The sequence below is a fragment of the Adiantum capillus-veneris genome, chromosome 8 (assembly GCF_014529385.1).
Source record: "Adiantum capillus-veneris isolate H3 chromosome 8, ASM1452938v2, whole genome shotgun sequence".
NCBI lineage: Eukaryota > Viridiplantae > Streptophyta > Polypodiopsida > Polypodiales > Pteridaceae > Adiantum > Adiantum capillus-veneris.
Genome location: NC_140938.1, coordinates 111,877,152 through 112,021,330, shown reverse-complemented (window position 1 = coordinate 112,021,330; position 144,179 = coordinate 111,877,152). Strand labels below are relative to the sequence as shown.

Sequence of the window (144,179 nt, the reverse complement as noted above, 5' to 3'; positions counted from 1 at the left end):
CAAGTCGCATATGGGATGCTATTGGGACTCCCATGGCTGCGAACGGCACAGGCTATTCACAACTATGCCATTCAGACTCTGACAATCCAGGGCACCAGTAGAAGAATTCAGATCCAGCAAACAACACCACAAGCTACAGGAAGGCACTGTGACCAGAAGAGCTTTGCCAAAAGTATGAGGTAAAGAAGACTGAGAGGATGCTGGCATCAATGAATATTTTTCCATTGGCCGAGATAGACCTGAATGCAGTATTATTTGACAAGGATCAAGTTGAAAAGCAAAGGAAGAAAATTCTAGATCAGTTCATTGAATTGAATCCTGGAGAATGACCAGTTCAGCTAGCTGGATGGACAGAGAAAGCAGTTGACTCCAAAGAAGAATTCTCAGATTCTAGTACACCAGCGACCATTGAAAAGGTGCACACTGAAGAAGTTACTGAAGTTCAAAATGACAATTGAGAACTAAAAGGTCCATCCTGGAATTATACTAAGGAGTCAACCACAAGGAAAAGGGAGGTGGGCGGAACTGGTGGCTTCAAGATGATCAAGAAATCGAAGAATGGAATCTCGGTTTTGAGGAAAGTCCTCGATTGATCAAAGTAAACAATTATCTGAACCCATTCCAAAAATACAAAGACGTATTTGCATGGGAACATACCGATTTAAAAGGTGTAGATGCAGAGGTTTGTTAACGTAGAATACCTCTGAAGCCAGATGCTAGACCAGTGCGTCTGCAACGGTATAGAATGAATCCAAACTATGCTAAGAAGGTCAAAGAATAAATCGACAACCTTCAGAATACTGGATTCATCACAGAAGTCGCCAGTAGTGATTGGCTATTCCCTATGATGGCAGTGTCAAAGAAGAATGGAAAGGTCAGAGTTTGTGTGGATTATCGAAAGCTGAATGCTCAAACCATCAAAGATCCTTTTCCATTACCTTTTACGGATACGCTTCTCAATGAGATTGTAGGCCATGAGATGTATAGCTTTATGGATGGCTATAGTGGTTATAATCAGCTAAACATTGCTCCTAAAGATCGGACTAGAATCACTTTTATTACTGAATGGGGTGCATTCATGTATTTGGTCATGACATTTGGTATTTGCAATGCTCCAACAACATTTCAATGGTGTATGATGGAGATATTCAGTGAATTCCTCCACCGATTTCTCACCATATTTATGGATGACTTCACTGTATTCTCAACTGAGGAGAAGCATTTGCTCTTTTTGGAAATGGATTTCCAGTGTTGTAAGGAAAAGAGGATTTGTTTGAATCCATTCAAATCTATTTTCCTGGTCTGGAAGGGACAACTACTGTGACATATAGTGTCCACGAATGGCATAGAGATGGCCAATGATAAAATCCAGTGTGTCCAGCAGGCCAAGGCACCCCGCATAGCATCAAAGTTAAGTTCATTCTTAGGATACATCAATTTTTATAGAAGATTTTTTCATATGTTTGCTTCCAAGGAATTACCTCTATATGAGCTCACCAAGAAAACCAGCAAGTTCATATGGACGGCTGAATGTGAGGAGAGCTTTCAATGTCTTAAAAATGCCATTATCAGTAAGCCAACACTCCGACAACCGGATTGGGATGTTATCTTCCATGTGCACGTCGATGCTTCAGGACTGGAAATGGGAGCAATACTGGCTCAACCAGAAGGGAGGGCTGATTATCCAGTGTATTTTGACAGTTGGAGATTCAATCAGGATGAACAAGGATATACTCCTACAGAGAGAGAAGCCTTAGGAATGGTTTTCAGTGCCATCAAGTTTTGACATTATTTACTAGGCAAGCTATTTGATTTCTATGTGGATCATCAGGCATTATTATTTTTTATGGTACTGAAGCTGTAATGCCTGATAATATATCAGTACATTATTATAATCCATCAGGTGTATGGTACTGAAGCTGTAATGCCTATTGAATTCGTGATTCCCAGTCTCAGAATGGTAGTGGAATATGGATTGAATTTTAATCACAATCTTAAACAAATACTGGAGGAATTGGTTAGTTGGATGAGTTGCGACAACGTGCCATGCTGGAATAGGAAATTGTTCAACAAAGAAGAAAGCACTGGCATGATAGAAGAATCAAAGTTAGGGAGTTCCAGAAGGGAGACTTGGTTTTGCTTTATCAATCCAAACTGGGTCCTAAGAAACCAAATTTAAAGATAGCTTGGACTGGTCCATATAAAGTTGATTGGGTATTTTCACTACAACCACAAACCTCCTCATCAAAAGAATCTGTTGATCATTGTCTATCCCTACCAAACACACCTTGCTGTGGCCTTGAATATACAAGTAAGTCTTCTTCCTCTATAGACTTTCTGTCCTCACATTGTATGGGTAGAAGGAAAATTTCGAAGAAGATGCAAGTTACCATAGATGAAAATGTAGTTATTATCAACTCTCTTCAAGCTTCTCTACCACTTATCCCACATAACAAGATACAAAGGTATGTGTTTACTCAGCAAGCCAAAGCGTTGCTGTAGCTATGGGATTTGCATGTGGTTGTCCAAGCTACAAGGATAGATTTTGACACGGCCATAATCAAATAGGTTCTTGATTCTTTTAATGCCGAGGATAGCAGTGCCATTGTCAATGGAGTAAGAATCACAGCAACTCTTGACGCCATTGCCTATGCTTTCAAAATGCCCAATGAGCCAAAGCCGATCACAGCGTCTGCAGAACAGATAAGTTTGGCTTTGAAAGAGAATGAAGCAGCCAAGAAGAAACAAAAGGCTAGTGCACAAGGGGTTCCAATAGCAGGACTAAACATCCCCTCATCCTACAAGTTTGTTGCTGAGGCTGTTAGCCTGAAGAACAATCCCACATATGTGTCAAAAAAGTTGTCTGCTATGCTGCTTGCAAAAATATTAAATGCTACAGCTGAAATCAACTTATGTCATATTTTATCTCACAATGTGCTCCAGCAGACTAGCAAGCTGAAATCTCAGAATGTATTTCAAAGCTTGGTATGTCTGGCAATTTCTATATTGGACAACTGCTCCAGAAGCTGATTACCAGGTAAGGATGGCTTGAAGTCTGAAGCCCATTCTAGAGACTAACAATGTAGAGCTATCTTCAGATGAAGAGGCTCCAAGAAATCAATTGGCTCTAACTGGACAGAAGAGGAAGGCCACACAGGTGGTGGCCGGTGGTTCAAAGAAACCAAATATTACGTTGGGCAAAAGCAATGCTTTAACTAAAGCAACTGGAGAGTCAGGTCAAATCCTTGCCTATTGAAAAGTCCTCAGCATGCCAGTCTTTAGCCATACCTATAAAACAGACTCCAGCAGACACTAGTGCTGGAACAGGCCAGCAAGAAACATCAAGCGTGAACAAGGGGTTGTCGATAATGACAAGGGAAAGGGTTCAGAACCTGCTAGTCTAGCCAACAAAATTCCTTTCAGTGAATTGGATTTATCCATAGCCAAGAAGGATAGACTACAACAGTTACAGTATAGCCCTCTCAAAGGCCGACTGATTTTTTAAAAACCGGATTTGGTAGCATTACCGTACATGGCTCCCGTTATGGTTTATGAGCCAGTCCAATCTGACCCAGCAAATAACAGTTGATGGTTGCTCAGTGCTTATCCAGTCGTCATGGAACACCATTGTCAACACCTTAGGACAGATGATGTATGTGTCTGCTTCCAATGCCGAAGTGTCTAAGCTGAAAGAAGAACTGAAAAGCAGCCAACAGCTAATACAAAAACTCGAGTAGGATATCGGGGCACAATCTCTTAGGCATGGTATTGCTGAAAAGCAGTCAGCAAGAACAATTAACGAGCTACAAGAAAAGTTGTGCAAGCTCGAAACAGAGAACCGATAGTTAAATGAAGACAAGGCAGAAGCTTTAAGAAATGCTGACAGATTTTAGACTATGCTGAAAATGAAGCGGGTAGATTTCAACACATTGTTGACAACCCACACTGCATTGAAGGCTTCCCTTACAGAGAGATATATCTATAATAACCTTGCTTATATTCTGACTCCATAAGGCAATATAACCATGGATATGAACAATTTGAAGGCACTTATGGAGACCATGCAGAGTGATCTGCAAGACGAACTCTCTGAATACAACACGGCCTTAGCAAATCAAGCCATCATGGATTATATCGATAAGCAAAATGATCTTGATGAGGATTCTTAGAGGGAAGAAGAGAAGGATGAGGAAGGGGGGACAACCAAGCAAATAAACCTGGTGATGATGATAATATTCCTCCTTCCCCACCCTCAGGATCTGAAGCTGGTGGATCAATTTCCACAAGGGACAGTGTGTTGGGTAAAGGCGGTGAGCCTCATCGTGCTTTGCCCGTGTCCATCGGCCAGTGTCCGGTTTCCCACATTTATCTCCTTTTTCTTTATACATACAAAGAATAAGGAGCTCTCACTCAGATTCTCACACTATGCTCGTACAGTGAGATTTGGGCGCTCCACCCACATCCTATGTTCTCTCTCTCTCCCCCATCCTTACTCTCCGTGCACGCACCACATTCGCGCACTCACAATTGGTATCATAGCTTTGACTTCGTGACAATGGAGTGGTACAGAGAAGTGAGCTTTCGGCTATGGTGAGCTCGCTTTCGGTGGAAGCTTGAGATCGGTGAGCAACTACCAAATATGTGCTCATGGAAGCTTGAGGGACATTCCCAAGCTTAAGAGGAGGGTGTATTAAAAGTGTGTATGATTTTTTTGCAGCCATACTTGCAGGAAGAATGCAGATTTTCATTTCCGCTTATCATTTTTCGGGCTCCAAAACATTGTTTTTTGCATAACTTTTGCATACGGAATGCGATTTATGCAAGGTTAGGGTGTAACCTGGGATTTTGACACACTCTAAACGCAATGGTGATGTCCATTTGGACTGATTTTGACCTCTGAAATTTTTGTAGCAGTAGCTATTTATTGTGTGTCGAGGATTCCACACATGGTTTGCTCTCGGATGTGAGAGTGGTATTGGCTGCAAGTTTGCTCATAGGTGGGAGGATACGATGTATGATCTGTGTGGTCTGATGCTCAAGAAGACTCATGTGATTGCAGTTTGAATTCGGCAATGTATGCTTCGAACATGTTTTTTGGCAGTCACAGGTAGAGCAGGTATTTGTGTACTAGATTTGCAAGTGTTTGCAATGATGTATGCAAAGTGTGGAGATTGGTGCATGTATTTGGAGTGTGGTTTGATGCGCTTTGGTTGCTCATGGTTTTGAGCTTGCAATCACTTTGGTTACTGGTTTTGTAGCCGTTTTGCTGACAAAATTCTGGTGAAATTTTCCCAGCATTTTTATGCGCATCGTTGGTGCAATCGAGATTGCAATTGCTTGTAGCAATCAGGATTTGCGTGTAGTGTTTTTCCTTTTGGATGGTGCATCGTGAGCGTGTTTCGCTCTGCATTTTTTATCTTGAGCTGTGAGTGCTCGGCCATTTGGAGCTTCCAGTTTTGACTCTCAGGTTGAGTCTAGTACTCCCATGGGTGTTGCCATTTGCAATTGAGGACATCTTCTGCAGTGTTTTGGCTTGCATACCGGTTTTGGCATGGCAAGTGTCTTGAGCTTTTGATTTGTGTATGCTTTTGTGCGATAGTGGCTCGAGTTTACTCGCCATAGTTTGTGATCGAGGTTAGCTCTCACTTTTGAGAGATTTTGTCAGTTTGACACAGTTTGGTGTTCTTGTACCCACTCTCGCAAGAGTGAGGAGTTGTGTATGCTATGGTTTTCTGGCACATTGTTCATTCATAGACATATTTTGGCAGCAGTTTTTCACTCACATATGTATGTCATTTGTGGCACCATTGAGTGATACTCCGGCTAGAGTGGTTTGGCTCTGTGTATGACTTTGTGAGGTGATTCCGGACGAGTACATTCCCGAATTGGCCATTTGGGCATTTGTTGTTGTCTCCATTGCGATTTACTGTTGAGTTTTTGCTCCAGTTACAGAGGAGACTCTACCAAAATTTTTCCAGATATGTATGCCTATTGCAGAGGCTAGTGATTTTGACCGTTCGCTCACCTTCTTTGCTTGAGACAATGGTTTTCTCTTGGGTGGGAGAGTCGTGTGATCTCGAGCATTATTTGCCATATTTTTGGCATGAATATGGAGACGCTTCAGGTTAGAGGCGGTTCTCGTTCACGATCGCGAGACGTGTGATCTCGAGCATTATTTGCCATATTTTTGACATGAATATGGAGACGCTTCAGGTTAGAGGCGGTTCTCGTTCACGATCGCGAGACTGACATGTTGGCACTGCAGCCATGATGGACATATTAGGCACCGTTGCTTCAGACATATGAGGCAGCAGAAGAGGCGGATGCATGGTGCTACTATGAGTACAAATGCTAGAGAGTATGCATGTGACGGGCATGTCACTTTTGAGTCTATCTTACCTTCAGACTACTTTGTGTCTTGGGATAGCACATTGTCTACTCGTTTTCTACTAGAGGAGCATGAAGCTTTCACGTGACGCCACGTCGTGATTTGTTTTTCTCTTTCTCTAGTGGGAGACTTGGTTGTGTGCAGTTTGCTGATGGTTCAACATATGACATAGAGGGTGTTGAAAATGTATACATACCTTTATCTAGCGGTGCATTGCTTACGCTACGAGATGTATGTTATGTACCAGGACTCAGTCAGATTCTCATTTCAATGCGTCAATTGTTGCAGTTTAGTGGACATTGTGTACTACTTGGAGAGCGGTCATTTCATATGCATAGGGGATCACTGGTGATAGCCAGAGGTGCTAGGAGTGATCTGGTATACCCTTTGCATATTTTTGACACACAAGGCAGTGTAGTCTCTGTGTATTTGCAACCATGTTTGGAGAGAGAGACAAGATGTGTCTCTTTTGTGGATGTGTTGCATGGAGAGCAAGTTGTGCATTTGTTTTGTGGTGACGTTCATGCAGAAAGCGATATCTGTGGGGATGCACAACTTGGTCAGTCATTAGTTGAGGTGACATTAGTTGAGCCAGAGATCGATGCATTGTTCTATGATGTGTCTGATACTTTTGAGGGTGACAGTGTCCTTCAGACAACTATGTGTAATTACAGTGGTGCTGACTTTTCGATTTTGCAGTCATTCTCAACAGATATGCCTTTGCCAGACAATGCTGACATGGTGATGCCTACTCAAGTGATTCTTGATGAGGATGCATATGGCATTGAGGTTGCTGACGGGGATAGGTTGGCACACATAGTGCATGTTTCATCGGCTTTTGGTCTCTCATGTCTGACCTTTTGGTCTCACGACCTGATCTTGCTTATGCGGTTGGTGCATTTGCAGTGGGAGCTGTCAGTCGTGCGATGACTAATACTGGCATTGTGCATTATGGAGCCATGTAGGTCATCACTTGATACCTGCATGAGGAGTGTCATCATGGCTCTAGCCCTAGTAGTATGCATGTTGCATCTACACTAGAGCATGTTTGGAGTGAGCCAGTGGGCATAGGTTGAGAGTCGTCTTCTCTCACCTTTTGTGTATACTAGTTGTAGGCTAGTCTTCTCACCACTTATTGGCACACGGCCTTTAGTGGGAAAATGTTAGGTAAATGCGGTGTGCCTCACCGTGCTTGGCCCGTGTCCACCGGCCAATTCCTAAAACCATTTCCAACACAAAAACGTGAACATACCCATTCCATGTAAAGTGACTGGAAAAATTCGATTTATCTTTAAAGACTGTGCATGCAATGTAAATGAACAAAGAGACGGAGTGTCAAACCGTTCATCAAACACACACAAACAATGGAATCGAAACTTGTTGTTCTGATCTAAATCTATCAACTATGGAAATGTTGATGCTTGATGCTCAATCCTTCTTGTGCTCTTGCTCATACTGTGTCATGCCAAGGAAGAGACATAGAATGTGAATTCCTTGAATGCAAACATTTCATCTTTTCATGAGTAATCCGCATACATCCGTGCTCATTTATGAGTGAATCGTGTTCATCGTACAATATGGCATGCCTATGGAAAGGGATCACAGAAAGACGGTGACTAAAATACAGGAAACCATCACGAATGAAACACTCGAACAATGAGTGATGACTAATCATGCGCACACATAATACTTCCTGTGAGGGTTCTTGGGACCTCGACTCAAGAGTCAATCAGCTCTTCGTGATTGATCGAATCTACAATGAGGTTAGCTTCACTAGACAAAGTATCAACCAAACCATCATCCTTGTGAACAATCACATCTTTATCATGCAAATCATCATGCTTGTGAATAATCACATCTTGATCATGCAAATCATCATGCTCGTGAGTAATCACATCTTGATCATGCAAATCATGTGTGTCACGCTTTGGAAAAGACAAGACTTAAAGAGTCTCCTTCTCCCGATTCTTTTCAATCTACGTCTGCACATTAGAAAACAGGAGGACCAACTGTTGCATGCGTTGGGCGTTCTGCGCTTCACGCTCTTCGTGCTCGTGATCCAATTCGGCTCTTCTTTCTTTGTGCTCGCAATCCATTTCTGCTTTTCTTTCTCTTGCCGCCATGCATGCTTGCTCGTGCTCACGCTCTATGGCTGCCATTCTTTCTTTGAATTCATGATCCAATTCGGCCATTCTTTCTTCGCCTGTCAAGCACACTTACGCTCAAAGTCGGCCTTTCTTTCTGTTTTTCTAGCTTCGCGCTCGCACTCCAAGTCAGCGCGTTGCGCTTCTTGTTATAACTTCATATCCATCATCGTCTTGACCAAAGCCTCCATAGAATTTAGTGCAATCCTTGGCATAGATGGGGAGGGGGGAGGGTTGGAAAAACCTCCTGGTGGAGAAAATTCTTCTTCGCCACTTCCATGCTCATCACCTCCATGCAAAGTATCCATTCCACAAGGACCACCCAGACCAGCAGTCTGAGGACCAGCGGTCTGATGATCAGTAGCAAGGCAGTGGATAGAAGGGCAACACTGGAGATTCTCTAGTACACCAGTCACGGCACATTCCAGACAACAAAGAAAAGGCAAAGCTATAGCTGAATCCTTTAGGCTGATGAGCAACACTCCTTACGACTCATCAAACTGAACAAGAGATTAAGACATCAGCAAGCTGCTATTACTAGGATGTATTTGGAAGATGACACTCTTATCTCTGACCTGGAACGCTTTCAAAGGTTGTATGTAGGTGCCAAGGAAATGATCCAACACTAGAAATCAGTTGTCTTTCATGATCCAGAGTTGTGTCAATCACCTGAGCATCCCAACAGAATCCAGCTACTGAAAAGGGTATCTGAGTGGACGTTGACTTGTGATGATATGACAGTCAATCCACATTGGCAGCGAAAGTTCACTGTAGACTGACATTCTCTAGCTCTTGAACTAGATCTACTACTTGGAAAGAGGTCTACATACAAGTTTAAGAAGGAAGTTAGAACTCAACTGAAAGAAGTTTTACTTCAGACACGAATTGCCAGAGGAGTTTTCGATCAGAGGGTGCAGGCCATCATTGAAGATCAGTCTTCCAGTAGTAAAGGACCTCGGACTCAAATGTCAGTAGGAGAACAGGCAACTGCTCTCCAAAAACTCTTTCAGCTCATCTGAGTTACTAGGAAGATGATGCAGCAGGAGAACCAAGTTATTGTCAATTTTTCAGAGTTTGTGCCTGATTCTCCAGTTCTCCTATGTGCATTATTGGCTAAAGAGGTTGAATTGCCTAGATTTTTCCCAGTTTTGTATCATCAACATCCAAAACTAGTGGATCAGCTCACTTACTTCAGCATCACCAATGAACTCCAAGATTGGTATGAGCGAGCCACTATGGGATGGAAAGCTTGGCAATCACTAATCAATGACGCCCTCAAACTGGATACTATCATGGATCTGCAAGGAGAAATGAAGAAGTTTAAACTCTGTATGGGATAGTGGAAGATCCAGCTTCGTGGATTAACGCAGATCACAAATCAGCTACTTCAACTGACTGTGGTGTCTTTCAAAATTCATAAACAGGATATCACTGCAAAACCAGGATTGGGACCACAATACAGAGAGATGGTTGAGATTCTCTTTCAAGCTAGAATTAAGATGAATCAGCCTCTTCAATAGGGATGGATCTACACAGCCTCGCATTGTCATAAATTGGCCAGAACTCATCTGTCAAAAGGCAAACGCAGTCTGTATGATCTCGACACCAAAACCTACAATTCCCTCATGCCTTATGAGTTTGAGATGTCCACTGAAAGGCGGGATCAGCTTGAGTAGGAGGTCATTTATAGACTTATCCAGAAGGACAATGCTGGCACTGGGACTTCTGAGGCACCAACACAGAAGAAGGGCAAGAGGAAGCGGGTTCAATGGAAGGATACTGGGTAGTTCCATCTTAGAATAAGACGGTGGATTTTCCCAGTTAGGCACTAGAATTTCCTTGGCTGGGCACCCTTGGAATTACAACTATAGGGGTGTCAAGCACTCAACAAGCATGAAGTATGGTATACAGCTAGCAATACCAAAAGAGTACTATCATGAGGAACATCGGCCAACTCATGAGGAACATTGGCCAACTCATGAGGAACATCGGCCAACTCAGCAACCAGAAGGGTTTAGGGTTTAGGGTTTAGGCCAAACCAAAACACTAGATGGTTTTCTCAACACCAAATCAAAATCAGGCAGTGGATTTTTTTCAAAAATTTTGGAGTTATACCAAAATTCAAGAAAGGAGGAAAGGATGTAGAAGGCGAGGACAATCTTAGCAGGCAGGAACTACCCCTTAGAAGGCCGACTAGCGGTAATTATCGCAGGCAATTACTGCAATAACTCCTGAGAGCTATAAATAGGACCCGCTACATTGTGATCGGGCTTCTTAGCTGTTTGACTTTTTATATTTTGGCTTTAGCTTTCTAAACACTTTTTGGTTTACGAGCTCTTCGCCTCTAGCTTCACCCTATGATCATTGCCTCTATAATCATCTGAGCTTAAACCCATTATACATTGAATTGGTTATCCTTGAGCTATTAATTTGAATCTGCAAATACTCTTTCCAGTCTTTCACTTATTTCTCTCGTTTCAGTATAATATTCCAGTTCAATTCTCTATTTCAGTTCAGTACTTTGCTCTAGTCTCACTAACTAAACTGACGACATAACCAGTAGCTCTTAATTCTAACACTGAAATCAATTGCCTGAAGAGACCAGCTCCAATTCCATTACTCAGGAGGAGACAATCAACCTCCTTGGGATCAACACCAAATGCAAGATATAGAACTAGGACCACCACCCACCTTAACTAACTTAGTAGAAGCTACATAGGGCAAGTTGAGGGCATAATGGCAATAATATAAAAAATTTATCTTAGGCGCACCAAAGATAAAATGTCATGTTTGAAGCATTTTTTGCACATATTTTCATACAATTATGATCCACTTAGCCTCTACATACCTTGCACAACCCTGGCATACTCATATCATTCATGAGCATCCCTATGTTTCACTTTATCGCCAAGAGAATGCTAAAGGGTGCACAGAAAAGACTTCTAGCCTACCACTTGAGTTCAAACTTAACCAAGAACGTAGTTGGTACCCCATATAAGCACCCAAGAGGTAAAAAGCCCAAAAAGACCTAATTCTACACAAATGTATCTTTGGCGCAACAAAGATAGATCTGTGGCCAATGGACTCTGTCTCATCAAATTTTCTCACAAATATGTTTTATAGCTCAAATGAAGCACCATGTCAAGTTTCATCAAAATTGATAAAGCACAACGCCTTCAAGAACAACAAGCTCTAATAGCGGTGAAAGTGGACACAAAATTTCCCATAACTCTCACTTTAGGGATCAGAAAGCCATCATACTTCATGCGTATCACCTGCAACACATGCACCCCTTGTACATCCACTAGGTCACCAAGTTGCATTCACAAACACACACATTTATCTTACGCGCACCAAAGATAAATTTTGCCAAAATTTGTGTTTTTTTCACCTTATAACTTGCTGTATTAGCCTTCTACTTGTTAATAAGTGGTGAAACAAGTTTGACAAGCATATTTTGGTGATTTTCTATCAGGACCTCTCTCATCTATCTTGGGAGCTCTGAAAAATAAAACCATGAAGGCTAAGCCAGCAGAGATTCCCCCGTACGAGCTAGAAGAAGATTCTCTCAAGGAAGCAAATGTTACTTGGTTTGCCAAAGAATAGCTAGAGAACTAGCATGTCACATTCTATCATGGAATATTCAAAAGTGTGCAAGGATCAAGAGTTGAAGTGTAGATGTTGCCAAAAGAATCTCAAGACCTAGCGAGTTGTGCAATGCATGGGTGACAAAATTGTGTCTATGCATTGCCGAGATTGGCCCTATTATGCTACTGATGTCAATGCATTTGAAAACACTAAGCGATGCAAGAGGTGGGTCTTGAGTAGTGTACTCAAGGGTTGCCGATGGCATATCATCCTATTGATTAACTCTCTTGAAGAGAAAATCCTATAATAGTTGTGCTCGTTCTTTGAGAGTTCTATACACATTGTTGCAACCATTGTGTTGGAAGTGGTTGGCATTGCTAGTACTAGTAGTGAAGTATTTGGATAGATCGCTAAGAAGGTTGTTGAGCAGTGTGTTGTGGTACACCACATGTTGCACTTGAAGCTCCTTTGTTAATGGATTGAAAATTTTCAACTCCATTTCAAAAAATCCTATCATGAATGCCTCTTCAAAATTGGAGCATGATGTGTGCATACATACCCATGATGACATTCTTAGATGGTTCCTTTTCTAGTTCCTAGTTGATGCTATCGATGCCTTCAAAAAAGAATTTCCATGGATGCTCCGCTCTATCAATGTTGTTGAAAGCTTCTATACAAGTGATTATCATCTTCTCTATTTTTCATATCATCTGGCATGTTAGATGTAGTACATCCTGCAACATTGTTATTATAGCCTTGAGAGTGTGTAGCATATATGGATCTATGGGCTTGGTGTTCTGTTTTGTATTGGTGAGGACAGGGTAATTTAGCACCATATTTCTCCTGGTTTTCCACACTGCCTAAGGACCCCCTTTTAGGGATATGGACAATAACTTGGGTCAATCCTCAGATGCTGGGGTACAATTATGTAGAAGTTTCATCTTGAGGCCGCTTCTCAAACCATCTCTTCCATCATAAAGGATGGCTCTCAAGGATAAGTAGTACTACATATTCTCTTGTAACTACAAGTCCTTCATAATATCCATGTACATTGAGCTCTAAATTTGGAAGCAACTTCTTCTTCCATAGGATAGCATCTTGCTTCATTAAGGGTAGTGCTGCCAAGGGGTGGGATCGGGATACCTTTGTCTACACCATATCCAAGTCGAGTGAGGGATGGGATCCAGCAAGCCTGTTGATGTCAAAAAACGATATCATTAAAAATTTAACCATGTCAACAATTCTAAGTAGTCTCAATATATGATAGCTACCTGACCAAGGGTAACTTGAGAGAATTTGTGAGTGTTTAGATTTTGTGCAGCTTTAAGCTTGTCACAAATACTCTATAGCTTACGAGGGCCCCGAGTAACACTCATCCGTGAGGAGTTTGTCTGAATTCCTGCTCACATCTCAGAGGTAGAGTGGTTGATTATTCAACTACAAGAGAGCTTATAATTTGAGGCTAGAGCTAGTGATTATGTATCTTATGTTGTTGTGGTGAGCTATAGTCTCTCATGCTAGAAGTTTTCTGATTGTCAATCTTAGGTATCCATTCTAGAGTTATTTTATTATACTAGGATTTTTGGCACTATTTCAGCTATACTTTAATAGTGCTTTAATGCATAGCTACATCCCATATTGGAATTTTTAAGACTTTGGTGGGCTTCTATTTAGTACTATGTTGTTACTTATGTCTACCTGGTGTAGGTGAATATGTAGTTTCTGCAATGTTAATGACCCTCAATACTACTGTTTCTGAGAATTTTTAGTTTTCTTGTGCACTTTGTCCTTTTACCCTAAGTTTTTCTATTTATAATAGTGTTTTATGTTTGGAAAAAAATGACAACATTTCGTCTGTATTTCAATAATTTTCCAAAAAAAACATTATATATACTCCAATCGGAGACCTCACGTGAGGATTTGAATCCATATTCTTACTTCCATTACGCCTAAAAAGATGATTTTTTAATCCTATACCCATTGGTTTCATACCAAACCAACCTAATTTCTTAATGACCAAATGATTAAATTCCCACACAGTGAATGTTTCCGTTCATCACTTTAGTGTGATCATACTCTGGTATTCTTTTTGCATAAAAACCATTTCTTTCAAGTCCAAGATTGTGTGTGAGATGCAGTTAATGATATGTGTTATTGTATGAGTGTATGTATGCTTGTGTGTGTGTGTGTGTGTGTGTGTGTGTGTGTGTGTGTGTGTGTGTGTGTGTGTGTGTGTGTGTGTGTGTGTGTGTGTGTGTGTGAGTGAGAGTGAAAAATCAGTTTTGTTGCTCATAGAATTAGAAGACCGGTTTTTCATAACAACCCATATTTGCTAAAACATAACCTTTTCTAGATGTCGATTGTGTCCACATCCCGCATGCTTTGTGTGTGTGTGTGTGTGTGTGTGTGTGTGTGTGTGTGTGTGTGTGTGTGTGTGTGTGTGTGTGTGTGTGTGTGTGTGTGTGTGTGTGTGTGTGTGTGTGTGTGTGTGTGTGTGTGTGTGTGTGTGTGCGCGCGCACACACACACACGGGTGCAATTATGTGTGAGCGATGAAAACCCCATCCTTCGATGGTTGTGTGTATGCATCTCTAAAATGTTATTCACGGTTTATTGTGTGGCCTAGAAGAGAAAGAACATACTGATCAATTATTGCAAATTTTTCATTAAAAATTTTACTTACGTACATGTGTAGGTGTGTATTTTATGCTTGATAAATTATAAGTGGCACAGAATTGTGTGTGTGTGTGTGTGTGTGTGTGTGTACTAATCATAACTTGCATTAGTAAATTTTGGTAGTTCTATTATCAATGTGTAGATATATATTAGTATTTTATGGATTTTTATGTATCCATAAGTTCTTGTATCATAGGGTTTGTAGGCAGTTCTCTAGCCTAATTCATTAAATGTGTATGGGTGTGTTTACATATGTGTATGGAAATCACATGGAACCTTTGCTTGCTATGCTAAAATATTTATGGGGCCATTGTTTGTTGCCTTACCCATCCTAAACAAATTGATGCTACTTTAATGTGTGTGTATGTGTGTGTGAAGGACAACATATTTGCTAGGACAACTTTAGACCAAGCAAAAAACAACAACATCAAACTAGCAAAATACATTTATTGGCAAAGGTTAAACAAAGGGCACCTTAGTAGACAAGGCAATAGTACTCCACCAGAGACCACTACACATGAAGACACCCCTACTGACAAGGGAAAAGATAGTATACCTTCTAGTACTTCTTAAACTCAGATGGATCTAGTAGTACACAAACATGTTCGATAGTTTGGAACATATTATTTGCAACGGCTACAGAAGAAACCTATGTAGGGAAATCTGGTTCTAAAGACATCTAAAAAGCTTTTGGTTCCATATCAGACTCCCTTGCTAGTTTATGAGACAGATAGGAATATTAGAGACATCATTACTAATGGATGTGTTTCTACCATCCAAGTTGGCCGGAACACAATTGCAAATGTTGTGTGCTGGATGATGCAAGCACAAGGTTCAATTCCAAGTTCTGAAGTGACTAGTCCACAAGAGAAATCACAAAAGGTGAGAGCTCAAGCAAAACAATACAAACTAGAGATATTCCAATTGAAGGATCTAGTTTTGAAGTATGAAATTGATCAAGAAAAGGATGCACGTCTCATGATCACTCAACAAAGGAGGATAGATCAATTGATAGCTAACAATGCAATATTGGAAGGGTTTCTCTAAGTATGCTTCATGAGGTTCACAATACTCTGAAGAAGCCTACTATGGATAAGTACATTCATTAGTCATTGGTTGATATTTCTAATCCAGATGGCAATCTCACTTTAAACGTAGGAAATTTGCAAAATCAAGTGGGGTCCATCAAGTTTAATCTGGATGCGAAAGCCAAAGAATATACTAATACTTTAGTCAACCAAGCATTAATGGATTACTTAAAGAACCAAGAGGACTATGAAGCAAAGAAAATACTAACTAGGAGGATGGAGTTGGTACAATCCATCACAATGATGATGATGATGATGATGATGCCAACAATCAATTTCCTCCTTAGCACCAAGTTTAGCAACTGGTGGTCAAAAAAACAACGCTACACGAGGGAAAAATGGATCCAATGGGCAAACTAAAGGCCCATAGGATCAGATTGATCAAACCTAGTAATAGATCCAACAAGGAACCCAATAACAGTTTGCTAGAAAAACAACACTTTAGAAGTTCAGAGGATGGAACAAGGAAAAGATATTGTGATTGATTTGGGATAGATTCGATTTATTCCACTCAATTGTTGACTCTAAACAAGCAAATAACAAAGCAAAAGGCAACAGAAATCCACGAGTACTTGTACGATGAGAGACTTCTTATTCAAATCTACAACATTTCTAGATGCTATATGTCAGATCCAAGCAAATGGTTGAGCAATGGTAGATAATCACTTATCATGAGCAAGCTATTTGTCATTCCTCCTCATCCTAGTTCTATTCAAGTTTTGGAGAGGGTGCCAATTGGATGCTTGCCATTTATCATGTCATTGTTTTGAAGAGGGTGCCAAATGTGTGCTCGCTATTGATCATGTCATTTGTTGGAGAGGAGCAAGCTTGATCTATTGAGTCTATTCATTCTATTCTCTATTTTTACTCTTGGAGCTATTTGTACTCTTATACTCTTTTGGAATTAGCTCAAAGCATTCCTTGACTCTGACCATTGTATTTGATCAGTTATACTTTCCCCATCTGAATATACATTCCAACTTTAGTCTCACTCTATTGTTTCTATTTCAATCTAGTCATTGTCTAATCATGTGTTTGAGTTGAAATGGGATTTGTGCTTGTAGGTGAGGTTTCATGGCTGAAACTTTAGTGTTTTAAATTTCTCTTTTTAAATGAAACTGGTTGTGAATTTTTAATCCTTTCATCAAGAACTCGTACAATAGGAAAGAGGGTTTGTGACTTTTCTTTGTCATGAATGCTCTTAGACTTTAATCCATATTTAGGAAGAGGGTTAATGATTTCAATAAAAACTTTTTCACAAGTTGTTTGTGACTCTCATGACAAACTCTCACAGCCAACAGTTTTGCACCTTCCTAGCTAGACCACACACTTTTTGCTAGGGAATACTGTTGAAACTAGATTCAAGAACAATGCGACTACATAGGTACATGATGAAACAAAAGTATGCAAAGAATATCAAGGAAGAACAATGCGACCAGATAGGTACATGATGAAATCAAAGTATGCAAAGAAGATCAAGGAAGAAACTGACAACCATTGAAACTAGATGCAAGACCAATATGACTAGATAGATACATGATGAATGCAAATTATACAAAGAAGGTCAAGGAAGAAATTGACAACCTATTAAAGGCGGGTTTCATCACTAAAGTAGTAAGTAGTGACTGGTTCTTTTTCATTGTGGTAGTTTTAAAGAAGAACGGAAGATTCGGGTATTTATTGACGACAAGAAATTGAATACTCATACAATAAAAGACCCATTTCCACTACCATTTATAGACATGATATTAGATAAGACATTCGGACATGAAATGTATAGTGTTTTGGATGGATGTAGTGGGCATAATTAGTCACAGATAGCACCAAAAGATCAATTAAAAACAACATTCTTTATTGAATGGGGATTTTTTATGTGTTTGGTGATGCCATTCGGTCTATGTAGTGTCTAGTAATTTTTCAGCAATGTATGATGGAGATTTTCAATGAGTTCTCACATAAGTTCCTAGAATTTTTTGTGGATGACTTCACAATCTTCTCATCTAAAGGCATGCACCTCCTATATTGGAAGAGGTATCTGAAAGATACCAAAAGAATAGGATCTGTGTGAATCCCTTTAAGTATGTATTCATGGTTTGGAAGGGACAGGTACCAGGACATGTCATGTCTAAAAATGGTATTGAGATGTCTAAAGACAAGATTCAAAGTGTCTAGCAAGTCAGATCACCAACGAATGTATTTGAACTTAGTTCATTTTTGGGATACATCAATTTTAATCGAAGGTTCATTCATACATTTACAACAAAGGCCATTTCACTAAATGAATTAACTCAAAAAGAAAAAATTTATCTGGATTCTTGAATATGAAACTAGTTTCTAGTCTTTGAAGGAAGCCATCAATATGAAACCAATTCTTTGTCACCCAAACTGAGATGTCACCTTTTATGTTCATGTAGATTCTTTTGGCAATGAGATACCGGGTGGAAATTTTGATTATCCACTATACTTTGCTAGCAAGGTAGAGTAGGGGTATTCAATCATAGAACAAGAGGCATCGGGAATGGTATTCAATGCCACAAATTTTAGGCATTATTTTTTGGGAAAGTTATTTCATTTCTATGTTGATCATTAGGCTTTATTTGATTTATAAGGTTTTCATCCAAGGATGATTAATGAGATGGATGTTGTCTCTTCTAAAAAATGATTTCAAGATCTTTCATAAGCATGGCAATACATACTTCTGTGTAGGCTTCCTATCCCAAGTACATATGGTATCTCATTGGCGTCCTTGAAAGACGACCCAATAGATGCTGAATTATTTTAGGCAATGAAAACTAAGGAACCGGATCTAGAGTGGCAAGATGTGTATGATTTCCTGCAGTAACTAGAAGGATGGTCTTTGTCTCGTAAGAAGGCCCTCATTATCAAAAGCCTGAAATTTACATTCAGCTAGATCTTTATACAGACTAGGCATTGATGGTGTGTTGAGAAGATGTGTACCTATGCAAGCAAGGATGCAAGTAATCACTGAGGCACACACTTAAACTTTTAGAGGACATTTGTTCACTAATATCACGTATGAGAAATTTTGTTGGCAGAGTATGATAATAGATGTTAGAGCTTTTTTCGAAACATGCAATAGTTTCTAGAGAATGGGCAGGTCCAATGCAACAAACATGCCGGGGGGGGGGGGGGGGGGGGGGGGGGGGGGGGGAGGGGGGGGGTTCACTTTGTATAAATTGTTTATATCATGTGCATGTAGGAACTATTTTTGAAACTCCTTATTGGTGATTTTTTTACAAATAAAATACACCCTTTTCCTATTTAATCTATTAATATTTTCCCCAATTTCATTTTATGGTACCCTTCTGTATGTGAAAATTTGAGAAAAAAGAAAAATAAACGATGTTGCACTCAGGTGATAGTCACATAATTATTAAGAGACTCCCCCAAGAAAACATGACACATATGACCACAATTGAGCCCTTGGGAATATTCATGAAGTGGGGTTTGAATTTCATGGGACCTTTGAAGAAAGTCACACCCAGTATATAGTTATGGCTACATGCTATGCCAGTAAATGGGTGGAGGCTAAGGGACTTCCCAATAACACAACTAAGTCCATAGCCTAGTTCTTGTATGAACATATCATGTGCTAATATGGTTGTCCCCACTGGAGATAGTTTTAGATCAAGGGACATAAATTATAACATTTAGATCCTGACTAATATTTTTTCAATCAAGCATCGGAAGTCCACACCTTATTATCCCAGATGTAATGGACAACAGGCTAAGAGTAGCAACAAGACCATCAAGACTATTTTGACTAAGATTATGTAGAAGGAACTTCACGTTCAGGGAAAAAAATTCATACAACACTTTGGGCACATAGAATAGTCCATAAGATTACACCTAGAATGACACCTTTCAAAATGGTGTTTGGCATAGAAGTTGTTGTACCAATTAAATTTGTTGTTTCCAGTCTCAAAATAGCAATAGAGCATGAATTATAACTCTAACTCTAAACAAGAGACTCGATGAGCTACTTAAGCTAGATGAAATCAAACAGAGAGCAATGCTTGAAAAAGAGGCAATCCAACAAAGAAGGAAATACTGGCATGAAGGTGTAGGGGTTTCAAAAAGGAGATCTAGTTTTATTGTATTAGTCCAAGTTAGGACCTAAGAAACCTAATCTAAAAATAGCTTGTTCAGGACCTTGTGAGGTTGATGGGTCTTCTCAAATTTAATAGTCAAATTAAGGATCTATCTGAACTAATGTTACCGAAGTTATATAATGAAGCCAAGATAAAACTTTACTATCGAGCACCAGAAGAATCTCCAACACAACTAAGTGTGTTATCAGATACATCAAACTTAAAAGTTGATGTCATGAACTTATTCCTAATAGGATCTAAGATAAAGAAAGACAACATGTATTTAGAAATCATCAAACATGGGATTCAAAAAAAAAACATCCAAAGAGGGTACAGTGTCTGAAAGGACCAAAGGAATAGAATCTGAAAAAGTTGATGATAATTGCCAAATCATTATAAACAAAATCACTTTGGGAACCAAGCCGATAAGATTACAAGGACTCATGAGTCATGAATGCATGTGGGACACGTCAATGAAAATCGTTCCTTCCCCAAGGCACCAGAAGAAACATCCAATGGAGACACATACAGTCACAATCAATGAGAGAAAAATTCAATTGATTGTTGCATCCACACATCTTCAAAGTACCAAATGGCCAGAAGGCCAAAACTTGCACAATTGATGAGATCAACAGTTTTTTGAATAAGACACCAAAATCAAGAAAGAAGAGGAATTCTAGGGGTCTATGGATTCCAATGTCAATGCCAGAACCAAAAGCGGCATGCAAATGTATGATTGAAGCAATCAGTTGGAAACTAACTCGACCCATCTGTCAAAAAATATTTTTAGTATGCTACTGGCTAGGGCAATGAACAACCAATGCTCCATCAATCTCATCCCCATCTTGTATCAAAGTGTAATGACCTAGACAGCTAAATTAGAAACCCAACAATTGTTCACATATATCTTGCAATACTTTAATTGGATTACTTGTGTACCAGATCATGCGCATGTGAAGATAGTCACTTTGAGACTAGCACAGCCAGAGGTTCAAAAAGGCCAAACATTGGCTTTAATAGCACCCAAGCAAGAATTTGAATTTGCAAACAACTAACAACAAAGCGTGGTTTGGACAAGAGTACAATTGAAACTTTTGAATAGCTTCCCAAGAAACAAAAGCTAAAGAAGAGATATTGGGACCAGTTGAGTGCCAAGACTAAGGCATCACTAGCAAAGAAATCTCATGCATATGAGCGCAAGCTGTTACCAAGTATAACTCCAAACACTGCCAACGATTTTTTTTATAGACAAGGCTAGTAAGCACTAGCCAAATCATTGAACAGTCAGAAGAGGCAACGGCCATTTTGCCACAGGTCACTATAATTTCTACAACTATAGTCCAACGCAACGAGACAGGCTTCAAGCCTTGCAAAAGAGAAAACTCATAGAGGATTTAGTCATTGATATTTCTTGATGAATGGTGGTATCATATAATGTTTTGATGGCTAGGTACAAAAGTGAAAGAAATGAGGTTGAAACCATCACTGACGGCTGCATAGCCACAATTCAGTTAACGTGGAAAAACATAGTCAATGTGGTGGGGCATATGATGGAGATTCAAGTTGTTTGGGATTATGGACTTTGGCCTAGACCTCTCAACTTCTATGGGAATGACCTCTTGTACAGGCAATAGCCTAGTCACCCTGTGAGCATGTGAGGGCACATGGCCTAGCACACATGGCACCTGAGTTTCACAAGAGCCCAAAAGCCATCCCAATTAGCGTAGACTTCCCACATTCTATGGAGGCACTCTTGCCCTTTGGGAGTTGGCCATTTACCTTTGGTAAAGGTGCTTCAATGACCCTTGAGAGGTGCACCTAGCCATGTATTGCTCATTTGTACACACTATGTTGTTAGTTAGTTTTTCTAATCAAGTTATCATTTTGATCTACTCTCTCTCTCTCTCTCTCTCTCTCTCTCTCTCTAATCATTAGTGTACTTATCAATCATGCTACCATGAATGCTTGTCTTGTTGATCCACATTAACTCTACAATCGGCGTTAGAGCTTTGGCATGATTAGCATTTCCTAATCTACTTCTTAATCAACCTATGATTGTGGAATATGTTTATGATACTAGCCCATTGAGCCACTACCCTCATCAAATGTTTGATTAAGCAAGAGATTACGTGCATTTACTCTCTAATAAGCTCTTTGATTGAGCATCATTGATTAGGATTACTAGCATTTTCATTTTAATGTTGATTTTCTTTTTTGTCTTTTGATTCTTCAATTACTTCCTCCCTATATATATATATTTCTTGTATCACTTGTGTGCAAAGAGAGTGCTCTTTAGAGTCTTTATGACAATCTCCTAACCACTGCATCCCGAGATTGGGAGACCATTCAAAATCATTGCCCAGCTTGTGCTTAAATAAGGGGTGTGTGTGTGTGTGTGTGTGTGTGTGTGTGTGTGTGTGTGTGTGTGTGTGTGTGTGTGTGTGTGTGTGTGTGTGTGTGTGTGTGTGTGTGTGTGTTTGGGGGGGGGGGGGGGGGGAGGAGCTCACTGCCAAGTCGAGCTCAAATACTATTTTTTCGGAGATGCCTTCACAAGGAACCTAATTGGGAGCTTGGCATAGATCAACACGCTGTTAATAGTGTGTGTGGTGGCATGGGCTCAAAGGCCATTTCATTTTGTGGGCAAGTGGTCGGACATGAGCAAGGAAATTAATTGTGGTTCAATTTTCATTTTGGCTCCATGGATTGGTGTTCATGCATGCACTAAACCCCTTTCACCCAAAGGCCATGGCCAATCTCCAAAAGGCCATATTGCCTTTTTTTCTCTTCTATCAGGCCATCATGTGCCCCTTTTTTTAAAAAAAACAGAGATAAAACCTGCAATTTATTCCTTAGTAAGCAACACCCCCGGCAAAAAAAACCCCATGGCAGCAGAAAATAAATTTTTGTTTTAAATGCTTTCAAATCAACACCGTTCGCTGATATGTATATTATCAACATCCTTATCACATTCCAACCCATTCGGCTGCCCCCTATTGAATCTTTTAGCATCATAATCATCTGGTAGAAAAATGCCCCTGCCATAATTTCAAAGATTCATCTAGAACCCAGTCCAAAACACTTCCTCAAGCACCAGATCCAAGAGCAGTTACATTTTACCAACATTCACAAATATACCAATCATAAATTTGAAGCATGACTTCCCGTTACGCAAATAGGCAGAATCCATTTCCATATTATATCCTCTTTGTTTAATCAAACTACGAATATCATCAGAATATAAACTGTAAGATTGACGTAAGCAGAGGTCTCCATGATCATTTAACACTTTTTTTCGGCATGATGTGCAGTAACACAGCAACGCAGAATTGCAAGTAAACAGATATCTCGAATCACAGTGCTAAGTGAGCATAGGTGCTCACCTGATGATCATTTATAGCGAGCTTTCTTTCTGTCACTCTACAGACGGGTACGAATACTGCACGCTTCCCTATCACGGCCGGCTTCCAAGACCTTTTACTCTGGGATCTTACTCAGCATAAGATCTGTGAATGTGAAAGCCTGAGGAGAAGCCAGACGCGAGCTCACGAAACTCTCAGCTCAGCCAAGCATTGGAAAACCTTACAGACTGCAGAACGCCAGAGCGTGATACACATAATAGGGTACTGCAGATATTGAAAAGCTCTCATACGGTGAGATTTATACAAGGATTGTTTTTTTAAAAGGCGGTCCCACACTCACACTACAACAAGTTATTAAATCAATAAAGTGGCACTAGATAGCAAGTGAATGTAAGCCCAGAAAAAACCGATATACGGTCTTTATACAAGCTAGTGCCCTCAATCCATGTTGGATACAACCGCAAGTATTCTGTACCACCATATCTCATCATAGTCTAAGGTAAAATCTCCGTACACTAGGACAGTTTTTAGAGACAGAAGCTGAAGCTAAACTAGATGAGGCCTACAAAGTATAGTGCTTTTAACCACAACCATTGGGTTCGCAGTCATCAATCAGTCTAATAAAGACGAGCATCTCTTTTTTTTTTAAAAAACCAAGTGTATAGCAACTGTTGAGAGTAGCTGATTCCAAGTTTATAAGTAAATATCCAACATTGTTATCAGGTGTCTTCTTCTGTTATGGCTCATACTGGGGAACAGGTTTTAGCAATATCTATTGCACATCTTCAGCAGTCAAGTGAGTCTACTAAGCGAGCCACAACTCCTCCGTTACGAACGACATTTATTTCCGCAGTTAGGCACATCTGTGACTCAGACGAAGTGGTGGACACATCAAACCGAGTGACCAGGGTGACACTTTGGGTAGAGAGCATTTTAGGAATAACATTCGTTTGGCGATGGTAACTGAAGCAATGGTATAGGGCCACGATACTATTAGTAGAATACTCAATGAAACGAGGTTTCTCAGAGCGATTATACCTGCTAGCGCAGTTTCTTTCTTTCTTCTTCTTTTCGAAAGATTTTTTTTGTTATCGCAGTTATGGCCAGCCCCCTGCAGAGGTTATTTCAATATCACACCACGAACCTTGGAGTATGTTGTACTCTTATCCACTCGAATCCTACCTTTGTCAGAACGTCCAAACACCCGTTTCTACTGTGACATGCTGTTGTGTGATCATGTCATGGATGGTCTACTAGACCTGTAAATGTGAAGAGCAAAGAGGGGGTTTTTTTTTTTTACGTGTGTGTGTGTGTGTGTGTGTGTGTGTGTGTGTGTGGTGTGTGTGTGTGTGTGTGTGTGTGTGTGTGTGTGTGTGTGTGTGTGTACCTGCCCTTTCCCAGGCACCATATTCTATGAGGTAGTAGACCCATAGAATATGGGCTACTACCTCATTAGATATATCTTATTCTAGTTTAATAAGATTAATCAAATTCTGTAGGTCATATTTAAGACCTGTCCAGCTATGTTTTGTCAATGAGTTACTGATACAAGCGACAAGGTCTTTTTTTGAAAACCCGTTACTAATATATTTGTTAATAAGGGTAGTGATTCCTTCAAATGCTATAAAGCTGTCAGACGAGGCATACACAATAAGAAAGAGCATACCTAGACAGGTATGTAGTGAGTTTTTGAAAGGTCTATTGCTTTTTCTTTTTGTAAATTCAGAGGATACGAGTTTGAGATTCTCCCTTTTCTAGTAGAACTTCGTATTAAAATTACCCGCAAATGGGGAGGTAAGCGTAAACTCCATATTCAGGAAGTGAGTCTTGGAAACGATCCATTTTTCTTGCCATAAAACTCTATCAGAGTACGTTGGTTCAATGTTAAGACAAGACGGATAAATATCTTTAAGTGTATCTTTGAACATAGGATTATTAAGGCTACATAGGTCATCCATAAACCTGAAGGAGTGTTGAAAGTGTGTAAGTGTCAACGTATTATCACGATTACTAATCATTTTTAAGATCCATTGGTATTCGTAGTGACATAGATAAAGATTACACATAATCGGAGAACATGAAAATCCCATTGGGATACCTAAAATTTGTTTAAAACAGGTAGCACCTACTTGGATGCAGCAGTTATTGAGGAGCCAAGAGATATATTTATACAAATCATCCTCTTTCAATACGAAAGGAGTGGATTTATTCGATTTTTTTACCCAACCTTTATGTATTTTTGTTGAGATACATGTAAATCCGAGCTTTTTTCTGTGCGAAAAAGCCAACTTTATAAGAATAGATAGAGTGTTAAACAGACCTTCAGGTCCATTTAGAGGAATATTCTCATAACATTGCGTTATGTCTGTCGTGAAGATAGAGAAAATGTTATCTGGGAGGTTAATAGAAACCTCAGCAGCGTTTTTTATGATCCAAAAAGGGCAGCAATCTATATTTCTGAATTTTTTGAGATCCTTGCCTTTGATAGCGCAAATAGCTTCAATTTCTTCCAAAATAAAATTTAAGCAATAAGTGATATCATTTATAATTTGGGAAAAAAGGCAATTGGAAGCGTCAGAGATCCATCTAAATTTCTGCTTATGATTTTTATAAGTTGGGAAGAGAACAGGGATTTTCAGAGAGTTGGGATAATAACCTAGTCCAGCAAGTTCCATATTTAAAAGTGTCACAGTATCCAACGTCGATGTGGCCATTTTTAAAAATTCAAGACCGTTGAGCCTAGAGTATGCGGATTCAAATGCTAACCTTTTACAAATAAAGGAAGCAGTATTAGAGGCTTTATCAAGTCCAATAATGAACCATCTCTCCTTAACTTCTGAAATGGAAGCTTTTAAATTAGGGGTAAGCCAGGTAGTATCAGAGCAAAGCCATTCTTGCGGCATAAGCCTAACTTTATTCCAAAAAAATATTTTTAGCGTAGAGGTAAGTAGGATGTTAGCTTCTTCCTCCAGTTGGAGTTTTAAGGCCAAGTCGGCCAGGCATTCAAGTAGAGCCACTAAGGCCAGCTGAGGATTTAGTGGAAAAGGAGGAATATGGTTCAAGCCTTTTTTCAAGAGGTTCCTTATAGGAATATCAGATATAATTCCCACCTCAGTAGTACACACATGTGAGCCAAAGTTAGTAAACGCCTTACAAAATTTCGGAAAAAGATGACAAGAACGGATAGGAACTTTTTCATTACGCAGGAATTCATTCGAATAAAATAGATTCTTGATAGGTGGCAAGTATTTCCAACCAAACATCACTTCTTTTAGTAATAGAGGTGATCCAAAAACATGTCCAAAACATTCTGAAAAGATAGCTTGAGGAGTAAAGAAATCCAAAATCTTGCTAGTAAACCAGCAATGTGCAAATACTCTATTACAGGCTTCATCCTTCGGCGGTAGGTAGAGTCTTCCACAGGCGTTCTTTTTTACCTGTAAATTACATATCCAAAAGATTTCTGATTGGTAGGTTCCTTCCCCGGCCTCTCACATAACTTCTACCCCTCCCTCTTTCAAAAACAGCATCACTTGAGGAGGGAGTCAGAAAGGAGGTGTAAGAAGCAGCAGGAGAGATGAGAGTGTTAGGATGTTTGGAGACTTGAGTTTCATCATCATCAATACTAGGCTTGATTTGCCCCACAATACTCTTTATTCCTTTGTAACTGCCATATGTGGTTAGAAGAGTGCCACACTCATCTGAACCAAGCTCCTGGAGGGTGTCACACATAATAGATCTGTATTGAATAAAAGCTATCTGAGCTAGGACTAGCTCCCTAGCTTGACCACCAAGCCATGAGCAAAAAAGGGAGAGATGAAATTCTTCAGCTTTGTCAGGAAAGATAATCGGTAGATTGTTGAGGGCAAACCAAATTGCATGGTCAAACCAGATGATGCTTGATTCGCAAGACGCTTTAGGGTCTAAAAACCTGCATGCACACTTAAGGTATGGCCTGAATACATTCCATACTGTTTCAGTATAGTAATCTGCATTGCTTTTACTAAAGGTCATTACACCTTTGGTTCTTGCATATAACCCAGTATTTGAACTGCACTTTTTTTTATCCAAGAAATTCATATTGAACGGAGCTTTAATCAGATCACCTTTATCCAAAAGCTTAATTCCTTTGAGGACTTTAAGTCTGCACTCCTCAATAGTGGAAGGCGCCAAGTTGGCAAGGAAGACCCAAGTTTCCATCGAAATAGGTGCAATAAACCCTTTATTTGGGAACAGCCATAGTTTGTGCTCTACGCCCAAGGATTCTACCTCAATCTGACGCGAAGGTAAAAAAGGAAAGGCCCTAGATACTTTCGGCACCATATCCAATAGGGACGCTTCACTAAGTGAGCAAAGGTCCTTCTGAAATTCTTTTACTGCTTCCAAAGCAGCAGCATCCCTACAAAATAGGCTGTTCGGGGGAGGAACTATAGGAGTAGAAGGAGCCGTAATAAAGATGGGACTAAGCCCGCAAAATTTTCTGAGGAGATTGGAGAGTTCAGATCCTTTAGACGAGAAGGAAGCTAAGTCTTCCATATGGGTTTTCGAAATACCAGCTAGATTCGAAGCAAACTCCAGCAATAGGTTGATACCATCAGATTTATTCTTGACAAGGAGAGCAAGCACCTTCATCCATTGGTCAAATGAGATAAGTTGGACAAGAGACAGACTAGAATCCTTAGAGGCATCACAAATTAAGGTTGAAGCCTCATTATCTTGTATACACTTCAATACAAGTAACGAAGCGACGGAAAGGGTTCCATAGGAAGAGAGAGCCCTTGGGATAAGGAAACAATCTGCATAGATTTTCAAGAACATTTGTTAGATTACATCGTAAGGAGGAGTTGAGTGGTCTAGAAACCCTTATCCAGCTTTTTACTTCTTATTGAATTTTACAGTCCTGTGTAAATAGGGCCGAATTCTATAAGAGATATAAGGAAAGAAGCTTTCAATTTCTTTAGCAAGCCGTAGTTTTTCTGAAATCAGAGCTCTTTTTTCCGGGTCAGAGCAGACCGTTATTCTAGCAGTGAGCTTTCCAGTAACCTGGTAGACAGACTTAATACACTAGTGAAATGAAAAGTAAAAGACAGGGGATTTTTTTGAAAAATGAGAGTATAGAGTGGAATGGTAGTGCTAGCAACCTTTCACCAGTCGGGTCAATGAGAACCACAGTGACTGTGTGATAGCACCCCAGCCTATTATCATATAAAAAAAGATTTATATAATAGTAGGCGATTTTTTCTAACTAGAGCTAGGGTCTGAGAGAGACAACCTACACGTCAGTCTCTCTTATGCGTTTATTGTGTGTGTAGTAGTTCTAAATATATAAACCTATATATACGCAAACGAACACCACAGTTCACAGACCACTAATTCTAGGACAATACAGTGGAATTGTACAATAATCTATTTGCAGTTGAAAACAAATATTGTACAAGGCAGTATAGATATCAATGTAAATCATGGGGTGAAGCCATCCCCAACTTCGGAGTAATGTAGCTTCAGGTTAAGCGAACATCCATAGTCATCACCAACTTAGAACTGAATGCTTTAAAAGAAGGTAGCCCTCACCTGCACCCATAGCCATAAGAAAACAATTCGTTAGCACGTGACTGTACGCAGGTGATGTTGGGCATCCCAGTTGTTATCCATGTCACTTTTAAAATTTCACACAGTTCTTATCTAGTATCTTTGTTTAAAATAAAACAAATCCATGGATTATTGCCAATCCAATACGGAAAGTGGAGTTCATCTTAGTGTAGGTGTTCTAATATTAGGATTTAAAACTTAAGGAAATTTCCCAAACCTTAGTAGGTTTTTTATAGGTAGTTTTATCCAAGTCAGACACGACCTGCCTTCTTAATCGGACACGAAAGCACTACAAAATAAATGCCATGAAAGGCCAGTTTTCAGTTATGGATAGCACCTAATTCGAAATGAAAAAAAAATTTTACTTTCGGACCAGATCATAATCCAAAATACTTTTCAAGTATATATATTTTATAAACCAGAAAAATTTAACTACTCTTCATATCTAAGCCCTTTCAAGCTATAAATCAAAAAAAAATTAAAAAAACCCCTGCTGTCATTATGCAATGACTGACAGCCTTTTGCCAAAGTTTGTAATAAAACCAGTCATCATACGCTAGTTTTTTAGATAGCTCAGTCATTAGAGTACGTCCCGCCACTTTTCGAAAAAAATTTATATACTTGAAGTAAACGTATCAAGTCAAGAGCATATTGCATATCAGTAGGCCAAGTGAAGTTCACATAAATATGAGATATCATCTACGAAGCGAGTCATACGGTGTAAAGTTTATTTGTTTTTTCTCAAGAAAAAAACACCGTCCCAGCCAGAAGCAGTCATTTGATATGCTGAATCAGAGATTCGCCAAGCAGACCTTACACTACATGAACCATCTTGTGAAATATTATGGTAAAAAACAAACGAGGGAGAAGAAACATAACCAAATTTCCAACAATTTAGGGTATGCGAAGCTTATTTTCAGCTTTCCGAGCCTCATCCAATTAGGAAATCAACTTGGAACAGCTTTATCCGTTCAGCCAGAGTCTCATTAGACTTTTCACGACATTGGGTATAAGCATCAAGGACACAGTAAGTCGGCAGTCAGTAAATGTACCTATCGTAAACCGAACCTCAAGTTTTTCACCTTTATCAGAAAATCCGACAGTCTCTGTACACAGTTTTGAGCTATACATATTTTATATATATTTTTATAAAACCATCAGCCTGATTCAAAAACCCTGCAGTAATCCGAATCATACTTACCTTCTTCAAGAAATCGGCATCTTCAGCCAGTCCACTTAATACAAATAATGAGTTACAACCATTCTTTAAAAAGTTTCATTTTTAGCTTCCAGATTACAAGTAGTACGCAACAACCTCGGCACAAAGTAATGTCAGCAGACATTTTCAAGTTTTTTAATTGCTTCAAATCAACACCCATTTAATGCATAACATCAATATCTTCATCTCATTACATCCCACTAGGATGCCATACAGTACACTGCTCGAGTCACAGTCATTTGGTAACACTATACTCCAGCCATAGTTTCACAATTTCATCCAATATCCAGTCCGAGCACTTCCTCTAGCACCCGGTCAAGTTAAAAGAACAGTCACAATCTCTCATTGTTAGCTGGTATCTCAATCATAGTTTTTAAGGCCACAATTCCCGTCAGGTACACAGGCAGCATCTGATTAATAATATCACCCCCCCTTTTTTTTTTTAAACAGAGATAAAACTTTTAGTAAGCAACACCCCCGGCAAAAAAAACCCCATGGCAGCAGAAAATAAATTTTTGTTTTAAATGCTTTCAAATCAACACCGTTCGCTGATATGTATATTATCAACATCCTTATCACATTCCAACCCATTCGGCTGCCCCCTATTGAATCTTTTAGCATCATAATCATCTGGTAGAAAAATGCCCCTGCCATAATTTCAAAGATTCATCTAGAACCCAGTCCAAAACACTTCCTCAAGCACCAGATCCAAGAGCAGTTACATTTTACCAACATTCACAAATATACCAATCATAAATTTGAAGCATGACTTCCCGTTACGCAAATAGGCAGAATCCATTTCATATTATCTCCTCTTTGTTTAAAAAACTAGAAAATCAACAGAAATATAACCTGTAAGCTTGACGCAGAGGTCTCCATGATCACTTTATCACTTTTTTTCGGCATGATGCAGTAACACAGCAACGCAGAATTGCAAGTAAAACAGATATCTCGAATCACAGTGCTAAGTGAGCATAGGTGCTCACCTGATGATCATTTATAGGCGAGCTTTCTGTCACTCTACAGACGGGTACGAATACTGCACGCTTCCCTATCACGGCCGGCTTCCAAGACCTTTTACTCCGGGATCTTACTCAGCATAAGATCTGTGAATGTGAAGCCTGAGGAGAAGCCAGACGCGAGCTCACGAAACGTCTCAGCTCAGCCAAGCATGGGAAAACCTTACAGACTGCAGAACGCCAGAGCGTGATACACATAATAGGGTACTGCAGATATTGAAAAGCTCTCATACGGTGAGATTTATACAAGGATTGTTTTTTTAAAAGGCGGTCCCACACTCACACTACAACAAGTTATTAAATCAATAAAGCGGCACTAGATAGCAAGTGAATGTAAGCCCAGAAAAACCGATATACGGTCTTTATACAAGCTAGTGCCCTCAATCCATGTTGGATACAAACCGCAAGTATTCTGTACCACCATATCTCTTCATAGTCTAAGGTAAAATCTCCGTACACTAGGACAGTTTTTAGAGACAGAAGCTGAAGCAAAACTAGATGAGGCCTACAAAGTATAGTGCTTTTAACCACAACCATTGGGTTCAGTCATCAATCAGTCTATATAAGACGAGCATCTCTTTTTTTAAAAAAAAACCAAGTGTATAGCAACTGTTGAGAGTAGCTGATTCCAAGTTTATAAGTAAATATCCAACATTGTTATCAGGTGTCTTCTTCTGTTATGGCTCATACTGGGGAACAGGTTTTAGCAATATCTATTGCACATCTTCAGCAGTCAAGTGAGTCTACTAAGCGAGCCACACTCCTCCATTACGAACGACTTTTATTTCCGCAGTTAGGCACATCTGTGACTCAGACGAAGTGGTGGACACATCAGAACCGAGTGACCAGGGTGACACTTTGGGGTAGAGAGCATTTTAGGAATAACATTCGTCTGGCGATGGTAACTGAAGCAATGGGTATAGGGCCACGATACTATTATGTAGAATACTCAATGAAGCGAGGTTTCTCAGAGCGATTATACCTGCTAGCGCAGTTTCTTCCTTTTCGAAAGATTTTTTTGTATCGCAGTTATGGCCAGCCCCTCAGAGGTTATTTCAATATCACACCACGAACCTTGGAGTATGGTGTACTCTTATCCACTCGAATCCTACCTTTGTCAGAACGTCCAAACACCTATTTCTACTGTGACAGCTGTTTGTGTGATCATGTCATGGATGGTCTACTAGACCTGTAAATGTGAAGAGCAAAGAGGGGGTTTTTTTTTAAAAAAAGTTTTTTTTCAAACCAAATAAAGTGGTGACACTTGAGAAACAACTCGTGTGTTAGCGTGTGTGTGTGTGTGTGTGTGTGTGTGTGTGTGTGTGTGTGTGTGTGTGTGTGTGTGTGTGTGTGTGTGTGTGTGTGTGTGTGTGGGGGGGGGGGGGGGGGGGGGGGGGGGGGGGGGGGGTGGGGGGGGGGGGGGGGGGGGGGGGGAGGAGCTCACTGCCAAGTCGAGCTCAAATACTATTTTTTGGGAGATGCCTTCACAAGGAACCTAATTGGGATCTTGGCATAGATCAACACGCTGTTAATAGTGTGTGTGGTGGCATGGGCTCAAAGGCCATTTCATTTTGTGGGCAAGTGGTCGGACATGAGCAAGGAAATTAATTGTGGTTCAATTTTCATTTTGGCTCCATGGATTGGTGTTCATGCATGCACTAAACCCCTTTCACCCAAAGGCCATGGCCAATCTCCAAAAGGCCATATTGCCTTTTTTGCTCTTCTATCAGGCCATCATGTGCCCCTCTTGCACCTCAGCTCTCATCTACTTAAGCCCCTCCAAGATCAACCCATATAGGGGAGAACCATTAATCACACAAAAGGCTCCGATATATTTTTTGTGAAGGCTTGTCACACACATCAGTAGCAAAGTTTACCCTCGGTTAAGAGGTGATCCCGCAAGCTGAAAATAAAGAGCATCTTTCAATAGCCTCGGGATTTTTTTTCCATCAAAGATATCAAAGCTTCACAAAGGAAAAGTCAACCTTGCAAAGGACGAAGATGAAGACTCTAATCAAGAGGAGGACAATTGTCTGCATGTCTTTGTCGCCCTTAATCACTTTCGTGAATATATTGATGCACTATAGATATGGTATTCTGCCTTATTTTTTTAAGGGGAGGATTCTTTAGTGTTGGTGACACCATAAGACCTATCCTTATTGTCCTTGAATACCATCTGTGTGACTGCCTTAGTCTATATGACTACCCATTCTATGTGACTACTAGCATGTGTGGCATTGAGTTTTGATCTACATTTCATCAGTATAGTCCAAAGTCCAACGTGAGGATGGTTGGGATTATGGACTTTGGCCTAGACCTCTCAACTTCTATGAGCATGACAGCATGTGAGGGCACATGGCCTAGAACACATGGTAGGTGAGGTGCACAAGAGTCCAAAAGCCATCCCAGTTTGCATACCCTTTCCACATAAGTAGCTCATTTGTACACACTATGTTGTTAGTTCATTTCTAATCAAGTTATCATTTTGAGTCTACACACACACTCTCTCTAATCATTGGTGTACTTATCAACTATGCCACCATGAATGCTAGTCTTTTTTATTCACCTTAACTATACATAGGCTAATATTCAAAGCTTCGATGTGGCTCGCCTCGAGCAATAGCTAGAAGAACGGAAAATCACCGCCAACTGGCAACCACTACAGAACAAATGTTCTTAAGCTCAAATATGTTGGAATAATAAGTCTAAAGAGAGCAATATACAAAAACCATTAAGGAGTAACAACAAAAAACAAATCATCTGAAAATGTATGTGTTGATAAATGGAGGCTCACCAAAGAGCTCACAAAACATCGCTCTATGTTAGAAAAAAAACAAGAAGCCAATGGCACTCTGAAGGTCCCCCCCCACTGAAGTGAAGCAATCCATTATGTACAAATATATCTACCAATCCTTGGTAGACATTACTTATCTTGAAGGGAGTTAAACCTTTAGTATTAAGAAAAAAATCAAGGAAAAACCTTTGAATTCAAATAGGTGAAATAACTAGTTTATTTGAATTCAAATATCCCTTCCATAATGAAATTTAAAATCTAGCAAGTAAAACCATATCATATAGCATTACTCTGGAAAGATCTCAACACCTAGAAGATCACAAATCTATAATCTCCGCTCAAATTTGAGATCGTATGTAACAGTTATAGAAGACCAAAAATCAATAAATTGTCCACCTCCTTTTTTAAGAGAAAAGTGTATCCTTTGACCACTCTTACACCTCTCTTACAAACTCACCATTCTTGCACACATCATGTGCACCTAGTTGTCAACAAGTTAATCACCTCCATAATCTCATGGCAAATAAATACGCTCTCCTAAACCCCATCTTCTTTCTAATGTAGCCTATTGATGCATGCAGAACATCAAGAATGAGGTCAAAGGGGTCTTACTATGCTAGAACAGTCCTAGACCACCGAGTACTGCAATCTTAGAAAAACAATGCATACAGGAGCAGAGGGCAGCTTACCTAAATGATGTCAAAGAACAAGAACAAGCTGTGAATAATTTGCTCCATTTAGTTACAGTTTTGAGAAAAATGATGCAACAGGAAAATTAGATAATCCTCAATTATATTGAAGCACTGCCAGGACTCCCCTTTCTCATGTATGCACTTCCAATGTGAGAGAATAAACTATCCAACTTTATACCTGCTCTACAAAAAACCTGTATACTAGATGAGATATATCTAGATTATTGTGGACCAAACAAGGGAGTGGTAGGAGCAAAGCAAGGCCCTATGGGTGGCTTGGAAATCTGTCCTTACTAATATTGAGCAAAAAAATATGGCTGGAGAGCTCAAGAATTACCTGATCCATTTCAGAGGAATGATGGGTCAATGGAAATTCCATATCATCCTTCTAATTCAATACAAAAATGAGCTACTAAATTTTTTTGGTTAAATCTTCAAAGACTCTTGAAAAGGAACTTGCCAACAAAGCTAGCTCCAAACCATAATTTAAAGAAATGGTTGAGATTATGTTCAAAGCAAGAATTAAAGCTAATTAGCCAAACCCATCAAGATGGATAAAAATGTCATCCATCTATCCGAAGCTGGATAGGGCAAGGTTAATCAAAGGCAAGAAGACTCTATATAACTTTGACATAAAGACCTGGCATGCACTAACACCTAACGAGGTGGAGATTCTCCTGAAAGGACGGAGCAAATGGAGAAAGAGGCCATTTGCAGGATTATCCAGAAGGAGAACTCTACCTCTAGCACTCCTCAGCAACAAGTGGTGACTAGAGATGTGCAACCACCAGCTTAACAAGTGTAGAGGCCTGAAAAGAAGAAAGCTCTAAACAAGAGGAAAGCGAAGCAAAAATATGAAGCTTGATCAGATATCTGAAAGTTTGTACATGATAAATTTCAACAAAGGGGAGGAGGATGTAGAAGGTGGGAACCAACTCTAGGGATACCTTGCACAAGGGGCTACCTACACGAGTTACTTGCCAGAGTTACTGGTAGTTACCAGACCCTGTATGACTGTGCATCGAGTCAGACCCCACTCCAAGTACCTATAAATAGGACTCATCAATCCCATTTTGAGGATTAAAACTCTTATATCTCTTGTAACTCTAGACGATAGGCAATTAATAGACCTTAGGAGCACCAAGTGATGTATCAATTGTACTTCTAAACTTTGTACTTCTGAACCACTTTATGAATCTGAATCTACGTTTCTAATTGTCTCAGTTCATGTCATATGAAGTCTTTTTTTTTAGTTCAGTATCCGTCGAAATTCTCAATTTGGTCTTTTGAAGTTTGATTCTGTTCATCTCATCTGACATGATATATGGCATCTAACTCTGAATTTCTAACTATGGAATAGCTGTCAATTAACCAGCTCATTCCACATCCTTACTCCTATCGGCTCCTTGGCCCACCTTTAAGAGACCCTTTGACTACACATGCTTAGCTGGCCTTGCCAAGGTCGTGCCCCCCTATCCTACCTTTGTCATGACAGGTAGCATAAACTTCTTGCACTTAAGCGTATGTGCACGTGTAGGAGCCAAGAATTACTACTTTTTAAGCTTATATTAAGAGACTTACTTTGATGTGGCCTCTCCACCCTCAGGTTGAGAGTGCACTAGGGATCTTTTACTGATTATTTGCACCTCTGTCAAGGTTCTTTTTATAATAATGATCTATATTGAATCACATGGTATAGGCATGATTGGAAACATTTGTAACCTTAATTTCATGATTGTTGAGAAGAATGTTTTCTTTACTAGAAACTGTGCATGGCAAAGATTTCAAGATGAGCATATATTCTTGATGTTTACAAGGGATTGAAACCCCCAAAGTGAGTAAAGCTCTTAAAAGTTTTAAGTATCATATAATATTTTTTTGAAAAGAGGGCTAGAAGCCTAAAATTCATCTCTTTCTGAGCATTTTCAAAATTATGAGATTTTATTTTTAATTATAAATTGGCAAGGGAACAAAGACTTGAGGCTTGATTTTTTGTTTTCTATGGTTGATATCTATTACATAAGATCTATAGACATGGAAAGCTCAATTTTTCATCAAACTTTTGACATAGAGGAAATTGGTAGTTGTTTTCATCTCTTAACTTAACTAGACTATGAGAGAAAAGCATCCAAAACAAGTGTCTAACTTCATAAAATAAATGCCACAACTTGGTGGGAATAAAGAACACTTGTCCAATTACAAAAATATCACAACCTAGCATATAAAAACCAAAAGAGACACGGTAGCCTCTCGAACTAGGATTAGCATGTCTACATAGTGCCACAACGCTAGGGTGCAGGTGACACTCGACCCCTTTTAATATAAATTCTTTTTTAACTTTTATATATGACATATAGTATACATACACTATCCGTAAAACATGGATACATGCTCCTTTTCTTTAGGCAATAGATCAAGATTCTTCCTTCTAGCTCACATCAAGTAAAAGTTTATATAGAGAAGAGGCATAAGCCACAATGAATCCCAAACACCCCTTTCCTTTGGCTTTGAATGACGGCTATGATGAAAACACTAGTTTCACACAAAATACAATTCTTCTCCCAAACAAGGTTGTCGAAATTGAGGACTAGCTCAAAGTTATCCCAATATTTACTCTTAAAGAGACAGAGGGTAGCAAACATCTTCTTGAAGGCTTTCAATATATATCTTTCTAATATAGATGGTATCATTAGTGCTACGGATTCTTTCCTCTTCTTCTCTTGCTACATTTTCTTTTCCATTGCCTTTGTCATGGGTGCTAGTCCTATGATTTTTGAAGCACCACTTCAAAGGAGTATGTTCTTCTCTTCCACAATCAGTGCAAGGCTTGTTTGTGAAGAATATTTTGCTAGATGAGTAGTGTTTACCTCCTTTACAAATTTGAAAACAAAGATGTCATCTCCATAGAAAAGTTTAATGGCACATTTGACAATGCATGGTCTATAGATCTTGATCATGACTTGATCAATAGAATAAGAAGCGAAGCTTTGTGGCGTCTCAAGGGTCTTAATCTCAATTAAAAATCATTCTTCACTGCTACAATAAAAACACTCGAAAAAAAGGTAGATTCAAATGAACATCAACTTGTTCACGTGTCTAAAGCACAAATTTTCCTCTTTTGTTTCGTGCTTCAAGATACTCTATGAACTTGATAATCCTAGTACAAGTTCCATTGATCTTTAGCGTATATGTGAGAGCAACACTATAAATAGCTACAAATTAAACTTATGTACAAAGACATCTCTCTCTAAATTTTTGATCGACAAAAAATCACTTCATTGACCAAGGACATATGGGATAGTTGATCAACCCATAGCTCTAGGATGTGGTGAGTTGCACTCTTTATTGATAATTGAGGGTTGAGCAAGGACATATGGAATAGTTGACCGACCCATAGCTATAGGATGTGGTGAGTTGCACTCTTTATTGATAATTGACGATTGAGCAAGGACATATGGAATAGTTGATTGACCCATAGCTCTAGGATGTGGTGGGTTGCACTCTTTCTTGATAAGTGGACGTTGAGCCGTAAATAACCCACCCTAACAGGTAAACGGATCATAGCTCTAAGGCTTATGCTTACGTTACAATGATAGAAAGATTATCTTGATAGTAGAGAATCTTCGAGAAAACATTCCATAGGGACTTGAGGCCAACTCATATTTAGCAATACAATACACCCTAGCCAAGTGGCTAATAGGTCTTAGTTAACAGATTTTATACTAGGGCATATAGAGATTCATACCTCTAAATTGATAAATATAATCAAAGGAAATAGAGTGCTTGTTAAGAGAGCTTTTCACACACAAAAACAATGTAAAATGATGAGCACTCGAGAATTTGATGGAGAATACATGATGTGAGGCAAAGTCCTACATCATTTGGGGGATGAAAATGGAGAGAGTTTTTTTAGGGATCTTTTTTCATATTTTTATTCAACTGATCGATTCAAAAATAGAAAGCTCACTTCGCTCCAAAATCAATTTTTAGAGCGAGCTTTTCGGAGGGAGCTCTCTCTGTCTCTCTCCCTCTCTCTCTATGTGTGTGTGTGTGTGTGTGTGTGTGTGTGTGTGTGTGTGTGTGTGTGTGTAGCACTCGAGAATTTGATGGAGAATACATGATGTGAGGCAAAGTCCTACATCATTTGGGGGATGGAAATGGAGAGAGTTTTTTTAGGGATCTTTTTTCATATTTTTATTCAACTGATCGATTCAAAAATAGAAAGCTCACTTCGCTTCAAAATCAATTTTTAGAGCGAGCTTTTCGGAGGGAGCTCTCTCTGTCTCTCTCCCTCTGTGTGTGTGTGTGTGTGTGTGTGTGTGTGTGTGTGTGTGTGTGTGTAGCACTCGAGAATTTGATGGAGAATACATGATGTGAGGCAAAGTCCTACATCATTTGGGGGATGGAAATGGAGAGTTTTTTTAGGGATCTTTTTTCATATTTTTATTCAATTGATCGATTCAAAAATAGAAAGCTCACTTCGCTCCAAAATCAATTTTTAGAGCGAGCTTTTCGGAGGGAGCTCTCTCTGTCTCTCTCCCTCTCTCTATGTGTGTGTGTGTGTGTGTGTGTGTATATAGCACTCGAGAATTTTATGGAGAATACATGATGTGAGGCAAAGTCCTACATCATTTGGGGGATGGAAATGGAGAGAGTTTTTTTAGGGATCTTTTTTCATATTTTTATTCAACTGATCGATTCAAAAATAGAAAGCTCACTTCGCTCCAAAATCAATTTTTAGAGCGAGCTTTTCGGAGGGAGCTCTCTCTGTCTCTCTCCCTCTCTCTCTCTATGTGTGTGTGTGTGTGTATATATATATATGTGTGTGTGTGTGTGTGTGTGTGTGTGTCCCCCCCTCTCTCCATTGCAAAGTCAGGTCACTACTTTTTACAGTGGGACTAATCAGGATGGCCCCTCGAAGGAGAGAGCATGCCATGTTGTCTAGAGGACCTACACATAAAGGATCCATACATAGTTAGATAAATAATTTCTATAGTGGGGTACTTGGGATGGACCACGGCACATTACCTAGTCACACCCTCATTGGGGTATCCTTCTTGATCAAGCCATGTAGATACTTTCTCCATTGTGCACCTCTTTAGCCCACATATGATTGTACCCCACCCCTTCCCATACGCCTTAAGTTTATGTATTATGTGAAGGAGGTGGTTTTAAATTAAATACCTATGCACTCTAGGTAGCCTCATTTCCTCTTATTTTTATGTTACCAAGACACTATACTCGAGTCACACATGGATGAAACCTTTTGGTCTCACAGGTTATTTTGGCCATTTGAAGACGTTAACTCTCTCTCTCTCTCTCTCTCTCTCTCTCTCTGTGTGTGTGAGCGCCCATGAGAATGAGTGGTTAAAGGCCTACGCGACAAGGTTAACATTCCATATCTCTCTCTCTCTCTCCCCCCGCTAGCGCCCAGACAAGCGAAGAAGACAAAGAGTGAGCGGACTTGCGCAGGTCTCGGTGTTGCGCGAGAGCGCGCACGGGATCAGGTCGCCCCTTTGCGGGCCGGGTTCACCATCCCCCTGCTCGGGGTTGCTAGAGGCCGCGTGCTGACCCATACAAGGGGCCGCGAGCTTCACATCTGCAGACAGATTTGGGAAGCAAGTATAAACAACAGTGAGCAGGTCCCTTTGCTCCATATGAGCTGTTTTGCAACGCCCGAAGTGGGCCGTGTTACAAGTCTTTAGCATTGGGGATTGAGCAGTTCATTCAGCAGGAAAGATTAGGTGTGTAAGGACATTACTGTTTTCAAACAGCGAGTTTTTGTGCATCTGGGTAGCGAGCCCTTGTCCTTTTGTGCAGCGAGTGGTTGCGCTCATAACGACATGTGGATAATCATTGGATGTGGGGCTGTTTTGGTCTTTTCGGACGAGAGACGTTGCATTACAGGATTCGCTTTTTGTAGGGCTTCAAGAGCCAAGTTGAGGGAGCCGAGGTGTGCCCTCACCATCTTTGCATTGATCTTGACTACCCGTAGTGGGTTGTGGATTTCCTATGCAGTTAAAGGTCTTGGCTATTTAATTTGGTATTCATTACGCCGCCCAACAGGGCCAATATTGCAGGTCGGAGCAAGCGACCTCCACAGGCTATGTATTGGAGGCCATCTGGTCTCAATGGAGCCAAAGTGTGCTGTGTTTTGAGGATATTGCAAGTCCTTTGTGCGGATCGCGAAACCCATATTTTGCATGCTAGTTGATGTACGAGAGTCCGTGTTAGCTCCTCGAGCCGAGGTGTATATACCCTCGCTCGCAACTGCTCGTGGTATATTGGTTTTGCTGGTGTGCCTGCCACTATAGACCCCGTCATAGTGTGGCTCCCGGGCTCAAGTGGAGCCTTGTGTTCATTGCTTTGAGGTCCTTGCATTGTGGAAGCAAGACCTTAAGATTAACGCCCACTTGCACATGAGAGAGAGAGAGAGAGAGAGAGAGAGAGAGAGAAAGAAGGGAGAGAGGAATATATATATTTGTGTGTGTGTGTGTGTGTGTGTGTGTTTATGTATAGAGAGAGAGAGAGAGAGAGAGAGAGAGAGAGAGAAAACTCCCATCGAAAAGCTCGCTCCAAAAAATTGATTTTGGAGCAAAGCGAACTTTTTTTTAATTGCTTAGTTGAGCAACAATTTGAATCAAAGCTCCCTCCAAAAGCTCCCTCGAAGCCTCAACTCATCATTTGGAGAGGACTAATTTTTCTTGGAAAATACGGTAATTCTTGTCATTTACGCAATTAAATTTGTTCAATCTTCACCTATTCGACCAATTCACTCAACAATCAAGCTATGAAACTTCACTCAATGTTGAGAGTAGAAGTTAACTATGTTTGGTGCTCAGAGGGAAAAACTTAATAAGGATTTGCAAACAGCGATGCAAGCACACGATCCTACATACACTTTCTCTTCTCTATGTCAATTGCAAAAGTATGGATGTGGCTAAATGAATTAACCATGAACTTACCCACAGGTGATACATTGCATATAGAGTAGAGGAATTCATATTTGCACCTAATTAACTTAGGATCTAATGATTGAGACTTATGGGATTAAAAGATACTAATCCGGAATTAACTCTAGTAGTGCTCGATTGGATCATGGCAGATAAAAGGAAGAGACATTCATATTAAAATAATACCATAGCTTGGATTGTTTATACAGTGTACAAAATGAGTTACTTACAAGGAGATGGAGAGGGACTTAAGCTGAGACCCACTTGATGAGGAAACTACACAAGTGAAAGAAGTTATCCCCCATAATATACAAATACTCACTCTTTTGCACAACATATGAGATGCACACTCCATACATACCTCATGAACACATATCCCGTACATGTACATGTAGAAAGGGTATAGGCCATAGCCCATCCCCAACGCAGATTGGGATCGGTCATTCTTTTCTATTACTACAGTTTGCTCCAAATGCAAATGATATACCGACTGCCACTTACCACACCAGGTTACAAAGATCGATCTCTCTCTCTCTCTCTCTCTCTCTCTCTCTCTCTCTCTCTCTCTCTCTGCATATCTTGGAATTGATTCTTGGAGACAGCTCTCTAGAAGGAATGTGCAGCTCTAGAGCACAATAGTTTTCCATTTGACAATTACACCTGTTGAATACCACAGGTGGTTTCCCCTCACTGTTGAATTTATTGACCATGACATATCAGTTTTTTAACCTCCAGGAATTAGTACTGTCTTGGTTGTATTATTTTCCTTTGGGCCTTGGTATTCCAATGGCTCTCGAGCCCACAGAGAAAGAGAGAGAGAGAGGTAGGTACTGTGTACAAACATGCATGCTCACGCATGCGCACGCGCACATGTCATGACCTTCATATGAATGCAAGAGCGACTGAGCTATTAGAAAAGCCAAAGCAAGCAATCAGAATCCCCTGAACCCAATAAGAGTATCAAATATTGTTAGAAGGTTTCTCGCCAAAAGCGCACTGAACGATCAGTTCCACAAGTGACAAAGGCAGATTCACTTGGAGAATGTTCTAGCCATCTTGGAGCACCACTATGATTGGATTGCCACCTTGATGCAATGTCCCCTGTTAAAGCATCCCACGCTACTATCTGCATCATTTAATTTTAGCTCAACTTAAGAGTTTGCTTCAAGCCAAGACAAAGAGAGTGACTCATCTCACCACTAGCCTCATCAAATAGAGAGCAAACTCAAATAGCAAAATTCAAAGGGAGTGACTCACCTCGCTACTAGCCTCATCAACACAGAGGACAAAATCTTCTGTGTGAGTGAACACAGCCTATGCAAGCCCAGGGCAAGAACATTAAGCACAAAGATAAAAGACGAAAAATGGAAACAGAATTATGCCTTTAGTACCTGGCACCGCATTTGTTCATGTTGAGCACCCACATACTGCTTCACCTGCTTACCACTCCCCACATCCCACAATCGCACTGCTGAATCTTTGCCACATGAAAGTACATACCTGGGTATCCCCCAACCGCAATGTACATACACATCAGACAGGACAAAGTCATGAAAGAATCTACCAGCACTGCTGTTCTTCTCCTTCCTCAACAAAACAATGAAGCTCATCTTACCTTTGGTCCTTCGTAAAGCTAGCACTTGTCGCTTCTGAAGAGCCATGCGCCTGCTCAATTACACGGATACATGAAGCAGATACGCCATCCCAAATACGGATATTTCCATCCTTGCTAGCTGTCACATAAATTCCACCATTGCTGGCATAGCGAACCTGCCATACCCAGAAATAATCAGCCATGCTTTCACATACAATCTGCTCCACGTGTACTTGAACATACCAAAATCCCGACGTACTCTCGTGATAAGCTTCTTTCACTGAACTATATTGATGGAAAAACGATTCTTCAAGGCTAACGTGTGCTACAGTGGTAGTCGCATGGATTTTCTAACAGTTGAAGACAGTAATTCCTTCAAGACTACCTCAATCAGAGTAGTTATGCTCCCAAGTTGGAAGCAAGGAGCAATGTTGTATCATGACTTGCCAAATACCGTTGTTGTTTTCTGGAGGGTTTCATAGAGAGAGCAGCAAAGACTGCCTTCACAGTTACCTAGAAATTAAATTAGGTATGAGAACAACTACTGACCATTCTTAGATTACAGAAGAGTCGCCCCTTTCTTGTCCCAACAGAGATATAGTGATATGAATACGCATATGGGTATGAAAGTATGAAAAAAGTATCATTCAGACACGTAGAAAATGCCATACGTCGGATTTCGTACATCGTAAAGGAAATAGAGGGGGGAATATGACAAGATGCATGAATTTTTATCTTCACAGCATACAAACACCACATGTTAGAAGCTAGAAGTTACACCTTAGAGGCTAGCGTACATGTGCACATTGCGAAATTAGTCTCCAATTCTGAGATAAAATTGCCTTTGCATAAGGTGGGGGAAAGGCAGTGAGTACCCCACTACCATCATTTTGCACTCTCTCACTAAAGGAACGGAAGGCTCTCCCTTCCGTAAGTAAAAGGAACCCTTGAGCACAGTTCGGAGCACTCATCTTGAGCAAAGTTCAACATTCACTTCCGCTGCAGCTTACACCTAGGGCCCTTCTTCACCATGGTTCAAGGTGCGCCTCGATGGCACTACCGGCCACTAGTGTGGCCTTTTCCTCCTCCCATCTCGTCATTTAGCCCTCATTGTACATACTTTTTCTCTCTCACTGGGAGAAAAAGTCTCCCCATGTTTTCTGTTGTATCGTCTCTTGTAGAGGTGGTTTGTAGCATTCGGGCAGTTACTATTAACTAATGGAAGGATCTCTTTTCTTGCAAAAAAAAAGTGGTGCGCTTGGTGGGTAAGCCTGACTTTGTCTGAACACTTTGTTCACTCCACAAGAACTTCTTCTAGGCCAAAAGGATGATTCTATGCATGATGTTAGGCATGCAGATCTCATGGATCATGTAGAGGAAAAGATGAGACAATGTGGCACTCAGTCTCTATTGTAAAATCCTATAAAAGGCACCTCGGATAATAGTAAGACGTGTTCCTTTTCTCCCTTTTTACTGCTCATGTATCTACTGTCTCTATTTGCGAGATCTATCAAGCTCGATTCCCATCATCAAGGGAGCTTTCACACTTTGTATATAATCCACCTTAGCCCATGCACCCATGCAACCTGTCACTCTTTTTCTTGACATTGAAACAAAAGTTTAAAAATGTGGAAACCCCAAAGGTTGAAACATCGAAACCACTCATGTCACACTGCTCCAAACACCTCGCACGTGTGTGAAGGGTTTAGTAACTTGGTATAGTCTATAATGAACTTCCCCAAAATCCTTTAAAGCATATGGCTAGCAAGATCAAGTAATGCACAGCCATACAAGACTTTCGCCTCTCATTCCAAGAGTGCATAGACCAAATGGTGAAGACATGTGGGTGAAGTATGCAGACGTCCAACCTCCAGCCTTGTGTTCAGCCTACACCTTCTATGAGATCTAGTCCCGGATTGGCACACTTCAAATTCGAAAAACCTTGATCAAAAAAAGGATTTCTTTCTTTTTTTCTTAATGCCTTAACCAAACAAAGAAAGAAATCAGGTTTCTTTGACAGTCTTTGACACATTGTCGGCACAGAAGAACTCACACTGCAGATAGACAAGCTAGATCTCTCCCTTTACTATCTGAAATAATAGGAACTCCGTTCCTACAGTGAGCTATAATTTCAATAACTGGACATAGAAGAAATCCAAATGTGAGCATCTTTCTACTATGGGCAAAAACCGATACCTGGTTAATAGCTCCATCAATTTGTCCATCTTGCACGGAAGAAGATAAGAAGCATTGAAATGTATTGACATCATAAAGATGAGGGACTGCATGGTCAGTTCCTGAAACAATTCAAAAGGGTAAAATCATACCTGACGATAGCAACTATCAATGCATAATGATCCAATCAAAATTTCAAAAAAAGAATCGAACACCTGACGATAGCAACTATTAACGCATAATGATCCAACCAAAAGTTCAAAAAAGAATCGAAGACCTTCAGTAGTGTTAACTTACTTAACAAACTTTTTTTTCCCAGAAAAGAAGATATTTCCATTAAAAAAACACCTCAAGGGCACAGATTTAATGGTAAAATTACATCAAACTTACTTAACAAAGTTATAAGAACCAAAGCATAAAGCCTTGAAATAAAAAACCTGCTATCACCTGGCCCTTTCTATTTTGCAGATGACACAAGGTTTTGGTCTTTGCCTTATTCCAGCAGGTCATCAAAGCTCTTGCAGAGCCCCAATACCAGTTTCTTACGGAATTAAAATGCTCTTTGAAGCAGATTCATCTGCCTCCAAAGTACTCTAGGAAACAGTCAAGCAGTGACAGAGTTCTGCAGAGGTTCTCCATGTGGGTAAAATCCTTATATTTTCTTTTTTATTGATGACAAGAGTTAGGTGATTTTAGGTTGGTTAGCATTATGTTTCTTGTTCTTGACAATTATATCACTTCACAGATAGTGTAACTTTTGGTCTCATGGGTCATTTTGGCCTGCGCAAGAAGTGAATAGATTATGTCCTTTTTCGATCACGTCAAATACAGCCAGAGCTTCTGAAGTGGTATATGAGCTGAGAAGGCTGAGTACAAGGCGAGCTATAAATATACAGGAAACCACGATACATACATGGCAATGAACATGCTAAACAAAGCTGGAGACAGAAACAGGCATAAAGGCTAATCAATGAGGGTCTGAATCATCCTAGAAAACTCCTCGCAGGTCTGTGTCACAGATCCTCAATCTCCTGGCATGTGAGGAGAGTCCGAGAGACCAGATTCCGTCTTGATCAATCTTGGTTAAGCGTGGCACACACGTGAATCGCTGGGTCTGGGACATCTCTATCCGCCACGCCGAATCGCACGATCTAATAACCCATACAAGTCATGCAGATTATCATTTTTTCTTTTTCTTTTTTTTGGGTATTTCTTTGGGGGGGTGGGGGGGCTCCTATGTAACAGAAGACTGTCATAGCTCTTTTGAGTACCCATGTCAACTGAAGAAGCAGCACAACACAGAACCAAGAATCAACCTCAAACCTGATGGATGGATTGTGTGTGGCTAAAGAAAATTTGTCAGCAAGCATGGAAGAGTTGAAAGTTGTGAGAAGTACATAAGAGTGGGAGCAGTGTTCAAGAAAAGTCAATTGCATAAACATACAAAATTCCCTTTAGGGTACATTCAAATTTCAAAGAGGAAATTTTACAAAATAAACGGCATTTTTCCAATTTAACTCTATTTTCTTAACTTTTCCAAGCGGATTTTCTCCTTCTTCCCCTCTCTTCAGTTGGCTAATTTGGTTTTTCAACCGGCTCAAGGCTAAGCTGAGGCACACTTTTCCCGAACATTGAGTGGAAGGACTTCCCCGATAGATGGTGGACGGGATGAAAAGGACGAGGGTCACATTATCACGATGGGCATAACGAAAGAAAGATCATCCAGAGTTGTCTCCTTTTTCGACCTGGAGGACCCAGTGGAGAAAGAGGTTAAGGTAAGCAAGCAATGTTACAGTATTATTACGATCTCAAAGAGAAGATAGCTGTCATGCGCCAAACAAGCTCTCTCAAGAGAACTTTGGTGTGGCTAAAGGATGAGCTTACCCCCCACTACAACACTACAACAGATCATCAGAATAAGCAAAGGTAAGAGAAGAAAGGAAGGAAGGATGGGAAATGGACGGGGGTAGGATATAAACGAAAGGCTATAATACGAGATTCCATCACCAAGCCATCATCGAAATAGTACAAAGGTGAAATACAATAGTGTACGTCTCTTCTATCAGAAGAATGGGATCTTTTTGTAAAAATGACCGCTCACTACATTGTTGAGCTTTTGAGCTATTTTGATTTTCTTTTCCTGCTGTTCACAGCACCCCAAAGTGAAAGGGAGCAATTCAAATCATCAAAAGTACTATGCTAAGTTAGCACGACGTTACTACGGTCCATTACTTAAACCATTCAAGTGCCCTTCTTCCTCGGAGCCTCTTGATGAAGAACCCTCAGGATTGATGAGTTTGAGGAATAAGTACTGAACAGTCATCATTTTGAAGAAACTATATGGATAATGCAATGACAGCTTAAACATAACACTTGTAACTGAATATAAAGATCTTCACAAATTGGATACGAAACAATATATGATGAATAAAATTGACTATTGAAAAAATGTTTTCATTAGTCAATTTTATTCATCACTCTTTTTCTCCCTTGTTTTCATTATGATTTGAGATCAAAATATGGAAAAATGTGTTCTCTTTTTCTTCCTTTCTTTCATTCTCAAAACCTGCATATTATGACATCATGATGAACAAAGCTGTGGCAGACTTTTTCTCTCAAGCAGCAAGTAGGTTAGCCATCTAATGTGGACAGGTGTTCTTAGTAAAAGTGCATCCAAAGCAAGATGTCTCTCCATAGACACAACGATAGTCAAAAGCGACTCTGATTTGAGGGCAGGCTAACATCATCAAAATTTTATTTTCATAAGCTAAAAGAATTTCTTTATCAACAAAACATGATTTTGATCACACATGCTCAGAATGCATGTTTGAAGGATTAGATATTATGCTGCTATCTAGGCGAGAGAGAGAGAAATGAAATGAAATGAAATGTTATATTAACGTCTTCAAAAGGCCAGAATGACCTATGAGACCAAACTGATACAAAAGTGGTGAATCTGTTACAATGTCTGGGTACCTTAGTACTAAAGTACTAAGTGTGAAAAGTGTGAAAGTAAATGTGAAAAAACTAAATACAAAGTATTAAATAAACTTCTTAGGAGCATTCTCGGTGTCTGGCTAGAATGCTTCTAATCCTTTGTTGTAGTCTCCTCCGGTGAAGTGTGCTTCTGCATCTTGGTCGTGGTCAGCTCGATTTCCTAAGCTCAATCGCTCTGTCAATTAGGGTGCCTTTGGTATGAACGTGGGTACTCCTTTGTGTTGGCTGCTGGCCTCTTGCTTCCCCTTCCACTCCTGCTTCTCTCGATCCGAAGAAGTCTGTGATCTGCCTCTGAGGCTGTAGTGCTCTTTGTCTTCTCATTAGATTATCCCTGTGCCAATGTAGTTCCAGTAGGTACAAGCCTAAGCATCTTTGATCTTGGTATTGCATGATTCTATCTAGAGGTCCAAATCCTTCTTTAAAGAGGCAATGAAAACGCCCACGTATCTCATAGTATACTGTGCAGTGGCATATATAGTGTAATTCTGTCTCCGGCTCAATTCCGCATAACTTGCAAATTCTGCTCTCAGGTGGGATTCCCCTAAATCTGCCAAATTCAATTTCCAACTGGTGTGAGGATGTACGAATCTGACCAATAGCACATCTCAAACCATGAGACAGGTGGGTATCCATGTAACTCGGGCGAATCACAAATCCATCTTCAGATAGTTGTAGGAAGTTTTCTTTGTAGTCGGCCATCTTCGTGCCCAATTCTTGTGTAGGGTATACCCATGTCCTCTTAGTATCCAACTGTATAAGATCCTGTCGGATGATTTTATTAATCTCCGTTCGTGTAAATTGCCAGTGATGGAGCCTCAAGAGAGTATTGGAAGGGGGGTAATCTTTCCATATTGAACCCGTGTCTCTGAAACCACGAGGATAGTTGCACATACCAGCATGATGTATCCCCTTTCATTGCCAATTGTCGAGAGGATTCGAGGGCCAGTCTAGTATATTTGTATCCCACAAACCATGTATAAAGAACACTGATCTGGTAAGAGCTTCAATTTCTATTAGAGGGGCCGTTAGTTCCGCTCGGGTAATCGCGTGTGGTACGGAGGCCTTCGCTCTAATCATTTGAGAAATCATAGATACCAAAGGTCTCTCCATTGACTTCCAATTATCCTGATCCACAGATGGACCCCATAAAGCATAGCCGAAGCCACCACAGTATCAAAGAGCCAAGGTTTTGTTCGTGGTTCCTGAAACTGCACTTGTGAACACATCCTCTCCAACCCTCCCAGGGCTGCAGAGGCTCTGAATAATCTAGCATCCACTGCTTTCTTAAGAGTAAACTTCCGTCCTGCAAATACCACCCCAAGGTATGTGTATGCATCTGTGTACTCTACTGTAACCTGGCCATATGCAAATGTAGGTGCCGATCTCCTAACCCACTGCGGTGTGGTGTTAAACCCCATAACTTTGGTTTTACCCAAGTTTACCGACAGTCCACTGTCCTCCGCGAATTTAGGTAATGCATCTAGCTGCCTCTGTATTCCATCTGGTGATTCTGCTATCAATACAATATCATATGCATACAAAAACAAGGGGATCCATGACCCTGCAAGTTGAGCACCTCTGTCACCTTCTCTATCAACGTAATCTGATACCTCATCTATGTACATACCAAATAAAGTAGGGGACAGTGGGCATCCATGCTTTACTCCAACGGTGGAGTGAACAATGTCGGAATCCCCTTCTGGAGTACGTACATAACCAGTTACTGACCCGTATAAGGCCATGATCCCCCAAATAATCTCTTTGGGGACCCCTAACTCTTGCATCCTGCGCATCAATCTTGCCCTTGGTACTGTATCAAAAGCTTTCCGAAAATCCACAAAGCAACAAAACATCCTTCTCCCGTTCGCTCTTCCTTCCTCAATAATGGCTCTGAGCGTAAGAATATGATCTAAAGTGGAATAACCCCTTCTGATTCCAGCTTATCCTGTTGCCCTTATGCCCTCATTCTCTGCCCATCTACTCAATTTTTTTTCAAGAATGGATGCGTACAGTCGGGTCAATGTGTGACCTACCATAATGGTACGGTAGTTCCCGGGTATCATAGGATCCCCTGACTTGAAAATAGGTACGATAGTAAATAATTTCCAAGATTCAGGTAATCCTTCACACATGACCCGATTAAACAGACGAGCAAGGACTTCTGAAAGTAGATCCCTGGCATGGATCAGATGTTCTGCTACTAAACCATCATGATCATATGCTCTTCTTGTCTTCATCTTATCAATGGCTTTTTCCACCATTTCCGAGTAAAGAAAGTACTAGTAGCAGGGCATGGCTCTAGCGGATCTGGTAATGGAGGCTGTCCAGATACCATATATAATGATGTTACATATTGACCCCAGATCTCAGGAGAAGTAATCGTCGGAGGCGGTGACTGCTCGGAAATAAGCGCCATGCCTCATGTGAGTCCTGACTCAAGAAGAGCTGATATAAATCCTTCTCCAGTTTGGCTAAAAATGCTCTTTCCTTGCGACGTACTATACGCCGAAGAGCAATCCGAGACTGCTTATATGTGATGATCCCAAGTGTAAGCTCTTTCTGGACCTGGGTTCTCGTCTCTCTGCATTCCTCGTCATACCAACTGTTTTGAGGCATGTTCCCAGATCCTCTCTTCTGATCAGGTTGAGTATGTGGGTATGCCTCTTGTGCTGCTCCATGTAGTATCTCTGTTAATTGAGAAGTAATCTCCTCTACAGTATATTCTGGCTCGGCTGTCCACATCCTATTATAGATCTCTTCCACATAGACTGAATCAGTTTCTGGCGTGAAAGTATATCTTGTGTGTGTCTTCTTCCTTTGTACTTGAGAGGCATTGTATTGGAAGGAGATTGATAGGGTCAATAGAGCATGATCCACTGCAATCCCAACCGGTCTGGGTCCCACCTTAAATTCCTTGATACTAGAAATAAAGCTTGGTGAAGTCATGACATAATCCACTGTACTAGCCCCATCCCTATGCGGGAAGCATGTGAATCCCCCAGATAACGGTAAATTCTCTAGACCATTAAGTATGGCCAAACCATGTATAGTTGCCATCTCCATGAGATGTCTCCCATATTCAGTGTGTTCTTTATCCTGTGAGTTTCTAGTAAGCCCCCTCTGTGATAAATCCACTTCTCTGAGCATTTCCTCAGAAGTATCATAGAATACTGCTTGAGAGTTGGCCGTTCTAGCATTAAAGTCTCCTAAGAGAACGATGTCTCCATCTCTAGAGAACTCCCATATGTCATTATTCAATATGGAGAAAGGGGATTGTCCTTTAGGTGAGATATATAGAAATCCACCTGTCTCGGCTCTCATTCTCACCCACATATACCTTGCTTGCTCATCTTTCCTGATAATCTGTAGTAGTGGTTTCAGCTCCTCCTTAAATAAGACTGCTACTCCTCCTGAACCCCGGCTACCCTGTAGAGATCTCTTGTCTGGTCGACCAGCTGTTTCCCATAAATAACCCTTCACATGTGGCATACGCTGTTCCGGTATCTGGTGTGTCTCTGAGTAGAAAACTATGTCTCTGTCCCTAAAGTTGTCTTCAAAGGCACCTACATCTAGCCTATATGATCCATTACAATTCCACGCCGCTATCCGGAGCGTCGCCCCATAGGTCTCGTACCGTCATGCTGAGCGCTTTTCCAGAACCACTACTTTCCCTCCTCTATAAAAGGTGATTTTCCCCTTTTCTCTTGCTGCCCTGATCTCTGGCAGAATGACCTATGAGACCAAACTGATACAAAAGTGGTGAATCTGTTACAATGTCTGGCTACCTTAGTACTAAAGTACTAAGTGTGAAAAGTGTGAAAGTGTGAAAATAAATGTGAAAAACTAAATACAAAGTTTTAAATAAACTTCTTAGGAGCATTCTGGGTGTCTGGCTAAAATGCTTCTAATCCTTTGTTGTAGTCTCCTCCGGTGAAGTGTGCTTCTGCATCTCGGTCGTGGTCGTCTCGATTTCCTAAGCTCAATTGCCTTGTCAATGAGGGTGCCTTTGGTATGAATGTGGGTACTCCTTTGTGCTGGCTGTTGGCCTCTTGCTTCTCCTTCCACTCCTGCTTCTCTCGATCCGAAGAAATCTGTGATCTGCCTCTGAGGCTGTAGAGCTCTTTGTCTTCTCATTAGATTATCCCTGTGCCGATGTAGTTTCAGTAGGTACAAGCCTAAGCATCTTTGATCTTGGTATTGCATGACTCTTTCTAGAGGTCCAAAGCCTTCTTTAAATAGGCAATGGAAACGCCCACGTATCTCATAGTATACGGTGCAATGGCACATGTAGTGTAATTCTGTCTCCGGCTCCATTCCACATAACTTGCAAATTCTGCTCTCAGGTGGGATTCCCCTAAATCTGCCAAATTCAATTTCCAGCTCGTGTGAGGATGTACGAATCTGACCAATAGCACATCTCACACCATGAGACGGGTGGGTATCCATGTAGCTCGGGCAAATCACAAATCCATCTTCAGATAGCTGTAGGAAGTTTTCTTTGTAGTCGGCCATCTTCATGCCCAATTCTTGTGTAGGGTCTACCCATGTCCTCTTAGTATCCAACTGTATAAGATCCTGACGGATGATTTTATTAATCTCCGTTCGTGTAATTGCCAATCATGGAGCCTCAAGAGAGTATTGGAAGGGGGGTAATCTTTCCATACTGAACCCGTGTCTCTGAAACCACAAGGACAATTGCGCATACCAGCATGATGTATCCCCTTTCATTGCTAGTTGTCGAGAGGATTCGAGGGCCAGTCTAGTATATCGGCAATTATTTGTATCCCACAAACCATGTATAAAGGACACTGATCTGGTAAGAGCTTCAATTTCTATCGGAGGGGCAGCTAGTTCCGCTCGGGTAATCGCGTGTGGTACGGAGGCCTTGGCTCTAATCATTCGGGAAATCATAGATACCAAAGGTCTCTCCATTGACTTCCAATTATCCTGATCCACAGATGGTCCCAAAATCTGGACCCCATAAAGCATAGCCGAAGCCACCACAGTATCAAAGAGCCAAAGTTTTGTTCGTGGTTCCTGAAACTGCACTTGTGAACACATCCTCTCCAACCCTCCCAAGGCCGCAAAGGCTCTGGACAATCTAGCATCCGCTGCTTTCTTGAGAGTAAACTTCGGTCCTGCAAATACCACACCAAGGTATGTGTATGCATCTGTGTACTCTATTGTATCCTGGCCATATGCAAATGTAGGTGCCAATCTCCTAACCCACTGCGGTGTGGTGTTAAACACCATAACTTTGGTTTTACCCAAGTTTACCGACAGTCCATTGTCCTCCGCGAATTTATGTAATGCATCTAGTTGCCTCTGCATTCCATCTGGTGATTCTGCTATCAATACAATATCATCTGCATACAACAACAAAGGGATCCATGACCCTGCAAGTTGAGCCCCTCTGTCACCTTCTCTATCAATGTAATCTGATACCTCATCTATGTACATACCAAATAAAGTAGGGGACAGTGGGCATCCCTGCTTTACTCCAATGGTGGAATGAACAATGTCGGAATCCCCTTCTGGGGTACGTACATAACCAGTTTACTGACCCGTATAAGGCCATGATCCCCCAAATAATCTCTTTGGGGACCCCTAACTCTTGCATCCTGCGCATCAATCTTGCCCTTGGTATCGTATCAAAAGCTTTCCGAAAATCCACAAAGCAACAATACATCCTTCTCCCGCTTGCTCTTCCTTCCTCAATAATGGCTCTGAGCGTAAGAATATGATCTAAAGTGGAATAACCCCTCCTGAATCCAGCTTGTCCCGTTGCCCTTATGCCGTCATTCTCTGCCCATCTACTCAATTTTTGTTCAAGAATGGATGCGTACAGTCGGGTCAATGTGTGACCTACCATAATGGTACGGTAGTTCCCGGGTATCATAGGATCCCCTGATTTGAAAATAGGTACGATAGTAGATAATTTCCAAGATTCAGGTAATCCTTCACACATGACCCGATTAAAGAGACGAGCAAGGACTTCTGAAAGTAGATCCCTGGCATGGATCAGATGTTCTGCTGCTAAACCATCATGATCATATGCTCTTCTTGTCTTCATCTTATCAATGGCTTTTTCCACCATTTCCGTAGTAAAGAAAGTACTAGTAGCAGGACATGGCTCTAGCAGATCTGGTAATGGAGGCTGTCCAGATACCATATATGATGATGTTACATATTGACCCCATATCTCAGGAGAAGTAATCGTCGGAGGCGGTGAGTGCTCGTGGAATAAACGCCAAGCCTCACGTGAGTCCTGACTCAAGAAGAGCTGATATAAATCCTTCTCCAGTTTGGCTAAGAATGCCCTTTTCTTGCGACGTACTATACGCCGAAGAGCAATCTGAGACTGCTTATATGTGATGATCCCAAGTGTAAGCTCTTTCTGGACCTGGGTTCTCGTCTCTCTGCATTCCTCGTCATACCAACTGTTTTGAGGCATGTTCCCAGATCCTCTCTTCTGATCAGGTTGAGTATGTGGGTATGCCTCTTGTGTTGCTCCATGTAGTATCTCTGTTAACTGAGAAGTAATCTCCTCTACAGTATATACTGGCTTGGCTGCCCACATCCTATTATAGATCTTTTCCACATAGACTGAATCAGTCTCTGGCGTAAAAGTATATCTTGTGTGTGTCTTCTTCCTTTGTGCTTGAGAGGCATTGTATTGGAAGGAGATTGATAGGGTCAAGAGAGCATGATCCACTGCAATCCCAACCGGTCTGGGTCCCACCTTAAAGTCCTCGATACTAGAAATAAAGCTTGGCGATGTCCTGACATACCCCACTGTACTGGCCCCATGCCTGTGCGGGAAGCATGTGAATCCCCCAGATAAAGGGAAATTCTCTAGACCATTAAGTATGGCCAAACCATGTATAGTTTCCATCTCCATGAGGTGTCTCCCATATTCAGTGTGTTCTTTATCCTTTGAGTTTCTAGTGAGCCCCCTCTGTGATAAATCCACTTCTCTGAGCATTTCCTCAGAAGTATCATAGAATACTGCTTGAGAGTTGGCCGTTCTAGCATTAAAGTCTCCTAAGAGAACGATGTCTCCATCTCTAGAGAACTCCCATATGTCATTATTCAATATGGAGAAAGGGGACTGTCCTTTAGGTGAGGAGTAGACTGATGTACTCGGAGGGAAGTAGCATATAGCGATATATAGAAATCTACCTGTCTCGGCTCTCATTCTCACCCACATACACCTTGCTTGCTCATCTTTCCTGATAATCTGTAGTAGTGGTTTCAGCTCCTCTGCAAATAAGACTGCTACTCCTCCTGAACCCCGGCTACCCGTAGAGATCTCTTGTCTGGTCGACCAGCTGTTTCCCATAAATAACCCTTCACATGTGGCATAAGCTGTCCCGGTATCTGGTGTGTCTCTGAGTAGAAAACTATGTCTCTGTCCCTAAAGCTGTCTTTTAAGGCACCTACATCTAGCCTATATGATCCATTACAATTCCAGGCCGCTATCCGAAGCGTCGCCCCGTAGGTCTCGCACCGTCATGATGAGTGCTTTTCCAGAACCACTACTTTCCCTCTTCTATAAAAGGCAATTTTCCCCTTTTCTCTTGCTGCCCTGATCTCTGGCGTCAACTCTTGCATGTGTGCCACTTGTGCCAATGTAAGGTCATCTCCCAGGAAAATACCGGTTTTCTTAAGAGTTGGCCTCTTCTTTAGAAATTCTTTCCTTATTTCTATATTCGGGAAGCGGAGAATAAGTGCCCTATCCTTTACGTTTCCCTTCTCATCGATTCCTTTCTTGCCCACTCTCCATGCACTTGTGTGAGTAGGCTCTGTGATGCCCATGCGTTGTAGCAGTTCCTTCACTTCTTCATCTACATTCTCTTTGTCTTTGACTCCTGTGACCCACACATGCAGAGCCCAATTCTTCCTTTTCTGCTCTTCCTCAATGGTCATATTAATAATGGTGGAGGTAGGTGTGGTCTCGGGCATCTGGGCCTTCCCTTTCTTCGCATCCTCAATCCATTTCTCTGCTTCATCAAGCTTTTCTTGTGTCTTAAAAAGACGTTCCGCCCATGAAGATGCCGTTTTCGATTTCTGTTCATCTCCTTCCCGTAGAGCTTTCATCTGATCCTTCATGTCCTCCAGCTCCTTTAGCACCGAAGGTTGGTCTTCTCCCTTCTCCTTAGTTGCAGATTTGCAAGCCGCAAGTTCTCCTTTTAGCTCCTCGATTATTGCATCTTTTTCCCCCATGTGCTTTTCCATATTTGTTCTCCATGCTTCAAAACTTGCTATTGCCTCATCGAGTTTCTTTTGCATAACGCATTCTGTTACATTTACTTCGGCCTTGATTAGGTTTCGTAATTCCGTTTTCAAGATCTGATTTTCCTCATTTTGTATCCCCAGGATCTCTCTCCTTAGTTCTCTCATCATGTCTCCATACATGGAGTTCCTGTAGCTCTCAGCACTCGCGTGCATTTCCTTCCTGATGTCATCCCTCATATAGTTTAGCTCTGATTTGAGCATCACCTGGACCTTCTCCATCATTAGCTCATCATGTATCCTGGAGGTTTTCCCAACTCGGAAGGATCCTGGTGATAGTACAGTGTGTCTGTTTCTTCGTTTAAATGTAGCTGTTGTCTTTTTTGGGGTGGTGTAGCTGTCTACACCCGGCCCTTCCCCTTCGGAAGGCAGATCCATCGAACCCGAGACACAAATGTGGGGTAGGGTACTAGGTACTAGGGTGAGGGACTGAGAGTAGGGCAAAACTTAAAAGTTTAACTTAAAACTTAAAAGTCTTTAAACTTTAACATAGGAGGTACTACACGTAGATAAATGCAGGGGCGCGCATAGGACAGGACCTTCTACGCGTAGAAAGTATTTCTACGCGTAGAGGAGCTTGCAACCAACCCTAGCCTACACACAGGCTCGCATCCCTCTGCTGCCTTTGCTTCGTCCCCTAGTGCACGCCCACGTCCACGTCCTCCCTTGCTGCCGCCAACAGCTGTTTGTCGCGTCTGAGTTGCCCGGCTCTAGCGCGTGCCATTACAATAGCCGGCCACCCTTTCTGCCCCTCTGCTGGCCTCGCTTCTTCTCTTAGTGCGGCAGCAGCTGCAGGAGAATGCGCAGGGGCTGGGCGCGCTGTCACAGCAGGCGGGGGGAGAGGGTGTGCAGCTCGCGTAGGAGACCAGCGTGTAGGAGATCACCAGCTCGCGTAGGATGTCCAGCACGTAGGATCACCAGCACATAGGATGTCTCGCGTAGGATCACCAGCGCGTAGGATGTCTCACCAGAGAGAGAGAGAGAGAGAGAGAGAGAGAGAGAGAGAGAGAGAGAGAATCATTAGAATGTAGCACCTTCAAACAAGACCTTATCAAGCATTTCTCAAAAAAGACATAAGCAAAACAATGAACATGCCACTCAAATCTTTCCGAAAAGCTACTAGCTAAATTGGTCATTGATCAACACTTGCCAACATGAAAAATCAAGTAACATTTATTCGGATTATGCTTGCTAGTGCATGGTGTCTCACATGAACAGTCATATTACTTACCAGCAAGCAAAAAATCTCCACAAGGATGAAAGGATACTGAGCGCACATTATGTGTATCCTACATAAGTAAAACAAATTATAACCAGACTTAACGAGGCAATACCAAATATCAATACAAACTGTGGTTGCAAGAAAGTTTTTGAAAACACCTGTATGACACGGAAAGCCCTCTTGGCAGCTGTCTTGGCAAAATCAAAGAACCTGTTTGACAGAACTGAAAAATGATGCCTTGCCAGTTTCAACCATGAGTCCACTGATGTAATGCAATATAGATATACACATAGACAAAGATATACACACACAAAGGGTACTAGTCGAGCCAATCTCATTGTATATAAAACAGACTGCAACTGTGCAAGAGACCGTACTGGGTTCCGCTCCACCTGAGCTAGCGGTCTCCTCTTCCAAGCCCAAAAAGGTTACTCACAGATTATTAAAACCACGTCTTACCCTTGCTACCTAGTACCGTAGTCCATCTGCACAAATGAAAATTTCAATCTCCTCATTCCGGTGCCGTGGCTAAATCACATTACCCTATCACCAAGTTCAAAGTAAACAGTGCTTCTCCCAGCCAGTTCTCAAGGCCCCTAATAGAGCATATTAACTGAATATACCAGAAAGACTCCATTACAAGCTCTCATCTGATTTGGCAGGTCCAGAATCTAGGACATGGCAATCCCTCATAAAGGAGTTCAGTAGCAGAGGCTGTCCATCAATATCATCTTGTCACGTACTCCTCTGAATCAAACAATCACTAATAAAAATCCACACACGCACATCGAACACCTCAAACTTGTGCACAGGAGATGTGAGTTGTCTGCCATAAAAATCCATTGGTCTTGACTGGCCACCGACGCTGAGAGTACAATGAGACAAGCCCTTCCAAAACAAAACCTTTTGAGTATTGAACCTAAAACAACCCTCGTCCTATCCTCTTGCCCAAAGGGCTCCCTTTTCATGTATCAATGCATAGTTACTAAACCACTGTTACGTCTCCGCCTAATGATTGAGTCCCCATATACTATGCTCCATTACTAAATCAATAAAGTCTTGCCCAGTGAAAGATTTGAAGCACTCTACATAAACTTTTGCATAGACTCAAAAAGCACCACATTAGGAAGAGGATGGAGTCTAGGAGAGCCTCTTTATTTTCCATGAGATTATGGAGGTGATTAGCATTTTGACAAATAGGTTCATGCCATGTGTGTAAGAATGGTGGGTGTGTAAGAGAGGTGTAAGAGTGGTCAAAGAATGGACAATTTTATGATTTTTCGCCTTTCATAACGCCTAACCGATTTGAGTGGAGGTTATAGATCTGTGATCTTCACGCCTAGCTCTTTCAGTAGATATGCTATATGATGTGGTTTTACCTGCTATATTTTAAATTTCATTTTGGGAGGAAAATTTGAATTTAACTGTTTTGCCCGTTTGGATTCTAAATATGTTCTTTGATTGCTTTCTTAACACTAAAGGTTTGACTCCCTTAAACTGCCAAATAAAGAGGCCCTCCTAGACACCATTCTCTTCCTAATGTATGAGGCAACGAGACAAGCAGTACAAATACAACACCCCTAACGAATCCCTTTCTTAAAACTATACAGTCAAGTATGTTGCAAGTCGAGACAATGTCAGAACAGAGTTCAGTAAGAGGCTTACTTGATAGTTCTATCTTTGGCCCCAGATATCAGTACAGCAGACTGTGGATGGAAATCTAGATCATTGATTGCCTGCATAAAATAAGGCCAAAGAGTTCTCAGCCTAAAACACTTTCCATGCACGACTGCAAGTTTGACCACCATACCAGCGAGACTGCTTGATGTAATCAGATCAGCTTTCTCTTACCTGAATATGATCATAAAATGTCCGGATGACAGGGCGATGTGGCCCATCTCTTGCTACGCTGTCTGTCATCATCATCTGCCGAACTTTATCGACCTAAACCTTCCAAGCAAAAACGGGAAAAAAAAATTACCTAAACATCAAACCTTCTCCATTGCACAACATGTGTGAGTAGCACAGCCAAATTAAATGCATGCAAAACATTGGAGGTACACAAAAGAGACAACAGGATGGTATGCTTAAAGTGTTGCAAGGATTTTGTGACATAAACAGAGGAAACGGAATGGATGACATTAAGGACATGGAACATATCTACTATGTGGGGGGCTACCTTTGGCTCACATAAATTGCTTTAGACTCAAGGTTTTGTGAATGGAAAATGGGAGTTTCAAATTGATACCATAGTATCCCATATTTTATTGTCCTCTCGTTATACATGTGACATGGAGACCCTATATTGAAGCAAGCCTGGTTGTTGGGGAGGATTTAGCTTTTTGACAAGAGTGCAGTTTATGAAATTGTGTGGCTGAAATTTGAATAATCTATCATGATCCCAGCAGATCCCAAGATACAAACTAACACTTTGACAGTTAACTTCCAACTTACGCACATGGATCATGCTGACCTAGTTTTGAGAAGAGAACGGTTTATGGGATTCGGGCCTTCCCTTAGGAAAAAGCTATCCCATAACTCACTAGATTTTGAAAGGGAAGGTAAATCATATGTGATACCATGTCCATATAATGTACCTAGCTCTTCTATGATCCGATTTGTTGAGCTTCAACATTTTCTTTAGAGACGATCATGTAATTCGTATACAGCGTGGAGTCAATATGATGTAGACTCTTTTAGTGCTTGTGAAATACAAGAAGACCTTTGCTATTTTTTTGGGTCTGATGAGAGGAATTGCTGGACAAATCCAACGATGTTTTTCCAACTGATCTACTAGTCGGTTGCCCCAAAGAAAGAGAGATTGATATGCTATTGACTTAATAGAAGATGCAAAACCTGTTTGTAAACCAGGCCATGGACCAGGAGAAACCTGACTTACAAAGGTAGAGAGATAACTAAAGGAATAATTAGATAAAGGATTCATTAAGCCATCCTAGCTTTGCCATTACTTTTCGTGAAGGAAAAAGACTATTCTATGCGCTATCTGCCAATTACGGGACCTCACAACTAAAAATTTGGCATCTTAAAGTTAAGAAGAGTTGGCTCATGCATAGTGCCATAAGCATAGTCTCATAGACTATATTCATTAGCCTTGCCATGGACATCTCATTCATCATATGCAACAAGCATTGATAGGAGTGACAAATTTGTGAGTTTCAATTGCCTCGTGCTAAGTTTATTGCATGTCTTCATGTAAATGAAAAAATACCCGACTATTTCTCTCAAATGCACCCGAGGAGCAATCGTAGACCACATTGAAAGAAAAGCATGAGTTACATAACTTTTGAGTATTAGAACTAGAGAAATTTCTATGAAGTAAATTAATTTCGATGCCACTCTTGAAGTTGAGCAATTTGTAGACAAAAGGTTCCCACTATTAAAGAGGCTTTACCAAGAATGCCCTCTTGCAACACATGACGATTGCAAATGTGTTGCCCCTTTGATTTACGATCTATTGAATAAAAGAAGCATGAAAGCCCTCCGTGTAAAATCTTGGGTGGATAGACATCAATCCTTCTAAAGTGTGGACTCCATAAAGAGGGATGGATCTCAGTAAGCCGGATGCAAGAGAGTGGCAAACCCATGGATGGCCTTTTCATCCATTTCCACCTATTCTCTCTGAGATAGATCCTTGTTGGGAGTAGTCTACAATATCACTCTATATTTAAAAGAGAGTTTGTCATAGCTCCAAGAATAAATTGAATTAACCGATTCATCCTTTTTCTTTCATAGTAACTTCTTGGTTATATGATTCAAGAGGTTTGCAATGCAAACTAAAAACTTGATGTTGCTAGATTGGCTATTTTTCTTATTTTTCTAAGTAATTTCAATCAAATGAATTTATAACTATTTACATTTGTGCACATTAGAACTCTTAAGTTAGAAACTGTGGATCTACGAGATTGAGTAAGCCATCCGGAACAAACATCTCTAATGCGTCATCTCTGCCGGCAGTGGAAAAATCACAGCCAGCGGGCAACGCACAGGTGGAACGTAGGCGGGCGCGGGCAACGCAAGGATGCAGAAGCACTAAAGGCGCAAAGGCACGTGAGGTTCTTGCACGTCAGCACCAGTCCTGTAGGTTGCAGCGGCAGGTTCGCGTAGGAAATGTTGCACACTGCAAACTCCGCACGCCAGGCATTAATCCACGTGCTTGAGCTGCTTGAATGCGCGCCAAGCTTCTCCTAAATCCTTCATAGCATAGTTACAGGGGATGGGGGGGACGGGCCCTAGGGCCGGGGAACGGCCGTAACCGGGCCGGGAACGGCTGGGAACGGCTGGGAACGCCGAGGGACGGACGAAAAACGGGCCGGACGGGCGGGTCGCAGGGGGGACGGACCGGGGACGGCCGGGGCCGGACCGGGGTCGGACGGACCAGACGGGGACAGCAGGGGTCGGCCGGGGTCGGATTCAAAAAAGTGACCGTTTTTGACCGTTTGCAACGGCTCTGTGCAGCCCCAACTGCCATATTTTTTAAGCCTTGGCCCTTGGGAGGCTATAAAAGGCTCCCTTGGGCCTCTTAATACTCATAGTCTCAATGCTCAATGCTCATTCCATTTCCCTCAAGCTCAAGGCTCAAGCTCATTCCATTTCCCTCAAGCTCAAGGCTCAAGTTTGAACTTTGAAGCTCTCCTCTCCCTCTTCTACCCACTTTGAAGCTCTCCTTTACTCTCTCTCCACACAAGCTCTCCTCTAACCCTTCTAACTTCTAAGCTCTACTCTCTCAAGTCTCTCCACCATCATGTCATCTCAAGCCAACTCCACTTCTCAAGCCGCTTCTTCTCGAAGGAGGCCCGCCGTGCAAACGTGGTCGTGGTGGGATGAAGTCGACTTTAGCTCGCGTGGCAAAGGTGGCGGTGCAAGACCATGGACGTGCAAGCTATGTCCATACAAGAGATCGGGTGGTTCAAACAAAGTGCGAGCCCATCTTCTTCATGAACCCGGTCACGAGGTGAAGTTTTGCCCTCATGTAGCTCCCGAGAAGAGGCTGGATCTTCTTGAGAAACTCACGGTGTATGAGGTTGCGGAAGCGGCCAAGAGGGGCCGTTTTGTTGCCGTTGATCCCTCCGCCACGGCGACACCGCGAGAGCGAAGGGAATCCAACCTTGACGACATCTCTCGAACCTTCAAGAGCCATGGATCTACACTGTCCTCTTCCCTTCCACATCGCCAAACCACTCTCAACGAAAATTGGAATCCTAAATTGAAGGAAGAGGTAGATAGGTCGGTTGCCCGATTCTTCTTCCACGACCACATTGCCTTCCATGCTTCGCAGTGAGTTTCCCTTGGCATATGCACATTGCAATCTTCCATTTTGTATTCATAATGGGTTATAATTTCTCGACTCTCCATACTAACGCAACATGCTCTATTTTGTGTGGATAGGTCTCCATACTTTCGAACCATGGTTACGAAAATAGGGGAATATGGCTCCTCTTATGTGCCACCTTCATCGGAGAGGCTTCGCACCACCCTCCTTGACAAAGAGAAGCTTGCCGTGGAGCAAGCGGCCCAAGCAACAAAGGATTTGTGGGAGACCAATGGCGTCTCTCTTCTTGTAGATGGATGGAGCGACACCCGCAAGCGGTCCATCCACGGGGTGGTGGCCTACTCTCGGGGGGAGATGTACTTTGTGGAGTCACATGATGCATCCGATAGTGGCAAGGCCGCCGAGATGCTTGCTGCGGAGTGGACAAGCACCATAGAGATCACCGGCCCGGAGAATGTCCTTTGTATGGTTGCAGATGGAGAGGCGTCAAATAGGACAGCCGGAGCTATCATTGAGGGCATGTATCCCAGCATCCATGTCACATTTTGCATGGCGCATTGCCTCAATAACCTCCTCAAGGACATAGGGAACTTGTCATGGATTTCACCCACCATTGGTGACGCCTCTCGAATTGTCTCCTTTGTGCTCAACCATCAAAAAGTGCGCCATGAATTCTCAAAGAGGAGCCACTTGTCTTTGCTCAAATATTCAGAGACAAGATTTGCATTCAATTGGCTTATGCTAGGCCGCTTGTCTACATGTGGCGGAGCCTTAAGGGGCCTCTTTCTCAGTGATGAGTTCCAGGCCATGCCGGAGTCTACATCAGCAGTAGGATTGAAATGCCGAGAATGGGCCGACGACGCCGCTTGGTGGGAGGAGGTGAAGACTCTTGACGCCATGGTCAAGCCTATTCTACACCTACTTCGAGTGGTGGATGGCTTGCAACCATGCATTGGCAAAGTCTACGAAGCCATGGATCGGATGATAGAGGCACTTGAGAAGCTTGTGCCTGACCCTGTTCAGTATGCGGAGATTCATGGCTTGTGTGAGTCGAGGTGGAATGGATACTACTCTCCACTTCATGCGGCAGCTTATGTGCTTGACCCTGAGTTTCAAGGAAGGCGTCAAGAGACCGACAAGGAGGTGAGCAAAGGATGGCGGCTTGCATTGGAGCGCCTTGAGCCTAGCAGTGACATTAGGCGCAAGATTAGAGACGAGTTACTCAACTACAGGCAAAAGAAGGGCTCCTATGGATATGTAGATGCACAGCTTGATCGCAACAAGATTGGCTCGGTTTTGTGGTGGGAGGACTATGGAGGAGATGGCCCACATTTGCAACGCTTGTCTGTTCGTGTCCTTAGCCAAGCATGTACCACTAGTTGCTTGGAGCAACTATGGAGTGTGTACAGCCACATTGCCTCTAAGAAGAGGAATCGCCTTGGCGTTCAGAGGGCCAATGATTTGGTGTTTGTGAGCGCTAACTTGCGCATGCTTGCCAAGAGCGTCACACACAAGGCAGATCCTTTCACTGAGTGGGAGATGGCACAAGAGAATCCATCTATGGCCGATACTCTTTTGGAGGAGCTAGAGGAGGATTTCGAGCCTCAATGCGAGCCTCCCGAGCCGGAGCCCTCATACGTTGCTGACGACCTCGACTACGACAACGATGTGGAGATTCAGCAGGCGAGCACTTCTTGAGTTTGATGATCATTGATCACTCGACTCTCGAGTCTAGACTCTTGAGTCTACGACTCTACCTACTACATAGCCCTTTGTACTTTTTGTTATCCTTGAGGCCTCAGGCTTGTCCTAAGTCCTTTAGGCTTTTTGACTCTTGAGCCCTTGTGGCATGCACTTCTCATTTTGTATCCATCGATCATCGATGTTTTATTAGCACATTTCAGCCTATATGACTCGTGTTCTTTGGTCTATTTAGTGTAAATTTATGGTCAAAGTGATGCTCTATGTGTGTGGCATGTGTGTAGGTCAAAAAATGCCAAAAAAACTCTCTTTTTTTTTTTGCCGTTCCGACCCCGTCCCCGTTTCCTGACTTTTGCCGTCCCGACCCCTTTCCCGACCCCGACCCGCCGTCCCATGTAACTATGCTTCATAGCAAGGTTTTGACTCAATATTTGCTTCAAATTGGCATTCTCATGAGCAGCTTTCCCAACAATAAGCATGTCATCAACGTACAAAATGAGAATAAGCAATGAACCATTACTAAATTTTCTCGTGTATAAGCAATGATCCACTTGACTTCTCTTATAACCATGATACTGCATGAATGTATCAAAATTTTGATACCATTTCCTGGATCCTTGCCGCCTCAAGGCATAAAAAGCCTTTTTCAGTTTACAAATTGGGTTTACATGATAAGTACTAACTAGCACATAAAAAATACAAAAGTTGAGAGGAGCTTCTCATGTTCGCTACAATATGTCTTCATAAGGGGACATGAAGACTACAAAAACCTATTTTACCTATTTTTACCCATGTTTGCCCCCCTCAGTAAATTGCCCTACCCAAGCCTTTGACAAATAAGTAAATAGCTAAAGCCAAAGTAAATATCACATTGGGTCATTCACTTGAGATGCTATAACTTTAACACCCTCTATGCAACTCATAGTGGACATATCTAGGAAGACCAAGTCAATGAAGAAGCTACCATGGACACCCCAATAGAGGATCCATCCACTGGATACACCTCGGTCATCCAACCACCAATTTTACCTTAGAAGAATGCCATCTCGAGCAATAGTTGCCTCAGAAAATTGAAATTGTAGACCACACAACGTTCAAGAATCCCCATTCATCAACTATGAACACATCACGTCCAAACTTTCCTAGATAATAACTTTGAAACACATTTTGTCAATAATCTGGCCAACAACAATGGTTTTGCGCGCACATCCACAGTCTTTTTATACGTCGCATTGGTTCCTTGCCAAATGCATGTGCACCGCTAACTTGAACTCCAGCACATGGGTCCAAATCATTTGTAGGGAGAATTGTTTGCCCCTCTCTACCGCTCACAAGCCTCTCCCTGGCTAAAGCTAGTTGCGGTAATGGCCACATACACTAGAAATCTGGTGTCATGGCTGCTGTGGCCGCCACCACATGTGGCATGCGGATCTCCTCTGCCAAATTTTTATCCTTGCTATCTCTGTCAAGCTTGCCTTTGCCTTTTTATCTTCTTGTGAGTTCTTGACTTTGCCTTTGGCTTTGCATCCGGAGCCAAACAAAGCATCTTCTCGCATTTATAACAACAGCTCTCACACTTCATGGATACTGAGGTAGCTATCTCAGCACTCCGTAAAAACGGCACCACACATCAGAGAGCTCATCATTTATCAAGGATCACCTCAAGGGAACCTCCCAAAGGAGTTGCTGATGATTTGCTAGACACATATTTGTTCTTTGTGGTGGAGATGATACCAAGATGGTCAGAGGACCTAGTCACTTTGATGACCATAGCACAAGTAGATTCACAAATTCCACTGCCTATAACACCAAAGCTAATTGAGTGGTCGGCTATGTATCAATTATTAGCAAGCATATCCTCGGGCTCTGTGGCAATAGACCCATCGAGCCTCCTCAACTATCCAACACTGGTGTGCGCATGGCAAGGACCCACAATCTCAAAAAACTCAATAGTAACTCTATGCCCCACCTGAGTCAACTGAGAAGCCTGACAATGAAAGGCAAACTCGTGACACCACTCCTCGATGGTGATCACCTCTTTCCAAGCCTGCTGCATATGCTCCTCCATCCAAGGACAACCTAGGTGACGCTCCTGCATCTGATGTAAGGAGGCATGTAGCATGCTTCATCTTGTTGCATTTGGGTTGTTTCCAAGATTCCAACAACATCATTGATTGAGACAACATTATGACTGCGAAGAGCACAAGTCGTGAGAGCGCCTTCCACGAGTCCTCATCTTGTATTGTTTAATATGAGCTTGGGCACCCTATTTTTAAGCTAGGTAACTGTCACAAATTGATGACGTGGCAGCCTGCAAGAACCCTAGAATTGTGCAGACAAAAAGCTGACTGTACGGACAGTCCTAGAAAACGCGCCTGAATTTGCGTTGACACATGGCAGTTGTACAAACGCCACAAATTGGGCTGACATTGCTGGCATTCCGTACGGATCTACGTAAATTGCGCTAACTTTGCTAACAGCTTTTGGGACAGTTGCTTTTGAGATTTTTGGGGCTCTGCTTTTGGGCATCCCTTGTACTTTTAAATAAGTGGGCTAGGTCTCACTTCTCAGAGCATCTGGACGCAGAGTCCGAGAGTGAGCACCTGCCTACTCTCTTGTACTTTGAACACAGATTAATATATAAAGAAAGACCGGAAGGGGCGCTAGTCTTTGGGGCCAATACCTCTTGGCACGGAACTACGCGGGGCCGTGTCGTCTTTGTGAACTGTTTTGAAGTGAATCTCTGTTGTGTCGCGGTAGAATCTTGACTTGGGGTGTCCAAGTTTGTTGCAGTGGTATTAGAGCGCGACCGATTTCTCTTCCACCGGGAAATTCGATTCTTTTTCTCGCGACACTTACGGATTTCGACAAGAATCAGACATTCTTCTGTATCTGCTACTGCGAGAGATCACGAAGAAAATTTTGATGAACAAACAGAGGAAGAGTACAAGCCACCTCCGCCTACTTAGTTCGAGATTGAAGAGATGGAGCGTCGACAACTGGTTGACAAGGCAACAAAGCAAATGATTACAATTGTGAAGGATCTGAAATTTGCAAAATTTTTGTCTCAGCAATCCATCGTAGAAGTGCACAACCAATGGCAAAAAGCCACACAACCACCCATCAAACCGGCAATCAAGAAACCTCCTTCTCCGAGGATGTTTACAGAACAAGAATTACAAGAGGTGGTTCGGGCACAGGTTAGTCAACTTTTGGACGCAAACAACAAATCCAAAAAGCAAGAGAAAAAGCATAAGAAAGGGGCTAACTTCCCGGGTTATTTAGGTCGCCAATCTTCTTTTGCATCGGCAACAAAGCAGAAGAAGCATGTACAATTTGGAGGACTACCCAGTTCTTCTTCTTCCTCTTCTAATAGTTCTTCTAGCTCTTCTGGCTCGAGCGAGGAAGACCGAAAAGGTAAAAAGCGAAGCAAAAAGCGAAGCAAAAAGCAAAGCTTCGGAAAGGGCAAGAAAAAGGCAAAGAAGCCCAAGTTTTGCCCAGTTTCTGATAGTTCTACAGAGAAATGCGGTGAATCATGATAGCTCAACGAATCGCACAGCCTTGGCACCGGCGATGCTTCATTCAAATTTCTACCCTATTACATGTTTTAAGCAAAGAAGAAGCATTTTTACACACACTTAATTATTGCAGTCTCGTAGTCGCTCGGACACGGATTACTCCCGTCCAAGCCACTTGTGAAGATTGTACATTTTGATGTTGCAGAAACCCTGATCTGTTCAGGTTCCCCAATTAATTTGTCTCATGGAATGTGCAGAGCCTTGAGAAAACTCAATTTATGCGCTATCATGGTTGGTTAAGACACTAGGTACATCTCAGCCAATTTGCTATTTTTGGTACTAGGGGTGTCCAAGGGGGAGCATAAATACCTATTGTGGATTTCCTAGTGGCCATAGTGGACAATGTGAGTGCGCATGTGCGGAAGCGTGAGAGAGAGAGAGAGAGAGAGAGAGAGAGAGAGAGAGAGAGAGAGAGAGAGAGAGAGAGACAGCTAGGTATGATGAAGAGGAGGCGATCAGCCCCCACTGACTACCAGAGCAAAAGACCCCTATAATGATCAGATGATAATGAAATTTGTACCCTTCTAACCCCATATATACGAGTGCCCAAGGTGGGCGCCCAACTCAAGTGGGCAACCGGCCCAAACTCGAGCGGCAGGACAAGGTACAACCTATGCTATGGGTGGCTAGCCCGGAGACACTAAGTGCCCTAGACCAATGTGAAGCAGTAGAGTGGTGTAAATCTAACACCCCCTCTCAGCACCTGATGTTGAACAAACCGCGTGAAGCCAAAGATGTGAGGCAAATGATAAAGATGTCTGCTGCGATGTTTGCAGCAGACATCGCAGCAATCTAGGGTGTCCCGCCCACCGAGAGATCTCCATGGTAAAGTGCCGTCACGAGCAGTGTAGCAACTGCTCTACTCCACCGATACAGGGTGAAGATATTGCGTGAAGGTCCCGACCTGAGTGTGAAAACAACTCCTTGTCGTGAAAGAAGTGACAATAGACCTGCAAGTGTCCTGACCAATAGGATATGTGGTGTATGTAGTCAAAACGTCTGGAGAAAATGGACAAGCCCAGGAACCGTCATGAGAATGACCGAAAGCCTGTCAATGCATGAATCTATAATCGAGTGTGGCCAGATGGTTAAGCTGTGTAAAACTCCAAGAAGGCCAGATGTAGCAATCTGCGCCATGACCGTCCTCCGAAACAAGGAAAGCGGGACTAAGCAATCTGCACTATAGAAGCTACCGTAAGCTACAGCAGTCACCGAGAGACTGCACAGACCACCATCGGATGGTGTCCTGTTAGTAGGTAGGGTAATCCAAGATGAGGGGAAAGCCAGACTCAACAGTCTGCGCTGTGCAGGGCCTCTGAGAAGAGGTATGGTCAGACCAAGCTGTCTGCACCGTAATCATCCTATATGAAAAAGGGAAGCCAGATTGAGCAGTCTGTGTTGTGAAGATCCTCTCAGAAGAGCAAAGGCCAGACCAATCTGTCTACGCCGTCTTGCTTGTATCTCCTGCCTCCAATCCTCCGGTGTCAACCAAAACAAAATCCGCGCCAACAACGCCACGAAACCACATCTCGGTGTGGCTCTCAATTTGAATGAGTTGGGAGTGGCCTACTGCCCAGGTCTGGGGATAAGTCTGATGGAAGGTTACCGCGGGCGAGTGTAAGCAACTCTGAAGGTAGCAATCCAAATGATCAGGAGGGTAGAAGAGCAACTGCACTACCATCCAATCCAAGCTCCAGGTGACTCCAAATGTAGTCGCATAATGATGCCTTATCTCCCGCATCTTTTGTGACATAGGGGGATCTGTTTTGCAGCCTTGCGGGGACTAATTTTTCCGATCATGCGCCAGTGATTCTCACAGTGACATATAGACAGAGGAGGGGGGTGCGATGCTACGCATCCCCAAGCAAGTGGAGGGACTTTGGACTCAAACTGCCTTGCTAGTAGAGTCTGGACTGGCAGAGCTTAGTCGCTTCTTCCTTCAGGAGTCTGCAACTCGTATGGCTGCAGCCAAGGAGGATGTTGAGGAGACCTGACGGATCAGTTGCTTCAGAGCTTGAGAATATACATGCAGTTGCTACTGACTTCTATCGCGATCTGTTGTCAGCTGAGACTCAGTCAGAGTGCAAGGGTGCATGCAGGGAGCAGGTTTGGGCACAGAAGCCTTGAGAGTCTCCCCTTGTCTTTGATGTAGCCCTCTCTAGTAGAGGTGGTTGTAGCCCTATGGGCAGTTTTAGTAACTAATGGAAGGATCTTTTTCTTGGAAAAGAAAACGCAAGGGCGGTCCCAAAAGCTGCGAGTCCTAAAAGCTCTGCTTTTCAATTGCGTAGCCAAAATCTGGCACTAGGGTTTCTGTCAATTCCGTATCGTCTGTCACATGTCATCCCGTGAAACACGGCAAGCTTTGCGCTGACAGCTTACCACTTCATCATTGCAAAGTTTCTTTCTTTTTGGCCGGCTTGTACTGCATGGGTCCACATACTGACCCAATTGGCATGCCACATCATCACATTTGTGACAGCGCTGAGCAGCGAAGCAGGCACGGATAACAACGTTGAGCAAGGTCTTTCATGAGATTGAACTTGTGTGGTTGCTGGAGATTCAATAGTGAGAGGGGTGGCTGAGGCGAAGCTTTGCCTCTCTTCTGCGCATGGGCGCCAGCCTCGAGACCACATATATCCAGGCCACCTTATGACAAGGAGCGTGTAGCATTCTTGACACCATCTTAACATTTTGGGAGGTTGCAACCATGGCCCGTATGTGCAATAAGGAGCTTATGATTTTGTTGATTGACTTTGAAAAGGCTCACATTCGGGTGAATTGGAGCTTTCTTGAGGGGACTATGCTGAGCATGGGTTTTTCAAAGGGTTGGATCAAGGGAGTTGCAGCATTGTCCATAGCTAGGCGTTTATTCCTAGGGAGAAGATAGCCGAGACTTGAATGGGCCAAATCCGTCAGAGAGGGCTTCCCTCTTGTGCCTTCTTGTTCATGTTCTTCGCAAACGCCTTGAGTAGCTATCTTGTAGCATAAGAGATTCGGTTTAGGGGACTGCACACCCCTATGCATGCGGAGGACCTTTTGGATGCGAAGTTTTGTCGATGGCCAGAAGGCCAATCTTCGAAGGGGCCCACAAGCACTTGAGACCCTTTTTTGTGGTTTCAGGTGCGTTGCTAAATTGGCACGACAGTTACATGTTCAATCAAGCAGTCATCCATGGACCATTTCTGATTGGTCTCCTGAAGATAGTTTTCAATGGACTCCCCAAGGGGACACCCATGCGATACTTGGGTTGCCAGGTTGGCCATTTCTGATTGGTCTCCTGAAGAGGGCTTTAAATGGCTCCCTAGGGGGCCACCGGTGTGATACTTGGGCTGCCAGGTCGGCCTTGACTTGACACCAGTGCAGTAGATTTCCCCTCTCCTCTGAGAATTCGGAGGAAGCTTCTACACTGAAGTTTCTAGCTCAGCTACAGTGGGACCCTGGAGAGGGGCTCTGGCATAATCATTTTGCCTCTCCCGACCACCTTCGGCTTTTTTCAAGACACCGCACGGCTTGGACAGAACATCTTGATGGCTCGATGCGAGGCCATCCAGCAGCAACTCAGCAGCACCTGCACTATATCATCAATGAGTCCCCGTGTGATTTTTTGGGCATAAATCTCGTCTAGCCACAGGTCTTGCAAGATTACTTGGTTGGTCACACAGAGAGGGACAATGTTTAGGGTTCGGCTGGCAGGAGTGGTAGCATAGAGTAGGCACACCTTGATTTTCCCTGGGTGTGGACGCCCTGAGGAGACCCAGACATTGTCTTTGGCACTCCCCACAGGCATAGCAGATATAGTTCAAGATTCTTCGTATGATGGTTTTCACGCAGGGCCACAGGATGGTCAGCTAGCTCAGGGTCAGCCAAGGTTATGAGAGAAAGCAGGGCAGCCAAGGGATCAGGCTTGAGGCAGCGGACGTCCTCAACAGTGCCCGATGTGTAATCTCTCAACAGCAGTTTGGACCAGAGAAGAGGAACTACAGATAGGAGCTGATCAATAGCCACGGTTTATAGTTTGCATGGTGGGCCCAGTGCTTCAAAGTCTTTGAGTGTAGACCCAAGTCTAAGCCTACCACAGTGCCAGTGCACCCTTTCTGGCTGGAGCTGATTACCACTCTCAGAGGACAATATGATAGCATACTGCTGAAAGACTGCCCCAGGAATTCATTCAGCTGTAGCAGCCAGGACCTTTCTCTACAGTGGGCACGGTATCCACTCGCACTAGCACTTCCCCCCTCCCATTTTTTCATTTAGCCAGTTGTAAATCTGTTGATGGGAGGATCTCCCTTTATCTTTGTACAGTGTACCGGATAGGGAGATGTAGCCGACCGGGCAGGTTAAAAAGTATTAAGGATCTGTTTTGCACAGAAAGAAAAAACTGACAAACTGTTGCTTCTAAATGTTCTCTTTGAAACGTGAATACATAAAAGGGTTTGGTAAGCCCTAAAATCAATTCGTACCCCTAATTTTTACTTGTCTTTGCAAGAACTGTAACCAAAAAATTCAAAAGCTGTTGAACATAGATGTGCAGGAAACGGATTCATAAAAACATAACTGATGGATTTTATTTTATGTTGTATGCATTGAAAACGTGAAGAAAGTGCCATCCACGGTCAGATAGCCGGCAATAGGTCTAAGACAAATACATGACAAGCAGTGATAACAACAAAATAGGTTTTAAATGCATCAAGTGGCTTTATATTCAAACACTATAGATATGTAAGAACACACCTCAAAGAGCTTGATGGATGTATCAGCACTTCCAGTTGCAATAAGCCTCCCATCTGGACTGAAACGCACACATCGTGCAGCATTCTGCTTGGATACATAAGTTTACCATCAGTGATCACATACAATAAATGATTCACAGCATGTATATGATAAGTCACACGGGAGCAGAACAACAACAGGCAAGCTGTTGAAAACATCATTAAAAAATCGCCTGCTTGGGAAGCTCCTGAAACCCCTTCATCCACAGACCAAGGAGATTCTAAATGCTTGCCATAGAGCTTCAAGAGGGCCTTCAACATATTCAATGGGAATCTAGCAGATTACTTGTTCAGACATGTTTTACAACAAAACCATTCCAGCTAAAAAACATCACAGGAGAAGAAAAGAAACACCTTATGCTCCGAAATATGGCGAGTATCATGTTTTGGGAAAGTTTTAGGATGCCCTTTTGTTTGCATTGAGCTGAGTCAAATGTAGAGAGGTCATGGACGCTATGTCATAATCATGGACAGAATAAACCAAAGAGCTAGCATAAATACCAGAGAAATATCAGGACACAACAGCGAAGTCACAACGTACTCACCTAAAGTCCAATGGTTTATGTGGAAGAGATGGCAATGGACCATATCCTGCATAGGTTGTGCCTGCAGACATTGAAGTGTCTGTCCAGCTTGTTGACAATGAATTTTCATCTCGATCTACCGACAATCCCTGAAGGTCAACAACAACGCAGAAAGCCAGCCTTCAGTGTGCAATAAGATAGCCTCAGTGCAAAAAAAATACTGTTGCTTTTAGAACACAAGCAACCAATTTTGACAAATCCAAGAATAAGCTAAATTTACATTAAAGGAAAGTGCAAGTTATGAACACATTTTAATCATGGTCATACAGAAGATACTATAACCACCAATTCCATCATGCATAGTACTAATTAAATACTACAATATCCACACTACTGCCAGTGCCCAATAGTGGTTGTAGAACTGGGTTCCCCTAATTGCACCAGTGCCCAATAGAGGGTCTAGAGCTACATATTGATAAATCGCACACATGCACACACATACAAGAGAGTGTAAATTAATACAAAGGACTCTGAACTGAGTTTCTATCATGGCTCCATATATGCAGGATTACAGCTCCACCAAAAAGTTTGTGTATGATTTCTGCATGTCCACTAACAAATATACATGATGGATCCAAGAAAAAAATTTAGTCGCATATTTGTTTGCCAAAAATTAATAAAAGCATCAGCTCCATCGTGTGTAGTATACACTACATGCTACAACATTGCCTATTTACATCATCGTGCCTACAAGTACAAATTAATTGTACAGCCCTGAGCCCACCAACTGTAGTTCTCAGCATCAAAGTTATGAGAGGCTTATATTGTAAAAGATACCTTCACAACTGCATTTGCCACCAGGTGGCATGAGCATTTGTTCTACAGGCCTTTTGAACTGCTTTCAAAGTCATTGTTGACAACCACTCCATCGAGATGTTAATTCTCATATTTTGGACATGACATGCAAACATGTAACTAACACATCAGTTTCTTATCAAAGTCTCTCCTTCAAAAAGGGAAGCTTTTCAGCCAATCATACCCACAAAGCACAGGAATGTCACAAAAAGAGAGTATACACATCACCTATGAATGATAGAAAGGGAAGAGAGGAGCCACATCCAAGGCCGTGCTTACTCCCATCTGAGAGTACCGTTCCAAAACTCTCTACACAATGAATGTGCAACCAAGTCATAATGATAGTTGTCAGAGAAAGTGTGAATAGTTTCACACTCCCCTCAATGTGTTATGGTGATCTTTCATATTTCTACTAACATGCTCTATTGAGTTGTCCGAGAGAGTGAGAATAGTTCCACACTCCCCTCAATGTGTTATGATGATCTTCCATATTTCTTATCACAAATGGGAGCGCATAACAATATCGAATATACTCGGATAAATGGAATTTATCACTTAATACTAAAGCCAATTAGAGAGAAATAGAGAGAGAAAGAAGATGAGTTGGTCCCCCCCCCCCCTCCCCCCCCCCACGAGTATCGTTATTACTAAGGAGAAGTCTATACAAGCACTTGAACCGAATGTATTACCACGTTCGTCTAGAACCAGACTTGATGGTACTCCAGAGCCTCGGCCTCATGTTCTCAAGGCAAAAACCGTATTCCAAAAAACCACCATCCCTTACTAAGAATCCTCCAGGGCCAAGGTTCTCGCCTCTGGATCTCACCTTCTAGACTCAAGGCATGGCATACCTAAAACTCTTTTCCGACTTTGTTCCCAGAGTACTCTTCCTATAGAGATCTTAGCATCAACTCTGCTTTCCTGGACGCGAAGTCTTTCCTTGGGAATCTCAACTCCCTGATCCAGCTTGAGAGTTTACCACTCTCAGATCCGTGGATCTACTCCCAAACTCAAGGTACAAAACCTTTGGCTGATCCGGCTCTAGTTCCTCATAAAGATTTTCTCCAGCAGAGGCTCATGCCTTCCTCTGCTCCTACTTCCTCATGTAGAGGAAGTACACCTGCAAACAATACTCAGAGATCAAAACATGGAAAACGTTACCTATGAGGTCTTGAAACTCGGAATGCAACTCGGTTCTAGAGAAGCAACTTTCCAGAGAGATCTCTTTGCACAGAACCTTCTCTTCCAATCCTACAGACAAAAGAGGTGTGCTCTCGGGTTCCTTCTCGTAAATCAGCCCCGTCCACGGTGTTTGTAGGCTGAAAACAGAGGAAAACAGAAAATTGTCGCAAAGAAACAATCTACGTAGGCACTTCTTCGCGATGGAACTCGCCTACTCGGTTTGAGCGACATCCGGTACACTTGGGGCAGCAATGGGAATCACTGGCATCTTCGCGGCTGAAATTTGCAGCATTATGGGCTCACTTCTAGTGCTGGCTTTCCTAGTGCCTGAGAAATGAAATGAAATGAAATGTTATATTAACGTCTTTAAAAGGCCAAAATGACCTATGAGACCAAACTGTTACAAAATTTGTGAATTTGATACCATGTCTGGGTACAAAAAGACTAGAACAAAATACTACTACTACTAGAATTCATCCTCATCTGCACTCTGGATGTTGAGAGAGTATGGCTCGAATCCTCTACTGTAGTCTCCGTCGATGCTGTGTAGCCCCTCTCCTCAATTGTGGCCGTCTGGATTTCCGTAGCCCCAATGCTCGGTTGATGAGAGTGCCAGTAGTAGTCGAATGAGTGTGGGCCGAGCTCTGCACTGATGGCTGCTCCTCTGGCTGTCCCATATCTAGTGAAAAGAAATCTGTAATCCGTCTCTGGGACTCTCTCTCTCTCTAGCTCTCCCCAGTAAAGTGTCTCTATATCTCTGTAACTCAAGTAGATATAGCCCAAGACATCTCTGATCCTCATAACTCATGACCCTAGCGAAAGGACCGAAATTATCTCTGAATAAGCAATGGAAAGTTGAAACGGCCCCGAATCTCATAGTACACTGTGCAATGACATATGTAATGTAGCTCTGTCTCTGGCTCTAGCTGGCATAAGCGGCATATCCTGCTGTCTGCTGGTATCCCTCTGAATCTACCAGTCTCCATCTCCAGTTGATGTGAGGATGTGCGTATCTGACCAATGGCACACAACAAACTATGAGACATATGTGTATCCATGTAGCTGGGTCGAATCACAAACCCATCTCCTGTGAGGTGGAGAAGATGCTCTCTATAGAAAGCCATCTTCGTGCCCCACTCTTATGGCGGCTCTATCCATGTCCTCCTAGTATCCAGCTGGATCAGGTCCTGACAAATGAGTCTAGTAATCTTCACCCGTGTAAGAGACATCGAGGGTGTCTGAAGAGAGTACTGGAAAGGGGGCAGCCTGTCCATGGTGAAGCCATGCATCTGAAATCATGATGTCATCTGTGAATACCAGCATAAAGTGTCCTCTTGAAGAGCTAACTGTCTGGAAGACTCAAGGGCCAGTCTAGCATATCTATCTCTAGTAGTATCCCACAAGTTGTGCACAAAGGAGACTGGTCTGGTAAGCGCCTCAATCTCCATAGGAGGGGCAACTAGCTCTGCTCGAATGATAGCGTGGGGTACAGAGGCCTTGGCTCTGATCAGTCAAGAGATCATAGATACCAAGGGCCTCTCCATACATCTCCAACCATCTTGGCCTACAGAAGGTCCCCATATCTGCACCGCATACAACATAGCTGAGGCTACTAAAGTATCAAAGAGCCATAACTTTGTCCGAGGTTCCTGGAACTGAACCTGCGAATACATTCTCTCCAAGCCTCCCAAGGCTGCATAAGCTCTATTCAGTCTAGTCTCTACTGCTCTCCCCAAAGAAAACCTCGGCCCACTGAAGACAACCCCAAGGTAAGTGTATGCATTTGTATACTCTACAATCTCTTGACCATATGTGAAAGTCAGTGCTAATCTCCTGATCCACTGTGGTGTGGTGTTAAACACCATAACCTTGGTTTTACCAAGGTTTACAGACAATCCACTATCCTCTGCAAAACTGTGTAATGCATCCAACTGTCGCTGCATACCCTCTGGTGAATCAGAGATCAACACAATATCATCAGCATATAACAACAATGGGATCCACGTCCCTGCCAGCTGGGCACCTCTATCACCCTCTCTGTCAATGTAATCAAACACCTCATCAACATACATACCAAATAGAGTAGGAGACAATGGGCAACCCTGTTTCACCCCAATGGTGGAGTGAACTAAATCAGATATCCCTTCCGGGGTGCGTACATGTCCCATCACTGATCTGTATAGAGCCATAATCCCCCAAATCAACACTATGGGCACCTCCATCTCCTGCAATTTGCGCATCAATCGAGCCCTCGTTACCATGTCAAATGCTTTGCGGAAATCCACAAAGCTACAATAAATCTGTCTCCTATGTGACCTACCCTCCTCAATGATGGCTCTGAGTGTCAGAATATGAACAAGAGTGGAGAAACCCCTCCTAAAACCGGCTTGGCCCTTTGCTGGTACACCCTCACCCTCTGCCCAATTACTCAACTACTGCTCAAGAATGGATGCATACAACCGTGCCAATGTGTGCCCAACCATAATAGTACGGTAATTCCCAGGCTCTGTAGGATCACCTGCCTTGAAGATAGGCACAATAGTAGACAACCTCCAATTCTCAAGTAACCCCTCACACATGGCACGACTGAACAACACTGCAAGAACCTCTACCAGCATATCTCTAGCATGTATAAAGTGCTCTGCTACTAGACCATCATGATCATATGCCCTGATGGTTCTCATCCTGTCAACGGCTCTCTTTACCATCTCAGTAAAGAAACTCGGTGTCTCCCATTTCAAGGTTTTTGGGAGTGATGCCTACATCCATGTGCCAAAGGTGTTCGAGAGAAGCAGAGGTAAAAGTTGGTTCCAACTTCCAAAATTAACAGAATGATTTTTTCAGCTACAACGCACTTTCCTATCTTCTCTTTTTGATCCTGAGCGGAAGGGGATCATGGTTAACCGTGATGTGAGCATGCTCCTTCAGAGGGGGTTGCGGGCTCATAGGTATTCGACATTATTGGTGGATACATGTCAAGCATATACGCTAGACTATGGAGACTCGACCTAGGCTTACTTTGTTGTTTCTTTGACTAGGATTTGGCAGACAAAAGGGTTTTCTTTTCTTGGACTATAAGCTTGTCTCTACTCCTATGGATCCCAAGCACAGGTTCTTGTATAAGCCCTTAGAGCTAGTAGATGATACCAAGTACTAGAAACTCGTTGGATCTCTCATTTGGTTGTTGAACATTCGATTTGACCTCAGTTTTCGAGCGGGACTCCTCAGTTCCTGTATGTAGAAGCGTGCCAAGTCACACTTGGAGAAAAATCTTTGGATCTTGCGGTATTTGAAGCAGCTGCAGTCGTTCAGCATTTGGTATGCTAGTGGATGTACAGACTCCAACATTACTCTATGAGGATGGAGTGATTAAGATTGGGTGGAATTGAGATCTAGATTCACTATCGTCAACTACAGGTTACATCTTTTCTTTTGGTCAGGAGGGTTTTCTCCCTTGAGACACCAAATGAATTATTTGAATTATAAGTGAGAGGGTTTCTCTCGCTGGAGACATCCAAGTACAAATATTTCTAGTGCGTCATTCAGAGTAATGACAAGAGCACTGTGAGGGGGGACATTTAAATGTAGGGCCACCAAGAACGGGTACTTCTGATGGGTGACAGGGAGCATCGGGAAGAAGTAGTCAACCATCCAGCAATTATTGTAAATAATTTTAAATAAATTATTGGAATTATAAGTGAGGGTTTCTCTCCTTGGAGACATCCGAGTACAAATATTTTTAGTGCGTGATTTAGAGTATGGACAAGAGCACTACGAGGGGGGTTATCTGTAGGGCCACCAAGAACAAGTACTTGTGATGGGTGACAGGGAGCATTGGAAAGAAGTATTCAACCATCTAGGAATGGACATCTCTGATGCATCATAGGATGGGTGACATAGAGCATTGTGAAGGAGATTGTACCGTAAGTTTGGTGAGATAGGACTAGGTGATGGGTATTCTTGATGTGTCACATGGTGGGTGACGGGAGCAAAGTTACCCGGATCGGGAACGGGGAATGGGAACAGGAGGATCCAGAATGGGACGGGAACAGGGAGGAAGGGGGGGGGGGGGGAACGGGAATGGGACCAGAACTATGAACTAAAGTAGGGCTTGAATTATCTCCATTCAACTTAGTCCCAAATCAACTCCTTAACAACCCCAAAAGTGTCCCCAACCCTGCCCTTAAATGTCCCCCAAACAAATCCCAAATCCGCCCCCAAAAGCCTACTTTTTTGCCCACAAATACCTACTTTTTCCCATTCCCCCCCGTGTTCCAGGGTTCTGCTCCATTCCCCCCCGTTCCGGAACACAGTTCTAGTTACATCCCATTCCGGAATGGCGTCCGTTCCCAATTCCGTTTCGAGAATGGGACTCTTCCGGAACGCCGTTTCGGAACGTTTGGGCTGCATTCCGCCCATTCCCTGTTACACTGGACGGGAGCATCGAAAAGGGACTATTGCATAGTCAGGAGGAAATTCCGAAGTGGGTTAGAATTGTGCACAAGAAATGAGCGAGCACTTGAATGAAGATGGGTTCAGAGGAAACTTTGAGGAAATACAACTGCTTTCTGAGAAAGCGGGTTGCTTTTTGGGAAAGCACATGCTTTCCTGTAAAGAGGTATGTTAGCATTGCATGTGTGCATGAGATTGCATCTAGGGACACATGAGTTGTGATTGTGTAAGCATTGTTTTCAGCTTACAAGGTTCATACCATTTTTAAAAAGTGACCGGTCGCCCACTAAATAAGTCAGCAGACAGGATTTAAAGAAAGCAACAAAACACCACCCCCCCTCTCTCTTTTTGGCAGAGCAAAAGTGATCTCTCTCCTTCACCTAGGCCAGACTTATACGTAGACCACAGGAATGGGTGTGCCCACAGAGTTGATTTGGGGGATCTTGGCTTTATATAGGACAATGGTGGGCCGAGTACGCACTACTGAGGGCATGTCTGACATGGTCCACTCCACTATTGGAGTGAAGCAAGGACGTCCCCCTATCTCCACTCTTTTTGGGATGTATGTGGATGAGTTTTCAGACTATGTAGAGCGAGAGGGGAACAGAGGTGCTCAGCTAGCGGGGACATGGATTCCGCTGTTGTTATATGCTGATGATATTGTGCTGATTTCAGATTCTCCAAAAGGGATGCAACGTCATTTGGATGCATCACATGTGTTTGCCTAGGATAGTGGAATGTCAGTGAACCTTGGTAAGACTACGGTAATGGTGTTTAACACCACGGCACAATGGGTTAAGAGGTCAGCTCCCACCTTAACGTATGGTCGAGACTCGAGAGACTGTGGAGTATACAGATGCATATACCTATCTTGAGGTGGTCTTCACTGGCGCAGTATTCTCCTTGAGGAGAGCAACAGAGATTAGATTGATAAGAGCTTACACAACATTAAGGAGATTGGAGAGGATGTGTTCGCAGGTTCAGTTTCAAGAACCTCGAACAAAGCTTTGCCTTTTTGATACTCTAGTGGCTTCAATTATGCTTTATGGAGTTCAGATATGGGGATCCTCATATGGGGATCCTCAATGGATCACCATGGCCGATCTAGTAGCACTGATAGATGGAGATGTATGGAGAGGCCGTATGGAGAGGCCTCTGGTCTCTATGATTTCTCGGATTATTTGGGCTAAAGTTTTTAGTGCCACATGACATTATTCGAGCCGAGCTAGCTGCTCCTTCCCTCGTGGTCGAGGCACTTACCAGATCATACACAGTTTATGGGACCTCTCAAAGACACATATGCTCGGCTGGCCCTTGAGTCCTCCAGACAGCTAGCGATGCAAGGTGATACAACATGTTGGTGTGGGCATATGACATCATGGTTTCAGTTACATGGGTTCAGCATGGACAGATTGCCCCTGTTCCAGTACTTCTTGGATGCACCCTCCCTATGTATCACACGGACAAAGATCACTAGACTCATACGTCAGGATTTGATTCAGCTAGATACCAGGAGCACATGGATACGGCCGATACAAGAGTTGGGCATAGAGATGGCTTTCTATAAAGAGCATTTTCTCCAACTCACGAAGGATGGATTTCTGACGAGGCCTGGATACATGGATGCACACTTATCTCATGGGATACGGTGTGCTATTGGCCAGATACGCACATCTTCGCATCAGCTTCAGATCGAGACTGGTAGATTTCGAGGAGTACCAGAGCAGAGGCCAGGATATGTCATTTATGTCATATTGAGCTAGAGACAGAGCTGCACTACATATGTCACTGCCCTATGTACTTTGAGATCCGTGGCCGCTTTCATTGCTTGTTCAGAGAGGGTTTCAAACCACTTTCAGAGTCATGAGATACCTAGACCAGAGATTCCTAGGCTTGTTTTCACTCAAGCTGCGGAGACACAGGGAGAGCTTGTTGAGGACAACAGGGGAGAGCCGGTCTCAGAGGCAGATCACAGATTGCTTTACACAAAATGAGCAACGAGAGGAGTACTGGCTCACCACAATAGAGCTCAGCTTCAGATCGCACCCGTACCAGAGGTACGTTAATCGATCGGGCAATTGAGCTAGGGAGATCCAGACGACCACGATCACGGAGGGCTTCATAGTATCAGAGGAGGCTACAGCTAGCTCGACATGAGAGACGCCCAGTCAAAGTACTGACTGGGCGCCTTGTATAGTCAGAGTACTTACTATGGAAGATATTCACGAGATTTCCTTTGAGTCCCCCCTCGATCTGCCTACCATTTTATAACACCCATTGTACCATTGTTTCAGCTCTCATTTCCCTTCCCCCCCCTCCCCAACTTTTTTCGTTGTATTCAAGATATTGTACTAGATGCACCACTTGTAACTTTTTTGGTCTCATAGCTCATGTTTTTTTTGAAGGGTTACTCAACTCCGAGGAAAAAAAGAAATCCCCTTGTAAAAGAGAATAGACAGTGCCTTTGAACAAATTCAAGAGATAAGACCTTCTGTGGCAATGAGAAAACTCATCTACGATTAGCACAATCACACACGAAACTAAAACACCAGTAAACCGTGACGAAGAAGAAGTAACTTCCAAAGCTACACGCATACGTGGTCCTAGAATTTACATGACAGCTAGAAAGAAATTCTACCCATACTGCAAAACTTGGTATGTTGAACCACAACAACCCAAACGAATTTCTGTTCAAGAAGCATTTGCCAATTAAGTAAATCATTCTCTTTGTACGGAGTTTTAGACACTGGTAGAGTAGTACTAAGACCACTCGTAATATGGAAGCCAGTGATAATTTCAACGGCACAAACTTCATTACATGGCAAACTCGAATAAAATTCAGACTTATGAAAAAGGGATTATGGGATTTTGTAGAAACAGAATCTGCAGAGATCTCAACTAGAGAAACTTCCTCAACATTTGAGCAAAGAAATCTAAAAGCCCTAGGAATTATAGGGGAAGGCTTACAAGATCTTTTTATACATCATATTGGTTCTTGCAGTACTGCACGGGAAGCTTGGGTTTTACTTAAGAAAGTATTTGGTACTACTTCCAAGACATCTAAAATCATGGAGTTTTTTTCACTTACAAAAGTTACCGGCACTAATATGTCAGCACACTTAAGCAAATTCAAAAGTTTATAGTCACAATTAGCATAAATCAACAAAGATGTGGAAGAAGATATCAAGATAGTTGTTCTCATCAAAAGTATTTCAACTCTTGATGAGTATTATAACCTTGTTACCATCCTAACAAATCTCCCTACACCTATCTTAGCTGAGGTGGAGGTATCTCTCTTAGAAGAAGAAAGAAGAATCCATAAGAAACATGAACATTTTGAAATACAAGGAGCATACCTTACTCAAAGTAAGGAGGGCAACAAAAGTCAACGACCATTCTACAAAGGAAGCAGCTCAAGAGAACCTCAAAGGACTTGATCATTCAAAGACTCCAAGAAAGACACTGTATGCACATTTTGTGGCAAAGGCAATCACACAGAGGAATCATGTTTCCTTAAACAACGGATAAAAGCAATGTATATCAGAGAGTCGGATTCAAAAGATGCAGATGAAAAAAAGACTGTCTCAGATGAGGCAAACCTTGTGCACGTAGACGAAGAAGGCCCACAACCTGCATGTAGAAGGCCCATTCTTCGTCTACATGCGCAAAGTTTGCCTCATCTGAGGCAGTTTTTGTTTCATCTGTATCTTTTGAATCTGACTCTCCGATGTACATTGCTTTTATCCGTTGTTTAAGGAAACATGATTCCTCTGTGTGATTGCCTTTGCCACAAAATGTGCATACAGTGTCTTTCTTGGAGTCTTTGAATGATCAAGTCCTTTGAGGTTCCATTGAGCTGCTTCCTTTGTAGAATGGTCGTTGACTTTTGTTGCCCTCCTTACTTTGAGTAAGGTATGCTCCTTGTATTTCAAAATGTTCATGTTTCTTATGGATTCTTCTTTCTTCTTCTAAGAGAGATACCTCCATCTCAGCTAAGATAGATGTAAGGAGATTTGTTAGGGTGGTAACAAGGCTAGAATACTCATCAAGAGTTGAAATACTTTTGATGAGAACAGCTATTTTGATATCTTCTTCCACATCTTTGTTGATTCCTGCTAATTGTGACTATAAACTTTTGAATTTGCTTAAGTGTGCTGACATATTAGTGCCGGTAACTTTTGTAAGTGAAAAAAACTCCATGATTTTAGATGTCTTGGAAGTAGTACCAAATACTTTCTCAAGTAAAACCCAAGCTTCCCGTGCAGTACTGCAAGAACCAATATGATGTATAAAAAGATCTTGTAAGCCTTCCCCTATAATTCCTAGGGCTTTTAGATTTCTTTGCTCAAATGTTGAGGAAGTTTCTCTAGTTGAGGTCCTTGCAGGTTCTGTTTCTACAAAATCCCATAATCCCTTTTTAATAAGTCTGAATTTTATTCGAGTTTTCCATGTAAAGAAGTTTGTGCCGTTGAAATTATCACTAGCTTCCATATTAGGATTGATCTTAGTAGAGTACTACTCTACCAATGTCTAAAACTCCATACAAAGAGAATGATTTACTTAATTGGCAAATGCTTCTTGAACAGAAATTCGTTTGGGTTGTTGTGGTTCAACATACCAAGTTTTGCAGTATGGGCAGAATTTTTTTCTAGCTGTCCTGTAAATTCTAGGACCACGTATGCGTGTAGCTTTGGAAGTTACTTCTTCTTCGTCACAGTATATTAGTCTTTTAGTTTCGTATGTGATTGTGCTAATCATAGATGAGTTTTCTCATTGCCAAAGAAGGTCTTACCTCTTGAATTTGTTGAAAGGCACTATCTATTCTCTTTTACAAGGGGATTTCTTTTTTTCCTCGGAGTTGAGTAACCCTTCAAAAAAAACATGAGCTATGAGACCAAAAAAGTTACAAGTGGTGCATCTAGTACAATATCTTGAGTACAACGAAAAAAGGTGGGGGGAGGGGGAGATGAGAGCTGATACAATGGTACATTGGGTGTTATAAAATGTTAGGCAGATCAGGGGGGGGTCGAAGGAGATCACTCATCGGTCGGTGACGAATCTCGTCAATATCCTGCATAGTCAGTACTCTGACTATACGAGGCGCCCAGTCAGTACTCTGACTGGGCGCCTCGCATGTCGAGCTAGCTGTAGCCTCCTCCGATACTATGAAGGCCCCCGTGATCGTGGTCGTCTGGATCTCCCTAGCTCAATTGCCTGATCGATCAACGTACCTCTGGTACGGGTGCGATCTGAAGCTGAGCTCTATTGTGGTGAGCGAGTACTCCTCTCGTTGCTCATTTGGTGTAAAGCAATCTGTGATCTGCCTCTGAGACCGGCTCTCCCCTGTTGTCCTCAACAAGCTCTCCCTGTGTCTCCACACCTTGAGTAAAAACAAGCCTAGGAATCTCTAGTTTGGGTATCTCATGACTCTGAAAGTGGTCTGAAACCCTCTCTGAACAAGCAGTGAAAGCGGCCACGGATCTCAAAGTACATAGGGCAGTGACATATGTAGTGCAGCTCTGTCTCTAGCTCAATATGACATAAATGACATATCCTGGCCTCTGCTATGGTACTCCTCGAAATCTACCAGTCTTGATCTGAAGTTGATTAGAGGATATGCGTATCTAGCCAATAGCACACCGTATCCCATGAGATAAGTGTGTATCCATGTATCCAAGCCTCGTCACAAATCCATCCTTCATGAGTTGGAGAAAATGCTCTTTATAGAAAGCCATCTCTGTGCCCAACTTTTGTATCGGCCGTATCCATGTGCTCCTGGTATCTAGCTGAATCAGATCCTGACGTATGAGTCTAGTGATCTTTGTCCGTGTGATACATAGGGAGAGTGCATCCAAGAAGTACTGGAACAGGGGCAATCTGTCCATGTTGAACCCATGTAACTGAAACCATGATTTCATCTGCCCATACCAACATGTTGTATCACCTTGCATCGCTAGCTGTCTGGAGGACTCAAGGGCCAGCCGAGCATATCTGTCTATGAGAGGTCCCATAAACTGTGTATGGTCTGGTAAGTGCCTCGACCACGAGGGAAGGAGCAGCTAGCTCGGCTCGAATAATGTCATGTGGCACTAAAAACTTAGCCCAAATAATCTGAGAAATCATAGAGACTAGAGGCCTCTCCATACGGCCTCTCCATACATCTCCATCTATCAGTGCTACCGGATCTGCCATGGTGATCCATTGAGGATCCCCATATCTGAACTCCATAAAGCATAATTGAAGCCACTAGAGTATCAAAAAGGCAAATCTTTGTTCAAGGTTCTTGAAACTGAACCTACGAACACATCCTCTCCAATCTCCTTAATGTTGTGTAAGCTCTGATCAGTCTCATCTTTGCTGCTCTCCTCAAGGAGAATACTGCGCCAGTGAAGACCACCCAAGATAGGTATATACATCTGTATACTCCACAGTCTCGACCATACGTTAAGGTGGGAGTGACCTCTTAACCCATTGTGTCGTGGTGTTAAACACCATTACCTTAGTCTTACCAAGGTTCACTGACATTCCACTATCCTAGGCAAACACATGTGATGTATCCAAATGACGTTGCATCCCTTCTGGAGAATCTAAAATCAGCACAATATCATCAGCATATAACAAGAGCGGAATCCATGTCCCCGCTAGTTGAGCACCTCTGTCCCCCTCTCGCTCTACATAGTCTGAAAACTCATTCACATACATCCCAAAAAGAGTCGGAGATAGAGGGCATCCTTGCTTCACTCCAATAGTGGAATGGACCATGTCAGAAATGCCCTCAATAGTGCGTACTCGGCCCACCACTGTCCTATATAAAGCCAAGATCCCCCAAATCAACTTTGTGGGCACACCCATGTCCTGTGGTCTACGTATAAGTCTGGCCTAGGTGAAGGAGAGAGATCACTTTTGCTCTGCCAAAAAGAGAGAGGGGGGGGGGGGGGGGGGGGGGGTGTTTTGTTGCTTTCTTTAAATCCTGACTGCAGATGCGTTGAGTCGCAAAGGACAGATTTTGGCTCTTGAGTCAAGAACCACATTTTCTATACAGGGTGAGTCTTTTGACAGCATGAAGAGTCAGTATGCAGATTCGGAGTTTGGTAAGTATTGGTTGCAAGCTCTTACTTCCCAAGGGCCCAGCAACTATCTCATTCGTGATGGATTGTTATTTTTTCGTCAACGTCAATGTGTGTTGTCCTCTCTCAGGCCAACCATATTGCATGATGCACATGATTCTCTCACGGGTGGGCACAGGCCCCAGGGGTATGAACACCACATAGGAAAAGATTGAACGATTTTTCTATTGGCCTAAAATGCGAAAAGATGTGTTTAGTTATGTCACACATTGCACTATATGTCAAAAAGTCAAAGCTCCTCGGGGTAAACAGCAAGGCCTCTTGCTTCCGCTGCCTATTCCCGAGGGACCTTTTCAAGATATCTCTATGGATTTTGTGACTAACTTACCACCAAGTCAGCATTCAAGGAACACTCAATGTTTAACTATTGTTGATCGTTTCAGCAAATTCTCCATGTTGATTCCTTGTATGGCCACAGTTACTGCACAAGATGTTGCACGATTGTTCATAAAGCATTGGTACCCCCTCTGTGGTTTGCCAAAGTCCATTGTTTCAGATAGGGATGTTAAGTTTACGTCCAACTTTTGGCGTGCACTCTTTGAAAATTTTGGCACAAAGTTGAATTTTTCATCCGCTTTTCATCCACAGTCAGATGGTCAAACGGAAATTTATAATCAGTTGGCTTTTGATGTGTTGAAGTCTTATGTTCATGATCAGCAATCTCAATGGGAGCTCTATCTCCCATTGGTTCAGGCTATTCTCAATGATTCCTTCTCTTCTGCTATTGGTCGAACTCCGTATGAGGCAGCTTTTGGCCGCCGATTCCAGTCACTGTTGACTGGATCGGTCAGTCAAATGCCTGATGCCAATGCTGAGAGTCAGTCATTGGATGAGATTTTTGAGAGTGTGAAGCTTCGGCTAAGCAAGGCTCAGGAATCTTATTCTAGACAGGCTAACAAGCATCGTCGGGAGATCTCGATCAAGGAAGGAGATTGGGTGTATCTACGAATCATGAAACAGCGTCTTAAGCAAGTTGGAAAGAAATGTCCTAAGTTATCTTTTCGTATGTATGGTCCATTTCTAGTCATCAAAAAGATTAATGAGGTTTCAATGAAATTGAAGTTGCCTAACTCATGGTCAATGCACAACGTTTTCTATGTTTCTTGGTTGAAAGTGTTTCAGGGAACACCTCCAAAGGACGTTTCGGAAGAAGAAGAACCAGAGATCATCGATGAAGCAGAAGTCGTGGAGCCGGAGCAAGTCTTGTTGCATCGGTTTCGCCATGGTTCGAAGAAACAAGTACGACAGTATTTTTTGAAGTTCAAAGATCGAGGAACCCACGAAGCGGTGTGGGTAGACGAAGAGTTCTTCAAGGATTATCCAGAGTTATTGGCAGACTACAAGGAAGCCATGCAGCTCGGTACCAGTACCTCACTTTAAAAAGGAGGGGATGTCACGTGACACATCCAACCCTATGTGTCCGTGGACAAGCTACACCATAGCAGGGTTCCCGTCAGTCAAGTCAGTTTAGATTAGCAGTGATCTGGCACTTTTGTGAGTCTATTTGTAGACCGTGCATGCCCAGTCACTTAGAGTAGATGCATATCCTCTGGTTGCATAAGCATAAGCATAAGCATTTCCATTAGAGACAGTTTGGGGATTTTTCAAGTGACTTTAGCCTATTTTTCCCTATATTTAACATTTTTCACTTATTTAGTAAGTGACTTTTGTTGGGTACTCAGTAGGGCAAATTGGGTAAGTTAATATATAAGCAAACCCAAGTTAGCACAAATTGGCAGATGAGCCAAGGAGCACAGCAGGCTACCAAGCAACAGGTGTTCCTTCCCTCTCTCAGCAAGACCCTCTCCAAGCAACTTGGTGAGGCCCATTCACCCGCAGCCATCAGCTATAAGGATCGCCATCTAGCAAGACCTTTCTCTGGCGCTTCTTCTCCAGCAACTATCGCCAGCAAATCAACTGAACCTAGCCTTTTTGATGTGGTCACATTCAGCGTTTTTTCAGCCAGTTACTTGAAGGGGATCGGGGAGCGGGAGCATCACAGACGGAGAGTGAGAGAGAGAGAAGGAGACACACACACGATGTGGGTGGGGAGACTGTGAAGTGGCAGCTCCCCCTATACAGTATACTCACTATAAGTATAGGGTAACAGTGGGCGGACGCCCATGACCTGGGCGACCGGTCAAGGCACATAGGCCTTAACCCCAACAACCTCCCACTTAAAGGCCAATGTGTCTTTAAGCAAGATCTACTAGTGTACAACCAATAGAAGGTGAGAGATTCTCTCAACCTATGTCCACTGACTCTCGATGAGCTAGGCATCCGGCTCTACTGATAGACAAACATCCCGCTGCGGAAGCCACACAGAGCTAGCTCCAAGCTCTGCAAAGAGTCTACAAGAGCTCATGCACTCCTGCAAGTATCGGTCCAATACCTGCAAACCTCCCCTATCCTCTATGCCGAGGTCAGTCATCGAACAACTAATCAACCCTGCTGCAAATGCTCCCATTGCAGCTGCTATGTCGGGCCTCGAGATCAGCATCTCGTACATGAGGACACCGAACGTTGATGCAACCCTGGCAACCTCTGCCACCTCCAACTCAGAACTCAACTCATGGCAATCCTGTCCCCTATCATAGAGACCATGGCACTCTGACTCCGAGCTCTGGAGTGACTCCTCGTGCCCACCACATATCACATGTGTACCAAGAGTATCCATCTGTCCAAAATCTGCATCAAGCTTTGGCATAAGCATATCAAGAAATGACTCCACAATAGCCGACATCTCAGCATCCATGTGAGTCATCTCTGTCATCGCCTTTGATGACTCATCTTGTTGTGACTCACTAGAGTTGTCCCGCTCTACCTGTGCATCCGTAGACGCAACCTGCACAACAAGGTCACTGCTCTGCACTCCATGCAAAGCATCCTGCAACCCACAAGCAAAAGAGACTCGCCTGCTCTCTCGCTCTCTACTTGGCTGCATGATCACAGAGACAACACCGTCTCTCACGTGATCCACATGCAATGGGTAACCTGTACCACTCCTCGCACCTCTCGCAATCACTAGCGAACCCAAATGCATCACAAAATCTCGCTCTCGTAGCGAAATCTGACATCCACAATCTCTAAGCTGACCAATCGAGATCAAACTCACTGTCAAATCTAGTACATAGCGCACATGTCGTAACAAGTAAGATGTACCACTCGGTAATGACAGTCTCACATCTCCTGCACCTGCTATCGCATGCACCGATCCATCGGTCAAACGTACACTGCCAAGCATCCCGCTAGAATAGCTACAAAACCATTCACGATGTGGCGTGACATGAAACATAGCATCTGCGTCTAGCAACCACTGCGAAGGGAGTGCACTATCCACATGTATAGCATCTCGTGCATAGCTCGAGGTAAAAGTGACATCCCCGTCACTAGTATACTCCGACACTACATCTGCCTCAACTGTCAAAGCAACTAAGTCCATGGCATCACTACATACATCTCTGAGACTGCCATGTCTCCTACGATGTCGCATACGACGAAAACAGCGTTGTCTAACGTATCCAAAATGACCACAATACCAACATATCACCTGTCGGCGTACTCGTGAATGTACATGTCTCACACGAGTCCTTGATGACTCATATCTATCATACATATCATGTAATCTGCGCCAAAGTACTCTCGAAGTAGCCTCATACATAACAAGAGCATATACAGATTCCACAAGGTGCAAAGAGAGTGTAGATAGTGCCATCTCCTCTAGCTCCTGCCACTGATCATCAGACATGTTTGAAGGTCTACATGCATCACCACTCAATGGTCGATGCAACCCTCGCTGTGTCAGTGCATCAAGCATACAATCTCTCCATGCCGCAAAGTCTGACCCATCAAACACGCACATCTGTGAGAGGTCACGATCTGATCGATCACCTCTCTCTGCCATGAGCACAAGTAGCAAGCTAGATAGCAAAACCACCTCACCAACAACACCTGGAAATTGTCTACAAATATGGCTAGAAACACAATGTAAAGCCTGTGAGACACACTCCAAAGTAGAGCGCCCGCAATGTCAATACAAGCCTCGCCTGCTCTAGTATCACACTGCAATCTGTGAGCTAATCACCAAGCCCACACTGTGCAGTATCGATGCATACACATGCACAAATCTCCCACCTACAGAGAATACCGCACGCAAACTCTGAGTGTAACCAACACTCTCAAAGCCAAAAAACTGAGTGCCAAAATCAAGCCAAGCTAAGCAAGAAACATGGACATTATGTCACAAAATACTGGGAAAATTTTTCCAGAATTTCGACGTAAAATGGCTATCTAACCCAAAATAACCATAAGTCGATCAACCGCTCAACAAGAGCCAATGCGCAATCAATCAGCACTCAACATGCATGATCAAATCCCTACAAATCTGTGCATTAAATTGCCTGCACAAAACCTGTGCTACAAACCTCTGTCATAAAACCAGCCAGCAATGCAATTAGAGTGACCACCTGTGAGCGCATAAGCGGAAAACCTATCCGCAAGCAACAAGTCAATGCATGACTAATACCTTACGAACACTGTCACAACATGCATAAAACTCTTGGCACAAATCGGACAGAGTCTTATTTGTATGGGGACTAAGTCACACCCAAAACAACAAAGGAAATAAGATGCCAAATCCTATGGCAAACAATCTGGGAGTAGCTCAGCCAGATCACTGAGCATACAAAGAGCTCCCGCAGTGTACATACATGAGCACAAACCGGCTAACAAGACACTGCCATGCATGAAATCGAGTTACTGTAGTACATCTGCCATCTGAAGAGAAGTCACCTGTACACCTGTGGCAAAGCAAGGTACCAAAGCCAGTAAACAGGACACTGCAACACCTCTGGAACTGAAATCCAGGAGACTAGAGCGTAACAGCTCTCCACAATGTCATACATAGCTTGGCAAAGCACAAAACACGCTCTATGCCAACCCGGCACCTAGAGCAATCTGTAGTGCAAACCCTGTACCTGTACTTCGTCTCTTGGCTTGAATCTGGAGGAGCGTCGTCAATCTCCTGCACACTCCCCTCCCTTCAGAGGGATGACTGGCTCTCTTGCAGCGAGGACAGCTTCCTCCATAGATCCACTTGCCGATTTTGGTTAGATAGAGTATCAGATCGTTAAAAAAATTTGACACCACCCCAAATCTTCCCCTGTTGCTGTTGTAGACACCTGTTCCTGTCTACAGACCTGCTGTCCTGATAGCTACAGCCTGGAAAAAAGCTGCCAAAGTTTCCCCGCAGAGTGATCAAAAATCACACACAAAACTTAGCCATAACTGACAATCCACATCCTGCATACATCACTTGCCAAACATATGGTACCTGAGCTCACTCCTAACTCAGTGGCTTGCTGGACAAACTGTCCACCTGTACGCACGTGAATCTGTCACCTACGAGCTTGACAAGCTCAACATGTATCTAGAATTGCCATACTTAGCAATCGATCCGCACAAGACATGTGCATCATCCCTCTGATCAATGTACTTGTATGCATATAACACTCTAGGCCAAAGCACGGCACTATGAGCAACCACTCTCACTTCTGAGAGCAAACATGTGCAGAATCCTCAATGCACATACATGGCTCCCTCTCCAGCAAACTAGCTCAAACACCTATGAGCTCATGGCATCCATGTGATTGCAAAACAGCAATGCGCAAGGCATACACCATCAAGCTAAGCACCTCCTGACACAAGGGCTTACTACCCACCTGCAAGAGCTCACCGCCTGGCTCTCAATGTATCAGACCTCAATGCCCATACATGGTCTTGAGCACATGCCAACCCACACAAGCAAATTGAATCCGCTCTGAAAGGCCCTCAAAGCTCAAGTTTTGCTACTGTTGCTCACTAGCTGTGCTGCTGCCTCCTACTTTGAAATATAAATTTGACAGCCAAAATGAGCGCAGACCCGGGTACAAAGTACCTTCTTTATTTTGGGCGGCCGATTTGGGTAAAATCAAGTCTTTGATCACCTAATTTTGACACTGTCACAAAAGCCTGCTGTTTTGCAATAAATCTACAGCAGATGTGGCACCTGTAGTAGGCAATGAAGCTAGCTCTGCAAGCTTGAGGCAAAATAGCCCACGACCTCTCTAGAATGCTCAGATCTACACCGACTCTTGCACTTCAAGATCTCCAAAGCTCCAAGCTCTTTGAGCTCTCCAATCCAAGCTCCTTGCTTCATGCCTATGTAAGCTCTCTCTCGCCGAGCACTTCTCTAACGAGCTCCCTCTGCCATAGCCGAGCTCCGAGCTCCGGGCACCTGCTCCGCCACCAAACCAGCTCTGATACCAATTGAAGGGGATCGGGGAGCACCACAGACGGAGAGTGAGAGAGAGAGAAGGAGACACACACACGATGTGGGTGGGGAGACTGTGAAGTGGCAGCTCCCCCTATACAGTATACTCACTATAAGTATAGGGTAACAGTGGGCGGACGCCCATGACCTGGGCGACCGGTCAAAGCACATAGGCCTTAACCCCAACATTACTAACGCTAGATCCCTCAGCAAATTCAGCGCTTGACTTCATCAAATTCAGCAAAGGTAACCATAGCTTGACAAGGAATACTAACGCTAGAAAGGCTGCAAATTTCAGCAAGAAACCACCTGCTGTCACAGCGTTTTTCAGCCAAGAATCTCTCCCCAAAAACGCAGCCTAAAGAGCAGGAAAACCAGCGTTTTTCATCACCATTTCAGCCCCGACCAAGACAATCATTTTCAGCCATGAAACCAGCAAGAAACAGTCATTTTCAGCCACCAAGATCACAGATTTCAGCCTAAGTCGCCGTCGTCATCACCGTCGTCGTCATCGGCATAGTCCCATTGCATCAGTCCATTGCATACGCATTGTACGCCTTTGTGCAATCAAAGTAGACCACTCTCGCCGATGAGAGTTGGGCCTTCGGAGGAGGGTTTTACAACCTCTCGGTGTCTTATCTCTTCTCTCTCCTTCTCTCAGTCTCATTCACTTGCATGCACAATATCCACTCACTTTGTTCGTGATCATAGCACTCTCCATAAGACGGAAGGCTCCCTCCTTCCCTAAGAACTAAAAGGAGCCTTGAGCAAATAAAGATCACTAATCTTGAGAAATTACAACATTCATTCCGCTACACCTAACAGTACTTGGTAGCATCTACTAGCTCTGAGGGCTTATACAAGAACCTGTGCTTGGGATCCATAGGAGTAGAGACAAGCTTATAGTCCAAGAAAAAAAAAACCTTATGTCTGCCAAATACCAGTCAAAGAAACAGCGAAGTAAGCCTAGGTCGAGTCTCCATAGTCTAGCGTATATGCTTGACATGTATCCACCAATAATGTGGAATACCTATGAGCCCGCAACCCCCTCTGAAGGAGCATGCTCACATCACCGTTAACCATGATCCCCTTCTGCTCAAGATCAAAGAGAAGATAGGAAAGTGCGTTGTAGCTGAAAAAAATCATTCTGTTAATTTTGGAAGTTGGAACGAACTTTTCCCTCTGCTTCTCTCGAACACCTTTGGCACATGGACGTAGGCATCACTCCCAAAAACCTTGAAATGGGAGACACCGAGTTTCCTACCAAAGTGTCCCTCAAATGGAGATTATCAAGGAAGCGAGGTCGTAGGAGACGTGGCTGAGGGTTTCAACAGCTACACTAACGCCCTCAGCTTGCAAACACTTGGCAAATCCTGATGCTGAAGCCCATCTCTACAACAGTCCTATTCATTTGCTCCACAACTCTATTCACTCCTCGAACGGCGGACAGCCTCCGGATGAAACAACCATCAAATTGGCCCCAAAGTGTGGGCAGCCCTCTGCAGAGGTAGATGTCCGACTCAAGCAACCCCTCCTCATCTACAAGTCTGCAAAACGTTGGAGGACAGAGAGAGGATGATGAGAGAAAAGAGAGATCGCTCACAAAAGAGGAGAGAGGAAACGCTACAGGGAGAGAAAACGATGGTACAACAAGAGAGATCCTAAAACACAGGCTCATATGCTACATACAACTGGTACAAGAGGGAGGGGACAGGGGTGCATATATATGTACCCTCATTATCTGCTCCACCTCAAACTACAGCCCACGACCCAGTAGATTGGGGGCTCCCTCTAAAAAAAGCCAACTCAGCAATGTTAGCATACCTACAATACCCACCTGTCAGTTTTGCCCACCTTATGATGTTGCATAGTTTGTAAGGCCCCCATATGAGAAGAAACCAATAGTGCACATATATGTGGTGGATTCCAGCTTGCACGTTAATGAGTTCTTTTATTTGTGATCATGGATGGTACGGAGCAAATTCAAGAGTGCCAACCTTGGGGTCTGGGGCGTGGTGAGCAGCCTCACTTGGGGGTCTAGGGGGCCAACGGCCCCCCAAGTAGGGGTTCGGGGGCAACACCCTCGAGGAAAATTTGAGGGAATATTCCTAGAATATTCCCTACTATACTAGGCCATATATACATGCCATTAGTACTATGGCCGGTGGCTAGTGGTCAATGGCCCGTGGTTGATGGCTGGTAGCCGCAGACGGTGGGTTGGCATAGGCAATACCGCACATGCCACACACACACTCACACTCTTATCTACCACCCACCCGCAGCACTATATAAGAAGGCCATCTCCATGAACCATGGCATCCATATTGAAGGATAACCAGCCCCTTGTATTCCTGCCTACTAGCTCTAGTTGTCTATATCGCCATCTAAGATCTACCTTGAAAGCACATGGGTGGATGGCATAGTTTTTTTCGTTCGCGTACGGAAGGCCTGCCGTACAAGTACGGGTACGGATGAAGTACGGATGGGGATTTCGCACCTGCAGCCAGCGTGGCAAAAAATTTGGGGCAAAAAAGTTTCGGCTGCATTTTTTTGGCCGCGCGCTCGTATAGTCTACAGGCAAATGTCTCTGCATAGAATATACAAAGATTGCAGAGACTCTCACACTGTCACAGAGCGTGTATGAACTTGTGAGCTCGGAGACTTGGACATCAGCCCGCCCATCCTCTCGAGTCTCTGCCCTCGGGTCGCACTCTCTCTTGCCTCCAACCTCTCCCGCCAACACATAGCGCAACAGCCAGCTCAGTACTCAAGCTCGTTGCACCATCTTCCAAGTTCCAACTTCCAAGCCAAATTCTTTGCAAGTTTGCAGATGGGCCGAACCAAGTGTCCCGAGTGGCAGTATGTGCAGCAAGTGAAGAGTCTTCCAAAAGGAAAACGGACTTGTAAATGTAATTTTTGTGGGCATTCATGGGACGGTGGTCCTTTGTGTATCCGTGCACATATTTTGGGCATTGCTGGCCATGGTGTGGGAGGCCCATGTGATGAGGCCCCAGCAGATGTTGTAGAGATTGTCACAAGATTGCATGCAGATGCAAGGCCAGAGGAAGAAGACAGAGCTACTTTTGTAGATGCACTGGTCAATGATTTGGAAGGAAATGCCTCTCAAGCTCAAGGAGGTGCTTCAATGAGTACATATGCTAAGGAAACAACTAATGTAAGTGGCTCTTCCAAGTCCAATGTGGGGTCCTCAAGCAAAAAGAGGAAGGTTTCTCAAGGGGGTTTGGCGAGTGCATTTGGCTTGCAAACACGGAAGCAAGCAGACCAAGCCTTGCGCAGGTTTTTTTATGCTGAGGATGTTCCTACATGGAAAGTAAGGAGCCCTTACTTTTTGCAAATGGTGAAAGCTATTGGGCAAGCAGGTCCTTCGTATGTTCCCCCCTCTTATCATGCTTTGCGCACCACAGAATTGAATGAGGAGGTTAAATGCGTAAAGACTGAGATCATGGGTGTACGCGAGAAATGGAAAAGATATGGATGCTCTATTGTGTGTGATGGATGGTCTGACACTAGGCGCAGGCCTATCATTAAATTTCTTGCATGCTTTATTCATGGGTCAGTGTTTTTGAAAGCTGTAGACGCATCTGGGGAAACAAAGACATCGGAATTTATTTTTAAGCATCTCAAACAGGTTATCAGAGAGATTGGCCCAGCAAATGTTGTGCAGGTATGCATGGACAATGCAACCAATTGTGTTGGTGCTGGGGAGATGATTGAAAGGGAGTGGGAACACATTTTTTTTACCAGATGTGCTTGCCATTGCTTGGACCTTTTGTTTGAGGACATTGGACAGATTGGTTGGGTTGGAAAAGTGCTTGAGGATGCAACAAAGATTGTCACATTTGTGACAAGAAAATCTACTGTGTTGGCATTGTTTCGGCAACTTAGCAAGAAGGACTTGGTCAAGCCGTCAGCCACTCGATTTGCGTACTACTTTATTATGTTGGCCAATCTTGTGGATGAGAGATGCATGCAAGGTATGCGCAAGCTTATGATTGATGACAAATTTGTTAAGATGAAGAGATCCAAGACTCAAAAGGCTACTGAGGTCTCGAACATTGTGTTTAATGCATCCTTTTGGCAAGAGGCAAGGCTGATTTTGAAAATGTGTGCTCCAATTTTGAAAATTCTCCGTTTGGCTGATAGGGAAGGAGCCACCATGGGGCTTATGTACGAGCTTACGGATCGCATGGTAGAGCAAATTGAAAACATGCAAGGCATTGATGCTGCAAGGATGAGAGAGATTAGGGATCTATGCATTGAAAGATGGAATATATTGCACACACCGTTACATGCTGTTGGATACATGTTGCATCCCATATGGCGAGGAAGAGGGCAAGAAAGTGATGGCGAGGTGCATGAAGGATGGATGACATTCTTGGACATGTACACCAAGGGTGATTTGACCTTGCAAGGCACCCTAATTGATGAGTTTGACATTTATAAAGTTGAAAGCAAGTCATTTGCTCATCCAATTGCAAAAGATGCATTGAGGATGCAAGAGGGAGTGAAATCGTGGGAAACTTTTGGGGCTTGCACACCTGCTTTGCAAGCTCTTGCTTTGAGAGTGCTTTCGCAAGGGACATGTGCCTCTCCATGTGAGAGAAATTGGAGCACCTTCTCTCTCATTCATATCAAGAGAAGAAATAGGCTACTCCCATCTCATACAGAGAAGCTTGTGCACATACACACGAACTTGAGGCTCATATCCAAAATCAAAGAGCGCGGCTATGAGAGAATGGAGGTCACATTGGAAACGCTCAATAAGAAAAAAAATGAGGACCGCTTGCTTGCCTTGCAAGAGATTCAGGAGGCCATTGCAGAGAGTACTACAGATGCGATAGAGCCTATTCCCATCGCTGGGACCAGTCACGTTGGAGCATCATGCTCAATTGGTGGTGATGAGGATGAGGATGAGGACGAGGAGGAGGATGATGCTGCTTATGACGATGAGGATGTGAGCTATGGTGAGAGTTAGAGCTCACTATGCCTATGCCTGGCCGCCTGCTTATGGAGTCTGGACCGTGGTTTTTGACATTTACTTATGCGGCATGCCGTTACCCGTATGGTGTTCTTTTCACTGTTGACTCTAGAGTCTACAGTTTAGATTCTAGCCTCTAGTCTCGCCTCCCTACTTATGTTTTGGATTCAGCCTTCAGGAGACTACACTCCTGATTCCTGAATGTTTTTGGCTTGCTTCTATTGTCCTGACTCTTGACTCCTTTCTGTTTGGAGGTTACTTTATCAATCATTACTTAGAGGTCTGAGGCACCATCTTGATTCTCTCCAGTCTCAACTCTCCAGAGTCCTCGGTCCACTTTTAATTTCTAAAGTTTCTATGGTTTTAAGTTTTAACTTTTGTCTGTAGACTGTCTATAAACTTATAAAGTTTTAAACATGGTGGTGCAGTAAGTATTTCTACAATTACTCTGTAGAATCCTAAGACTGACGTGTGGAGTTTTGGGTGGTCTGATCCGTACTTCCGTACCCGTGTGCGTCCGACGTGTGATTGACGTATGGAAAAACTATGGTGGATGGCACCATCACTTTGTAATAGTGCTAATCTAAATTTTGATTTGCCACTGATCTACTTTGCATCGTATCTCTCCACTCTCCTTGCTAACACAAGATTCTATTTTGTTCTACATTTTTTACAAGCAAAATATGTGTCACATCACATGTATATAGGACACATGGACTTTTGACACCGTAAAGACCTAGGAATAGGGGTCCCGCCTCAAGCCACCCTATCAAGAGGCACATACATGGCTGGTACGGGCAAAAAAGGTACATCTGCTTCACATACGGCCGGGCACAGCCACAAATGAGCCCTCACTCCTAATCTGCTCTTGGGATATAATGGAGCCACCACCAGACAAGAAGTGAAACGCTGATGATGAGCAGAAGAAGCTTATACTTCGTGCATCTTATAATGACACATGGCACACTCTTCATGAACTCGCCTTGACACTGCAAATTCCTTTTCAGACCATACAACTTTCAGCACGTGTCTATTGTCCAAAGAAAATGCCTATTTCAGCTGCTGCTTGAGCCGCTCTACCTACTTCTTGATTATTAGGCCAGATTAGCTTATTTCAGACTTGATTAGGTGTTGACCACACCACAGCTAAATACTTAGACAGTTTCTCCTCCATCAATCATCTTGGGCAATACACTGCAGCTTCAAGCATGCTAGCTGCCAACTCTTGCTATCAACTGCAGGTGCTGCATCTACTCTACATTTGGCCCTCAGCCAGTAGACCTTTGCTAAGCTTCAACAATTGTGTTTCAAAATCTGTTAGTTGCAATCTCTAAACATATAAGATGTTATCAGGAGGAGCTAGCTACTATTGACCATTGACTGCCACTGGTCACTCAGATACAATTTTGCCTTAATACCTAGATACTCATACAAGAATATGAACACAACTCCCAAGTTTTTACTATTAATGGTTTGACAGAGGCTTGCTTTTTACTGAAGAAACTGTGACCATATAATAGCTAGATAGGCATACAAAAATACGAACACAACTCCCAATTTGGCCTTGATACCTAGATACTCGTACAAGACTATGAACATAACTCCCAAGTTTTTACTATTAATGGGTTGACAGAGGCTTGCTTTTTACTGAAGAAACCGCGACCATATAATAGCTAGATAGTCACACAAGCGGATGAATAGAAATCCAAGCTCACAACCGCTGGATCGACAAAGCCAAGCCTTTCTGAAGCAACCATAACCATACGCATCATTCCATTAATCATGAATCTCTGTTGTGTTTCATTATCCTCAATCCTTCCAGATATTTTATACTTTTGTATTCAAAAATCATGACTGTGCAAGACACATTCTTTCAAAAGATTGCCAAAATTTGGTTACCTTATATACGAGATCCACAAGTTTGTTGGCTGGAATTTCAACATTCAACGGTGTCATTGTTGCACTAGCTACAGCATTTGCAGCCTGTGTTTGCAAAAGTTTAAAAAAGACTCCACAGATTTAAGGACAATGTAAGTCAAAATCATGGGAAAAATAAGTGCAGTCAATTACGAGGATGCATACTAAGAAAGGTAGGCAAACAAACACATAGCTATACAGATACATGTATATACATATTATGTGTACATATAGAGCATCCATAACATCCGTACATACATGCATTCTATATAAGAGAGAGAGAGAGAGAGAGAGAGTGTGTGTGTGTGTGTGTGCGCGCGCGTGTGTGTAGTGGAGCTGAGAGTCACATGTTTGTAGGTGAGCGTGTGTGTGTGTGTGAGAGAGAGAGAGAGATTGTGCGTGTGTATGGTGAAGACGGGCTGGCCCTGCACCCTGTCGTGTTCTGTCTGCACCTGAAAAAACCCTAGCGCGTCATCCTGTGTGTGCTACTGCGCATCGAGTTGCTGCGCACCTTGCCTGCGAACCCTAACGCGACCAGGTTTTCTCGACATCTTCTCTTCAGCCCAGCACAACGTTCTGCAGAACCCAGCCAGCAAATATTCTCTCTGCAGTAAGGGCTTTGCGCAGTCTTCAGTGCTTTGTACAGCTCGTTTGCTTAGGTTTTAAAAAAAAAGTGTGGTGAGAGGGTGTGTGTGCGTGGGAGGGTGGGTGTGTGGTATACAACTTAGTGTGTGTTCGTCTCTCAGTTTAGGGTTCCTTCTCTCCCGCCTCCTCAGCTTGGTGAGAGAGAGAGAGAGAGAGAGAGAGAGAGAGAGAGTGTGTGTGTGTGTGTGTGTGTGTGTGTGTGTGTGTGTGGGAGCTTCACATGGATTCGGTTGAGCCGTGTATATACAAGCGTCGGAAAGCCATGGAAACTTCGGATATGGATGCTTTAAGCCTTATCAAAGAATGTTTGCATGAGGACTTCGAAGATGCACGTCAAGCCTGGGAAGGATCCGCTCCCGTCATGGAAGTGTGCATCCCTATACACGAGCTTATGGATCTTGTTGCTCAATATGCACTAAAGGTGCTTCAACCTCCTCCTCGAGAGCTGGGGTGAATAAAGGCAAAGGGAAACAATTACAATTGTCTGCACTTTCTGCTTCTCCAAATATTAAAGGCAAAGAAAAAGAGTAGGTTTCAACCTCTCAAACTTGGATAGTGCCCAAGAAACCCGCTAAAACTGCTACAGCCCGTATTCCGGCATCTTCTCGTAATTATGTGCCCCCTTTGAAGAATGTTGCTCAGAAAAAACTCCCTTGTAATGACAATACTTCTTTGGTTGAAGCTTGGGACAAGGTGGTTCGTTCTTACAAGGAAGTTGTTACACGAGAAGTCTCTTCATCGCAAGGTGCCTTTAAAGTTTATTTTCAATCATCCGGGTCCAAGTGTTGACCCACCTCCTCAGGTACCTACAGCTGAGGAGGATGTGTCGATGGGCACTGGTACTTGAGTTTTCTCTCCTTTTTCCCATTTCCTCGCCCACTACCATATAGAATGCATAGTTCTTTGAATTGCATCTCCTATAATGTGCGTGGTTGTGCAATCATGACAAGTGGCGGCTTACCTGGCACTATGTACATACATGTAAAGCGGACATCGTGGTTCTTCAAGAGCATAACCAGCATCAATTTGCAAGACAGACTTCTTACTTTGTAGGCTATTGGATAGCTTATGCAGGATCAGCTGGCTGTTTTGGAGTGCTTATACTGGTTCCACATGAACTCTTCCCAACCTTGGTTTTGAATGACCAAGCTGGGAGATGGATGGTCATCCAATGTATTGTTAATGGGGAAGTTTTCGAATTTGGACGATTATATGCATACATAGCCTCTGCAGACAAGGCACGATTGTGGAGTGCTATCTCCTCTTATTGTTGGCGTTCCAATGCATTTCTCTGTGGGGATTTTAATAATGCACCAAACCTTGCGGATAACACTACTAGGCATTCTCACATGCTTCATGTGGAACGGCAATCATGGAATCAATTTATATTGACATGTAATGGGCTTGATTTGTGGCCCTTTTTGCATGCGACTGATCCAAGATTCACTTTTCAACATAATGCTCAATCTATGTAAGGTGCAGCGGAATGAATGTTGAACTTTGCTCAAGATGAGTGCTCCGAACTGTGCTCAAGGTTCCTTTTGTTCTTATGGAAGGGAGAGCCTTCCGTTCTTAATGAGAGTGCAATGGACACAAACAAAGTGAATGGACACTGTGCGTGAAAGTGCTGAGACTCAGAGATAGAGAGAGAAGAGAATACGACACCGGAAAGTTATCAAACCCTCCTTTGAAGGCCCCACTCTCTATGGTGAGAGCGGTCTACTTATGATCGCACAATTCTCTACAATGCTTGGACTTGCCGACGATGTCGATGACGATGAGGACGATGACGAGACGGGCTGAAATCTACAAATCTTTATCTGCTAAATTCTGACTCTATGTCGGTGACGATGTCGATGGCGACGACGACGCGCTGAAAATGCAGATTCTGAAATCTGCGTTTTCCGGGCTGAAACTGTAAACCTTGCGGAATCTGACCCTACGGCGAGGAACTGCTGCGGGAAGGTGAGGTCTGCGAGGTTCGGGGGTTCTACTGCAGAGTCTGACTGCTGAAAACTGAAAACGCTGATGCTTCTTGGGTCTTGTCGCGATGAATCTGCAAAACGTTGAGGATGTTGCCTGATCCAAAAAAGCTAGGGGCTGAATTGTCTTCTGTTACAAAAACGCTAGGGGTTCTGCTGTCTTGCTGCTGCCGGGGATTATCTGCTGTGCAAAAACGCCAGGCTGCTTGTCCATATCCAAAAACGCTGGCTGATCTGGTCCAAAAATGCTAGGCCTCTTAGGTTCTGCTGAGAAGTTGCCTGTTGAGCGAGTGCTCCTGCTACCTCTTCTGCCAGAAAGTGCTAGCGCTAGGTTTGCTTATATACAAACTTAGCAAAATTGCCCTACTTACTTTCCAACAAAAGTCACTTAAAAATAATAAGTGGAAAATGTCAAAAATAGGGAAAATAGGTCTATGCACTGTAAAAATGCTACTAATGGGATCTGACTGGAATCTGATGGTCATGCTGTGTGCAACAGCGAGGTTTGCTTATATACAAACTTAGCAAAATTGCCCTACCTACTTTCCAACAAAAGTCACTTAAAAATAATAAGTGAAAAATGTCAAAAATAGGAAAAATAGGTCTATGCACTGTAAAAATGCTATTGATGGGATCTGACTGGAATCTGATGGTCATGCTGCAACCATGCTGTGTGCAACCAGAGGATATGCATCTAATCTAAGTGTTTGGACATGCACAGTCTGCGAACAGACTCACAAAAGTGCCAGATCACTTCCTATTCTAGACTGACTTGACTGAACTGAACCCTAGTCATGTTGTAGCTTGTCCACGGACACATAGGGTTAGATGTGTCACGTAACATCCCCTCCTTTTCAAAGTGAGGTATTGGTACCGAACTGTATGGCGTCGAGAGAGATCGCCAACAAGGTCTGTAATCCTAGGAAGGACTCTTCGCCAGCCCACTTTGATGCGTCGGTTGTGCGATACATGAACTTCATAAAGGTCTGCAACGCGTGCTTCTTTGGGCCGCGCTAAAAGCGACACAGTCTGTTGTGGCTCCTTAATGCTTCAACTTTGTCTATGGACATAGGTCCATTTTCTTCAAGAATCTCTGAGACTGAAAATTCCTGAAACCACTTCCAACACAAAAACATGAACATACCTATTCCATGTAGAGTGACTGGAAAAAATCTCGTCTTCCTAAAAGACTCTGCATAAAACGTAGATGAACAAATAGACGGAGTGTCAAACCGTTCACCACACACACGCAAACAATGAGATCGAATCTTGTCTTTCTGATCTAAATCAATCAACTGTGGCAATTCACAACGGAAATGCCCATGCTTGGTGCTCGTACTTGCTTGTGCTCTTTCTACGACTGTGTCGTGCCAAGGAAGAGACATGGAATGTGACTTCCTTGAATGCATACTTTTCAGCTTTTCATGAATAATCCGCATACATCCGTGCTCATTCATGAGTGAAACGTGCTCAACGTACAATATGTCATGCCTAGGAAAAGGGATCACATAAAGACGCTGACTAGAATACAGGAAACGATCACGAATGAAACACTCGAACAATGAGTGCTGACTAATCATGCGAACACATAGTACTTCTAGTGAGGGTTCTTTGGACCTAGGCTCGAGAGCCAAGATCGGTTCTTCGTGGTTGATCGAATCTTCCTGTGGGGATTCTGTGGACCTCGATTCGAGAGCCAAGATCGATTCTTCGTGATCGATCAAATCTACAACGAGGTTAGCTTCGCTAGAAAAAGCATCAACTAAACCATCATCCTTGTGAACAATCACGTCTTGATCATACAAATCATCATGCTTGTGAGTAATCACATCGTGATCATGCAAATCATCATGCTCGTCATTGTCATGCAATTCTTCATGCTTGTCATTGTCATTCAAATCATCATGCTCATCATTATCAGGCAATTCATCATGCTTATCGTCATGCAAATCCTCTGTGTCATGTTTTGGAGAAGAAGAGACTGAGAGAGTCTCCTTTTCCTGAATCTCTTGCATCTGTGTCTGCACTTGAGAAAAGAGTCGCAACATCTCTTTCATGTGTCGGTCGTTCATTGCTTGTCTTATTTTGTTCTAGCAATCAAATTCTGCTTCTCTTTCTTCGCACTCACGATCAAATTCGGGTTGTCTTACTTTGGCTTCCAAGCGTGCTTGCTCGTGCTCACGCGCTATGGCTACCATTCTTTCTTCGTACTTACGATCAATTTTTGTTTTTCTTGCTTCGTGTTCTAGCTTCCTTGCTTCGCGTTCTAACTTGTTGTCCATAAACATCTGCTCCAACTCCTCCATAAGATCGGGTGCAATCCTTGGCGTAGATGGAGAAGGGGGAGGGTCGGAAAAACCTCCCGGTGGGGAAAATTCTTCTTCGTCTCTCTGATGCTCATCACCTCCAAGCGAACTTAGCGAAGTATCCATTCCGCTTCGAGTGATGACCATCCACTGAAGTCTTTGGTTCTTCTGGGTTCTTGTGGTCTTGGGTTCTTAAGTTCACGAGGAACTTGGGTTCTTGGGAGTCTTGGTTCTTGGGGTTCTTGAGGGTCTTGAGGTTCTTGAGGTTCTTGCGGTTCTTCTTTCGATTGCAATCTATGTTAGAGAAGAATCTTCTCTTCACCCAAGTTCTGCTCTTTTCCGCGGGCGCACCCCTTGGCGGCCTTGCGCTCACACCAAGGTTGCTTTTTCCCACCTCACGTCGATTGGCCAGCCGCTAAGTGCACGGTCCGCTCTCAATGAGTGAAAGCAAGCACAAGGGGAGGCTGGACAAGCCCTTCTTTCTTGGGATTCTTGTCACTCTTACAAAACACGATTAGGAATCGACACGCCCAAAAGAACTTGGGTTACGTGCGACTGCAACAAGCAAAGCAAATTATGTGGTTCTTTCGATACAGAACACTGCCAAAGCTCTGATACCAATGTAAGGTGAAGCAGAATGAATGTTGAACTTTGCTCAAGATGAGTGCTCCGAACTGTGCTCAAGGTTCCTTTTGTTCTTATGGAAGGGAGAGCCTTCCGTTCTTAATGAGAGAGTGCAATGGACACAAACAAAGTGAATGGACACTATGCGTGAAAGTGCTGAGACTGAGAGATAGAGAGAGAAAAGAATACGACACCGGAAAGTTGTCAAACCCTCCTCCGAAGGCCCCACTCTCTATGGCGAGATGTCACAAAGTGATGACGTGGCGGACAGCAGAAACCCTAATTTCTGCCAGAAACCCTAATTTCCGGAAATCGCGGAGGCTGAAATTAAAAAATTAAAAAAAAAAATGGAAAATGATGAGCAACGCAAATTTCGCTTTTTCTCTACTTAAATGAGAAAGAGAGAGAGAATGCTTTTGCTTTCATGTTTTGATTCTCTGTGAGAGAGAGAGAGAGCAATTGCTTTTGATTTGAAGCTTTTGGGGCTCTGCTTTTGGGCATCCCTTGTAACCTTTAAATTAGTGGTGAGGGCCTCACTTCTCAGGGCATCTGGACGCAGAGTCTGAGAGTGAAACCCTAACCGCTCTTTTGTACTTTGATGATTGATTAATATAAAAAGAAATACCGAAAGGGGCGCCAGTCTTTGGGGCCAATATCTCTAGGCACGGAACTCCGCCGGGCCAGTGCAAATCTATTGTGATCTGTGAATTGTTTTGAAGTGGTTATTTGGTGTTGTCGCGATTGATTCTTGACTTGGAGTGTCCAAGTCTGTTACAGTGGTATCAGAGCACGGCCGATTTCTCTTCTACGGGAAATCCGATCCCCGAATTTTTTTTCCGCGGCACCTATGGCTTCAAGCAATGATCAGTCGACTCCCTCTGCATCTGGAGATGCGGGCTGGGATCACAACGAAGATTCAGGCAGAGAGTATGGCCCGCCTTGGCCTACTTAGGCGGAGCGGCGAGAGATAGAGCGTCGCCAGTTGATCGGCGATGCAACAAAGATAATGCTCAATTTTGCCAAGGACCCGAAGATGGCAAAATATATGAACCAGACCTCTTTGGAAGAGGTACATACGGAGTGGCAGAGAACCACAACACCACTCCCGAAACCCGCTCTCAAGAAACCTTCTGCCTCCAAGAAATATACGGAGAAGGAACTGGAGAACGTGGTTGATGCACGGATTGCTCAGCTTTTTGACACGCAAAAGAAAGCCAAAAAGCACGGCAAAAAGCAGAAGAAAGGCACTAACTTCCCGGGATATTTGGGTCGTCGGTCGACATTTGACAAGGCAAAGAAATTGAAGAAGCGCGTCAAGTTTGAAGACCTACCCAGTTCTTCTTCTTCTTCTTCTGACAGTTCTTCTAGCTCCTCGGATTCGAGTGAAGAAGACAAAAAAGGTAAAAAGCGAAGCAAGAAGCAACGCTTTGGAAAGGACAAGAGAAAGGCAAAGAAGGCTAAATCTCGCCCAGAAACTGACAGTTCTACTGAGGACTCGTCTACAGTCAGCTCAGATTCCGATGACGGAAAGTTTTATGCGAACAAGAAGAATTTTTACAAAGCCAACCAGTATGACTTTCTCGAAGATAAAAGCAAGAAAGTCCGAGAGTTTAAGGAAGGTGGCCACTCGATCAAGTTTGATACTTTTCAGGATACTCAGATGCTTCGAAGGCTTTGTCTTTTATACAGCAGTTTGACATCGCTTTCGCGGGAGGACGCTATTCAGAGCACTCCAAGATTCGGAGAGCTGCCTCTTACTTTAAGGGGAATGCTCGTACTTGGTGGTCCACACTTTTATTAAGCAAGACTGTGCCAGTTACATGGCTAAAATTCAAGAGACTTTTTATTTCTTCTTGGTTGACTCAAGAGTTTGAGCGAGATATACGAGCTGCTTGGAACCATCTCCGGATGACCAAGAGCGATACAGTGAATTCTTATTGTGAAAGATTCTGGAGCTCTTTTCTACCCGCCTCTTCATTCAAGAAGATCTCGTTCAGAGAACAGATTGAGCGGTTTACCTTGGGTCTACCTACAGAGATCCGAAATCACTGCTTGGAACAGAAGTCAGCTTCTGTTCAGGAGTTGATGAGTCATGCGAAGCGGGGCTTTGCCATTCACTCTGGCAGTCTGACCTACCCCACAGATGAGGCCATGACACAACAAGCCGAACAGACTTCTGGGAATGAAAGTAGAATGAAAAAGAGCAACCCCGAGAAAAAAAAAGGATGCACGACCCAAGCTTACTCCTGAGGAGAGAGCTCGCTTCATCAGAGAGGGGAAGTGCTTTGGATGCGGGGAACATGGACATATTTCCGCAAAGTGCCCTGATAAGGCACAGAAAGAACAGAATGATAAAGACGACGACAGGTCTGAGAGTTCGAGAGCAGCTGAGGAATGTGGCAAAAACGGCAAATAGAAAAGCAGAACTGGCACCACATGGCGTGGGACCTGCACCGAATCTAATGAATGAAAGTACAAACTTTGCCGCTTTCGGGGCAAAGTGAAGGATCAGGAAGCTCTTTTGAAGGAGCCAAGGCCAACTTCTTTTCACTTGGAATTGGCGGCTCGATTTGGAACTACGCCCGACAGACTGACGCCACAGGCGGAGGTAGTTCGACTGGCACCTGGATGGGATGTTGCCATTACACCGAGCATTGGCAAACTTCGTTTGCAATGACAGGGGTGTTCAGGGCACGCGAGTGACGTTCTACTCGGGATCTTGGTACCACAAGAACTACGCCGTGGTTGACTACCGGGCCGAGAAAGCGACTTTGATAAATGAAGGGCTTAGAGATTGTACTTGATGAACTTCAGTTTTCTTACTCATTCTTTTGGGAGAACTGAACGATGGATAAAAGTTGAATATGTTTTGACCTGAAGAAAAGAACGCCGATATTTTTTTTCTCCACGCTCATGCCGATTGCTTTTGAGAGGGCCTGAAGATCATACCATTGATCTGATATATGGAAGCACGCCACCGAATCGGCCACCTTATCGTGTGAGCCGAGTACAGAATGAAAAGATTATGAACTCAATGAAAGACCTCTTGGAAAAGGGTCTTGTCCAACCTAGTACTTCAACGTATTGCTCTCCAGTGTTGTTGGTTTTGAAGAAAGACGGATCTTGGAGAATGTGCATCGATTATAGCACTCTCAACGAAATCACCATCAAGAACAGATTTCCGATTCCTAGGATCGATGATATACTCGACAGGTTACAGGGATCCTCGTGCTTTAGCAGGATTGACTTGAAGAGTGGATATCATCAGATCAGGATAGCGCCAGGAGATGTCTACAAGATAGCTTTTCGGACGACTTTTGGGTTATTTGAGTTTTTGGTGATGCCTTTTGGCTTAACCAATGCTCCTGCGACATTTAACCGGATGATGGATAGGATTTTTCGAGAGTACAGGCTATTTGTTGGCACTTTCTTTGACGACATCATTGTTTTCTCCAAGAATGAGGCAGAACACAGAGACCATCTGCTTCAAGTCTTTCAGGCATTACGAGATCACACATTAGTGATTAATGCTAAGAAAAGTGAATTTTTCCTACCAGAGATACATTTGTTGGGACACATTGTGTCAACAGCAGGAGTGCAAATGAACCCGGCCAAGATAGAGACTATCCATGATTGGCCCGATTTGAGGAATGTCCATGAAGTTAGAAGCTTCTTGGGACTGTGTTCGTACTACAGGCGGTTCATACGAAAGTTTGCAGAGGTTGCTTCCCCTTTGCATACCTTGACACAGAAAGGAGCACCTTTTTCGTGGGGACCCACAGAGGTGACTGCCTTTCAGACATTGAAAGAGAAATTCACTACAAGACCAGATTTGACTTTGTCGGACTTGCAGAAGTCATTTGAAGTATATTGTGATGCTTGTGGTCGTAGTCTGGGTGCGGTCTTGATGCAAGAAGGCCATGTCATAGCTTATGAGAGCCGTTTGTTCTCTAGGCCGGAGATGACAGCACAGATCTATGAGAAAGAGCTTTTGGCAGTTATCCACGCTCTTACTCAGTGGCGGCATTACCTACTCGGAGCGGATTTTACTGTCTTTACAGACCATCAGAGTTTGCGCTACTTCTTGTCACATAAGCAGCTTTCGGAAAAGCAGATGCGGTGGGTGAACATCTTGTCACAATTCCACTTCCAGATTGTCCATGTGCAGGGACAGAAGAATGTGGTGGCAGATGCTTTGTCTCGAAAACCGTTGGTTGTGGCTATTTCCGCGATACATCATAGGAGCTTTGAGGATATGGTCGATCAGTGTGCCACAGATACAGATTTTGCAGATATTTTCACACGGATACGGGATGGGGAGACAGTAGCTGGATACTCCCTTCGGGAAGGCTACTTGATGAAAAAGACTATGTTGTGCGTTACACAGCCGTTGAGGGAAAAGGTTATGACTGATTGCCACTGTCCACCTTTTACGGGTCACCGCGGCATTGCTACCACCATGAAAGGGGTAGAGAGAGATTTCTTTTGGCAGAGACTGAAGAAGGATGTGGAAGAGTTTGTGCGCAGTTGCTTGGTATGCCAGAAGGTCAAGTTTAACAGGCATAAGGCACAGGGATTGTTACAGCCTTTACCCATACCCACCCGCCCCTGGGAAAATATTGAAATGGATTTCATTTTTTTTTATCTCCCGAGAATACAGAATGATCACAATGATTTTCCGATTACATGGCACGCCTGAGACGATTGTCTCCGACAGAGACCCCAGATTTATGAGTTTGTTTCGGAAGGCAATTTGGGAGAACATTGGCACGCGGTTGCAGTTCTCGTCATCGTTCCACTGGCAGACTGATGGGCAATTTGAGATTGCCAATTCAGTGATTTTAGATTTATTGAAGTCTTGTATCTCGGATCAGAAGACTCAATGGGAAAAGAACCTATCTTTGGTGGAATTTGCCTACAGTAACACGATACACTCTTCGACGGGGAAGACGCCATGTGAGATTGTTGAAAGTGCTGCGAAGGTTCCATCCTTCCTGAGCACGAAAGATTAGAAATTTGAAGCGGATGAATATTCGCAAGATTTGGATACGGCTTTTGCCAAGGTTCGCGAGACTTTGCAGGAGTCTCAAGAACGACAGAAAAAGGCAGCGGATCGCCATCGTCGCGACTGGAAACTGAAGGAGGATGATTGGGTGCTCTTACTTTTGAGAAGGCACGCCTAAGAAAGAAAAAGGGAAAGGAGAGGCTTTTTCCAAAGCTTAGTATGTGATACTACGGACCTTTCCAGATTACTGACAAGATAAATGATGTCTCCTTCCGATTGAAACTGCCAGATACTTGGAGGATTCACAATGCATTGCATGTGAGTCTCTTGAAACCTGTTAAGGGTGATGTGCTTGATGATGGGGAGCCTGATGAGCAACCCAAAGTGGAAGAAAACGAGGAGATCCTTGTTCCTGAACAGATTTTGGCACATAATGATACGAAGAAAGGTAAAGTCCGAAGGCGGTTCTTGGTTAAGTTCAAGAACTTTCCTGCATTTGATGCGAAGTGGATGGAGGAGGAGGACCTAGCAGATACTCCTCGGATTGTGAAACTTTACCTCGATGTTTTGGTTTAGCATAGTCTACTCCAAACGGAACCCAGAATTCAGCTTGGCCGGAGATCTGGTGCAGTGGGATGCACAAGAGGGGAGTCACTCCACTCCTTTGTCAACAGATGCCTCGATTTTGATACTAAAGTCACTGATGTCTCTTTGAGCTTCAGGGATACTGAGAGCTGACAATATTCTGCTGAATGACTTTATGAAATGGAATTCCTGATTATGATACTGATTTGTTCTTGACTTCTTGTGAGTGCAGGAACTGATAGCCGAAATGACTGCAGCATTTTGGTCTGATTGATCTTGAATAGACATGGTTGCAATAGGGGTTAGTCAATCGAACATCGTTGAGGTCCCGATTGGACCTAGATGTGATTGCTACCTACATTGCCGATAAATCATGGTCTAAGATCCGAATGAATGTTGAATGTCATGTGATGTCCTGTGATGTCTGGTGATGTCCTGTGATGTCGTGTGATGTGACTGTCGATTTTGTACATGTGCTAGATGTGTGTTCCTAGTACGTAGGTACTAACAGTCAGTGTCTGCTAAGACGGTTTATGGCTTTTGTCGGTTTTGCAGGCGTAATCGCGATCGATTACAATGCTTTCAAGAGGGGGTATGTCACAAAGTGATGACGTGGCGGACAGCAGAAACCCTAATTTCTGCCAGAAACCCTAATTTCCAGAAATCGCGGAGGCTGAAATTAAAAAATTTAAAAAAAAAGGAAAATGATGAGCGACGCAAATTTCGCTTTTTCTCTACTTAAATGAGAAAGAGAGAGAGAATGCTTTTGCTTTCATGTTTTAACTCTCTGTGAGATAGAGAGAGAGAGAGCAATTGCTTTTGATTTGAAGCTTTTGGGGCTCTGCTTTTGGGCATCCCTTGTAACCTTTAAATTAGTGGTGAGGGCCTCACTTCTCAGGGCATCTGGACGCAGAGTCTGAGAGTGAAACCCTAACCGCTCTTTTGTACTTTGATGATTGATTAATATAAAAAGAAATACCGAAAGGGGCGCCAATCTTTGGGGCCAATATCTCTAGGCACGGAACTCCGCCGGGCCAGTGCAAATCTATTGTGATCTGTGAATTGTTTTGAAGTGGTTATTTGGTGCTGTCGCGATTGATTCTTGACTTGGAGTGTCCAAGTCTGTTACACAAGAGCGGTCTACTTATGATCGCACAAATCTCTACAATGCTTGGACTTGCCGACGATGTCGACGACGATGAGGACGACGACGAGATGGGCTGAAATCTGGAAATGCTAAGGACTGAAATCTGCAAATCTTTATCTGCTAAATTCTGACTCTATGTCGGTGACAATGTCGATGGCGACGATGCAACGACGACGCGCTGAAAACGCAAATGCTGAAATCTGCGTTTTACAGGCTGAAACTGTAAACCTTGTGGAATATGACCGTGCCGCGAGGAACTGTTGCGGGAAGGTGAGATCTGCGAGGTTCGGCCCGCAGAGTTACCCGGAACGCGGAACGGGAACAACGATGGGCCTCCCTGCAGAACGGGGGAACGGGAATGGGCCTGGAACGGGAACGGCGCAGAACGGGAGGCTAAAAAAACACCCAAATATTATTATTTTTTAGCGTTATGTGTTTGAATACAAGTAGTACTCGAGTCCTTTGACTCTAATACCCACAAAAAACACGATTCGAAGACCATTTAACCTTATTATGACTTGATTGGGATGTGCGGCGCCCAGAGTACATAGCACATATACAACAATGAGCAAACACAATGCCCCATACACAATCTCTCAAATAATTGCAAGAGTAGTAGTCAGAGATAACACTTTGGAATTAATTATGGCTAACATAGTAACAAGCCTCAAGGGCCGCCAAGGTGCTACAAAAAAACCAAAGGGGGGCAAACCAGATTCCAATGACCACAATACCAAAAGACTGAAGGTGACAAATACCATAAAGATGCTAGTAGCTACAAATGGCAAAGAGGGCAAGGCTCAAGCAGCCATACAAAAAGGTAAGGATAAATGGCAAAGACTCAAGACTCAAGAGCCACTAGCCTGAGAGGCCTCCCAATCCGTAGTAGCCGGCTGTAAATCATGCACATCCTCCCATTCCTCATCATCGAGGTCTAGGTCCGGCTCGATCTCAGCCACATATGAAGTACCTGGTGTTGGTGGATGTGCATCTCCACCTGCCTGAGGAGCCTCTTGCTCCATCTCCCACTGTGTAAAAGGATCTGTCTGTCTGTCTGTACTCTTGCAAAGCATTTTCAAATTTGCGCTGACGAAGACATGATCATTAGCCTTCTCCACTCCAAGCCGATTCCTCTTCTTGGAAGCAATGTGGCTAAAGCATAGTTACCAGGAACGGGAAACCGGAACGGGAACGGGGAACGGGAACGCGGAACAAAATGCCATTCCCTGTTACGCGTACTCACGTTTGAAACACGCAACGGGGATTCGGAACGGGAACTTGGAATGGGAACGGGGAACGGAGACCTGAAAACGGCCATTCCCTGTTACTATGGGCTAAAGGTACTCCACAATTGCTGCATGAGGTACTAACTGACTGGCTGAGAATACGGATCGCCAATCTCTAAAGCTCAGGGCCATCATAGCCATAGTACTCCCACCATAGCACTGAACCTATCTTCCTGCGATCAATCTGAGCATCTGGACTGCCAAATGACCCCCACATCTCTCTGTACTGTCTTAACTGATCTCTGAAATGCGTCGCCCATCTCTGTCTAGAACCATCTTGTTTAAGATCTCTGTAAATTGGTTCATGACTTCCCTATCTGTCTCTTGCTCTGCACCTTGGAACTCTGGATCCACCATGTACGCTGCCTTGTGTAAAAGAGAGGCATATGAATTCCACCTCGAGCTGCAAAGCGCATGGATCTCCTCATATTGCTCTGCGTTCGGCTCAAGTTGTGCAAGCTGCTCAATCATGCGGTCCATTGCCTCATAAATCTTGCCAATGCAAGGATCCATGCCATCCAGAACTCGAAGCAAATGAACCACCGGTTTTACCTGTGCGTGTAGACTCTTGAGCTTCTTCCAGAACTCAAGATCCTCTGCCTTATCCTTGCACAAAATCCCTGCAACTGTCTTTGCATAGAGGGAGATGGTAAACTCATCACTGATGAAGACCTGTCGGACCGCATTTTGACATTCAGACAGCATGCGCACAAGAAGAAAGTTGAATGCGAAGCGGGTGTCTGAATACTTTAGAAGCACTTTGCCGCCTGACCTCTTGAGGTACTCACTCCGAACCAAGTTGTGATTGTTGATGAAAGTAACAATCTTCACTGCATCAGCAATGGCTGGAGCGATCCAGTCTAGCTTGCCGATGTCTTTTAGAAGGTTGTTCAAGCAGTGTGCCAAGCAAAAGCACACTGTCACATGCGGATAGTGGCCCTCTATAATAGCTGCTGCTGCCCTGTTTGATGCCTCCCCATCTGTGACAAAGGCCACCACGTGTTGCTCACCGATGGTTTCTATGGCCGCTGTCCACTCTGCAGAGAGGACATCAGCGAACTTGCCACTCTTGGTGGCATCATGAGAGTGCACAAAGTACATCTCTCCACTCGAGTATGCGATGAGACCATGGATAGATCTCTTCCTTGTATCGCTCCACCCGTCGGCAATGAGGGAAACGCCATGTTTTGCCCAAAGACGCTGAATATTGAGGGTTGCTTGCTCCACGATAGCCTTCTCTCGATCGAGCAAAGTGGTTCGGAGAGCCTTTGAAGATGGCGGCACATAGCCGGTGCCATACTCTCCTATCCGTTGCACCATGACTTTCCAATACTCCGATCTATTTCGATCAAACATAGAAGAGATTAGTATCAAAAAGGTGGAAACGACGATAACGGAAGAAATGAGAGAGAAGATTGATAAATCATAAAACAATGAACATACCTCGCTGCGACAAATGGGATATGGTCGTGATAGAAGAATCGGGCCACGGCCGCATCCACCTCTTCCTTCTTCTTTGGGTCCCAAGAGGTGGCAACATAGTTACCCGGAACAAGAAATCGGAACGGGGAACGGGGAATGGCAACATGCATGAAATGCCATTCCTTGTTTCGAATACTCACGTCTGAAACACGGAACGGGAATCCAGAACGGGAAATTCGGATGGGAACGGGGGAACGGAGACCTGAACATGGCCATTCCCTGTTACTATGGGTGGCAAGGGTCTTTTGGCGACGAATTGGACCTTGTGAAGATGCACCAACACCTACACCGGGTAGAGAGGAAGAAGGGAAAATGAGGGTCTTTGGATCAATACCTTTGCGTGCGGGCTTGGCTTTATGGTTGAATTGCCGATCCTTTTCCTCGAGCTCCTTCCTCTTCTGGATGGTTACGTTGGCACAAAATCTCACCTCATGTCCCGACACTCGAAGAAAGTGTACCCTCACTTTGTCATGCCCCCCTTTCCGCGTGTAAGAGCATAGCTTGCATGCCCATGCACGAGAACCTCCCGCCGCCGACAAGGTGCCCTCCGAGGTCACTTCATCCCATCACGACCATTCCTTTGCCTTTTGAGTGTTGCCCGCATGAACGGAGGAGGTTGTACGAGAAGAAGGGGCCATGCACGAGAACCTCCCGCCGCCGACAAGGTGCCCTCCGAGGTCACTTTATCCCACCACGACCATTCCTTCGCCTTTTGAGTGTTGCCCGCATGAACGGAGGAGGTTGTATGAGAAGAAGAGGCCATGGATGATGGATTATCCCTGAAAGAGAGAGAGCTTGATCTTGAACTTTGAGAGAGAGAGAAGGCTTGAGAGAGAGAGGCTTGCCGCTTGATTCCGTGAGAGCTTGAAAGAGAGCTTGAGCCTTGAGCCTTGAGGGTTAGAACTTAGAAGTTAGCCCAAGAGAGAGAGAGAGGTTGAGAGCTTGAGCCTTGAGGCATGCCGCGGCGCCACACTATGGCTTGAGAGTTGAGAGCAAGCAAGGGAGAATGGGCCTTGAGGCTTGATGAATGTGTGAAGAATGGGGAAGGAGGGGGGCATTATATAAGTTTTTGCTTGCTGAAAATGGCCGTTGGCTGGCCCTAACTGCTATTTTTTTCAAAATCAAAATCTGTTGTTTATGGCCATTGGGGACGTTCCGGACGTTCCGACCCGTTCCGGCCCGTTCCGAGTTTTCCGTTCCGGTCACAGATTTCAGCCGAAACGCCTATCCGTTCCGATCCGTTCCGAAAAAAACCAACCGGCCGGAACGCCGGCGTTCCAACGTTCCAAGGCCCCAAACTTCCGTTCCCTGGTAACTCTCGGTTTGGGGGTTCTACTGCGGAGTCTGACTGCTAAAAACTGAAAACGCTGATGCTTCTTGGTCTTGTCGCGATGAATTTGCAAAACGCTGAGGTTGCTGCCTGATCCAAAAACGCTAGGGACTGAATTGTCTTCTGTTGCAAAAACGCTAGGGGTTCTGCTGTCTTGCTGCTGCCGGGGATGATCTGCTGTGCAAAAAGGCCAGGCTGCTTGTCTTGATCCAAAAACGCTGGCTGATCTGGTCCAAAAACGCTAGGTTTATGTTGTGGAGCAAAACCGCTAGGCCTCTTGGGTTCTGCTGAGAAGTTGCATGTTGAGCGAGTGCTCTTACTGCCTCTTCTGCTAGAAAGTGCTAGCGTTAGATTTGCTTATATACAAACTTAGCAAAATTGCCCTACCTAATTTCCAACAGAAGTCACTTAAAAATAATAAGTGAAAAATGTCAAAAACAGGGAAAATAGGTCTATGCACTGTAAAAATGCTACTGATGGGATCTGACTGGAATCTGATGGTCATGTTGTGTGCAACCAGAGGATATGCATCTAATCAAGTGTCTGGACATGCACGGTCTGTGAACAGACTCACAAAAGTGCCAGATCACTTTCTATTCTAGACTGACTTGACTGAACTGAACCTTGGTCATGCTGTAGCACGGATACATAGGGTTAGATGTGTACGTGACAATCTATGTATCGCTCGACTGGATCGCTGGTAGCTTTTTCACATGCAACAGTATGATGACTTTGTATGCGAGATGAGGATTGATATGCTATGTGTCTCTCGGATTATTTTCCCGTATGCTTGAAACTTCATTTTGGCTCTTTTGATGTCAATGACCGCCTACCCAAGAAGAGACTTTTGCATGTCAATAATGCTTATCTCAAGCATGAGCCTTTTCGTGCTATGATTGTGAATATCATCCCGCTGTCGATCTCCCAGATGTATGTTGATATGGACATAGCCTGGTTCCGCTTTGTTATGCGTGTTCAATGTGTTATCCAGGATTATGGCAAGGATTATTTGTCACAATTAAGGGCACAGGTTAATCAGGCAAAGGATGCTTGTAGCAGATTAATGCACATGGCTAATCATTCTTCTCTTACTGACACTCAAATGATTGAGTTGCTTTTTGCTCGCGCTATGTTACGACACAATGATGAGAGGAAATTGGCCAAATGGCAGACTCGAGCTCATCAACACGCTTTTGCAGATAAAGGATGTGCTTCTAAACAATTCTTTCAGCATTTGCATCACTCCAAGCAATCTCAAGCTATACGGAGAGTTAAATTACCGTCAGGGGAGTGGACCTCCACTCTACGAGAGCTAGCACTAGCCCTACACTCATTATGGCCAGATTTTTGAGGCCCTTCTTCTCCCACGAGAGAAGCTCGCCAAGCGCGTCACATGTTTCTATAGCATATTGCTCCCATTCTTTCGATGCGGCAGGCTCAAGACTTGGAAGCTGTTTTCACTGAGTCGGAATTGTTTGCCAGCTTGCTTGATTTGGGTCCATGGAGAGCTCCTGGTTGGGATGGTCTCTCTGTGGAATTTTTCTTGTCTTTCTGGGATTATTTGAAGTTGCCTCTGTTGTTCATAATGAATACAGCTTGGGAACAATAGGAATTGCCCTCCTCTTGGAAAGAAGGTTTGCTCAAGCTGATACCTAAGCATGCATTGTGTGAAGAATTCTCTCATTGGCGGCCTATCACACTCATGCCTCTGGTATATAAATTAATGGCAAAAATGCTTGCTAACTGACTCAAGTGCTTTCTACATGAAGGCTTGCATCAATCTCAATACGGCTTCATTCCACGACATCAAATTGCTGATGAACTCGCGTTGGTATGGAATATGCAAAATATACTCGGCAAGATATCTTGGTCATCGAGGTTGACATTGAAAAGGCATTTGATACGGTTCTTTGGGATTATACTGCGGATACCATGCAATATTTGGGATTTGAGCCTAGGCTATCCCGTGTCGTGTTTTTCTTGTATGCACACAACACTTCTGCAGGCTTGCTGGATGGATCTCTCACAGTATCTTGGCCTTTGGGACGATCGGTAAGGCAGGGCTGCCCTCTGAGTGCTTTGCTTTATGCGATTGCTACTCACCCCTTGTTTAAGTATTTGGATTCTTTGACTTCCATTGGTAGGCTACATGGCCTGGCTTTACCTTCTTGACAACAGTTTGCTGGTCAAGCCTATGCGGACGACTCCTTGTTTATGCCTCGCAATCACTATGATGATGTACAGCAAATTATGCATACTCTTCACTTGTTTGGATTGGCAGCAGGTCTTAAAAGTTAACTTTTGTGAATCCAAGCTATTGCCTCTGAAAGAATGTGATTGGCATAAGATATCGTGGCCTAGGGAGATTGTTCCTCCACATGTTCTGGTTCGCCATTTGGATTATCCGTTGGGTTGGAATGTATCGGCTATGCAGAAACTTGATTGGGTGCTCCAACGTCTACATTCCAAGTTAAATTATTGTGGAATGTATCGGCTATGCAAAAACTAGATTGGGTGCTCCAACGTCTACATTCCAAGTTAAATTATTGGAAACTGTCCAGGTAGCCACTTCATGTGTGTCTCAGGATTGTCCAATGCATCCTTATGGCTTATGTGCAATTTTACTTGCCTTTGTTATCCTGGTAGTTGATGATGAAGCATATTGATACGTGGCAGCAAGCCAATGTGGCGACATGGCAGCAGATGATGTAGCAATAGGTGCCAAGAAACATCAAAGGTTTCAGAAAAAGAGGTCGCTCAGAAGCACGTAGGTCCAGAAACAAGATCGTTGGTGAAGGGGTTACAGCTCATTACCGCCCATCAAATTGCTGGTGGCACGGTTTGAAACCCCCAAGAATTTCCAACCTATAGAGGAGCGCATAACTCAACAAATTTACAGATCTCATGAAACTTGAGAAGAGACCTTTTGTCAATTGCCCTTCCTTAAACCAAGATCAAAATGCAATCGAAATGAGACAATTGTAGCAGCAAACTGTTGCAACTCAATTCACTGTTACCATTTCCCAACAACTGGCGTGTCATCAAAGTAAATGAAACTTTATAACAACCAGCTGTTAGCTTTTGTTCGGTCCTTGTACTTGCGTGTAGTGTATACAGCTCATGTCCCAATGAAGCAAAACGACACCAATGCCTTGTCGTGGGCACATGCTTGGAAACGTATTGGAACTTGCCCTAAGTCTGACTTCCATAAAGTACCGGAGCTTTCCAGGCATCTATTCATTCAATCAAAACCATCTGCTTCCAAAATGTGTATGTGGAGAAAAGAACTCTTGATGCGTGTGTGTGTGTGTGTGTGTGTGTGTGTGTGTGTGTGTGTGTGTGTGTGTGTGGGAGAGAGAGAGAGAGAGAGAGAGAGAGAGATTACTTGGGACATATTATGGTCACGCAGATGGGCGACGATGAGGGCATTGACATGACGCTGTAACTGGCCATCATGAAGGGGTTGCTCCACCGCCATTCTCAGCTTCTCAGCTCTGACAGTGTGATTTAGCTACTTAAAAGCTGGCTCATCCGTGCTCACGAGTGCTCTCTCTCTCTCTCTCTCTCTCTCTCGTCTCGGTGGACTGTTTTTACAACGTAAAAAATTTCTATTTCTTCTTGTTTTTACGACGTTAAAAAAAAATCTCCTCTCTTGTAGTGAGCAGATGGGGGCATAGCTATTAGACATGCCTCTAAAGGGCTGTTAGATGATGTGGCAACATTTTTTTGTGGTTGGGAAGTGGCCGGCCACGAGAATCCAAGCCTATCCCTCACAAGTGGACAGTGGTTCAGTCAACGGTGCAACGAGGTTGCTTCAAGTGTTGCTTTTCATAGGTGGACAAATAATCATCTCTTCTTCATGGCTAGCCGCTTCCAAGTCCAATTGGCGCTCGAAACAACAAACTTTTGACCTAGTAGTATATAATATCCTTCCCACCTAGTTGCATTTGTCGAGTTGTAGCTATGCTTATCTCCTGTAACATACTTCATAATGTTTGTAAATCTATCCTACAATCTTTGATTATACAATGGAGTTAGCAATAATAGACAAAAGGTTTTTGAAAAGTTTTTGTGAATCAAAGGTCTTTTCAAAGTTCCCTTTCAATAAAATTTGCTTGCAAGGCTCTGTCTCTTCTATGCAGGAGATTGATTATTGAAACTTGAATTATTATTTTTTTGCAATTTAACTTAGAATCTTGCTTGGAAAATGATTCAAATATAGTATCCATAATTTCTAGTTTTCTTTCCCTTGAAGAGATAAAAAAAACTTCCAACAATGAAATTGTTGCTTGGCTTTCCAATGTCTAATTATATGGCTCTCACTATGATAGCTTTAAAGATTTTTGCACTAAAATTTAAAGTTAGCCTCAAAGTTGAAATATACAATGTTCACAATTGTAGAGCCCAAGAATGTAACTTTTGTAAACAATAGCAATCAATCATTCAGATATCTACTTTGGTTTTGGTGCAAATGCATGGGTGAAAGTGTAGCATGGTAAGGATAAAAATTTGTTGGTAAGTGATAGTACGTTCCATGGTGCTTTTGCATTTCATAGAAAACCATAGGTGCTTGTCTACATATGCCATAGCTAACAATTCCATGAATTTTACACCATCTTCCTTGCATGATGTGGATGCTACCATCATCAAAATCTAAAGACTCAAACGCTCATTAGCACATCTTGGTTGGTCTAGAGTGAAAAGTCCACTTCAAAAATATTGTCAAGCAAGTAAAGACACTCCTTCACAAAAATGTGACTCTTGCTCTCCACTTATGTTTACCTAACAGCTTGAGAAGCCATCAAGGACTTCTTCCTTCACACTTGTGCTTCCAATGCAAATCATGCCTCAACATCTCTAGTAAGAATTTGTATATTTTTCAAAAATATTGTCAAGCAAGTAAAGACACTCCTTCTCAAAAATGTGACTCTTGCTCTCCACTTATGTTTACCTAACAGCTTGAGAAGCCATCAAGGACTTCTTCCTTCACACTTGTGCTTCCAATGCAAATCATGCCTCAACATCTCTAGTAAGAATTTGTATATTTTTCAAGAAACACCTAAAGAAAAATACATGCTCCCTATTTGTCGAGCTTGGAAGCCAAAACTTAAACGAAGCTATCAAATGTCATAAAATCTAATATCTCCCTATTCCAAAAATATTTTCTTATATTGAATTGATCATTTAATATGGGGGAGACTACTGAGAACAAGAGGTAGAATATAAATATGAGCATATAATGGAGCTTAGAAGACCTTAGGGTTAGCTTCATTAAAGACCTCCAAAGGTTAGTGTTAAAAGTCATTAGACCTAGGACCTTAAGCAAGTTGGGGCTGACCTTGAGGTGGGAACCCTATCTGATGAGTGCACGTGTGCGTGTACGGAGTGTGTGCAAGAGAGGGGAAGAAGAGAAATGGGAAGGGGGAGATACACAGGCAGCCACTATGTGGGTTAGTGGAGAAGAAAGAGGAGAGTCAACTCTTCCTCTTTCTCTCCCTATATTGAATAGGGAAAATCAAGTGTACAAGGGTGGTTTCCCATGGCCACCTGGCCTACACCCCAACAACCTCCCACTTGAAGGTCATGGTGGCCAATAGTGGCATTAGTATAGTTAGTCTATACAAAATTGATGAAGCATTGCCGAGGCTTCATCCTACACCCATAAGTTCTATACAATGTGTAAATCGCTCCGAGGCTAGGCTCTTTGTGAGAGCATCTGCGGGGTTGTCATCAGTGTGAACCTTGACAAGCTCGATATGCTTGCCAGCCAATGCATCTCGTATGACATGGTATCTGACCTCTATGTGTTTCGACTTTGAGTGAAACACTGGATTCTTTGCCAAAGCAATGGCACTCTGACTATCACAATGTAGTACTGGAACCTCGTGAATGCCCAAATCTCCCACTAGACGAGCCAACCATATGGCTTCCTTGCTGGCGTCAGACGCAACAACATATTCTGCCTCAGTGGTAGATGAAGACGTGCAATCTTGGAGACACGATCTCCAAGAGATAGCTGCTCCAGCAAACATGAACACATAGCCAGATGTGGATCTTCTACGATCCACGCAACCCGCATAATCCTCATCCGTGTAACCTACAATAGATGCATCACTGTTTTCGAAGCGTAAACACTTGCTAGTTGTACCTTTCAAATATCTGAGGATTTTCTTCACTTCTTCCCAATGCTTCTTGCCAGGGTTTGCCATGTACCTACTAACCACTCCCACTGCATGTGCAATGTCTGGTCTTGTGGCTACCATAGCGTACATCAAACTGCCAATTGCTGAAGAATATGGTACTTTCGCCATTTCCTCTTTCTCAGTCACTGTCTTGGGAGAGTCTTCCTTGCTAAGTTTGGAGTATGCTTGCATTGGGGTACTCAATGACTTCCCCCCCTGCATACTAAAACGTTGCAAGACTTTGTGAATGTACTTTTCTTGAGATAATTCAAGAATTCCACGTTGCCTGTCTCTCTTGATGTGCATACCAAGAAAGTGATTGGCATCTCCCAAATCCTTCATGGAAAACTGAGTGCTTAGCATCTTTTTCAGCTGATTGATTTCATCAATTGATTTGCCTGCGATAAGCATATCATCTACATACAAGATCAAGATGATTAAAGAACCATCGTTCAACCTTTTTGTGTATAAGCAGTGGTCCTCTTGACTTCTAATGTAACCCTGAGACTGCATGAATTTGTCGAATTTTTGATACCATTGCCTTGAACCTTGCTTGAGGCCATAGAGTTCCTTTTTAAGTCTACAAACCAATTCTATCCTCGTTGGTTTTTGGGTTTCACATACGAAGCCCTCTGGTTGTTTCATGTAGACATCTTCATCTAGATCCCCGTGAAGAAATGCTGTGTTCACATCCATTTGGACAAGTTCCATGTCCTGGATAGCAACCAAGCCAAGCACGGTGCGAAGTGTAGTCATCTTGACTACTGGAGAGAAAATCTCATCAAAATCCACACCTTTTTGCTGCTTGAAACCCTTGGCAACTAGACGAGCCTTGTATCTAGGCTCGGGAACTTCCGTTGTATACTTCTTCTTGTATACCCACTTGCAAGGTAAAGCATTTTTGCCTTTTGGTAATTCAACCAAATCCCATGTCTCATTAGCCACAATCGAATTGTATTCTGATTGCATAGCCTGCTCCCACTTAACGCTATCCTCCATTTGTATAGCTTCTTTGTAGCAGGTTGGCTCTCCAGTGTCAGTGACCAAAATGTGGTGTATACCCGGCTCAAACCGCTCGGGCGCACGTGATACTCTCTCAGAGTGTCTCAGTGCCTGTCTGCTAGACTCCGCTCTCTCCGGAGCAATAGTAGTATCTTGCACTTGAGGAGTGGGTGCAACACTACTGAACTGAGTTGGTTCGGAGGCTACATCCTCAAAACGAACACGTCTGTACTCAACATCTTTGATGGGCTTCTTGTGCATTTTTGATTCATTGAAAATCACATGTGAGCTACGAATGACTTTGTTTGATTCTGGGTGACAGAGACGATATCCCATCTCTCCGTTTGCACCATAGCCAATAAAGATGCATTTGTGTGATCTGGGATCTAACTTCCGACGAAGTTCTTTGGGCACATGTGCATATGCCTCACATCCAAATACACGTAAATGCTCATAGCTTGGCCTTTTGCCAGTCCATTATTCCTCTGGAATTTTGAAATTCAAAGGAGAACTAGGTGACCTGTTGAGGATGTGCACTGCTGTGAGAACAGCTTCCCCCCAAAACTCTGGAGTAAGCTTCGCCATAGACATCATAGAGACAACTCGCTCTTGAATCGTACGATTCATTCTTTCAGCTATCCCATTTTGTGCAGGTGTGTATGGAGCAGTAAACTGCCACCGAATGCCTTTTCTATTGCAAAAATCCTTGAACTCTGTAGGTCATGAGGGCAACAACTTCCCGGGAGGTCACCCATCCCAGTCCTGTTCCCGCGCATATGCGCTTAACTGTGACGTTCCACAAATTGGTCTAGCCATCCAGACCCCAAAACCTTAAGGTGTTAGGGACCTCCGGTCTAACCAATTTATGCAAGCCTCATAGATAGACACCACTTTGTCACCACAAGTTGGGCTTACCCCAACAATCGCCCCTTTAAGCCAAACTTGGGACTTTCCCGTCCCCTTGAGTACCAACGTGTTCCGCCTTTTTCTAGGCTCAGAGGTTGAGAGCTTCAACGTGGCCGGGAGCTCGCTCAGAGGTTGAAGTCAACATCAACATGTCCTGTTCCACAGACTCAGAGGTTGGACTTTGAACCATGGCTCTGATACCAGTTGTAGGTCATGAGGGCAACAACTTCCCAGGAGGTCACCCATCCCAGTACTGTTCCCGCGCATATGCGCTTAACTGTGACGTTCCACAAATTGGTCTAGCCATCCAGACCCCAAAACCTTAAGGTGTTAGGGACCTCCGGTCTAACCAATTTATGCAAGCCTCATAGATAGACACCACTTTGTCACCACAAGTTGGGCTTACCCCAACAAACTCTGTGGAGACGTATTCTCCACCATTGTCCGTGCGAAAAGCTTTGAGCTTTGTTGCTGATTGGTTCTCAACCATGGCGAGGAATTTTTGGAATGTCGAAAAGACTTCTTCCTTACGCTTAAGGAGATACACCCACACCTTTCTGGTAGAATCATCTATGAATGTGAGAAAGTAGTTCGCCCCCCCGAGAGTTTTATGTGGCATTGGACCACACAAATCATTGTGCACCAAGTCTAGAGGTTTGCCCAAGAGTACAGGGATCCGTTTTTATTGCCTTTCATCATGATAAGGTTGTTCTTGCGGATCATCCAAGAACGATTACCAGAAACTGTAGTGTAGCCAAGATCATCCAATTGCCCTATAGAAAGCAAGCTTTTCGTAAGCTTGGGCACATGTCTGACATTCTGCAGCACAAAATTAGTGCCATTATGCATCTGAAGTTTCACATCACCAATGCCAATAATGTCAAGCTCATAGGAATCACCAAGCTTTACTATTCCATGCATGGATGCATAAGAGGAAAACCACTCTCTAGTGACATGAAAAATTGCACCAGAATCAAGGATCCAATTCTGTGCATAACCCTCATCCTGTGCAACCAAAGCATCTGGAGTGAGATCTGAAGTGAAAATGACAACATTGGAGGTATCTGCTGTCACCTCGGGATGAATCTCTGTGGGCATAATGAGCATCACTGGAGGAGGAGCATCCTCTACTGCAGTGGTAGGCATGGGGGACTCAACAATATTGAGCTCCTCAATCTTAACTGTACTTTTGCCTTTGCCAGAATTATCCTTTTGCATGTTTTTCTGATCTCTTAGGAAACTACGACAATCCTTTTTGTAATGACCCTTCTTGTGGCAATAGTAACACTCGACATTTTTGGCATTGCGGTCTCTACTTTGGTTCCTGTGTCTGCTAGGACTACGAGGATTCCGCTCTCTACTTTTGCTTTTGTTTTTTTTCCTGTCACGGCCTCTTGGCTTTGTTGAACTGCCAGCCATATATGCATCTCCATGACTAGCATTATCGAGAGATTTACGAAGGATCTCTTCAGTGAGCAACGCATCTGTGACAGCATTGAATTCTAACTTGCTATTTGGAGCCGAATTGCTAATGGCTGTGCAAAAGATATCCCATGAACTGGGTAGAGAGCATAATAAGAAGATAGACTTGAGTTCATCGTCAAACTCCTTAAAGCCCTGAGATGTCAGCTGACTGAACAGGGAGTTGAACTCATTTAAATGACTAGAAACTGTGCTACCTTCTTTCATGTTGAGCTTCATAAGCTTTTTCATGAGAAAAACTTTGTTTGATGCACTTTTTCTCTCCCATGCTGAACATAAGCTATCCCAAAGTTCCTTGGTTGTTTTCTTCCCTATGATAGTGAAGAAGACTGACTCGGCTAGATGTAGATGTATCATAGCCATGGCTTTTGCATCCAAAAGCTCCCATTGAGCTTGTGTATAATCATCATCCTCTGCGCGCTCTTTCAACGGTTATGAGAGGCCTTTGTTTATCAAAACATCTTTCATGCGCTCTTTCCACATGGTGAAGTTGCTGCCATCGAACTTCTGAATGAAATACTCCTCCTTTTCTGAAGAAGAAGCCATCGCTGATAAGAGGGTTTGAGAGGTACCACACTATGGCGAGAAGCTGTAGAAATTTGGACAGAGTAACCTTTGTATCGGGAGTAAAATCTAAACCGAAATAGACTCAAAAGTGCCAACTATGGAAGGCACGACTCGCGGGAAGTAAATCCGGCAGAGTTTTCTTTGTATGAGGAGTCAAAACTCAACTCAAAATGCATATAAATGTGCCAACTGCACTAACTGGGCTTTGCACAAAACCACTGGTATGTGAGTGCCAACTCGGTGTCAAAAGCATAAATAACCGTCCAGATACATATCCTATGGCGAGGGTACCGTAAAGGGGAACTCCAGCTACCTGTATCACCGAAGGTGTCTCAACATCGAGCACACCCCAGCTCAAAGAAAACCTCACACTATCGACCCTCCAAAAGGCTAATGCAGACACAAATGGACTAGCCACAGTCTCAGAAAGGGCTCTTCCGGTCCGAGTCTCAGAAACGGCCGGGAAAAACTGCCAAAATAGCCAAAAATGGCTCCACACGAAGTACAGTGGGCAGTGTCTGCAACTCAACGTACATGAGTAAGATCACGCTCAAACAGGCGCCAAGAACTGCTGCATGTAGTGAAAGTGATCCCTGCGGGGATATCTGCTCTCAAAAGAGCTCAGTAGCACTATGTGTGCTCACAACAAAATGCATCTGTCAACGCATGTGTCCGCAGAGAATCTGCTATCGTAATGACTGCCAAATTGCCTTGAAAGCGCTGTGTCTGGTAACCTGGAGAATCTGTGAGTGAATGGGCTGAAAAACCCCCCGTAACCTATAACCTGCGTGTCGGTGTCGCTATGTGCCGATTTCTGCCACCGGGCAGAAATATGCTAGTCGAATAGCCACCAAAGGTGTCGTATCCGTAAACTGTGTCGTACACGGTGATCGATGCGCTCGGTACCGATGCCGGGTGTCACTCCTCTATGATAGAGGTACCTCACCCGCGCATGTCGCAAGCACGATCGTCGATCGCGGGAACGCGCTCATGTGGGAAAACGCCCGGTGTTTGGGTCAGATGTCGGAATCCACAGGTAAGGAGAGGTGTCGGTGCCGTGTCGCAAGAGCGGTGCGATGCCCAGTCGTAGAGGTAAGTTGTTTGAAATCTGAGTCAATGTTGAGCCATCTATGTTGGGCTCGTTGAAGCGGGGAGCCTAATGCCGATCTCAAAGACCGTGAACCGGAGAGTTGTCTAATCTCTCTCTCTCTCTCTCACTCTCTCACCCTCTAGTCGAGGCCGAGGATCACTAGACGCCACTGACGACTAAGATGATGCCGATGTCAAGGTTGCCAGAAAACCTTCTTGCTCTCTCTCACTCCCTTTCTCTCACGTTCCCTGAGAGGCATGTGTGAGCTCGAGGTGTGGAGGGCTAGATGGTGGGAACGAGGTTTTGCACACACTAAGTGTGTAATCAAAGTTTTGAAAAAATTGATTTTTACAGCATTCGGCCTGCAGAGTTTTGACGACATCTGGGTGTGGGTGTGTGTGCTCTTGCTTGCGACTCCTGCTTCAATCTCCTTGCTTCTCTCACAAATCAACTTTCCTCTGCTGCTGCACCCAATTGCTTTCCTTTGTGGGCCTTGATTAGGAGCTCAAATCCCCTTCGTTTGCTCGACTTTCTTCTGTAAGGCAGCAACGCTTGAGATTGTGTGTGTGTGTGTGTGTGTGTGTGTGTATTAAAACACACAACCAAGCTTGCATCCACAGCTCGCCAAACTTCACAGCCTGCATATCTCTGCCCAAGCATCGGCCACCTTCTCTGGCATGCCGACACCTGCCTCCACTCCAATCAAGTCCTTTGTACTACTGTGCGTCATCACATTCTGAGGCATCAAGGCATTGTGTGCTCCTCGCGGTGCAGTCACGTCATCATCTGTGCTAAACCCTGCACACCATGGGCTGCTGCTATGCCACGCACACACTCTCTCTCCTATGAGCTTCCAACTCACTGCAATCCTGTCCGATAATGCCTCCTCTGTCTCGATTTCCTGCACATTGCCCACTTGTACAATTCTCCTGTTGTGCTGCCGACAGATCCGATTTGTTGAGTACAAGGGAATTGCACTTGCTCGATTGGCTTCGATTCCAAGCTCTATTTTTCTGCCTGCTGCCCGATGTTGTCGATTTCTCTGCACTCAACTGAGGGTACTCACTGTCGATTTCTTGCTCCTTGAGTCTACTGCAGCTTGGTCGACCCCTTTCAACCTTGTTGTGGCTCCCCAATTGCTACTGCAATCCCGCAATTGCCTACTGTTCGGCTTCGCATCTTGCCCGATTTGTCTTTCTTCAATAGCTCTCTACACACACAGTGTGTGTGTGTGTGTTTGGATTCGGACTGCCCGCCAGCTGCAAATCCAAATTTTTGCTCGATTCCAAACTTTGCATCTCTTGCACTCGATTCAGCTGGTGCCTATTCTGCCCGCTTGATCAATGCTTGCTAGTACCTCAGAGCTCGCCTTTGGCTTCCCTTTCCTTTGCTCGGTTTCGAGCTGTTGCTCGACCTGCTTGCCGACTTCACTTCCCCAAATATCAATAGCCAATTGATGAGAGTGTGCAAGCCTCTATTCGTGCGTCGAGCCTTCGAGCTCCAAGACCTCTTGCCGATCCGCCTCCGATGCGCTCCGATCCGGCTCCCACCTTGCTAGATCTTCCACCGTCGAGCTCAAGTACGAGTTTCGACCTCCGCCATAGCCGGCGAGCTCCGTTGCTTTCGAGTCGATTGTCGGAGAGCGGTTGCACGGGTGGTTCTCCGCCGTAGCTCTGATACCAATTGATGAGTGCGCGTGTGCGTGTACGGAGTGTGTGCAAGAGAGGGGAAGAAGAGAAATGGGAAGGGGGAGATACACAGGCAGCCACTGTGTGGGTTAGTGGAGAAGAAAGAGGAGAGTCAACTCTTCCTCTTTCTCTCCCTATATTGAATAGGGAAAATCAAGTGTACAAGGGTGGTTTCCCACGGCCACCTGCCCTACACCCCGACACTACCCAAGTTTGAAGTGCTTGTCGTGCTTGCTGACTAAGGTGCTTAAGGTGTTTGTGGAAACCTTGCCCAAGCTTGAGGTGTTTGTCATGCTTAAATGACTAAGGTGCTTGAAGTGTTCAATTCAAACATGATCTCTCAAGAGGCATAAAATATTGTCATGCTTAAATGACTAAGGTGCTTTAAGTGTTTAACTCAAACATGATCTCTTAAGAAGCATAAAACACACATGTCAAGATCTTCCCCATTTTTCCCGCATGATGTGTTTGAATCCGATTGAATAGGCTTTAAAGGGATCCAATGAGAATTTAGATGCATTTAAATAAATAATTAAGCTCTTTCTCTCAAAGAGGGAAAAGAGGATACTTGTCCAAAAGATATAATTAAATAATACAAAAGAGAGAGAGAGAGAGGGGTCAACCAAGCATGAGAGGGAGGACTGATTTGGACATTCTTATTCTCATTTCACACACACACACACACACACACACTCTCTCTGTGTGAAGCAAAGAACTCCAGCTCCTGCTCCAAGCTTGAGAAGTTGAGAGCATACACCAACAACTCTTGGCTATGGAATGCAAATCCAACCAAGAGCCAAGCTTCAATGGCATGTTCATCTTCTCTACCTGAAGGAGTACGAGCGGAAGTGCGACGCGAGAGAGAGTGCGAGAAGAAGAGCACGACGATATGGTGAACTCGCTCTACTGTAATGTGTAGAGCATAGTGAGTTCTTATTAGGTTTTTACAAAAGAATATGTGTACATACCTGGCGGCCCGCCCACTTACCTGGGCGACCACATTGGGCTTTATACCCCAACAACCTCCCACTTAAAGTCCAATGTGGTACTTTAAGTGTGAGAGAAGCTACTATACAAGCTAATATACAAGAGATGTAGAGAAGTGATTTACTACCCTACACCTAACTGCTTGTGAAAATGCGCAAAGCTCTCTGAGGGAAGTCCTTTTGTAAGTAGATCTACAGGATTTTCTGTGGTGTGAACTTTGACAAGCTGAAGTTACTTATCCTCGAGCATTTCCCTGATGAAATGATACTTCACATCCACATGCTTTGTCTTTGAGTGATAAACTGGATTGCGAGCCAATTGTATAGCACTTTGACTATCACAATATAACACAGGCATCTCTTCTTTGATTCCCAAATCTGTTACTAGTCGATTAAGCCAAATTGATTCTTTGCATGCCTCTGATGCTGTAACATATTCAGCCTATGTAGTAGACTGAGTAACACAATCTTGTAATCTAGAACGCCATTATACTGCTCCACCAGCCAATGTAAAGACATACCCTGACGTAGACCTTCGGTTGTCTAAGTCACCTACATAATCTGAGTCTGTAAAACCCTTTACACTTAGCTCCTGACTCCCATAGCATATGCGCATACTCTTTGTAGCTTTCAGGTATCTCAATATTCCTTTCACTGCCTCCCAATATTTCTTGCCTGGTTTTGACATGTATCGACTTACTACTCCCACTGCAAATGCAATGTCTGGGCGAGTAGCAATCATTGCATACATCAAACTACCCACTGCAGACGCATATGGAATCTTATTCATTTCAGCCTGTTCTTCCTCAGACACAGGACAATCTTGTTTGCTAAGTTTCACATATGGTGGCAATGGAACACTCAATGCCTTTCCCTTCTCCATATTGAAACGTTGCAAAACCTTGTCAATATACTCTGTTTGAGATAACCAAATCAACTTCTTTGATCTGTCTCTCTCAATGCGCATACCAAGTATATGACTTGCTCACCCATGTCTTTCATGTCAAACAATTTTGCCATCTTTGACTTCAAAGCTGAAATTTCTTCCAAGTGCTTGCCAGCAATCAACATGTCATCCACATACAAAATAAGGATCAGCCAACTACCATCCTTAGCCTTCTTTGTATATAGACAGTGATCGAACTCACTACGTTTGTAGCCTTGAGAAAGCATAAACTTGTGGAATTTATGGTACCATGCCCTCGGTGATTGTTTTAAGCCATAAAGACTCTTTAACAACTGGCATACCCAATCTTCCTTGCCTTTCTCAACAAACCCTTCTGGCTGCTACATGTAAATTTCCACATCTAAATCACCATGCAAGAACGCTGTCTTGACATCCATTTGGTGCAACACCAAATCTAATCTGGAAACCAATGCAAGAAAGCATCTCAATGTAGTCATCTTGACCACCGGAGAGAAGACTTCATCAAAGTCAATGCCTTGTTCTTGCTTAAAGCCCTTGGCAACAAGCCTTGCTTTGTACTTTGGCTGACTATCATGAGTGGTGATCTTATACCTGTAAACCCATTTACAAGGTAGAGCCTTTTTGCCCTACGGTAATTTAACTAGCTTCCATGTCCTGTTTTTATGCAGAGCTGTCATCTTTGACTGCATGGCCAATTGCCAATTCCCGGAGTCCTTCATTTGCACTACTTCCTTGTAACATGAAGGCTCATTGCAATCAGTCAACATGACATAGTTCATAGATGGAACAAACCTATCAGGAGGTCGCGTGATACGTCCAGATCTACGCACAATAGGTGGCTCAGGCTTAGCCACAACCTGTGGTTCCAATCTATCCTGTCCTTGCTCCTCTTGAGCCCTGACATTTTGTCTTGCACGTGCAGGTCCATCTTCTTGGAAGACAACTCTTCTAATCTCCTCAACCCTCTCTGGTTTAGAATGATATTTGGCTTCATTAAAGTGAACATCATTGCTGCGGATAACCTTTCTGGATTTGGGATCCCAAAGTCTGTACCCCATTTCACCAGAATTACCATAGCCTAGAAAGATGCACTTTCTACTCTTTGGCTCAAGTTTGTTCCTAAATTCCTTTGCAACGTGAGTATATTCCTCACAGCCAAAGACTCTGAGATGCTTGTATGAGGGCACCTTGCCTGGCCATACCATTTCTGCCACTAAATCCTTCTGCAAAACCTTGCTAGGAGATCTATTTATAAGATGAACAGCTGTTGATACAGCTTCAGCCCAAAACCCATTTGGCAGCTGTGCATTAGACAACATAGTTATGACCTTCTCTTGTATGGTCCTATTCATCCTCTCAGCAACACCATTTTGAGGAGGATTGTAAGGAGCAGTAAGTTCACGTTTTATACCTTTTGACTCACAAAAGTCCTGAAAGGCCTTTGAAACATACTCTCCACCATTGTCAGTGCGTAAGCATTTAAGCTTCTTGCCACTCATTCTCCACAAGTGTCACAAACGTTTTGAAAACACTAAACGCTTCATCCTTGTGCTTGAGAAAGTAAACCCATACTTTCCTTGAGTAATCATCTATAAATGTCATAAAGTAAGAAGCTCCCCCTAGAGATAGGTTAGGCATAGGTCCACACAAATCACTATGAACAAGTGCCAACTGTGTATCTCTTCTACTGCTTCTATGCTTATGTGGCTGCTGTGTTTGCTTACCATACAGACAATGTTCACAGAATTCAAAATCATTAAATGAAAAGCCAGGCAAATAACCAGAACGAGACAAGATTTCCATTCCCTTCTTGGACATATGTCCTAACCGGCTATGCCACAAAGAAACGTTCGGCTGCTCGGTTACATTGATTACATTTTTAGAGACATTTGATACATAAATCATGTAAAGTCCTCCAGACTTTACTCCATGTGCTACTGTCATAGAACCCTTGGATATCTTCCACATGTTCTGTCCAAAAGTGGTGACGTAGCCAGCATCATCAAGTAAACCTGTGCTGATCAAGCTCTTTGTAATTGCAGGAACATGTCTCACATTCTTCAGCGTGAAAGAAGAGCCACTCTGAAACTTCAATTGAACATCTCCAACACCTAAGATCTCACATGTCTGCCCATTGCCTAGCCGAACATGATCTTTAGTGGTCACATAAGAGGTAAACCACTCCTTGTTTGGAGACACATGAAGTGATGCCCCTGAGTCTATAATCCAGTCACTCGGTGCATTTCCATTAGATGTTGTAAGAAGAGTTGAGTCCAATGTATTCTTCAAGAAGTAGATGTCTCCTGACACTAGACTGTCATCCTCTGCAATAGTGTTTGTCACATTTATTTCTTGAATCTTCACTGAGGACTTGTTCTTCTCACCATGGTCTTCAACTTTCTCTTTGCCTTTTTTTGCTTTCCATTCTCTGCAGTCTCTTTTCATGTGACCCTTCTTGCCACAATGGTAGCATTCTATGTCACTCTTGCCTTTAGCACTGCGGGACTTGCTACGAGACTGATTCCTCTTTCCACCTTTGTACTTTTCTTTGGTCCTTCCCCTGACAACTAAGGCTGTTCCTTTGCCTTTGTCCATTGTCTTTCTATTGGTTTCTTCAGTAAGCAGACTTCCTTCTACACCTGCTATGTTCAAGCCATCTAGAGGTGCAGAATTACTCAAAGCTGTGCGAAAAGTGTCCCAACTTTCCGGCAATGTGATCAACAGGAACATAGCTCTAACAGGTTCATCAAACTTGACACCTTGAGCTGACAACTGACTATAGATTGTGTTGAATTCATTCAGATGATTGGACATAGGTGTCCCTTCTTTCATCTTCAAGTCAACAAGCCTCTTAAGCCAGTATACCTGTGAAGTTGCACTCTGCTTCTCATAAAGATCACTCAGCTTTAACCATGCTTGATAAGCCGACATCTCGTCTACTACATTGAAGTAAACGCTTTCTGCCAAAGTCAGCATAATGGTAGAAAGTGCCAATTCATCCATTTCGCTCCATTCATCTTCGTCCATATCTTCTGGTTTTATCCCCTTGAGCTTTATAGGTTTTATCTGCTTCTTTTGTACCAACACGTGCCAAATCTGCTTCTTCCACAATGGGAAATTGGTTCCATCCAGTTTCTTGATATTGTAAAGAGCAGTGTCCTGTGATCCAACCATAGCTACACTTCACAGTAGTTTACTTTCTTGGGAAAAATTCGGCAGAGTTTCCCGTGTAAACTGACCTCTGAACCAATATCAACCTGTCAAATGAACCAAGAAAGCTTCAGATTTTGCAGAAATTTCGGCAGAGTCTCCTTTGTAAAATGGCTCTGGTGTACTCAAAAAACAGACCAAAAACAGCTCAAAAAACCACTGTCTCTCTAACACTATAAGTTGTGGGTAAACCTGTCCTGCACCCGTACTGTCTCTCACTGTCCTGCACTGTCCTGTAAGCATAGACTGCGACAATGCCTCAACGGTAGTAAAGCAAATTGGCAATCCCAACTGTCTAAATCACAGTCAATACATCCTAGCTTCCTATGTAAGGGTGCTCGAGGGATTGCTCCAAGACCTGTATCACCAAAAGGATCTCAACATTCGAGAATCCCCTAGCTCAATAAAACCTCACTCGACCCTCAACAAAGGCTGCAGTAAATCTGAGAGTACATAGACTTCCCACAAAGTCATACATCCACAAATTTCCCACTGTATGCTGTAACCGCTACGGCGGTTGTTTGCTGCGTGACTCACAGCCAGCAAACCCTCAACAGACATACATCATCTCTGACAATACATCCCATGTGGAAGTACCTGCAATGTCAGAATGAAATTTGGAATATCAAGCAGCAAACACAAGCTACCTGATGAACTAGTGGATGTTGCCTACAGTCTATGTGTAGATGCGCCCGTGTCGTATGTGACACGCCTCCAAGAACTGTGAGCCGTCCTTCGATGTGTAGACAACCACAAATCAACACTCTGGGAGTGTCGATATCCTCAGCACTTGCAGTAGGCTGAAAACCCTAAATTTGCAGAGTCGGATATGCACCTGTTGAGACCACGTAGTCAAAAAATGGCCTGCGCAGAACTTTGTCGAAGCCGAACGGTGGCCGAGATGACCTCAGAATCAAAATCTGAGAACACCGAGCTCTTTGGGCTTTTACATAGGAATTTGGGCCGTGTCTTCGCCTGTGGAATCTCACTCCAATCTGAGCAGGTGACTCTGGCTACCTGCAAATGCTGCCCCGAGCCTCGATATTAGCTCTGATACCAGTTGAAGGAGTACGAGCGGAAGTGTGATGCGAGAGAGAGTGCGAGAAGAAGAGCATGACGATATGGTGAACTCGCTCTACTGTAATGTGTAGAGCATAGTGAGTTCTTATTAGGTTTTTACAAAAGAATATGTGTACATACCTGGCGGCCCGCCCACTTACTTGGGCGACCACATTGGGCTTTATACCCCAACACTACCATCTATATTAATATGCTAAGCTAAGCTACAAGAGTAATCTATGGTGGGGAAATTACTTCTTTCTTGTATGTACTTCTCCTACCCTCATTCCCTGCTAGCCGTCTCCACCTTTGAAGGTGTTTGAGGTCATGGGATTGAGGCCGGGGACAAGTAAAGGCTTTCATTAAGTTGATTAAGGGCATGATTTTGATGCATGAAGCTTTCCATCTACATTGCATCGATTAGGTCTTAAGGAACACAAAGCTTGTATTGTACCAAGTCTCTCATTATGGGAGAATCTATAATACAAAAGCCTTGTGGAGGGGGTACTAGCTTCAAGTGAATCCGGTCCTCAACTATTGTCAACTTCTCTAATTCTCTCTCTTGCAAAGTATTGTTCATGCCAAACTAGTTAGGTATAATGAATATGTTGCTATCTATCATCAAGTCTTCTCTTTATGCTCTTGAAGAATTCTCTTAAGAATGATCACTATAGTTTTTTTAATTCTCTTGAAGAATTCTCTTAAAAATGATGACTATAGTTATTTTAATTCCGCTGCTTTCCATGTTGAAAGTCCAATTCCGTTACATTGGTATCAGAGCTATTGGTTTCTCTTTTCTTGCTTAAGAAGAGAGGTCCTTAACTTGTCCACCAAAGGTTGGACTTGTTAATTACAAGAGGGTAAGTGCGACAGGGAGCTATTTTCTCGGTGGGAAGAACTTAGTTCGAAGTACACTGTTGAGAACTATAGACTTACTAATGGAGTCTTTTGGGACTTGCCTTTGGCTTAACCATTATTGAGCTAATAGAAAACTTGGAAGGAACCATAATCCATCGGGCACTGTTAGACCCTCTCCACTACTCTTTGCAATCAACAATCTCTAAACCACGAGTGTGGTTGCTTGAGAGCCGATTTTCAAGAGTCGAGAAGGGTAGCAACAACGGTTTTGAGACAAACTGCTACTTACATAAGTTTAATTAGCATGGCTGACATTAATAAAGAGAATATAATGAATGTTGATAATTTTGATTTTGCACATGAAGGTGCTACTGAAGATGTCCCCCATGCTTGTGAACTACCTTGTCACTAGGCTGCAACAAGCTATGCGAAACCCTGCCCTATAAGTCGAAGTTACCCAACAACTTTGTAGCTATGGCCTCCTTCAAACTCCCCAAGTTGAGAGAGAGATTAGGAAGCCTCTAGACTTCTAAAAGAAGACTCTCTCCGGTGTGGGAAGCAGAACAGAAACCACTGAAAGAGAAAGACGTAATTCGGAGGATGTGGCTCCACAAAGACGACGGTCTCAAGGATTACCAACTCCTTCTAAGAGGAAATAATCATCGCATAGTCCTCCTCCTCGTCATTCTGACAAGGAAGGGAGGAACCAAAGGAAGAAAAACACAAGAAATAGGTCACCCTCTTCTCCATGTTCATCATCTTCGTCCTCTCCCGATGAAAGTGGCGGCTATTCTCCTAAAGAATACAAGAGGAGAGGACATCGCAAGTCCCATGCTGCTTCGAAAAGGTCTTACAATCTAAAGAAGTTCATTGAGGGAGAAAACAACATATATTTTCTCACATATGATGGCACCTTTGGTGCTACATACAAAGTTTTGGCTTTCATCCAACAGTTCGATGCGGCCTTTGGAGACGAGGGCTTCACAGAGTCCTCCAAGCTACGCCATGTAGCTATGCACTTCCAAAAGTCTACTCGTCAATGTTGGGTTAGTCTCCGTGGGAATGGCGAACCCCCAAGAACATGGAAAACTCTACGACTTTCCATATCGAAGCAATTCGTTGCAAGCAATGCCAAGGACAAAGTGCTCACCGAATGGCAAAGTTTAAAGCTACTCTTCATCGAGTCTATTCAAAAATATGTAAACAAGTTTTGGGATTTACATCTCAAAGCTACAGTCTTTCAAAGGATAGACTTCGCCGAACAAAAGCAACAATTTTGTGTGGGATTACCTGAAGAAATGGCCGTGTATGTCAACTCACAACGTCCTAGCACTATCACCAAAGTCATCCACCACATTATGGTTTCTTCAAGGATCTTTCCAACAAGGGACGAGAAGAAATTTCAAGCCCATGGAAAACAAGGATCAAAATGAAACTAAAGAGAAGAGTAATGCTTAAAACTTTTCCCAAGGCAACACCAACACCAAGAACAACAAGGCCAAGGAGAACGGAGCTTACATAGGTAAAAATAAGCTCTCTCCCCAAGAATTAGAGGCCTTTCGTAAAGACCATAAATGCTTTAAGTGTGGGGAGCAAGGACGTGGTTATCATTCTTGTCCCAAAAGAAATGTACGCAATGACACTCCTAGAGCTTCCATGGTTGACCTCCAAAAGAGGATACTCATTGTAAAGGCTCATCCCTTTTCTATGCTTAGGGAAAGGTGAGGGAGCATGATGCCCTTATTCTCTTTGACCCTGGCTCTACTCACAAATTTATATCAAAGGAGTTGGCCACCAAGCTACGCATACAAGATTTCAAGATGGAAGATATGGTCACTACACTGATGGAGATTTCAAGGGACAACAAGCCTCCTTCATGCCCTTAATTGGGAAGTTGAGGCTTTATATCCAAAGCTATGTCGACAAAGAATATTTCTTCATCTCCCCTCTCCAACATGAGGAGGCTATCCTAGGGGTACCATGGTTCAATCGCATGGCTGCCAACATAAAGTTCCCTAAAAGGAGAATCTACTTCACCTACAGGGAAAAGAACATGTAAATAGATGCTAATGAGTCTAGTCGTACCATACCATTTGTAAATTGAATTGCTTTTGATAAGTCAATGAAAAGCTTAGTTTTTGTGTACATGATTTTTGTCAAAGAATTTACTAATGACAACGTTTTAGGTAAAGATGATAGGAATCAAGAGTAATTAGAGTTGTCTAATTTCTTAAATGGATTTGAAGATGTTTTTATCAAAGACATCCGTGGAGAGCTACCTCCAAAACGAGGGGATAATGACCATAACATAGAGCTTCTACCTGGGAGCTCACCACCTAATAAGCCTCCTTGTAGAGTTTCTCAAGCTCAACAAGATGAGATTTTGAGGCAAGTGCATGAACTGGTAGATAAAGGGATGGTGAGGCCTAGTTCATCTCCCTTTTGTTCACTAGTCCTTCTATTGCAAAAGAAAGATGGCACATACCGCATGTGTGTGGACTATCGAGCACTAAACCATATCACTATCAAAAACAAATTTCATATACCACGGGTAGAAGATATGTTTGATAAGCTACAAGGTTTGACCTACTTTAGTCGGATTGACCTTAAAAGTGGCTATCATCAAATAAGGATAGTGAATGAAGATATCATAAAGACCGCGTTTCGCACAACATTTGGTCTTTATGAATATCTTATAATGCCTTTTGGCTTGACAAATGCTCCAGCCACGTTCAACCACCTGATGGAAAAAATATTTTGACCCTACCGTATGTTTACTGGAGTGTTCTTTGATGATATCATCATCTACTCCAAATCCATTGAGGAGCATAAGCAACACCTCCATGTAAATTTTCAAGCTTTGAGGGAGAATAGACTTTTCATTAATCCAAAGAAGAGTGAGATTCGATACTTAAGTCACATTATCTCTCAAGATGGTATCCGTATGGATTCAAAAAAGTTAAAGGTAATAAATGGATGGCCTAACCCAAGGAATCTACATGAGCTACGAAGCCTTATTGGTATGTGTGCATACTATAGACGCTTCATAGCTAGTTCTCCCAAATAGCGGACTTGACAAAGAAGATTGTTAAGTATGTATGGTCTACCAAGGAGCAAAATGCTTTTGATAAGCTTAAAGAAAAGCCTACCTCTCAACCTGTGCTTACACTTCTGGACCTCTCAAAACCATTTGAGGTTGAATGTGATGCTTGTGGAGATTTTGCCTTGGACCAGTCTTGCTTCAAGAAGGGCATGCCATAGCATATGAGAGTCGAAGATTCAATTCCAATGAGTGTGTCTTGGGCATCTACAAAAAGGAGCTACTAGATATCCTACATGCCCTTGATACATGGAAGCACTACCTTTTGGGGACTCCATTCATCCTACGAACGGACCATCAAAGTCTTAAGTACTTCATGATGCAAACCAAGCTCTTCGACAAACAAATGAGATGGGAAAATTTTCTTTCAATTTTCAATTTTCATATTGCTCACATTGTTGGCAAGCACAATCAAGTAGCTGATGCACTATCACGACAGCCAAGGGCCAATGTGGTGTCCATAACAACTCACAATGATCTATCTTCCATGATAGATGAGTATGCTACTGCCCACGACTTTAAAAATGTAATTTTAACCCTTGCCTTAGGGAAGAAAGAAGAACCATTCACTTTGCAAGATGGTTATCTTCTCCATGGCAATCGGCTATGTGTTACTCACTCTCTTTGCGAGAACGTAAAGTATAAGTCTCATGCTCCTCCATATGTGGGGCATAGAGGGATTCAACCTACTCCTCGAGGGGTAGAGAAGTATTTCTATTGGCCTAGCATGAAAGTCGACATACAAGAGTATGTTTCCAAATGTGTGGTATGCCAAAAGACTAAGTATGATTAGGGGAAAAAACCTGGATCCGGCCATTGCCAATTCCTAATTCACCATAGGAGAGCATATCCATGGATTTTATCTTTGGATTACCCAAGTCTATCCATGGGAATACGGGAACGTGGACGATAGTTGGACATGTTTAGCAAACAAGCACATTTCATACCTGTCAAAAAGACTAGGCACACCAAATGGCAACCCTCTTCATATCTCAAATTTTAAAACACCATGGCTTGCCAACATCAATAGTGTCGAATAGAGATCCTTGAACAACCAGCAATTTTTGGAAGGGTCTCTTTGAGAATCTAGGTACACGACTAAATTTCTATTCGGCCTATCACCTGTTACCATATACATGTGGTAGTGATGTGTGTGAACACACTAGGACCGCCAGGGCATTTTTTCCCTCTTTAGGAGGTTTTTCCCCCTGTGCATTGTATATACGCCCATCACTCTAGGGCTATCTATCTTTCCATTGCACACTAAGTAACACACTCTCTATTGTGTGCCTTGAGCTTCCTTCGTCTTCTCCAAGCTGTGTGCGTTTCTCTGCAACCCTAATTCCAACAATTGGTATCAGAGCAGGTCACGTCCACCCGGGCTTAGACGCCAGCTGCTCCAGCACACGCCTGCTCACTTTCTTCGATTTCAGTGAGCTTTGGCAAGCGTTCGCAGGTTGACAAATATTTGGGGTAAGCTCGTAGAGCTTGGTCAGCTCAGAATATTGAATTGGGCTCATTTCGGCCTCCGTTTCTACTACAGGCAGTACTGCACATGCTATTTCGTCATTTTGTGCAAAATTTCTGTCAGTGCCGTTTTCTACATAACAGATGCCTTATAGTCTTCTACGGTTTGTGCTGTATAGCACAGGTTGTTCCCGCTCCATTTCTCTTATTTTCGGGCAGTTTTCACATCAGGTGCAACATTTACCATGGCTGACAACAACAACACAGATGTGTTCAAGATGTTTGCTGCCGAGGACAGGTTGGATGGGGACAACTACCCTATGTGGGATTATATGATGCAACATGTTCTTGTGTCAAACGGTGTCTGGAACATTGTGTAGGGCATTGATGTATGTCTTGGTTCTGAGGATGTAGGCGATGTTGAGGATGTTGCAGGTCTTGCTGCAAGGATTGCAGCTGTTAGAGTTGTTTTGCCTACGGCAGAACAAGCTCGTTGGGATGTTAAGGATGCGCAGTCTCATGCATTGATTGCGTTGTGCATGAAGCGCACCATTGTTCCTCACATCCGTTCAGCAAAATCTGCAAAACAGGCTTGGGATATTCTAGCAGATCTTTATGCAAGCCGCAATGAGGCTAAAATTGCTTTGCTGCGTAAAGAGCTGGAGTTGAAGATTATGCATGAGGAAGATGATATGGACACTTTCCTTGCTAGTGTCAAGGATATCAATGAGCAACTTATTTCTGCCAGTTCCCTTGTGCAGACTGTTCTTGATGCCTTAACAGATTCTTACCAGACTTTTGCTAGTACTTGGAGACTTATGACCCAAGGAAATCCAGAAGTTGTCAAGTTTGATGCACATTGTTGTTGCAAGAGTCACTTTCCAGAAAAAACAGGACTAGACAGCGTGCAGTTGAACAGGATTTTATTGCTTCTCAAAGAAAGGGTGGTAACAGCAATGCAGCCACTTCTTATGGTTCTGCTGCGAGTGGCAAAAATTCTGTTCCTAATGCTTTTGTTGGAAGCAATTCGTCTGGAAATTCTGGTGATAAGGGCAAAAAGAATATGCGTTGCCATTATTGTAAAGCCAATGATCACTTGATCAAGTCGTGTCCTAAGTTGAAGGCCAAAGAGGCTAAGAAGAAAGAGGGTGGTTCCACTGCAAATGCTGGTTCCACTACAAATGCAGCCATTGTTGAGTCTTTTTTGAAAGGAGACTGTGTTGTTGATGTTGATGCAGAATGGGCTTTTAGCGCATAGTGCACATACAATCCTGCTGTCCATGATGCATGCTTGTCAGTTGCTGCAGATTCGCATGTGTGGTATTTTGACAGTGGTGCTAGAAAGCACATTACCTCACATCGTGAATTGTTTACCTCTCTCGAGTCTGTCCCTCATGGGAATTCAGTCACTTGTGCCAATAACGCTTCTTATCCAGTTCAGGGAGTTGGAAAGATTGTGCTCACTGCTGCTAATGGCAGTTCCTTCACACTTGTTGATGCACTTTATGTACCTGGGATCAAGAAGAATCTCTTATCTGTATCCGCACTTGCTAGACTTCGACTTGTAGTCAAATTTGTGGATGACAGATGTACAGTTCATGATCTCAGTTTTGGTGATGAAATTGTTGCATCTGGGCTTTTGTGCCGTGGGCTGTATAAGCTCACTTCTCTCCTTCTCATGGTTCCTACTCCTTTGTCGGTTGTCACATTGCTATGCCATCCGGTGCATTGCAACCACAAGTGAGAAGTGTGGACAAAATTTTGCAAATGTTGTTGCAGATTCAAGGGCTATTTCACATGCAAAACTTTGGCATGCACGTTTTGGTCACTGAATTTTGCCAGTTTGCTGCATTTGCAGAAATCTGATATGGTTGCTTCTTTGCCGCCTCTTGAAGCACTTATCAAACATGTTTGTGAAGGCTGTATTTTGGGTAAGATGCAGCGTTCTAAGTTTCCAAAGGATGGTTCAGTTCGGGCCACATGCAGGTTGCAGCTTGTGCATAGTGATGTTTGTGGGCCCATGCAAACTTCATCCTTGGGAAATTACCTGTACTTCGTGACTATGTGCTTCAAACAATTTCTGGCTATGGCTGAAAATGTCTCGAAATGTACTATGGGCACCCTCCGTTCCGATCGAGGGGGGGAGTATATATCTCATGAATTTAATGCATTTCTGGCTAGTCGTGGGATAAAACACCAATGTACAGTGCCTTATACACCTCAGCAAAATGGTGTTGCTGAGAGGAAAAACAGGTCACTAACGAAAATGGCACGATGTATGGTCAAAAGTCAAGCTTTGCCGCATTCTTTTTGGCTTGAGGCCATCATGTGTGCCACTTATGTACTTAACAGGTGTCCTACGAAAGCTTTGCAGTCTATTACTCCATATGAAGCATGGCATGATAGAAAGCCTTCTATTGAACACATGTGTGTTTTTGGCTGTTTGGCATATGCTTTTGTGCCACAAGTGCAGCGCAGAAAATTGGATGATAAGGCTGTCAAATGTATTTTTGTTGGTTATAGTGCTGAAAGCAAAGGTTACAGGTTGTATCATCCGCAAACAAAACGTATTCTGTTTTCTCAAGATGTAGTGTTTGTGGAAGATTCTGTTCAGCCCTTGTTGTCATGTACTAGAGATAGTAATGTAAGCTCACA

At 43.2% G+C, this 144,179-nt stretch overlaps 2 protein-coding genes across 3 annotated transcripts; one reads left to right on the top strand and one right to left on the bottom strand.

Annotated features, from left to right (window-relative positions):
• Positions 1-42,227: 42,227 nt before the first annotated feature.
• LOC147452776 (Transducin/WD40 repeat-like superfamily protein) lies at positions 42,228-120,604 on the bottom strand. 2 transcript variants are annotated; one of them, XM_086518361.1, is made up of 14 exons: positions 120,385-120,604; positions 100,590-100,673; positions 73,787-73,914; positions 73,596-73,665; positions 73,204-73,287; positions 59,755-59,847; positions 59,569-59,639; positions 58,062-58,113; positions 57,913-57,970; positions 45,411-45,511; positions 43,236-43,390; positions 43,012-43,120; positions 42,878-42,934; positions 42,228-42,746 (listed from the first exon to the last, which is right to left on the bottom strand). In XM_086518361.1, the coding sequence occupies exons 1-14, from the start codon at positions 120,475-120,477 to the stop codon at positions 42,591-42,593; spliced, it is 1,311 nt and encodes a 436-aa protein (XP_086374487.1). In that variant the 5' UTR covers positions 120,478-120,604; the 3' UTR covers positions 42,228-42,590. The 2 variants fall into 2 exon arrangements, with proteins under 2 accessions (XP_086374487.1, XP_086374488.1); XM_086518362.1 differs by lacking the exons at positions 100,590-100,673; positions 120,385-120,604 and adding an exon at positions 74,603-74,764.
• On the top strand, positions 96,522-98,687 carry LOC147452777 (uncharacterized). Its single transcript, XM_086518743.1, has 3 exons — positions 96,522-98,063; positions 98,142-98,322; positions 98,431-98,687. The coding sequence occupies exons 1-3, from the start codon at positions 96,522-96,524 to the stop codon at positions 98,685-98,687; spliced, it is 1,980 nt and encodes a 659-aa protein (XP_086374869.1).
• Positions 120,605-144,179: the final 23,575 nt, after the last annotated feature.

What these genes read in the sequence shown, in the direction of transcription:
- LOC147452777 (XM_086518743.1), top strand. Translation starts at nt 96,522, where the DNA reads ATGGGCCGAACCAAGTGTCCCGAGTGGCAGTATGTGCAGCAAGTGAAG. An exon ending in GGCAAGAAAGTGATGGCGAG is followed by an intron (nt 98,064 to 98,141) that starts GTGCATGAAGGA and finishes CTAATTGATGAG; the next exon opens with TTTGACATTTATAAAGTTGA. An exon ending in TCCATGTGAGAGAAATTGGA is followed by an intron (nt 98,323 to 98,430) that starts GCACCTTCTCTC and finishes CCAAAATCAAAG; the next exon opens with AGCGCGGCTATGAGAGAATG.
- LOC147452776 (XM_086518361.1), bottom strand. Translation starts at nt 120,477, where the DNA reads ATGGCGGTGGAGCAACCCCTTCATGATGGCCAGTTACAGCGTCATGTC. An exon ending in CATAAACCATTGGACTTTAG is followed by an intron (nt 73,666 to 73,786) that starts GTGAGTACGTTG and finishes CATTTGACTCAG; the next exon opens with CTCAATGCAAACAAAAGGGC. An exon ending in GCCAAAGATAGAACTATCAA is followed by an intron (nt 58,114 to 59,568) that starts GTAAGCCTCTTA and finishes TCTGTCAAACAG; the next exon opens with GTTCTTTGATTTTGCCAAGA.